The sequence below is a fragment of the Oncorhynchus mykiss genome, chromosome 7, assembly GCF_057628025.1.
Source record: "Oncorhynchus mykiss isolate SJ-2025 chromosome 7, ASM5762802v1, whole genome shotgun sequence".
Classification (NCBI taxonomy): Eukaryota; Metazoa; Chordata; class Actinopteri; order Salmoniformes; family Salmonidae; genus Oncorhynchus; species Oncorhynchus mykiss.
The window spans coordinates 40,745,147-40,889,325 of NC_143028.1; the positions used below are offsets into that span (position 1 = coordinate 40,745,147).

The 144,179-nt window shown below is 42.2% G+C and overlaps 3 protein-coding genes and 1 pseudogene across 20 annotated transcripts; 3 read left to right on the plus strand and 1 right to left on the minus strand.

Moving 5' to 3' along the window:
• The first annotated feature begins 29,747 nt into the window (after positions 1 to 29,747).
• On the plus strand, positions 29,748 to 92,418 carry LOC110527879 (FERM domain-containing protein 4B). Of its 17 annotated transcripts, none has more exons than XM_090240967.1 (24): positions 29,748 to 30,024; positions 55,702 to 55,767; positions 55,886 to 55,980; positions 56,284 to 56,376; positions 56,845 to 56,929; positions 59,732 to 59,788; positions 60,154 to 60,176; positions 75,696 to 75,779; positions 76,691 to 76,756; positions 77,259 to 77,316; positions 78,077 to 78,163; positions 83,911 to 83,987; positions 84,687 to 84,825; positions 85,462 to 85,603; positions 85,742 to 85,872; positions 85,967 to 86,083; positions 86,252 to 86,480; positions 86,738 to 86,794; positions 86,929 to 87,076; positions 87,726 to 87,890; positions 88,115 to 88,845; positions 89,065 to 89,215; positions 89,591 to 89,855; positions 90,895 to 92,418. In XM_090240967.1, exons 2-23 carry the CDS (start codon positions 55,702 to 55,704, stop codon positions 89,820 to 89,822), a joined length of 3,033 nt encoding a protein of 1,010 aa, XP_090097093.1. In that variant the 5' UTR covers positions 29,748 to 30,024; the 3' UTR covers positions 89,823 to 89,855; positions 90,895 to 92,418. The 17 variants fall into 17 exon arrangements, with proteins under 17 accessions (XP_090097093.1, XP_090097094.1, XP_090097091.1 ...); XM_090240968.1 differs by having other exon boundaries at positions 29,778 to 30,024; positions 85,751 to 85,872; positions 90,895 to 91,006; XM_021609464.3 differs by lacking the exon at positions 29,748 to 30,024 and adding an exon at positions 52,194 to 52,725.
• A 5,082-nt stretch (positions 92,419 to 97,500) lies between these two features.
• praf3 (PRA1 family protein 3) lies at positions 97,501 to 100,810 on the minus strand. The gene is given in 3 exon segments (NM_001165143.1): positions 97,501 to 98,575; positions 98,708 to 98,925; positions 100,559 to 100,810. Coding segments are annotated over 3 exon segments (576 nt in total). The 5' UTR covers positions 100,738 to 100,810; the 3' UTR covers positions 97,501 to 98,396.
• A 1,391-nt stretch (positions 100,811 to 102,201) lies between these two features.
• Positions 102,202 to 108,274, plus strand: LOC110527880 (CCA tRNA nucleotidyltransferase 1, mitochondrial-like; annotated as a pseudogene). Its single transcript, XR_016497252.1, has 5 exons — positions 102,202 to 102,272; positions 102,643 to 102,778; positions 103,125 to 103,315; positions 103,569 to 103,674; positions 108,155 to 108,274. The product of XR_016497252.1 is annotated as a CCA tRNA nucleotidyltransferase 1, mitochondrial-like (transcript).
• A 10,790-nt stretch (positions 108,275 to 119,064) lies between these two features.
• LOC110527881 (oxytocin receptor A) lies at positions 119,065 to 120,732 on the plus strand. Its single transcript, XM_090240977.1, has 2 exons — positions 119,065 to 120,057; positions 120,268 to 120,732. The coding sequence occupies exons 1-2, from the start codon at positions 119,193 to 119,195 to the stop codon at positions 120,471 to 120,473; spliced, it is 1,071 nt and encodes a 356-aa protein (XP_090097103.1). The 5' UTR covers positions 119,065 to 119,192; the 3' UTR covers positions 120,474 to 120,732.
• Positions 120,733 to 144,179: the final 23,447 nt, after the last annotated feature.

A 144,179-nucleotide genomic window follows, 5' to 3' on the forward strand; every position in this document is an offset into this window, starting at 1 on the left:
CATGTTTCTGTGGACATTATGGATATTATTTGGAATTTTCGTCTGCGTTGTGGTGACCGCTCTTTCCTGTGGATTTCTGAACATAACGCGATAAACAAACGGAGGTATTTTGGGTATAAAAATAATCTTTATGGAACAAAAGGAACATTTGTTGTGTAACTGGGAGTCTCGTGAGTGAAAACATCCGAAGATCAAAGGTAAACGATTCGTTTGATTGCTTTTCTGATTTTCGTGACTTAGCTACTTAATGCTTAGTGTACATAATGTTTTGTTATGCTATCGTTAAACTTACACAAACACTTGGATTGCTTTCGCTGTAAAGCATAATTTCAAAATCTGAGACGACAGGTGGATTAACAAAAGACAATATTGCACTTGTGATTTCATGAATATGAATATTTTTTTGTAATATTATTTGACTGTGGCGCTATGCTATTCAGCGGTTGCTGACGAAAATGATCCCGCTAACGGGATGGGTAGCGTCAAGATTAAAGAGTACCGTTTGCCAATGATTCAGCTCATACCAAGACTCAAACTCAGGACCTCGCAAACACACGTGACCGCCCTCCTGAAGTGTTCCAACCCAATGTGCTATTGAAAAAGGCCTTCTTCAATTGATCAAGGAGAGACACTTCAGGCTAATGAGTGAGTTTCACAGATCTCCATCTGTGACACTAATACAATTCTTCAAGATCCAGCAAGGTTACTCATCAAAAGAACTAGGCCTGAAGACGTATTAGTTTGATGTGCTACTTTGTGTTAGACGTGTTAGTTTCAAGTCTCCGACAAGGTTAGTCATTATAATGTTAACATGTGTCTGACTGGGTTAAGACTGTGTTAGCCTGTTGAGCTAAAGCCTAGGCATTGGTCCTGTGACTTGGATGGGGATCTTCAAGGAGGAGGTCAAAGGGGGCTGAAGTGTAACACAGGTGGTTCCGTGACCATGCTTGTGCGATGAGTAACTTGTCTTTGATCTGAAAAGTTGCATATTCTGGCACACAGGAGACCTGGGTTAGTGTTTAGCAGAAGGAACTGTGCACCCCATTTAATGAGAGTACAACAGAGGTGGTTTGGTGATCCATGCATGTGATGAGTAACCTTGCCTGAGACCTGAAGACGCGTTAGTCTTTTTTGTGACACTCCCTTCTAACGCGGCCTGCGATCATCATAGTGGGGAACAGAAGGCTAATTCATATTCCAGAGTGTCATAGCTTTCAGGAATGGGGTCATAATAGTTTATAGACAAAACAGTTAAAATTCTATAGCTAAATTCATATCTATGTTAAAGGTATGGTCTGTCACTTGTGATCAGAAGAATGGACTGTTGTTGGAAAAAACAAACAAACAATCAAAGTACACTAAATTGACAAATTAGTGGATTCGGCTATTTCAGCCACACCTGTTGCTGACAGGTGTATAAAGCCACAGCCATGCAGTCACCATAGCCAAACATTGGCAGTAGAACGGCCTTCCTAAAGAGCTCAGTAACCTTCAACGTGGTAACGTCATAAGATGCCAGTTTTCCAACATGTCAGTTAGTCAAATTTCTGCCCCGCTAGAGCTGCCCTGATCAGCTGTAAGTGCTGTTATTGTGAAGTGGAACCGTCTAGGAGCATCAACGGCTCAGCCGTGAAGTGGTAAGCCACACTAGCTCACAGAACAAGACCGCAGATTGCTGAAGCGTGTAGCACGTACAAATCGTCTGTCCTCAGTTGCAACACTCACTACTGAGTTCCAAACTGCCTCTGGAAGCACTGTCAGTAAAATAACTGTTTGTCAGAAGCTTCATGAAATGGATTCCCATGACCGAGCAGCCGCACACAAGCCTAAGATCACCATGCACAATGCTAAGCATTGGCTGGAGTGGTGTAAAGCTTGTCACCATTGGACTCTGGAGCAATGGAAACACGTTCTCTGGAGTAATGGATCACGCTTTACCATCTGGTAGTCTGACGGACAAATCTGGGTTTGGCGGACACCAGTAGAATGCTACCTGCTCGAATGCATAGTGCCAACTGTAAAGTTTGGTGGAGGAGGAACAATTGACCTTGACTGATCTGCACAAAGCCCTGACCTCAACCCCATCGAACACCTTTGGGATGAATTGAAACTCCGACTACGAGCCAGGCCTAATCGCCCAACGTCAGTGCATGACCTCACTGCTGCTCTTGTCTTGTTGCTAAATGTAACCAAGTCCCTGCAACAATGTTCCAACATCTAATGGAAAGCCTTCCCAGAAAAGTGGAGGCTGTTATAGCAGCAAAGGGGGACCAACTCCATATTAATGCCCATGATTTTGGAATGAGATATTCGACAACCAGGTACTAAGCTCATAAGGCACGTACGTATAAGTTACATAATTCAAAAATCAATGCGTATATATCTTCAACAGAAAAAAATCTTAGATATTGTGCCTTTAGAACATTTCACAGATGGGACGTATACTCTTATTGACCCCTTCTTCCCTTGGACTGTGATATCTTAAATGCAGGGTTAAGATAACCCAGCAAGCACATTTGGTTCATTGGAAGTTGTGTGAACACATGTTTTTGGTTTATCATTGGTTGCGAGAAAGAAGCCATAGTACTGACAGGTAAAACTGAACATTTTTTTAAATGCTCTGAAAACAGAAGGGAACATTTAGCCTGTTCTGGGAACACTATTTTTAGGTTGCAAGAAGGTTCTGAGAATGTTTTACTCTTGTTCCTTGAAAGTGGTTTAATCAAAGCTCTGAGAACGGAAGGATGGTTATTTGCAGGTTTTTGATTAACTTCCTTAAAACTTTCACTGAATGTTTCAATAAGACTTGAATAACACCGCCACAGTGTAGCTTATTTTGGAAATTGTCTGGGTAGCCATTTCATTAGTGTTCAGGAGTCTTATGGCTTGGGAGTAGAAGCTGTTTAGAAGCCTCTTGGACCTAGACTTGGCGCTCCGGTACTGCTTGCCGTGCGGTAGCATAGAGAACAGTCTATGACTAGGGTGGCTGGAGTCTTTGACAATTTTTAGGGCCTTCCTCTGACACCGCCTGGTATAGACGTCCCGGATGGCAGGAAGCTTAGCCCTAGTGATGTACTTTGCCATTCGCACTACCCTCTGTAGTGCCTTGCGGTCGGAGGCCAAGCAGTTGCCATACTAGGCAGTGATGGTGCAGCTGTAGAAACTTTTGAGGATCTGAGAACGCATGCCAAGTCTCCTGAGGGTGAATAGGTTTTGTCGTGCCCTCTTCATGACTGTCTTGGTGTGCCATGTTAGTTTGTTGGTGATGTGGACACCAAGGAAGTTGAAGCGCTCAACCTACTCCACTGCAGCCACGTCGATGGGAATGGGGGCATGCTCGGTCCTCTTTTTCCTGTAGTCCACAATCATCTCCCTTGTCTCGTTCACATTGAGGGAGAGGTTGTTGTCCTGGCACCACACAGCCAGGTCTCTGACCTCCTCCCTATAGGCTGTCTCGTTGTTGTCAATGATCAGGCCTGCCACTGTTGTGTCATCGACAAACTTAATGATGGTGTTGGAGTCGTGCCTGGCCATGCAGTCATGAGTGAACAGGGAGTACAGGAGGGGACTGAGCACACACCCCTGAGAGGACCCTGTGTTGAGGATCAGCGTGGCGGATGTGTTGTTACCTACCCTTACCACCAGGGTGGGGGGGGGGGGGGGGGGGGGGGGGGGCGGCCCGTCAGGAAGTCCAGGATCCAGTTGCAGAGGTAGGTGTTTAGTCCCAGGGTCCTTAGCTTATTGATTAGCTTTGAGGGCACTATGGTGTTTAACACTGAGCTGTAGTCAATGAATAGCATTCTCACATAGGTGTTACTTTTGTCCAGGTGGGAAAGGGCAGTGTGGAATGCCATATAGATTGCATCATCTGTGGATCTATTGGGTCGGTATGAAAATTGGAGTGGGTCTACTAGTGTTTCTGGGATGATGGTGTTGATGTGAGCCATGACCAGCCTTTCGAAGCACTTCATGGCTACAGACGTGAGTGCTACAGGTCGGTAGTCGTTTAGGCAGATTACCTTAGTGTTGTTGGGCACAGGTACTATGGTGGTCAGCTTAAAACATGCTGGTATTACAGACTCGGACAGGCAGAGGTTGAAAATGTCAGTGAAGACACTTGTCCGCTGGTTAGCGCATGCTCATAGTTCATGTCCTAGTAATCTGTCTGGCCCTGCGACCTTGTGAATGTTGATCTGTTTAAAGGTCTTACTCTCATCGGCTGCGGAGAGCGTGATCACACAGTCTTCCAGAACAGCTGGTGCTCTCATGCATGTTTCAGTGTTATTTGCCTCAAAGCGAGCATAGAAGTACTTTTCCTCGTCTGGTAGGCTCGTGTCACTGGGCAGCTCTCACCTGTGCTTCTCTTTGTAGTCTGTAATGGTTTGCAAGCCCTGTCAAATCTGACGAGCGTCAGAGCTGGTGTAGTACGATTCGATTAGCGGGATTTCTTGCAAGCTTCAGGGTTAGAATCCCACTCCTTGAAAGCGGAAGCTCTAGCCTTTAGCTCAGTGCAGATGTTGCCTGTAATCCATGGCTTCTGGTTGGGATATGTACGTACGGTCACTGTGGGGTTGATGTCATCGATGCACTTACTGATGAAGCCAGTGACAGTGGTGTACACAATGCCATCGGAGGAATCCCGGGAACATATTCCAATATGTCCTAGCAAAACAGTCTTGTAACTTAGCATCTGCGTCATTTGACCACTTTTTTATTGATCTAGTCACTGGTGCTTCCTGCTTTCATTTTTGCTTGTAAGCAGGAATCAGGAGGATAGAATTATGGTCAGATTTTCCAAATGGAGGGCGAGAGAGAGCTTTGTATGCATCTCTGTGTGTGGAGTATAGGTGGTCCAGTTTTTTTCCCTCTGGTTGCACATTTAACATGCTGACATAAATTTGTTAAAACGGATTTAAGTTCTCAAACAGACTATTTCAAAGGAAAAAAGCACACATTAAGATCAGGTGTGACCAATTAGTGGGCGCGTCCAACACACCTGAATACACTTAACAAGATAGAGGATAGAGAGAGTTTTGTTGTTTCTGAGAACGGAATGTATATGTTTTTAAATAACATTCTTAAAACATATTCTGAACATTACTAAAGTATTCTTGTGGTTTTTATGGAGATTTCTTCACGTTTGGGAACAATTTGAGAACATGATTTTAAATAGAACCACGAGGAAACATGTAAGAAACGTTATGCTGAAGTACTGAAATTCCCACAGAAGACCGTTGTTTCTTAACGTTCTATGAACTATTTGATAACATTCCCATGTGTCAAACCAGTTGGAGAACGTTCCTAGAACATTACCAAAATTGAAATGAATAGTAACCATATTTGAACTTTTAGAAAACGTTCTGTTAAAGTAATGAAATACCAAGAAAATTATGTTTTTGTCAAGTTCCTTAAATGTGCTAAGAATATTCCAAAGCCAACCCACTGGGCAAACACTGGTTGAATCAATGTTGCTTCTACGTCATTTCAAAGAAATTACGTGGAACCAATGTGGAATGCATGTTGAATTGATGTCTGTGCCCGTTGGGAAGCAACTATTCTGCACCATTCCCAGAATGTTGTGGGAAGGTTGTATGCAAAATAACAATAGGACAATCCTTCTCTCACCAAGCTCTAAAAATCATATGCTTCTCAGAATATGCCAGCTGGTAAGTGTCAAGAAGGTATGATGTGTTCAACAGAGTGGGAGAGAGAGTGGAAGCTGTTGAGAATAAACAAAACACTGAATGCATATCAGTGAAACACAGCTCTTCCTTGAAAACAAGAGAGACTTTGTGTGTTTAAGTGACCGATATGCTCTGGATTCCATCGTAGCCTCAAGGCAGTGGTTTTTGCTTTCTAGCCTCCCAGCCCATAGATACAAGCCTCTGACATTTTAGGCATAGGAGCCGCTGTGATGCCATAGGCTGCTCAGCTAAGAAGAGGGGCCACAGACAAAGAGGCATCTTCTACTTGTGCTGTGTGGTACTGGGCCTATGGCAAGAGACGTTAACAAGAATGTAACCCTTCTCTACCCAGAATGGGAAACATTGTCCAATTTAAGAAATTAAGGGATTAAGAAAATGCACTTGCCTAAATGATGAACAATGGAGTTTATGTGTACAGCTGCATAAACCAACAGAGCTGGTTTATCATAGCCTGGCATGAGACTATGAGATCTCTCAGCTAAACTTATGACAGTGGAAGTCCATTAAACAAGAGGTCTGATACTGTACATCCTGCTGTGGGGTCAAGAGGTGCAGAATGCATCAATGTGTCATATCAAGTCCAGCAATGTATAGCACAAAACCAAAAATATAAACCACAACAAATGAATGCAAAAGGAAATTCATTCATTACTATTTGTTGTAGTTTTTATTTTTGGTTTTGTGCTATTCATTGCTGGACTTGATATGACACATTGATGCATTCTGCACCTCTTGACCCCACAGCAGGATGTACAGTATCAGACCTCCCTTGTTTAACAGACTTCCACTGTCATAACAAGTTAAGCGGAGAGATCTCATAGTCCCATTCCAGGCTATAATAAACCAGTTCTGTGTGTTTATGCAGCTCATTGCCAAAATCCTGAAGTATCCCTTTAACTTAGCTTTCACATTATTAGTTATTATTAGTTCACATTGCATTGGGATCCTTGGCCGTATACCCTTGTGTGTAAAGCCCCTAAAATCGAGGCAGGAAGAGAGTCCTCAGAAATCCAGAGTGATGTTGGTATACTTACTGAACTGTGTTGAAACAAAGACCTTTTTCAAATTGCTGGGTTTTGACAAAGCATTAAACCTCAGCATTAAACCTCCTCTCCAAAATAAGGAGCACAATGATGGAGCATTATGCAGCTCTGCACTAGGCCCCAAGCTGAACATTTCCAGAGGTCAACCCTACTACCAACTATCAGAGAGAGGGAAAGGACAACAAGTCTACTCTCCATGTGGAGATAAATCTGATGGTATTTAAAAGTCAACTGTCTCAGCTTATTGCAGAATGGCCAACTTTTATTTGATATCAAATATTTGGTATCAATTTATGAATTTAGATGATTTATGAGGCTATTTATTTATGAGACTGAGTCCCCTCCCAGTTCAGCCCTCTCCTACTCCTACTGTGCCCACGCAGGTGAAGCTTTGCTGAGCTCCATGGGTACAAAAAACCTTATTGATGTCAAGCTGTTATAATCATCTAAGAACCCCTTATCCTAATTCTGCACTAGCCACCACTTACCACCACAGCACTACCATAGCTTCAACTGGTCACAGCCACACAGAAAATAGGACTCTCGAGTGATAAGCCCTAATAAAACCTTTGTTGTTCTGATGCTATAAAAAGGTTTAGATACTAATCAAAAGTGTACATTTTTGCCGCACAGGAACAATGTGATCTTTCCGCAGTCTGGATAACTGCAGCACAGCTTTGATTTAATCCAAGCAATCCAAAATCTTACATTATGAAGAAGATCCCTTGCAACACAGATACTGTCTATAAGAACAATCCTTCTTGTCTATTTCGTTTGCTTGCTGTTTCGTCTGTTTATTTTAGGCTGTTCGTGTTTCATGCAATTTTCCTAATTTAACTATTGACTTGCAGTACTGACACATGCCTTTGTGTATGCCAGAAATTAAAATGTTCCCTTTTGTCCACTAACTGCAACCCAACCTCCAAAGCAAAATGAGTAGATGTTATTTCTGAATGGGTTGGGTGGACTCCATGTGTTTAAAACTAAGTTAAAACCAAATGACAACTGAAGTGTTTTCTTGAGTACCCAACACCAGACAAGTTTGAACTCAAAATCCCATTAACCACTGAGACTCAACAAGCTAAGACTGTACAGGCCTACAGTACCGAGGTTAAGCTAGACTTTACTGTTATGTCTGTACACAAATGGCTATAGTGACTTCGGAAAGTATTCAGACCCCTTGACTTTTTCCACATTTTGTTATGTTGCAGATTCATTCTAAAATGGATTAAAAAATAAATAAATCCTCAGCAATCTACACACAATACCCTATAATGACTAAGCGAAAACAGGTTTTTAGACATTTTTTGCAAATGTATAAACGATTTAAAACAGAAATACCTTAGTTACATAAGTATTCAGACCATTTTCTATGAGACTCAAAATTGAGCTCAGGTGCATCATGTTTCCATTGATCATCCTTGAGATGTTTCTACAACTTGATTGGAGTCCATCTGTGGTAAATTAAATTGATTGGACATGACTTTGAAAGGCACACACCTGTCTATATAACATCCCACAGTTGACAGTGCATGCCAGAGCAAAAGCCAAGCCATGAGGTTGAAGACATTGTCAGTAGAGCTCCGAAACAAGATTGTGTAGAGGCACAGATCTGGGGAAAGGTACCAAAACATTTCTGCAGCATTGAAGTCTCCAAGAACACAGTGGCCTCCATTATTCTTAAATGGAAAAAGTTTTGAACCACCAAGACTCCTCCTAGAGATGACCGCCCAGACAAACTGAGCAATCAGGGGAGAAGGGCCTTGGTCAGGGAGGTGACCAAGAATCCGAGCTCTAGAGTTCCTCTGTGGAGATGGGAGAACCTTCCAGAAGGACAACCATCTATGTAGCATTCCACCAATCAGGCCTTTATGGTAGAGTGGCCAGATGAAAGCCACTCCTCAGTAAGAGGCACATGACAGCCAGCTTGGAGTTTGCCAAAAGGCACCTAAAGACTCTCAGACCATGAGAAACAAGATTGTCTGGTCTGATGAAACTTAGATGGATTTCTTGGGCCTGATTTCCAAGTGTCACTTCTGGAGGAAACCTGGCACCATTCCTACGGTGAAGCATGGTGGTGGCAGAATCATGCTGTGGGTATGTTTTTCCAACGGCAGGGACTGGGAGACGAGTCGGGATCAAGGCAAAGATGAACGGAGCAATGTACAGAGAGATCCTTGAGGAAAACCTGCTCCAGAGCTCTCAGGACCTCAGACTGGGGGCGACGGTTCACCTTCCAACAGGACAATGACCCTAAGCACATAGCCAAGACAACGCAGGTGTGGCTTAGGGGCAAGTCTCTGAATGTCCATGAGTGGCCCAGCCAGAGCCCGGACTTAAACCTGATCGATTATCTCTGGAGAGACCTGAAAATAGCTGTGCAGCAACGCAACATGACAGAGCTTGAGAGGATCTGCAGAGAATGGGAGAAATTCCCCAAATACAGGTGTGCCAAGCTTGTAGCGTCATACCCAAGAAGACTCAAGGTTGTAATCGCTGCCAAAGGTGCTTCAACAAAGTACTGAGTAAAGGGTCTGAATACATATGTATTTTTTTAAATTTGTAATAAATGATCAAACATTTTTCATTTTTCATTATTGGGGATTGTGTGTAGATTGATGAGGGGGGGGGGGGGGGGGGGACAATTGAATCAATTTTAGAATGAGGCTGTAACCTAACAAAATGTCTAAAAGGTCAAGGGGTCTAAATACTTTCAGGAGGCACTGTATATGGAAGGTTGTATCTATAGTGGCTACATGTGAATGGCTGTGTTTAAAGACTTTTAAAGAATTTAGAGGGGCAATCTGCAGTTCGAACAACAACAACAAAGAGGCCACCTGACCTTGGTTTAGGTTAACAGCTGAGTGATGGGCCTTGAGAAAAGGAACCACTCTCAAATTCATAGACACAGCTATGGATAGTGCTGACCATACCTGAGATCAAAAGTATAGATTTAACCATGTTTAGAAGCTATACACTGTTTGTTTACAATGGTATTGTTTCCAAACAATGTTGTATTTATTTTTATTTCACCTTATTTAACCAGGTAGGCCAGTTGAGAACAAGTTCTCATTTACAACTGCGACCTGGCCAAGATAAAGCAAAGCAGTGTGACAAAACAACAACAGAGTTACACATGGGATAGACAAACATGCAGTCAATAACACAATAGAAAAATCTATATATAGTTGATGTCGGAAGTTTACAGACACCTTAGCCAAGTACATTTCAACTCAGTTTCACATTTCCTGACATTTAATCCTAGTAAAAATTACCTGTGTTAGGATCACCATTTTATTTTAAGAAAGAGAAATGCCAGAATAACAGTAGAGAGAATTATTGCTTTCAGCTTTTATTTCTTTCATCGCCTTCCAAGTGGGTCAGAAGTTAACATACACTCAATTAGTATTTGGTAGCATTGCCTTTAAATTGTTTAACTTGGATCAAATGTTTTGGGTAGCCTTCCACAAGCTTCCCACATTAAATTGGGTGAATTTTGGCCCATTCCTCCTGACAGAGCTGATGTAACTGAGTCAGGTTTTTCGGGCCTCCTTGCTCGCAAACACTTTTTCAGTTCTGCCCACACATTTCTATAGGATTGAGGTCAGGGCTTTGTGATGGCCACTCCAATACCTTGACTTTGTTGTCCTTAAGCCATTTTGCCACAACTTTGGAAGTATGCTTGGGGTCATTGTCCATTTGGAAGACCAATTTGCAACCAAGCTTTAACTTCCTGACTGATGTCTTGAGATGTTGCCTCAATATATCCACATAATGTTCTTTCCTCATGATTCCATCTATTTTGTGAAGTGCACTAATCCCTCCGCAGCAAAGCACCCCCTCAACATGATGTTGCCACCCCCGTGCTTCACGGTTGGGATGTTCTCCGGCTAGCACGCCTCCCCATTTTTCCTCCAAACATAACAATGATTATTCTGGCCAAACAGTTATATTTTTGTTTAATCAGACCAGAGGACATTTCTCCAAAAAGTACGATCTTTGTCCTCATGTGCAGTTGCAAACCGTAGTCTGTCTTTTTATGGCGGTTTTGGAGCAGTGGCTTCTTCCTTGCTGAGCGGCCTTTCAGGTTAGGTCGATATAGGACTCATTTTACTGTGGACATAGATACTTTTGTACCCGTTTCCTAAAGCATTTTCACAAGGACCTTTGCTGTTGTTCTGGGATTGATTTGCACTTTTCGCACCAACCTACGTTAATCTCTAGCAGATAGAACGCGTCTCCTTCCTGAGCGGTATGACGGCTGCGTGGTCCCTCTGTAAGGGTTTTCGTCTTCCTCCTCTGACGAGGAGGAGTAGTAGGAAGGATCGGAGGACCAATGCGCAGCGTGGTAAGTGTTCATTATATTTATTTATAATTCAGAACACTAAATAATAAAACAACAAAGAGAACAAAATGAAACCGAAACAGTCCTGTACGGTGCATACATAAAACACAGAACAGAAAATAATCACCCACGAAACACAATAGAAAACAGGCTACCTAAATATGGTTCTCAATCAGGGACAACGATTGACAGCTGCCTCTGATTGAGAACCATACCAGGCCAAACACAGAAATAGCAAATCATAGAAAAACTAACATAGACAACCCACCCAACTCACGCCCTGACCATACTAAAACAAAGACATAATAAAAGAACTAAGGTCAGAATATGACACCCATTGTCATGTACTGTCATGTTGTGTCTTGTCTCTGTCCTTTCCCTTCACCCTGTCTCCCTCTGCTGGTCGTTGTTAGGTTACCTTTTCTCCCCCTCTTTCCCCCAGCTGTGCCTTGTCTCCTCCTAACCACCTCGTCACCCCTTTTCCCACCTGTTCCCTTTTTCCCTCTGATTAGGTCCCTATATCTCTCTCTGTTTCTGCTCCTGTCCTTGTCGGATTCTTGTTTGTTGTGTTTCATGCCTGAACCAGACTGTCGTCATGTTTGCTGTAACCTTGTCTTGTCCTGTCGGAATCTGCCGGTCCGTCTGAGCCTACCTATGTGTGGTAATTAAAGAAGCTCTGTTTAAGTTAATTCGCTTTTGGGTCCTCATTCACGCACCGTAACACCCATGGTGTTATACTTGCATACTATTGTTTGTATAGATGAACGTGGAACCTTCAGACGTTTGGAAATTGCTCCCAAGGATGAACCAGTCTTGTGGAGGTCTACAATTTGCTCTTATTCTCCATGGACTTTACAGTGTCCAAAGACTTTTTGGAATTAGTGCTACAGGATCCAAATTTCTGTTTGAAAAAGCTAGCCTTTGCTTTCCTAACTGACTGAGTATATTGGTTTCTGACTTCCCTGAAAGTTGTATATCGCGGGGGCTATTCGATGCTAATGCAATACTCCACAGGATGTATTGTGCTGGTCAAGGGCAGTCAAGTCAGGAGTGAACCAGGGGCTATATCTGTTCTTAGTTCAACATTTCTTGAATGGGGCATGCTTATTTAAGATGGTGAGGAAAGCACTTTTAAAGAACAACCAGGCTTCCTCTACTGACGGGATGAGGTCAATATCTTCCAGGATACCCGGGCCAGGTCGATTAGAAAGGCCTGCTCGCTGAAGTATTTTAGGGAGCGGTTGACAGTGATGAGGGGTGGTCATTTGACCGCGGACCCATTACGGACGCAGGCAATGAGGCAGTGATCATTGAGATTCTGGTTGAAGACAGCAGAGGTGTATTTGGAGGGCAAGTTGGTCAGGATGATATCTATGAGGGTGCCCATGTTTACGGATTTAGGGTTGTACCTGGTAGGTTACTGGAGTAAAAGAATGGAGTAAAACAAGCTTATATGTTGTGTTCTGATGGGGTATGACAGTTGAACAAAGCTCATGAGGGATTCATAAGTTATATTCTTCAAGAATCAATGGCTATATATTTCAAAAGTCCAAACATTTATGTAGGATATGGAGATTGCCCCTTTAATATTCACATGTAATCCAGTAAGAAGGACTGTGGTCTTCTTAGGGAGGGATTAGGGAGGGGATTTATGAACTTCACCAGGTTTTCATGACATACATTTTTTTTTAATGGTCACTCATGTAGTAATTATGAAATGGCATGTTTGGTATGTGCTATCCCAAATGTCAAGCATCAACTGCGATAATGTTTCTTTGTGATGATTTTGAGCTCATTGGATATGACCTGTGAGCATTATTTCAATGCAGTATTTATTTTCCTAAACAAGCTCAAGAATGAAAGTATTGGGCCTAATTAAGAGCATTCTTTGCTGACTTAGTGTTCTGTGTGTGGTAAAACTCTGTGCATGCCATTGTCTTGACCCCTGAACTGGTTCCTTACTAATTTCTCGCAGGGTCAGAGGTAACTAATTAAGGGTCCCCTCAGTCTTTAGATAAACTCATCTGTGTTGAATGTTTTCACTTTCATGGCCCAGCGGCTCTGCCTGGTACCTTTAAGCTAATTTTGCCTGCATGCATACTTTTGGAGGGACCCTGTTTATCTAGGCACAGATAGGTCAAATTCAAACTGCCACAATGTGTTTACTAGGGACGTTAGATGTTGGTGGGTCATTTTTACAATGAAAGAAAACCCTACACTTCTAAGAACCTCTTTAATGTCAAGCATTTCTCTAAAGCTTTCCTGGAAACAGCTGGATGCTTCTACAAAGCATTGGATTCACAGCTGTTTAAACATTATTGAATGTAAAATGTATAATGTTCTCTAAAATATTACAACCATCTTAAAAACCAAAGAAACTTAAAAAAAAACAATATTTATCAAAACAAAACATGAACTAATGTGTTGTGCAAGGCTATAGGAGGCAACAACCACCATGTGACTAAAATAGAAACAAGAAGTCCGATAAGTCTGCAGAAAGAGATACAAGGCTATCAAATGTGAACAAACTCTGCTGGTCACAACAGACTACTCTGGCTATCACAAAGTAAGTAGAACTCAAAAACTTCCTGCAATGCAGGAAATGTAATACTTGTAATGTATCTGACGTTTTAAAAGGTTTCTGAAGTTTGTAATTTCCACTTTAAAATGTCAAACTTGATATTCCCTTGTGAAAAATGCATCAACCCCTACAAAAAAAGTCCATTAATTATAAACCACACAATAATTCCCATTTGCTGTTGCTGCAGAATTATTTTCCAGCTCTAGGAAACTGGCTCAAATTAGGACCCTGCACCTGTAGGAGGGGATAATGTGCTCACATAGATCTCTGATTGATAACTAATAACATCTCTATCAGAACAGGTATAATATTGCTAGATTCTTTACTTAAATATCTTATCAGCCATAACAGCGGCACATGCATTTTTATGATGATTCATCTCTGGTGGAGAATTTAGTAGCAGAGGAAACCCTGCCAAACAAGCAGTCAGTGTAAACAGTAATAAACATATAGAACTAATTAAGCATAACCAGTACATAAGGGAAACCCGAGTGCATCAGCTGATATTGCACCAATTGGATTCACACTCTAATTACATGCGGAATATTTCAAAAGACCCGTTCTACACAAGCTTCGTCGATGCCAGATGTCCTGTGCTCACATGCGCTGGCGGGTATGGGTATATTGGGCTGCAACCCAACATGGCGATTAGAGTATGGACAAGTGGGTTTTGTCGAAAGGAGTGAGTGAATGGAAAGCGAATCAGCTAATTGGGCAGATTTGTTGACAATCAAGAAGGCTTCTCTGCCCTGGTGTCTCTTGCTGCCGTGCTGCTGCTACTAGCTGTTGCTCGCAATGCTTGCTGTTCTGATATCTCACCACCACCTATATGGGTCCTGTGTTCCTTCCTTCGGGCGATTTCATATAGTTTATATTCTCACTGCCTGTAGTTATATTATCATCTTAATATGTATCTTCGCTCTGGCAGTGAGCTACCCTGAAGGAGCAGAGCCCTAACGCCAACACATGCATTGTTATCTTTTCTAATAAATGGTTAAACGTACGTTCTTTCTGAACTGAGATTAATGGCAGACAATTGCATATTAAATCCCAAATAGCCAACTTTTTAGGATACGACACATTTAAAACACAGAGTTTTTGCTTGGCCCCTTTCTTTTAACAAGCACAACTAACATTCTCCATGCAGTAGGTTCCTTTGAGCAAGATATAATAACCATCCTATCGAAGTCAATTTGGAGTCACGCGATGAAATGTTTAATGGTTCTCCCACTACGACTCTGGAAAGTGTGCAGTTTATTATTCCGCATTCACATGCTAGTCGGAAATTGGAAACTATTTCATTTCCGATTTGCTTATTCATTGAACACGGCACGTGTATAACTACAACCAGTTGTTAGTTAGTCGGACATGTCGGAGTTTCCTAGTTCTGACCAGTACTTGAACGCGGCAATATGCTACAGATAAATTGTGATGAACTTCAAAGGGTGGTGAATGTGCAAGGTGATGAGCTTGATACGCCATTCCAATAAATAGAGGGTCTTATTCTGGTGACATTATGATCGATGCTTGGCTGCCGTTTGACAAATGCAAATAATATCGCTCTTATCCATAATAATCAAATAACATAGGTAGCAGGACTACGCTGTGTCGGCGAGCTGTTGGCAAGAACGCACTTGTCAAGACCGGTGTGGGCACATTTGCTATATAACGCAACAGTTTTTGTGTCAAAGCCATCAATAGAGTTGAAAATGCCATGGAACCCCATTTAACTTGTATTTTTCATTCGGTAAATTGGCATTTCACTGCAAAATGTATTTGTATGTGCACTAAGTCATCACGCACAGTCTTTTATCCGCAAAAAGTCAGTTTGATGGAAAAACATCTCTTGTGGGGAAATGTGCTGTTTTATGCAGATTTTTGGAATATTCACAATATTCTTTTCGCAAATTGGTGGAAACCGAGCTAGAGAGAGTACAATAAAACAACGAATACATGCAATTTAGAAAATATAAAATCTTACCTGTTCTTGATTCCTAACAGTTGCCTTGGGAAAACATTGTAATATCCTTCTGTCTCATTGCAGAAACACACTAACGCTACCATTAGTTTTTAGGGTTCACTAGGACGCACCAGAAATCAAAGCAATGAAAATGGTCAATGTAGTGGAGCAAATAGGATTAAACATGTTGAATGCCAAATGTCTGGAAACAGAGGGATTTTGTCAGGAGATAATCCAGATATGGATTTAACACAGTTCAGTCTTAAAAAGCTGTAGTTTTCAGTTAAGGTGACACAGTCACCGTTATTTATGTAATGAAACTCCATAATCATGTTAAATGAACAATCTTAACAAAAAAATGCTATAAACTGTAATCTGTTTGTAGTCACGTTTAATCAAGAATCTAAACTAAATTCTGAAAAACGGGGCACTGAAAGACAATTCCACTGCAGCACTAACAATAGCAACCCATGTACCTACGAACCAGTGAAAGACAGAAGCTACAGATGCCATGCCCATGCCCCTACCTCTTGGCAGCTCCTCTAGTACCGCCACCCAGAGCGGTGAAAAGAGAGTATCCAACCCTACCTGCCTGGGATTGTGGTAGTCTTAGCTTGAGGACTTCCATGGACACATGGGTCACAGCGGGCAGGTTGGGGGACGGCGTGACATTGATGGTGGGGATCTGGGGGGTGCTGAAGTGTAGAGAGTGGTGTGAGGGGTGCCTGGTGCTCCTCACTCCCTGTTCCCCCTGTTCCCGCTGCTCCTGCTCCTGGGAGCTGTTCCCACTTCAGCTGCTGGCGGAGAGGACGCGTGACGTCACCACGGGGGGGCACACTGAGAATCCAGGGGGGCTTGGAGAACACATGTAGATCCAGGGGATCTCTGCAGACCACGGCCCAGCCAGAGCAAGGCAGAGCTGGGGAGAGAGACAGAGTCAGGACACAAACACACACGCAGTGAGAGGCTGATTGCATTATTCTGAGCCATCCAGGTTTAACGAGCAGGATGAGGCATCATATTAGAATACAATTCAACGAGAGAGGGAGGTAAACCGAGGCATTATGAGTATGTAGGGAAAGGAGAGATTTTGTTCGGAGCATGAGGAGAACAATATGTGAAAGAGGCACATACATTATTATGTAGTTAGCAAGGAACTAGAAAATAAGGGGAAGCTGCAGGTACAGGTGTATTGTCACAGCAGAATAATCCTGTAGCAACAGGATTTTAACAATTAGTCCATAATGGTTAGGCTATCAGCTGTCCAAAATGAAGCTGCATGAAAAATGGAATACTGTTAATATAACCATGTGTTAGAAAATTATTGACAACAAAATAGTGTTCAAATTAAGATCATACACCTGTAGTTGGTGGGGGAGAGAGAGATGCTGGAAGATTCTTACATATAATCTAAACTTGGACTATTCTCCCCTGATGCCTGATCAGAGTGGAATTCTGGGAAAGCTGTGACCAAGACTGGGCCACACAGCTCCTAGAAGTGGCCTGTGGCCCTATAACCTCAGAGACGTGGTAACAGCAGACTGGCTACAATATTGACCTGCCTTCTTGGAACAAGACTCTGCAGTCTTAATCATGCGCAATAATACAAATGAGCAATAAGTCATTCCTCTCCATCTATCACTGTTATTCCCATCCACTCTCTTCTCCCTTTATGAAATGTACAATGTGTTTCTCAAGACGGACTCTGCCGATCCCAGACCTGAATGGATGTGGCAGTGCATGTACTGTCAGGACGAGGCATTCCCTGGGTAAGTGATCCTTTTGATAAAACCACCGCAAAGCCCCTCAGCCTGGGCAGCTGTGTGATAATCATGCTAATTAGCCAGTCATGTCAAATTCAGCCACGCACTGCAACTATCACTTAGCATCACCATGCCCGTACGATAGCACAGTGGAGGCTTCATGATCTTATAACCCCACCCTAAAATATCTAGACAATCCCACTATTCATGCAGACTGAAACTGCCCAAAACAACAAGCAAGAGTCCTCTGGCTCTCGTCCACACAGTTATAGGAACTACACAAATGTTAAGCTGCAGACATTTATAAAGACATGAGGTTTGTGGAGTTTGTGGCCACAGGGATAGCCCACTTTTTTTCAATTTTCGCCTAAAATGACATACCAAATCTAACTGCCTGTAGCTCAGGCCCTGAAGCAAGGATATGCATATTATTGGTATCATTTGAAAGGAAACACTTTGAAGTTTGTGGAAATGTGAATGTAGGAGAATATAACACAATAGATCTGGTAGAAGAAAATACAAAGACCAACCGTTTTTTTCTACCACCATCTTTAACATGCAACAGAAAGGTCCCAGTTCTAGTCATCACCCGGACCTTTCTGTAATTCCGATTGTGTCCACGAGATGGCAGCAGTATGTGCAAAGTTTCAGACGGATAACTTGAAGTATGAGCAAACTACATGACATTTAGTGTGAAGTCACCCAGGTACATTTGGGAAAATCATGGAGGAGACATTTGCATTCATATGACATTTTATTGCAAGAATATCATCAAATCTGTATACTTGGACTTTTCCAGTATTAGTAGCCATATTATAAGTTCAACATTTGGAAAACAACCAGTTTTCATAACTTCATAACTCTGAATATTCTTATAATTTTTGTCCAAAGGGAAAGGCATGCTGTCACACAAGGTTAGTAGCTACATTTTATGACAGATACATGGTTTCCGGATACTCCCGTAAAGCCCAGCTCATTGGCTATCTAGTTAGCTTTGATTGACCCCTATTTGTGCTTATTTGACAAAGTTAGTCATTCAAGTGAAGACCACCCGCGTCATCGGCATGCCATGAAGGCGTCGCTCTCTGACCAAATATAGGGTCCTATAGGATATACTACACCCCTAATGATATAGTGAAGTCTGGTTACATTCTAGGATATTTGAGGAATACATACGAACGTGATTTGACTGGTTGAAACAATGTTTAGGGTTAGATTTTCACAGATTCCTTTCTCTGCAAATTGAAAAAGTGGAAATACAAAATCGATCGTGCATGCTATACAGACTTTAAGGATATGTAAAAAGATTGTATCTAACAAAACGACACTTCATGTTATCTCTGGGACCCTTTGGATGATGATTCAGAGCAAGATTTCAGAATGTAAGTACACATTTCACCTTCAGAGGTGAATTTATCAAACCTATCGCGGTGAAAAAAGTGTTTTGTTGTTAGGTGCTCTCCTCAAACAATAGCATGGCATTTTTTCATAGTAATAGCTACTGTAAATTGGACAGTGCAGTTATATTAACAAGAATTTAAGCTTTCAGCCGTTATAAGACACTTCTATGTACCAACATTTGTTGTTTCTCTAAAATCTGCGATCGTGACACAAGGTGCTGCATGATTTACAACTGTCCGGTTGATGGGACGCCGATCCCTAAAAAGTTTTAAGCTACAGAGAGAGATCAGGGGAGGGTTAAAAAAAGTAACAAAACAAAACCAAATAACAAATCATCATTGTGCCATACTGGAACTACATGGCCTGACAGGACCATCCCAACAGGGTCTTTTCTCATCATGTAGGTTCATCTTCAGGCTGTGTCAGACTGACCTCCATTGATCATAGCCACAAACCATTAAGGGCATGGTCCTGTGTGGCTGTTAGTAAAGTGTGGCGCTAGTAATTCTTAGGTTGGGGTTTAGATTCCTGCTGGGACCTTTATACAAAACATTTATGATCTCACCGTAGTGTAAGTCACTTGGGATAAAGGCGTCTGCTAAATAGCATACAGTATATATCAAATATTATTATTATACATGTATATAGTGCAGTAAAGATAAATGTTATGTACCGTACAGTGTAACATCATGCAATAGACTATATTCATTTTCACAGAAGTCACGCAACACTAGGACACGTGTTTTCTAAAGGAAAGTAAAATTAAAAGTCTAAAGGAATGCAAAATGTGTATATTGCTGTTATTTACTAGCAATTCCTTATATTTAAAAGTACCAAAGAGCCCACTCTGGACATTTTTTAAGGGTATTTTGTTTCAAACAAAATGTCTAAGAATAAACAAAATCAAAAAGGGTACTTTTGAAATATTTATATTTTTTTATTATCCATAAATTAATGTCAATAATTTGCATTCTTAATCTAAACTGGCTTTGTAGCATCTATAGACACATCACTGTAGAGTCTTAAAGAAGGCTTGGGTAAAATGTCACACATTTTTATGGAATTAATTTCAGGAACATCTAAAACATCATCAATATCTTTGGGTCATCCTGTCCAAGACCATTCAATTAACCACATCAAATCGCAGTGATGTCTCAATGTTGACTCTACTTCCTAAGTCTAATACATTTCAATAGCACAACATGCATATTATCTTCCATTGAGAAATGTATTTTTATTGAGACACTGTGAAACATATTTTATGAACAGTATAGATATGCAACAAGGCAGTTATTGTTTGTTCCATATGTTCCATTTTCTGGTCTAGTTAGAAGTTACAAAGTATGATATTGTAGCCAGGGAAATCCCTCAAAAGCTTGGTGGAAGCTTACATCAATTTTTATTTATTCTGCCACATATGCTGGGGCAATTTAATAGTATAATATTCTAGATTTACACCTGGGGAAGAAAGCATCATCTAATTGGGTGGTTCGAGCCCCGAATGCTGATTAGCTGTGTTTGTGGTATATTGCCAATGTACCACGGCAAAGGGCTGTATCCGCGTTGCGTAGTGCCTAAGAACACCCCTTAGCCATGGTATTTTTGCCATATACCACACCACCTCAGGCCTTATTGCTTCTCTCAGAAGAAGCATGGAGAATTTGGGAGCAGGTGTCTTGCACCTACAGTGCCTTGCGAAAGTATTCGGCCCCCTTGAACTTTTGCCACATTTCAGGTTTCAAACATAAAGATATAAAACTGAGATTTTGCATAATTTTGCACGCCCAATTTTTCAGATTTTGATTTGTTAAAAAAGTTTGAAATATCCAATAAATGTCGTTCCACTTTATGATTGTGTCCCACTTGTTGTTGATTCTTCACAAAAAAATACAGTTTTATATCTTTATGTTTGAAGCCTGAAATGTGGCAAAAGGTCGCAAAGTTCAAGGGGGCCGAATACTTTCGCAAGGCACTGTAACTCACTGGTGATACCAATTCAGTGACAAATCCCCATAAAAGTTAGCTAGAGATATCTTTTTTTTTTTGTTGCACTGGAGTCTCAATCCACTGCATCCGCCTATGTAACACTTCCGCATCTGCGGTCAAAGTGAACAGACGTGTTAGTCACAACATGAGACATCCCAAACATTGTTCTCCTCACAAAATCGTCTGTAGCGTCCGGATTGACATACAAACTATTCCCCTCTATGGAAAGATGAGACTCTCACGAAGAAGTACATTTCGGATGTTTTGTTCTAGGATGCACACATGCCTCACAAGACTCATCTGAAGGTCCCCCGGTACCAGTCTAAAAAAAAAGTATACACGGAGACTGTTTAGTGACAAAAATAAGGGGTTCAAATGAGGGGTTAAATACATGTAAAAGGATATTTCTGATATCTCTCTCTTTTTGGGGGGGCTATCTGTTGTTCAATGCGTTTCTATGGTCTAATATCAGTAAGGCCATAACATTTTTCATCAAATCTTTTTTGTTATCTTATTTTTTTTATGCATCAAGGGGTCTTACAATTCTCAATCAAACAGCAAAATGTTCCTTGGTTTGACCTTCTTAAAACAATTAAAATTTCTGTTGATTATGTCTACATTAACTGATGCTCCTTACTGACAAATGTGCCTTTTTTGAAGCCTGATAAGTCGAGTCACCTGAAATGGGGCTGACACTGTCCGGTGAAAAACCCACATGGTCATGAGCCAGTTATGTTAAAAGAAAATAGGTGGATAATATCTGATTGCCGGTTGTAGTAAAAAATTTAAAAAGTTACGCTCCCTATACAATTATCTGAAAAAGTTGGGTAAACGGTGTTTACTTCTGTTTACTCACCACTAGGCCTACACCACTGCTGGTAGCCTACCCGCTCAGCCGAGGCAATTTTACACACATGAACACAAGCAGAACCGGTAGCCTACATTCAATATAATACAAGTTGATTCAAAACATGTTTTACACCCTAGTTCATGAGCTGTCCAAAATTCATGAGTTAATATTAGCATGGAGTCTTCACAGGTCATGTGACATAAAACACAACCTTTCCTTCCGAACATTAACGACATTTATGACAGTGTTATTTGTCATTAAGCATTTAACAATTGAATTAGAACATAACTTAAACCCTGTACGAATCATGGATCTTGGAGATCTTGGAAAATGCACTGTAGGCCTAAGTGTAACTAAATCAAATCAAATTTGATTGGTCCGAAACACATATTCAGCAGATGTTATTGCGGGTGTAGCGAAATGTGCAGTAATATCTAACAACACACAACAATCTAAAAAGTGAAATAATGTAATTAAGAAATATAGAAATATTAGAACGAGCAATGTCGAAGTCCGGAGTATAAATATACAGTATATATATATATATACTACACGACCAAAAGTATGTGTTTTTGTATGTCTAGGGTTGCTGTAGGTCTAGGGTTCTTTGTATTTCTATATTGGCCTGAAGTGGTTCTCAATCAGAGACAGCTGTTTATCGTTGTCTCTGATTGGGGATCATATTTAGGTAGCCATTTTCCCTTTGGTGTTTGTGGGATCTTGTCTATGTGTAGTTGCCTGTCAGCACTCATTTGTATAGGGTTTGTTCAGTGTTCATTCTTTAAATAAATAAGAATGTACGCATACCACGCTGCGCCTTGGTCCGATCCTTATAACGAACGTGTCAATAACAGCCTCCACTCTTCTGGGAAGACTTTCCACTAGATGTTGGAACATTGCTGCGAGGACTTGCTTCCATTCAGCCACAAGACTATTAGTGAGGTTGGGCACTGATGTTGGGCGATTAGGCCTGGCTCGCAGTAGGCGTTCCAATTCATCTGTCCATCTCATTTCTGTATGGACCTCCAGATGGTGAAACATGATTCATCACTCCAGAGAACGCTTGGCATTACGCATGGTGATGTTATGCCATGGTGATGCTCGACCATGGAAACCCATTTCATGCAGCTCCCAACGAACAGTTATTGTGCTGACATTGCTTCCAGACGCAGTTTGGAACTCGGTAGTGAGTGTTGCAACCGAGGACAGATTATTTTTATGAGCTACGTGCTTCAGCAGGCGTTCATCACAGTGGTCCCGTTCTGTGAGCTTATGTGGCCTACCACTTCGCAGCTGAGCTGTTGTTCCACCTAGACATTTGCACTTCACAATAACAACACTTGCAGGGCAGAAATTTGACTGACTTGTTGGGTATCCTATGATGGTGCCATGTTGAAAGTCACTGAGCTCTTCAGTAAGGCCATTCTACTGCCAATGTTTGGCTATGGAGATTGCATGGCTGTGTGCTCAATTTTATACTCCTGTCAGCAACGGATTTGGCTGAAATAGCCGAATCCACTAATTTGAAGGGGTGCCAGGACCTGCCAATCAGAATGAGTTTTTCCCCACAAAAGGGCTTTATTACAGACAGAAATACTCAATTTCATCAACTGTCAGGGTGGCTGGTCTCAGACGATCCCGAAGCTGAAGAAGCTGGATGTGGAGGTCCTGGGATGGCGTGGTTACATGTTGTCTGGGGTATGTCCCCCCCTGTCCCCAGTGAATGTTGCGCCCCTGTCTGAGGTTGTGAGACGTACTACCAAATTCTCTAAAACGACATTGGAGGCGGCTTATGGTAGAGAAATTAACAGTCAATTCTCTAACAGCTCTGGTGGACTTTCCTGCAGTCAACATGCCAATTGCATGCTGCCTCAAACTTAAGACATCTGTGGCATTGTGTTGTGACATAACTACACATTTAGAGTGGCTTTTTATTGTCCCAGGCACAAGGTGCACCTTTGTAATGATCATGCTGTTTAATCAGCTTCTTGATATGCCACACCTCTGAGGTGGATGAATTTTCTTGGCAAAGGAGAAATGCTCACTAACAGGTGTGCACAACATTTGGGAGAAAAGCTTTTTGTGTGTATGGAACATTTCTGGAATGTTTTATTTCAGCTCATGAAACATGGGACGAACATTTTACATGTTGCGTTTATATTTTTGTTCTATATGACTGATCTCATTGAATCCTATAAGTATCATTGACAGCTTCAGGCGAGTCTACAGCCACCTCCAGTTCAGTGAATCCATGTGATATGTTTGTAGCGCTCATAGACATGTCATCCTCTTCCCTTGGGGTGAATTCCTGCCATTCCTCTTCCCCCATGACGGACCTGCCTACACCACACACTCTAGGACAGTGGATCCAAACCTTTTTTGGTTACTGTACCACTAACTGAATTTTGTTCTGCCCGGAAGTACCCCTGAGGTACCCCGTCATGTGCCTTTTACCATTAGGCCTATGGTCTCCTGAGTCTTCTCAAGTACACACTAGGCCCCCTGGTACCCCTGGTTAGTTGAGAACCACTGCTCTAGGAGGCATGTCAGAGCAAGCCTGACACAACAAAGCATGTCAGCTTCACTGTGAAATAGCATCACCTCGAGCACCAGTGATGGTGGAGTAGCCTAGCTGCCTAACCACTATAGCCCGTACTGTATTTGTGCAAATAGAGTCCTTTTCACACGAGTGTACACGTGAGATTTGGTTTTGGGTGCCAATATTACTTTGTGGACAAGCCTGAAACAAAGGGACAAACCTGATGAGCACATCCCGACAATATTAATTATCTTACCATGATAAAGATGGCTAAAATCCTATGAATATTAGTTCATCTTGCCAGCATTCCATAATTGCTACATTCCACTGATGTAGATTTACCATTGAGAAATGAGATCTACATCTAAAAAAACCCTACATTCAGCTACAGTGCTTGAAGCATTAAATTGGATGAACACAGGATAGCCTTTTCTCAATTGGATTTGCTCAACTCTTGCTTCCTGTCTCCTCCATCCTCTCTCACCTCCTTTTGAAAAAGGTCAAAAGTAATCGAGAAGAAGCAGCGAGGAGAGGGAACGTGGACGAAATTGCGCTTGAATGAAATTAGGCTCTCCTTCTCCTCCGCATGTCATCAGGCAAATTACGTTTACAGCGGTGGATCCCAAAATAAATGTATAAAGTGATACAAAAAATAATAAGTTAGTTGTGCAAGACATTTTTATCGTATGTACAGTAGCATGTTGTTTTTAAACGCATGCATGCTTTTCTCCTCCGACAAAGCAAAAGCTGATTCAAAAAAGGCTGTGTGCCAAATTTCTAAACTCTTCCAGGAAGGACTCAGGTAGGATACACAAGGTGGCTATCGTGGAGGGGAGGACACTCTTCCCATTCATCAACTAACAAATTGACATCTTCTCTACCACTTATCGGTTTACGGGTCAAGGAGGAGAGAGGACGGAAGAGAAAGAGTGGAGGACTGACTTTTCCCAAAAGAGAAAAGGCCAGTCTTTATTCCAGGGGTAACGCTGTTCAGTAACCTCCAGTCCAAACAAAGAATGGCCCAAGGTTTACATCACAGCTACTCTTATTATCCTTAATATCTCTAGTTTATTAGACTAATGGTTATTTTTTAAACATCAATGTGAAATATTTATATCAGTAATCATAAAAGACATTCATAAATTCGACATCACTAATAATCGTTTTACTTAGCCAGCTCCAGGCAGTAGGTTGTTAAGATCTGCACTGACCAGTTTTTCATGGGCTTGCTCTTCAACAATACCTGGAACAATTGCGAATCGGACCGCATACTCTCCAAGTGAAACTCTCGCGACAATAGCTACAAATAATCTAAACATAATTATGATGAACTGTCATTTGAAAACAAAAGTTATTTCTGTAGTCATATCCTGTGAACACCAAAGGGTGGGTTAATCAACAACTACTTGTTTTCCATGATGATACTGAGAAAGCAACAGGCAGAGATAATAAACTAGCCTACACTAACTTCAGCGGTGTTATACTTAGCTGGTATATAGCAGCACACGGTTGTAATTTTTAATAGACTACCCATAATATTCTAGGCCGCACGACAATTTTCTTATAGCATAAATTCAGCTATTTGCTGCGCAAATTAGTGTGCAAGGAGACTGTCCAGTTCCACGTGCACTCCACTAGATGGTAGTGTAAGGCAAGAGGAAGTCCAGGAATATTAATTTCTTTCTACCTGTCTGTCATCTCTGTATACTGAAAACAGATATTTATTTTACCCTTAATTAACTAGGCAAGTGTAAAGAGCAACTTCTTATTTACAATGACGGCCTACGCCGGGCGATTGTGCGCCTCCAATCATGGCCGGTTGTGATACTGCCTGGAGCGACCCCTCTAGACCGCTGCACCACTCGGGAGCCCAGATATGATGAATGCCCTGGGGGGAAAATGTGCATGGGGATATTTGAAGATATCTTAATATTTTAGTTTTATTGTATTTAAAAGTGTGTTTTAATGATAAGCACTTAATCTCTAAATATGATCCGTTTTTGTAAAAAAAAAAAAATATTGGCCACAAAATTGCACTATTCACATATTATGATATATTATGTCACATTGCCTGGTCTAATATGTTGCTCATCATTCATTTCACTTTCATTCATATAAACATTATAAAAAGTGTCAGGTATAAATTCAGGTAAACATAGGGTGCTGATATTATGGCTTTATCTCAAAATAGGATCATAAATCAACATTGGAGTATTTGCAAACCATAATGCATGAATGCAGCACATAGAACCTGAAACAGGAGGTACAGAGAGACACATATTGGAGAAATAAAGGAAACTGCCAAACGAAAAAACCCTCTGCAATATCCCCACATTACACCTCATCATTTTAAATGGGGGATGGGCTGACAAAGCTGAAGGAGAGACTAATGGTGGTGTAATTCAGTATGACCTGGAAAATGAAGAATGAAGGCTGGTGGCTGTATCAGTACAATACCATTGTACAGTCAACCTGTTTTGACTGCTCTGCTGAGTGAGATGGGATGTCTATAGCCCATATAGACACTAGCCCATATGGATTCAACACCCACAATTATTATTGTGTCCTTTGTTTGATATTAGGGATTGTACACAAGTTCACAACACAAAAAAACAGTTGTGGTTTGCAAAGTTAATGAGAGGTGATGTCTGAGCATCAAATACCATATTACCAGTTAACCAATGTCAAGTCTAATGGTAGTGGCAGTCAGAGATAAACTGGCCCGAGGCCTGTAAAAGGAGACAGATTCTTGGAGATGCATGGTGACATGGTGCACACTGACAATGGCCCCAGCAGGGAGATGGGCACAGTGTGTCAATCAGCTCAAGGTCTCTCCGGTCCTGAAGGTTACCCCTCCTTTCCATGTTAACATCTGCTTCATGAGGAACACTGATGGGACATAATCCCTTCTATTCAATATTCATGGTGTGAACCTCCCCTGCCTAAAACAAGAATTACTCCACTTTATCAACATGGTATTTTGAGGTAGACTATTTAAACATTACTTACCGTACATACCATTCATCCAAATGTATTATTTTTTGTATTATTAAACATAATTCTCAAAATCAGTAATTACTTACAATTTTCTTAAAAGATCTGTACATTTCCTCATGGACCTATTCTGAACTACAATAGAACAGTGGCCTATAAATAAATACTTATGTGATGCATTTGGTTGTTCACACCTGAACAAAAACTGTCTTAATCCTCAAACAATATGCAATATGAATTTTAAGGATGTTTGACTATGTAGCCAATACCTTCTTTCTCATATTTAATTAATATTTTTGAGAAGAAAATTGCCATGCCATCTAGATTTATTTTTAATGTATCATTGAAAATGACAGATAAAGGAAGTGTCTGTGGCTGCATTTAGACAGGCAGCCCAATTCTGATCTTTTTCATGAATTGGACTTTTGACCAATCAGATCATCTGTCAAAAAAAAGATCTGATTTGAAAAGATCTGATGGGTTTGCTCAAAATACCAATTAGTTGAAAAAGATCAGAAATGGTCTGCCTGTCTACACAGCCAAAGTGACAAGGCCTTCTGTGGTAATCTCCATGGGACCTGAAGCCAGGCAGAGATTTGGGGGTAGAGATTCTTAGGGCACACATGGCACTGGGGTGAGCCTAATCACTCGCTACCAGAAATCCCCACAAATGGGGGATGGGGGTGGGGCAGTCCCATGGGTGACTCATTTCGGATTTGAAGGAAGCATTTTGCCTCCGTACACACTAGTCAGTTGCCTAGACACAAAGGATAATAATTGGTTTCAAATAATTGGTATGCAAGGGTGAGATTGCTAATGGGTACCACCCACCTTTGGTTTGCATGTTAACGCTTTGACCTGGTTGAGCTACACTATATTTACAAAAGTATGTAGAAACCCCTTCAAATTAGTGGATTTGTCAGTAGAATGGCCTTACTGAAAAGCTCAGTGACTTTCAACGTGGCACCATCATAGGATGCCACCTTTCCAACAAGTCAATTCCTCAAATTTCTATCCTGCTAGAGCTGCCTCAACGAACTGTAAGTGCTGTTATTGTGAAGTAGAAATGTCTAGGAGCAACATTCGCTCAGATGTGAAATGATAGGCCACAAAATCTCACCGTACAGGATCGCCAAGTGTTTAAACGCGTAGTGTGTAAAAAATCTTTTGTCCTCAGTTGCAACATTCACTACTGAGTTCCAAACTGCTTCTGGAAGCAAAGTCAACACAATAACTGTTTGGCGGGGGCTTCATGAAATGGGTTTCCATGGCCGAGATCGGTGTGGTAGAACTTGACTGGCCTGCACAGAGCCCTGACCTCAACCCTATCGAACAACTTCGAGATTAATTGGAACGCCGACTGCGAAACAGGTCTAATCGCCCAGCATCAGTGCCCGACCTCACTAATGCTCTTGTGGCTGAATGGAAGCAAGTCGCCGCAGCAATGTATGTATATTCGTGGAACGCCTTCCCACAAGAGTGGAGGATGTGTAGCAGCAAAGGGGGGGACCAACTCTATATTAATACTCATTATTTTGGAATGAGATGTTCGACAACTAGGTGTCCATATACTTTTAGTCATGTAGTGTACCTTACAGTAAACCTAGTCAGTTTTTTTTTATCCTTTCCATTTCCTAGTCCTGCAGTTTTTGTGGATTTTAGAGATTTTCCATTGTTCACACTCCACAATGATCTGGCACTTCCTTCCTTCCCCTTATAACTTGTTTCACAATTCTGTCAGTTGAAAGATACCCATTTTGCACATTCACATAAATTCTACTGACCAAGTACTCAGTCAATATCTATTTTAGTAATGGGCTTGTTAAAAGCTACTAATTCATAATTTTAAATTCTACCAGCTTACTTTTTCACCTAATAGATAAATCATTGTTCACTGTATGAGAAAAACAATCTCTCTTGGTCTATCTGTGCCCATAAAAGTGGGACATTCTGCAGACAAATTCCAGAAAACTCATTACCCCATTGGTTAGACTATCACTGAGATCAAGATGAATGTATGTGAGAGAGCAGCAGCATCATCTCCACATAACCAGCCATGTGTGAAATCACAGGTCGGGACAGGACTGATATCTTGTCATTATATTCCCCTGAAACCAAAATCCAAATTTATGTGATCTGCAAAGAAAATCTTCTCTTCGATACAAGTGAAAAGGCAGTGTAATTGAATGATGTGCACCTGCAAATATCTTGACATGTAAATGTAGGTTTCACAGGAAAGGACACATTCAGCTCTCTACCATCAACACTTTAAAACGATGGGATAAAACATGTTTCATCAGGTGGGCTTAGTTCTTTTCTGATAACTGATGGATGCAACGTTTGTTCAACGTGTACTAATGTGAATGACCAGCATGATTAATAGATCATTCAATATTTCAACCACTGTAGCTAGCTATAGTATGTTACATGCAATGCAGAGCAGAGCAGACCAGAGCAGCTTGCAGAGCTTTGTTGATACGGGTGGTTCAGCAGGTCCCACATCGCTTGTGCGTGGAGCGTGCGTTTACGCAATGGAGAGCGCGTTTCTGGCACAGCTAGTGGGAAGTTCGTCTGTTCTGTGAATTGGCTGAAGGTAGGAGGGGAGGAGGCGGGGTGTGGATGGGTGGAACTGTGCGCGATAAGGATATGCACCGGCAGCTTTGCTTCCTGGCTCCAACAGATCAGTTGTCTATAGAGAAAGATCAGCGGTTAATTGTACCTTTATGAGTTTTACTTGGTTACAGCAGAAGAGAAACCCGGTGGAATAATTTGTTTTTATCCGTGCTGGTAAAAACCTTATGTTCATACAAAGAGTCCTGGAGCTCAATTCGATCATAACGGCGACAATAAAGACAAGGTAAGGAACTGCCCAGTTATTGATAATTTAAGCAACGTTTATCGATATCAATACTGATGAGGCTAGCAAACATCGGTAATTTGTGCCAAGCCCAACTTATTTATGGTATAAGTTATAGTTTCACCTGTTTGTGTAGGCTACACGCGGAGATTTTGTTTTTCTTCAGCAATAAACCAACCTAAGCTGGTACTTGCTCTGTGTTTTCTCCCTCAGTTCTATTCCATTATCCTGTTGCGTTGTGCATTACTTGGCACATGTTATATACTTAAATATTTTAAACAAGCTAGGAACCTACAATATGAATACTTAATAATAATAATAATAATAATAATAATAATATTATTACTACTTAGACGTTGTACAAAAATGTCATGTATTGACCCAGCTCATTATCTACCAATTTGAGAAGAGAACATACACATCAGGTGATGACCAAGCCTGGTCTCAGACTCACCACGCTTGCTATGGTTACCTAAGACAGAGAAGGATACTTAAGTTAAAAAATAGAAGAAAAAAAGTAGGGTGGGCGTATAACGCGAACGTCTAACAACTCAAAGGTTGCGAGTTCGAATCTCATCAGGGACAACTTAAGCTAATTAGCAACTTTTCAACTACTTTGTACTTTTTAGCTACTTTGCATGTTAGCTAACCCTTCTCCCAACCTGAACCCTTTTAGCTAACACTTTTTCTAACCCTTTAAACTAATTCATTAACGTAACCCTAGCACCTAGTCCCTAGTCTAGCTAACTTTAGCCAGCTAGCTAACGTTAACCACCTAGCTAGAATTCGTAACATATCATATGTTTAGCAAATTCGTAACAGATAATACAAATTTTAATTTGTCACATTCGAAATGGGTGACAGATATCCACAAATTAATACAAACCATACGAAACGTAACATAATACTAAAATACATTTACGTACAGAATAACACAAAATGCTCCGAGACCAGGTTGCATGACAGACTGATGTACCACACCAAAACATGCTTGTTTTCTTGTAAATATGTTGTAAACATGCACACATGCTGCTTTTCGACTGTAACACCAGTTTTACACTAGTGTATACACCCTAATGTTATACTAGGGAAATCGTGTTTCCATATCTAGGGCTGACAGTGACGACTTGTGAAGAGCAGAATCAATTACATGATCAAAGCAGTTGCTTTGTGAGAAGGTGTTAAAGTTCACAGTTAACCATTGTTATGTAAATTTTATCTGAAAAGTACCAGTGGCCTGACTTTGGCCCCAAGAGAGCAGGTCCACCGAAGCCATGGCCCAGTGAGACACGGGTGCCGGCCTTTTGGGTAAAACACGGGGGTAAATCCTATATGGAAGTCCAGGGGGACAATAAAGACATAACAGACAACGCTCACAGACATGGACAGACACAAACAAACATCCAGCCACAGACTTACAACTTCTGCCTGAGTTTCCTGTTTCCTGGGAAAGACCAACAATGGGAGAGAGAGCATGTGATATCCTGTACGAGTCTTGTGTCACTCTGGACTCAAGTACCAAAATAAGGCCATAACACACATTTGATTGTAATGAAATAAAGTGCAATTGTAGGCTACGCATAGGCTACTCAAAGTAGGAACTTTATAGTACAGTAAAGCCACAACTAACTGTAAACAGCAGTACAAAGTTTGATTCGCAAACCTCAGTTTACCTCAGTAGCTCAGTTCACTCGCTTACCTCAGTTCACTGGTGTCATGCAATGGTCGTTGAAATAGCTATACATGTTAAGCTATACAGTGCTAATGTGCCTGTCGCTACAGTGATATTGAAAAAAAAGCATGAGGTTGGTTTGTAAAGGGGTCAATATTGAATTTGCAGTTCATAAAGTAAGTGTTACACAGGCCCGCAGAGACAGACGCAGAGACAGACGCAGAGCTTTGTCTTATTAAACTTGTGAGGACTTTTTGGCAACCAACAATTGATTCCCATTCAAAATCCTATTTTCCGTAACCTTCATTTGAAATCTAACCCTGAACCTAACCCGAAGCCTTTTTACAAGTGAGGTCTGGCAAAATGTCCTCACTTCTCAGAATTGTTGTTGGTTTGCTATTCTTGTAAGGACTTCTGGTACTCACAATTACAGTAAAACGTGTACACACACACATTACAGTAATTACAGTAGAGTACAAAAGCAGGACAGCATTGTGTTAACTTTAGTCTAGGATGTTCAGTTGCTTTTAATGGGCTCAGCGCTTCCAATTCAATAAAGCTATTAACTGTCACAGAAGATTCCATCCATCCAACACAACCTGGTCCTGGGAATAGTGTGATTTCTCACCTTTAGACCAATCCTTTCTTTTGTCTTAAGATTTGGTCGCTAGCATTTTCTGTTTTTCCCACGCACCTATCATTTGAATGTTTTTCATGCACATTGAACAGGAAGATTGGTAGTTATTCGATACTGTGGTCATGCAGGTTTGTACAAATCATGTAATCTGACAGAGTGAGCAGGTCCTGTTGAATAGATTTTCCGAACAGGGCATTCTAGTCTACAGGCAATACTCTGAACCCTTTACTGACTACATAATTACGACAAAAATACAAAATAGGGGAAAAAAGACTAATGCAATAAGTTAATGACCTCTCTCTTCTCAAAGTTATGAACTTTGGAGAATTTCAAATATTTTCTCCAGTTCAGTATGATTGATTTAATGAATAGGCCTACTAGTGTGGCTACTCAACTTGATTATGGTAGTGCCTAATGTAAGTTCATGCCCCAAAGCAGTGCTGGTCAATGCCTGTTTGTGGGTCAACTGTAATCTTTAGGCTTAGCAGTGGAAATCAATTCAAAGCCCCTCCCACTGTAGATGGCAGGGTTGTCCAGAAAGGAAAGCTGAGTTAAGAGTTGCAGTAAATAATTAGAGTTCCAATTGGGAGTTTGGCAGGGTTCATTGTTTGTTTTTATGCCAGAGATCATGCAAGAGACAAGGGGGTGAAATTACTGTGAAATATACATACAATGCAAACAGAAAAACATCAAATTATTTGCACTTAATGCCCTCTGTGCTCCCAGTCTCTCAAGGAAGGGAACTGTCACAAACATGGTTAACACTGTCAACAGGACTCTCTTGTTGGCTCTTATACTGCCTGTGTGGTTGGTTATCTCTGGACCTTTTCCTTGTTTTACGTCTGCTTTTGTCCTTTCACAGGACATCCTGTGTATAACAAATAGTCTAACTTATTTTCATGTACTAAACCATGGACATTCTGAAATGTCCCTTTTAGAGGTCGACCGATTAATCGGAATGGCCGATTAATTAGGGCAGATTTCAAGTTTTCATAACAATCGGTATTTTTGGAGACCGATTTGGCAGATTAAAAAAAATATATATATATATATATATATTTGACACCTTTTTATTTAATCTTTATTTAACTAGGCAAGTCGGTTAAGAACACTTCTTATTTTCAATGACGGCCTAGGAACGGTGGGTTAACTGCCTCGTTCAGGGGCAGAACGACAGATTTTTACCTCAGCTCGGGGGATTCAATCTTGCAACCGTACAGTTAACTAGTCCAATGCTCTAACCACCTGATTACATTGCACTCCACGAGGAGACTGCCTGTTACGTGAATGCAGTGAGCCAAGGTAAGTTGCTAGCTAGCATTAAACATATCTTATAAAAAAATCAATCAATCAATCATAATCACTAGTTAAACTAGTAATATCATCAACCATGTGTAGTTATCTAGCGTGTCCTGCGTTGCATATAATCGATGCGGTGCAGATCGTTGCTCCAATGTGTACCTAACAATAAACATCAATCAATATTTTTAAACCAGCACATTTATCTAAAAGAAATCCAGGTTAGCATGCAATATTAACCAGGTGAAATTGTGTCACTTCTCTTGCATTGCACACAGAGTCAGTGTATATGCAACAGTTTGGGTCACCTAATTTGCCAGAAATGTACGTAGTTATAACATAACATTGAAGGTTGTGCAATGTAACAGCAATATTTAAACTTATGGATGCCACTGGTTAGATAAAATATGGAACGGGTCCGTATTTCACTGAAAGAATAAACGTCTTGTTTTCGAGATAATAGTTTCAGGATTCGACCATATTAATGACCTAAGGCTCGTATTTCTGTGTGTTATCATGTTATAACTAAGTCTGATTTGATAGAGCAGTCTGACTGAGCGATGGTAGGCAGCAGCAGGCTTGTAAGCATTCATTCAAACAGCACTTTCGTGCGTTTGCCAGCAGCTGTTTATGACTTCAAGCCTATCAACTCCCGAGATTAGGCTGGTGTAACTGATGTGAAATGGCTAGCTAGTTAGCGGGGTGCACGCTAATAGCGTTTCAAACATCACTCGCTCTGAGACTTGGAGTGGTTGTTTCCCTTGCTCTGCATGGGTAACGCTGCTTCGAGGGTGGCTGTTGTCGTTGTGTTCCTGGTTCGAGCCCAGGTAGGAGCGAGGAGAGGGACGGAAGCTATACTGTTGCACTGGCAATACTAAAGTGCCTATAAGAACATCCAATAGTCAAAGGTTAATGAAATACAAATGGTAGAGAGAGAAATAGTCCTATAATTCCTATAATAACTACAACCTAAAACTTCTTACCTGTGAATATTGAAGACTCAAGTTAAAAGGAACCACCAGCTTTCATATGCTCTCATGTTCTGAGCAAGGAACTTAAACGTTAGCTTTCTTACATGGCACATATTGCACTTTTACTTTCTTCTCCAACACTTTGATTTTGCATTATTTATTTAAGGGTAAATTGATTTTGTTGATGTATTAAGTTAAAATAAGTGTTCATTCAGTATTGTTGTAATTGTCATTATTACAAATAAAAAAAATATTTAAAAAAATGTCTGATTTAATCGGTATTGGCTTTTTTTTGGCCCTCCAATAATCGGTATTGGCGTTGAAAAATCATAATCGGTCGACCTCTAGGCCCTTTGTCAATTTAGGCACAGTCTTTTGAAACACATAAATAAACAGAATGCTTTTGTTTGATTTAGCAGACATTTAGGAAGCAAAATGTGCTTATTTGTCCTGTTCGATTTTTTTCTGTTATGATTTGAGTGACTGTACTCATCCTCTTACGTGAGTGGAAGGTTTGAATCCCCTACTGTGACACATTTCATGCTTTGGTGTTCAGTGCGATGCAGAGTAGAAAGCACAGGGATTCGGCCTGAAAGGGGCTCCTCAGCTGGCATGGAAGTCCTTTGGGAGGCAGGGCCCATATCATTTAGATGAAAGAGAATGCATTAAGCCAACAGGCAATCTATTTAAGGAGGAGAGAGGATTGCCAGTTTGTGGACAAATTCCACCCAAAATTCCCAGAGCACATGCATTTCCTTATACATAATTTAGAGGATGGATATAAGGATGGATTTATAGATTACCCATTTGTGTCAGTGGACATTGACTGAGGCACTTCACATTAAGTGCCCCTGTCTCATGGGAATAATGTGGGTAATGTCACAATTCCAAGCATCCAAATTCCAGACACTCCGTCTTTGGGTATGGCCCCATTCGTACACAAAATGGAAAATAGCTTGTTATTGACCTATCTTTTATATGCCTATTTATAGGGAGCTCTAAGAATGAACTTTGTTGCTTTGAGAAACTATGCTGCGTGTACATTTGGTCACCTTCCACCTCTCAGTGGGTATTGTGTTGTATAGGTAGGCTTTTAACAGGAGTAAGATGGAGCCTGAGCTATAGACCAACCTCTTCCCCAGGGGTACCACTGGCAATGGCTGTGCACTGAGGAAGGCCAGAGGCTATAGGGTAATAATTCCCTTGAGAAGAGCCAACATTAGCCGCACCACAGTGTAGAAAGCACCATCCTTTTGTTATTGTTTGTCTCATTCTCAGTGTTGCAGACCAGCACTCAATTACACTGAGGCTTGGGAACTGAGAATACCAACAAAGCAGACCCCATCCCTGGCCCTTGCTCTGTGTCTGTCTGCGGATGCTTTAGTATCCTGCTGCTTTGCCTGCAAACTGGGGGGAGCTGTCGATGATCCTTCCTGTAATTACCGTGTCTCTGTGTGTGTCTCCCTTTTTTATTACTCTCACTATCTCTCTCTCACACACACACACACGAGAGAGAGAGAGATGAGCTGGAGTGCTCATTTAGGAGGTTTTTGAGGGCCTGAATGATAATGACCACTGAGAGAACTCTGTGCTGATTGGGGGGATGGATATGGATGGAGAGACCCGAGCAGCCATTATTCTCTCACTGTAGCAGCAATAGAGATGTTCACGGAGGCAGATGTGTTCAGGGAGCAGACATACCCCAAAGCCTTGAAACCAGAGTGATCAATACTGCTCAGTGGTTAAATCCCCATGTGAGTGTTTCGCATGGTTACTGCTGGAGGGGTTTGCTTGGTAAAGACATGGCTAGCGAGCTACAGAGCCCTCTGAACCTGTGATATATTGAGTTTTCCTCAATAGCTTGTCTAATGCCTGAAGTGTACTCTTTATTCTTATTGTTTTGTGTTTGCGAGATTGCCTCTCCTTGGACAAGCGTATACTCTGTTTGCTCATATTGGAAGACTGTACTGATCATGAAATGTGTATATGTTGTTGATTTTAGGAGTAATATCTGTGCTGTTTGGCAGATGGAAGACAATGTGTATATCCCACGCTTGGATGAGCCCTGCCTCATTAATGTTGTGTTCTGTGAGACCCCCTCCCTCCCTCAGTAGAGGCCACCTGTCCTTTCCCCCTCCACACTGCTGTCCCTCCCCACTTCTTCACATTCACAGAAGCAAGCTACTAAGCAGGTAGCCAGTAGCAAGCAGTCAGCCACCCTCACTGCTGCAGAGAGGACAGGGGAATACCTGCCCCATGGACCAGCACCCTGCTGATCCATTCAATACAATGAGAGTCCTGATCACTGCTACAGGAAGACAGCTATATGGGAATACGGGCCTGTTACAAAGGGAACACTGAGATTGATATAAAGACACACGAATACATTGTGATAGACAATATAGAGAGTTCTTCAATGGTATACTGTCTTTTGATACTGTTATGGGTGGCTCCACACTGTAGTGTAGGGTTCAAACAGGCTTGGTCACTTCCTAGACAATTCAATGCTACAGACAATGGTGTAAAGTACTTAAGTAAAAATACTTTACTATTTGACAACATTTACTTCACTACATTCCTAAATAGCTTGTCTAATGCCTGAAGTACTAATTTAAAATGTACTTTTTACTCCATACATTTTCCCTGACACCCAAAAGTACTTGTTACATTTTGAATTCCCAGCAGGACAGAAAATGGTCCAATTTGCACACTTATCAAGAGAACATCCCCTGGTCATCCCTACTGCCTCTGATCTGGAGGACTCACTAAACACAAATACTTTGTTTGTAAATGATGTCTGAGTGTTGTGTGACCCTGGCTATCTGTAAATAAAAAAATAAATTGTGCTGTCTGGTTTACTTAATATAAGGAATTTAATTATTTGTACTTTTGCTTTTTATACTTAAGTATATTTTAGCAACTACATTTACTTTTGATACTTAAGCATATTTAAAACCAAAAACAGCAGCGGTTCAAACTGCAGTAACCAGTTCCTGTATAGAGACACAGATCCCCTAGAGGTTAACTGACTTGCCTCGTTAAATAAATAAAATACAAATAGTAGAAAAGTTGACCTATTCTATTGGTCAGTGTTACTAATCCATTTGGCCCGGCAGTCTAGGGGGGGGGGGGGGGGGGTAACATAACTCATGCAAGGTGTAATAGTGACAAAGTAACGGTGAGAACGAATATCACAGACAACTAAGTTACCGTCAAACGCTCAGGTTTTATTTCTAAACACACAGTAAAGGGGGGCAGGAAAAGGGGCTGAGCTGGACCCAAGGAAAGAAACAAATGTCCGAAAACACCCCTAAATTAGACTAGCCTACTTCAATAGAGCTAACTAACCAAAAATACAGTGGGTGGTCCGCCCAGTTCTAACTAGTGTTTTAAACAAAGTTTACCTACGGGTAGTGTATGCCCATGGGCGACTTGTCTTAGTACCCCCTTTTCCCACCATCAAACACCATAACAAAAACAATACTCACAGGTGGGGACAAAGTGACATGTAGTAGCGAAAACAAAACCAGAGAACTACGGAGAGATTGACAGAGAGATGGAGCTCCAGAGGAAACAACTGAATGGGTTTTTAAACCAAGGGAAAGGGGATGTGATTGGGGAATGATGATTGCCACCTGTGAGGAGGGGAGAAGGAGAGAAAAGAAATACACACACAGGATACACACAGAATATTTGGATCCTTAACAGTCAGCTTGTGTCGAAATAATTCCAAACAGACTCAGGGACAGTTGTGGGATGATAGATCCCAAATTCATACAACAAGTAGACCTTGCCTACTTGTTGTGAATGTAAACAGATCAGAAAGTTGAGCTTAAAATATTGATAAACTATTAGGCTATTTATTCACATTATAAGCGCAGCAATGCGCACAAGGCAGTATCGGCTACGGGAAAATGTTCGTTCCATAAAGCAATTAGCGGGAAAACACCGTTGCCAAAAGCACACAGCACATGTGAGCTGTTTCATGTGTAAGAGATTAAAATATCTAATACGCAGCAATTTGCATGGTTTGCTAATATGACTAGGATTGTGCTTTTGGTCACTGGACAATGAAAGAAAGTTTATATAAAATAATTACCTCCACGGATGTGGTCTGATTTTGGCTAGGCTACTTTAAACCAAGGTACACATTCAGGTTTCAAACAATTTAAGTACATGTTTTGAAAATGCATAGCCTACTGCCTACAGTTCATTGCAAAGTGGTGTGTGACTCGCTGATGAAGCCTGCCTTCTGTTGTCTATGCATCTGCTGTTTGAGATGCTGTTTGAGATTTCCCGCTCAAAGTCTATCTGTATGCTGTACGCGTGTGATACATAAGATGCATAACTAACATACTGTACACAATCGCAAATTGAATTCCACAAAATGATGCAAATTACCTATAGACCGACAAGCATGGCCAGTCTAATGTATTTCCATCATATGGTATTCCATCAATGAATAGGTTAAAATGCATTATTTTGCAATGTGATTTTTCCTTCTTCTCCCAGGCAATTGGCCTGCCTGACTTAGCAGCAGGCGGAAGAGCAATATCCGCCGTTGTAGTAAGGATAAAGCCTGACCTGGAATGTGATGCTAACAGAAGCTGGCTAGCTTTATAAAAGCCTAAGCAGATCTAGCTTGTATACCTTGACTGGACATTGAGAAAACCTGATGCAGTGGGCTTGGCTCTAAAGCTGGATGCCTCGGAATCATGCAGTAGAGACAATCTCACCACCCTCCCATAAGAGGGTGGCAACCGGTGGCATCCACACAATGGTTAAGTAACATTCACCCCTGAGGGAGAATTCAGAGACAGAGGAGGGAGGTTGTGTATAAGGGTGCAGGGTGGTGACCTTGTTTATGTTTGAAAGATATGCTACCCTTCAGGGATAAGTTTGTCAAGATCATTGTTGTAGCCTGCTGTAACAAAGTCAAAACAGACAGGTTTACCCGTTGGCACTTTTGACACTACAAACCACCTATGCTTAACTGTAAGCAGTATGGAATCAAATGTCTTGCTGTATATGTTGTGCTTGTGTGTACATATGAGACGGTGAGTTATAAATCCTTTCCAGGGATTGTAGAGTATCATAAGTAGTCTGCTACTACGCTCAGCACTTATGAACCCCACACCATAGCACCCTTCCATGCCAAACCGTGATTCTCCAAAAGCTCAGTTCCCCGCCGAAGTGGACTAGACAGACCCTGGGATAAGTGTTCACACTGTGACAGATTGAGAGGTCCTCTGTCACATTGGTGGTTTGCTGCAATGGACCAATGGTGACTAATCCAAATTGACTGCTGTGTATCCGCTAGCATTTTTTCCCATAATACCTCAGGGACTGTTTTGTCTATGAAATCCACACTCTGAGGTTTTCATTGTCACTCTGTCTGTATTCCCAATGCATGTTTTGCTTCCCTATGCATGTTTTGCTGCCCTGATAAAGCTGTGTAATTGATCTGATTATTTAGTTAGAGGATTGTTTGATAGTCTCATTACAATATCTAATAGTTATAGTAGTTATCACCTGGCAAACACTCTCTAATCGATGATATCTTTGTACAAGGACAAGAAAGAGCAGTGTATCAAATAAGTCAGTAAGTGATATGATGGGGTTGAGTTTAACTGGAGAGATGTACGTATTACGTGTGATGGTTATTTAGTTCTTTGAAGCATTGATTTTTAGCATTGACAATACTATATTTCTACTGTGTGTGTCTGCGTACTTGACAGTTGGTTTAGCATAGGGCTGTTACCGTATTACCGCCACACCGGTAGTCACGAGTCATGACCACAGTCAAATTCCATGTGACCGTTTAGTCACGGTAACTAGGCTTCTTCAAGCTCTGATGCTGCTGATGGTCATTAGTAGCCTACCAAACTTGCTAACTACCTGGTATTCAGCACTCTCTTGTCCCTCTAATCACTCTGACATCAATGCAAATGTAATCGAAAATCAAACATTTCATGAGTCCACAAGCTTATGTTGTGCAACATTTCTATAGGCTATGCAATTGCGTGAGAAAACAAAGTTTGATGGCCTCTATTAAAAAGAGGAGTATCCCATCAGCTTTCTATAGGCTAGGCCTACTATATTTATTTCTCAACATTCCTAATGTTAAACACATTGCTTCGCTTTACAACAGGAGTATAGCGTACCTGGCTGGCATGAAAATGAACCATGGGAAAAGCGTCCTCCATTCGCTATTTAAGTGCGCAACATGTTCTGAGACACGTTCATGAAAATGGTCCATTCTAAATCAAAAAAATTTCACACACATATCATATGTAAAGACAATATTAAACCAAGAATAGTCTGATGGGTGACAATATTAGCCTTTCACTTGTGAATGATGCCCAGCTTTTATGTAGTAAGGCAAGAAACAGCGCATGCCTTTTTTGCGACTTTTTCAGATCATAGTCCCTCAACTGATGTAGCTTAGCCCATAGGCCTATATGTTTTGATAAGGTTTTTATCACAACTAAAGTGGCCAAACAACTTCTTAAAATTAAGCATGTTAATCTGCTTTACAACCGGTGTAGAGCCTAACTGGCATACATAATTGGCAAGTGAGTTTCAAGTTTGGGGAAGATAATTTTCACCATTAAAATGTACCTTTATAATAAAGCATTACATGCATAGTGGAATTTGTGGTCACTTTTGAGAATGGCGTTTTCCTGCTAATTAATTTCATTTTAGAACATTTGCGCATAGCCTACTACCGTGTGTGCATTGCTGCGCTCATAATGTGAAGAAATAGCCTAATAGTTGATCAACATTTTTAAGATAAACGTTCTGATCTGTTGCATCAGCCTCATTGCTTTTAAAACGTTTTTGGATGTGAGTGGTTGCATTAATTTGGGATCTATCACATTCCACAACTGTCCCAGACCTATGTTTGGAATATTGATTTCTCGCAATAGAATACGTTAACTTTTGTACTGTGGTGGATAGTAGATTGACATAGGCTAGTGGTTTTGCTGTTCGTTAAGCCTACTCATCTTGTTGGCTGACGAAAAGTAAATATGGACCGTTCTAACATCTTAAATACGCGCCTTGGAATTCGATAAGAGGATGCGCGCAGTTGCATCCTTGATGGGTCTGTCTTTTACTTCTAGCCTACTTCAAGAGCTGAGATAGATGCCTGTGAGGAGAACCTGATCACGTGTCGGAATTGGCTAATAACAATTACGATATCTGAGAGAGCTATGCGAGTGATAGGTACTTCGGGAACATGCAGCTGGGAGAAGGGAATTATAATTATTATATCAACAACGGCCGCTGTCCACAAAATGTATAGATTTTTTTATGGGGCATTACGGCCACACTAGGGGGATGCCACCGGGAAATTCGAGGCATTATCAAGTGCTTGTCAAATTGTGAATGAGAGACTGATGAAGTGTGTGCAGCCTGTGCAAGAAACAAAGCAGAGCTCATGGCTTTCAACATTCATCATGCAGCCTTAGATTGTATAAAACATCTAAACATATAGCCCAACATTTGTATCACAATTAAATTTGCATAAATAACTAGAAATTGAGAATATGTTTCTTTGTTAACCGCTCAACACAGAATGCGCGCACTCCCTCAGAAATTGTTCGGAGAAAACATCCTATTTTATTCAGCTATGTTAAATTGTATTCTTCATACTATACAATAATGCCACAGACTTCTAAGCAAATCTTGTCTGCTAAATTAACTAGTGCAGCCCACAGCCATATGGCATAGCCAGATCGGGGCCTAACATAAGAACAAGAGTATGCTATTCTGTTCTTCTGAAATATACTACATTTTCTTCATATCATGTTTAAAATAAATTATGAATGTATTGTGTAGGGTATATTAAGTGGATTTATTATACTTGTTAAAATGTAGATGTTCCAAAGGTCTGCATCAGTGGCTTGTAGGCTATGCGTGAAAACCAGGAGATGCTAAATGTGTTTATGTTAATTAATGGTCAATTACCGAGAGACCGGCAGTCATTTGCTTGACAATCACCGGCGGACAAAGCTTCATGACCGCCACAGCCCTAGTTTAGCATTCAGAATAACCTTTTCACTGGGTCCCTACAGACCTTCCTCTGGACACCATTCACATTACTGTGGAAATTGGATGCATGATGGTGGTAATTCATCTATATTTACAGAACAAGGACGATGTCATTGCTGAACATGGCTATAAATAAAAACAGGCATTTTGCTATTGTGTTGAATAAAACGAGACAAGAAAAGCGTATTTTACAACATGACTGAACAGGGATGTTTTGTTGACCAGAAATAGCATGACACTCATGTCATTTTTATAGAATAAAGTTACTTCCTAAACAAATACAGTATGTCAGAGGAGTTAGACAATCAAGTATGAGATGTCAGCATACATGTTATATGAACCATTATCTGTCTTTCTGTCTCTCTCTCTCTCTGTCTCCTCTCTCTCTCTCGCTTCTTTACTCTCTCCCTGTCTTTGTCTGTCTCTTAGGACCCCCACAGAGATCAGCCATTCATGACCTCCATCTCTTGCATATCATATTAAAACCCTGCAACTCCAGTTCATTTTTCCTCTCTCTAACAGCCTCTGCCTTTGCAAATCTCAGCAGCACCCACAATCCCTTGGGGCCGGGGGCTTATTTGATGAGGGCAGACAGTGTGCGGCTGACACCATGGCCTGCGTCCCACCCCCTCAGCCCCCTCAGCTCAGAGGCATCTGGGTTATGCACACAGGGTTTGTCACAGGCCTCCAGTAGGCCTCAGAGCAGTGTCCTGGAAAGCAGAGAACCAGGTCCCAAATCCCTGGTCATAACAGACATCTCAATGGGGCGGTGTTGGCAGTACTGACCCCCTGACCCCTCTCCCTTTCCTCCACCCCTTGCCAGGCTGCACAAAGCAGGGCTTGACTGTACCGCCCCACCACACACAAAAAGCTTTTCTCTCTCTCTCTCATTCACCAACTGGAGCTTAATCACATGACTTTAATGGGGTATTATTGAGTCTTGTGTGTGTATTAAACATATGCACAGAGAACTTTCCTTAAACACATAATGGGGACCTCTCAGTCACAGACATACTGGGAAAGAAAATACAAATCCTTCTCAGAATCTATAGTTTCATCCCTGGTTGATTGAATGCAGAATGTGTGCTTAATAGCAACCATTCTGTATAGAGAGAGCTTATTGGAGCACAGGGGGAGAGTAAGTTATTAGACTTTATTTAATTTGGTAAACACTACAACGTACGAGACATGTAGCATAGTAATCAAGCGATCACTTATGCATAACTGCTAGACTTGATTATTTGAAGTGCTTTAATCCTCTCATATTTGATTTATGACTACAAAATGTTCCCATCGGGATATCATGGTCTGGAACAGATTAGACACCTGCTCTGCTTCTGAACAGAGGCAGCAGTCAGGATACTTTCCATGTATAGCCATGGCACTGTCCCTGTCACTCTGAAGGCATGGCATGGGCGTCATCTCTGAGAGGAAAGGGAATGCCAACGCTGTCCACCATGCTGCCCTTGCCTCAACCGTACTGTACTGTACGTGTTCGTGTCCTAGCCTGCCTGCCTGTCAGCTGTAGCTCTGTATGTGGAATGGGGCTGTGGCCCGTCAGCTGTAGCTGTGTGTCAGCAGCTGTTGCCCTGTGCTGAAGTTGTATGTCTGCTGCTGTGGGAGGCCATCCTCTTTTAGACAATTAACGGAGCGCTTACAGTACGTGGTAATTGCCATCCTAATGAAATTAGCTAGGGGACACAGATGCTTGATGATCACGGCAGCAATGTCATGCCCTCATTGTGTTCCCTATAGACCCAAGCCTATTAATACTGATGAGTTATGGAATTGGACTGAGAGGTATCTAAATTGAAACAGACACCCGCTGCCGCAGTACCAGAGCCAGAGCACGCCTGAGGTGTGTAATCGTCTCCTCAAAGCACTCGCTAGTCAGATGACAACGCTATGTGAATAATTGTCAGGTAACACTCAAGACTATTATGTACTCCTTAAAAGGGAAAAATCATCCACTGATTTGGCCTCGTTTTTTTTGGCTTGCTCCTCCTGAAATGCTGGCGGCCATGACAGAAGCCAAATGTGAGTTGGCTTGGGGGTGTGGTTTGATAAGGGGTGTCAGAACCTTGCCCGCAGCTGTTTCGCCACACTCAATTACAACAAACAAACCTATTGCAGGCTTTGTTCAATAACTACAGGCAGATGCATGGTGAGATGCCAGAGGACGCTTTGAATAGGTTAGTAGCCTCCAGAGTAATATGAGAATGCAATTGCTGAGTTTATGTAGATATTTTAAACTAAGTGTTTTTGATAACTTTAAAATGTAGTACATTTTTTAAATGAACCTTTATTTAACTAGGCAAGTCAGTTACTGCGCCTATTGGCATTTTGTCTGGTGGTAATGGCAAACATTAGCAAACATGTCAGTGGTCATACCTTCCTTTGTGGTGTCCTGTATACAACAGGAGTTCCCTGATCCTAGTGCAGAATACACAGGGTTTCTCCCTCCACATATTGACTGATAGCATTCAATTCAATAATTTAAAAAAGACTCCATCACATCTTGCAGGTCTCCAAGTGCTGGCTCCATAGATGCATTTGTGAACATCAATTACCAATGGCAGTTAGGATAGATGATATCTGACAAGGTCTTAGTGAGGTCTTTGCAAGAGCCCCATTGATGGTCATCGCAGTGTAGATCAGTGAAATAGAATGGTCAACACAGCGATCAGGCTGGTTCCACCAGGCTAGGTTATGAAGGTGAATTGGGAAAAAACTCTAAATGGTTTTGACCTTTGACCAGGTCAAATGTCACCAACCTGATTCAAGTGTCCTCCCTGTTCCTTTTATAGAAATCCTCACAGCTGGTCTTCTCTATGTTGCATGTTCAGCTGCAAACTGGACATCTCTCAAACAACTGCAGCAGGGAGACCTCATAAACAATATACTTCCTCAACTTATGAGGTGGTGTTGACTAGTAGGGCCTGTGACAGGGTGATACAATAGACAGCCAAGTGGTGAATTGCATTTTGTTACCAAGAAAGAACAAAGCTTTTTGATAATGCACTTCACAACCAAAAGGATTCTACTACTTGTATCTGCTTGGCTGGTTAATTAATCTACTAGTTCATCAAACCGGGTAACTTTCAAACAACTTTTCACATAACACACCATTGTTAATGAAGCACTCATAGGTACACTTCAACAAAAATCCAGAAAATCATATTGTATGATTTTTAAGTAATTAAGTATTTGATACATCAGAAAAGCAGAACTTAATATTTGGTACAGAAACCTTTGTTTTCAATTACAGAGATCATACGTTTCCTGTAGTTCTTGACCAGGTTTGCACACACTGCAGCAGGGATTTTGGCCCACTCCTCCATACAGACCTTCTCCAGATCCTTCAGGTTTTGGGGCTGTCGCTGGGCAATAAGGACTTTCAGCTCCCTCCAAAGATTTTCTATTGGGTTCAGGTCTGGAGACTGGCTAGGCCACTCCAGGACCTTGAGATGATTCTTACGGAGCCACTCCTTAGTTGCCCTGGCTGTGTGTTTTGGGTTGTTGTCATGCTGGAAGACCCAGCCACGACCCATCTCCAATGCTCTTACTGAGGGAAGGAGGTTGTTGGCCAAGATCTCGCGATACATGGTGTTCTTGGGGTTGTACTCATCTTTCTACTTCCTCCAAACACGGCGAGTGGAGTTTAGACCAAAAAGCTCTATTTTTGTCTCATCAGACCACATGACCTTCTCCCATTCCTCCTCTGGATCATCCAGATGGTCATTGGCAAACTTCAGACGGGCCTGGACATGCGCTGGCTTGAGCAGGGGAACCTTGCGTGTGCTGCAGGATTTTAATCCATGACGGCGTAGTGTGTTACTAATGGTTTTCTTTGAGACTGTGGTCCCAGCTCTCTTCAGGGCATTGACCAGGTCCTGCCGTGTAGTTCTGGGCTGATCCCTCACCTTCCTCATGATCATTGATGCCCCACAAGGTGAGATCTTGCATGGAGCCCCAGACCGAGGGTGATTGACCGTCATCTTGAACTTCTTCCATTTTCGAATAATTGCGCCAACAGTTGTTGCCTTCTTACCAAGCTGCTTGCCTATTGTCCTGTAGCCCATCCCATTCTTGTGCAGGTCTACAATTTTATCCCTGATGTCCTTACACAGCTCTCTCGTCTTGTCCATTGTGGAGAGGTTGGAGTCTGTTTGATTGTGTGTGTGGACAGGTGTCTTTTATACAGGTAACGAGCTCAAACAGGTGCAGTTAATACAGGTAATGAGTGGAGAACAGGAGGGCTTCTTAAAGAAAAACTAACAGGTCTGTGAGAGACGGAATTCTTACTGGTTGTCACCTCCCTGACCAAGGCCCTTCTCTCCCGATTGCTCAGTTTGGCTGGGCGGCCAGCTCTAGGAAGAGTCTTGGTGGTTCCAAACTTCTTCCATTTAAGAATGATGGAGGCCACTGTGTTCTTGGGGACCTTCAATGCTTCAGAAATGCTTTGGTACCCTTCCCCAGATCTGTGCCTCAACACAATCCTGTCTTGGAGCTCTACAGACAATTCCTTCGACCCCATGTCTTGGTTTTTGCCCTGACATGCACTGTTAACTGTGGGAACTTATATATAGACAGGTGTGTGCCTTCACAAATCATGTCCAATCAACTGAATTTACCACAGATGGACTCCAATCAAGTTGTAGAAACAGCTCAAGGATGATCAATGGAAACATGATGCATCTGAGCTCAATTTTGAGTCTCATAGAAAATGGTCTGAATACTTACAGTACCAGTCCAAAGTTTGTACACCTACTCATTCAAAAGTTTTTCTTTATTTTTCACTATTTTCTACATTGTAGAATAATAGTGAAGACATTTCAACTATGAAATAACACATATGGAATCATGCAGTAACCAAGAAAGTGTTAAACAAATAAATGATATATTCATCATAGAGCTTGGTGGTTCTTGCGACTGCACTTGAAGACAATTTCAAAGTTCTTGAAATGTCCCGAGTTGACTGACCTTCGTGTCTTAAAGTAATGATGGCCTGTCATTTCACTTTGCTTATTTGAGCTGTTCTTGCCATAATATGGACTTGGTCTTTTACCAAATAGGGATATCTTCTGTATACCACCCCTACCTTGTCACAACACAACTGATTGGCTCAAACTTATTAACAAGGAACTGAAATGCATTCCAGGTAACTACCTCATGAAGCTGGTTGAGAGAATGCCAAGAGTGTGCTAAGCTATCATCAAGGCAAAGGGTGACTACTTTGAAGGATCTAAAATCTAAAGTATATTTTCATTGAACACTTTTTTTGGTTACTACATGATTCCATGTGTTTTTTTCATAGTGTTGATGTCTTCTCTGTTATTCTACAATGTATACAATAGTAAAAATAAAGAAAAACCCTTGAATGAGTAGGTGTGTCCAAACTTTTGACTGGTACTGTATGTAAATACGTTTTTTTAGTTTTTAATACATTTGCAAACATTTCTAAAATCCTGTTTTTGCTTTGTCATTATGGGGGGGGTATTGTGTGTTGCTGATTGCTGATGAAATGGTTTTATTTAATCAATTTTATAACAATATGGAAAAAGTAAAGGGGTCTGAATACTTTCCGAAGGCTGTATGTGTGTGTATATATATTTGTTTCATTGGAAAGCTGTTTTGTTGTCGGCATTGTTTTAATGGAATATTGGCAGTGAATTTGAAAAATGTATAAAATCATTCCTCTAAAACTGTCTGGCTAGCTAACAAACATATGGTGCAGATAAATTGTTCAAATGTAATTTTTTTACACTATCTTATCCAGTGGTGGTCGGTGCCGTTTAAGAAAAAGAAATGTATGAGCCTTATTTCTATTACAGCATATCGGATGACTGTCATTCATATTCCATTCACCCAGCTCAATGTAACATCCATAGGTTTAGGCTCCTACATTATGCTCCAATTTTCACTGTACCCATCATGAGCTTGCTACAACCTAGCTTTTTAATTAAAGTTTACAATGTAGGTGCAAAGGTCGAGAGAAAAATGAGGAATCAAGGTGACAGTGACACATTCAGTAATGCCTTGCACACTCTTGCCTGCATCTAGCTGATCTAGGGTGTAATCATTAGTCCAACCGTTGCAAACAAGAGATTCTATTGGACAAATTCATGTATGTTTATTCCCGTTTCGTTCTGTTTGCTTCCGTTTTAAGAAACGTTGTTCAACACAATCAGCAGAATATATACGTCCCTGATCACACGCAAACACGATTCACTTTCATAGCAGCCACATACAAGCAGCATCATCCCTTTGCTCATTATATAATTCCTTCTCACATCTACATGCTCCCTTCCTCTAACATTTTCCCTTCGCTTGTGCACTGCAGTGCACAACACATCAGCTGTCTGTGACCAGGCGAAAAAAACATTCAGAGCCAAACATTCATATCACAACTGCTACACACAGCCTAAATCGTTGTTACCATATTAGCTAATGTCATAGTCAACATAGCTACTAGAACTAACACATTAGTTAACCTGCTACAATCATGCAGTACAGTTTAAAGTCAGCAAGCTGTTTAGCAGTTACACTGGCAGGCCCCGGTGGCAATAAATGAATAAAATCAAGAGCCTGAGGCCTGCTGTCATGTTAAGTATGTTACTGTATAGCTACGGTATTCCAATTTAGGCATTTATCGGTGCTGTTTTCAACCCGTAACAGGTATGGGTGTAAAAGGCTACACTAGATCAGGGATCTCCAACGCCTGTTCTGGAGCGCAACAGGATGTGCAGGCTTTTGTTTCAGCCCAGCACTAACACTGTGGGCTAGAACAAAAGGACAAATGTAGACAACTGCCTTACACTTATTCAGTAGTGGAGTCTAGTCTAGTAGTGTGATATTACTCCGTCTACTGGTGATTTCTGGAAACTGCAGTATGTTCAACAAGGCAGCAGTTCCCTGATTCTCCACACAACAATAGATTGTATTCTGGTTGTTAGAAGAGAAAAAACACAATTGGTGGTAAAGCACACTCTTGAAGTCATGAGGACAATAATTAGCACTGAAATAAATTGATTCCTCTGTGGAGCATTTATGACTTGGAGGGGGCTTGTCAGTGATGTGTTTATGAGAGTGACCTCAGAGTGAAGAGCGGGCCAGAGTGTGAGGTCATGCTGCAGTCAGTGGTACCAGCCTCTCCAGTGGGTCTGTCATTATGGAGACATATGGGTGAATGAGCGTGAGAGGGACAGCTGGAGCTGTCCACTCACAGTGCGAGAGGAAAAGATAGATCCATACTTTCTTTCATCAGGGACTATAGGGAAATATGTAAGGTTTCCCAGATCAGTGTGGCAGATAACACGGCTCCTCTGCGTTGTATCAACACCACCATTCTTCAAAAGGCCCAGATGAACTGAAAATGTGGATTTTGTGTGGGGGGTAGTCTCATTCCCTTACAGTGCACTATAAGATTGGCAAAGCGAGTCTAGTGTGAGGGGGAAATGTCAAACTGGACTGAGGCATCCATTTATAGAGCTGAAAAGAATCTCCTCTTAAGACATGGGCATGGATGATTTTAGGAATAGATAGAGAGTGGTTACTCCCAATGAGAGGTATACGGTTCTTACTTTCCTCTGAATTCACAGACAGTTTCTTGTTTTGGTCTCACCCCTACCTCTACCGCAAAGCTGCCGACTGGATAAAAATCACACATGGACATCAGCTGTGAATAGCAGGCACCTGCAGGCATTGTGCATGTGTGTGTTTCTGTGTGTGTGTGTGTTTTGGCCTCTGGCTTGGCTGTTATTTTGTCTCTCTATGGAAGACAGCCCCTGCACAGCCATATGTTTTCTAGGAGCAAACAGACCTTTCCCCTCTCACTGTGGAGGGAATCATCTGGATACTGCCTGGTCCAAGTCTCTGGATAGTATGGGATAGTAGATACAGTTAGACGGAATGACACTTTACTCTGTTTAAAGTAGTATGTCATCTATAGGTCCTGCACTGGTTTTACATTGTATGTTCTTGCTTTATCTAGCGAACACAGGCCACTCTTTTTTATCAAACCCATGTTTTGAATATACAATTTGAAATATTAACCAGAAAGTTTTTTTGTTGTAATTTTGTCGTCGAGATGGAATAATTAAATTCCTCCTGAAGGTATTTTCATAATGGAGCTAGATGTTAAAGCTACACTGCAGTGCCATACACTGTGCTTTTATCTGTAGCAGATGCATTATTACAAAATGGTTAATGTTTTTGCGTATGTGATTGTTTAGTTCAATAAGTATTTGTCTTTACCGCACTAGAAAACTATACTATAACTATAAGAGTAGTCGAAAAGATTTAAAGAATCATCCATGTCCTTCCAGTCAACAATGGGCAGATGGCACAGATGAGATTTTCGATAGATGACCGTTTACACTTCTGAAACTGCGACGTCATCATGCTAGTCACAATCCTTCAGCTGCTAATGTTCTGTGGACAGTGCTGCTTGGGAACATTTGATTAGCCCATTTTTATGATGTAGCCAATGGTTTAGCATTGATTTTTTTTACCCCAACAGTAATCAGGACTGTTATGAGTATTCACTCAACTTTGTTTCGGATGATCACTCGGATGTTGTTCAGAGGGCTTTTGCAACATGTTCTGTTGTACGTTTTGACTGCAGAATCGTTTGTGTTCTAGGAGACTCGGATCACTCAAATAAACAGCAGGATATTGTTTCCAGATGAGACACATCGTCCGACTGAACTATAGACGTATATAATTGGGACTCTATAGCCGAGAGCACATTTTTCTCTCTTTTCACTTGTGTTCTTCAGTTTCTGTCAGAATGGTGTGTGGTTCTTTGGGAAAATATGAAGATCCTTCTTTGCTAAAAGGAATGTAAAAATGCTTATTTTAAATAAATCAAATAATTTTATTTTATTTTTTTCCCCACTGTATGTCAATTGTCAATGTTTGAAATGAAAAGCAAATCTATGGAAACCACTTTTCCTAAGCTATAGCCATTACATTCGGTTTATTGTCAATTTCCAACATTTGACATTTTTAAAAGGAAGACAGTTTTAGTAATAGTGTTTCTGCTGTACTGCCTCTGCTGGTCCAAATCACACAGGTTATTTTGAGTCTTCCTGTGGAATATGATGGGCGGAGACAGCTGCTCTCTTTAGGAAACTGCACCCGGAGTACTTTACAGAGAAAATGAACGACCTCCAGAAACCATCCTGAATCACTCAAATCTATAACAATATCTAATGTGATGTGAGATATTAATTTAATGTCCCTGATAATAAGTGAACAATTACAGTACACTGTGTGCCTAAAGACTGGGCATCAGAGATTCCCAATCTAAGTTAACGACACAGTAGGAAACCTCAAGAAAAAAAAAACGATCCTGCTAGTCAAAGAAAATAGAATGTTTATGAGGCAGAGATGGAGGGATTGAGCTGTCCGTCAGTCTGTGTGTGTGTGTGTGTGTGCAGTATGTGTGTGTAAAGTGTGTTTATGTGGTAAGCAGACCAAGCTTCTTTAGGCTGGTTCTCTGTGGCTTTGTCCTGCCCTCCCTCTCCTCTTCGTCCTGTGAGTGTGAGGCTATGTCTTGGACCAGGACCCATAGCGGGAGGCTGGGACACTCCACTCCAGCTCTACAACTCCAGCCTCTCTAGCCCAGAGCTGTGACTCACACAGATTACATCAGCAGGGAGACATAGTAAAGCGTGTGTGTAATAGTAGACTACCACTGACGTTCCTCCAGGGTATTGACATTCACAACAGCATCCAGACACCGAGTGAAGTCGGTGTTCAACGCAGCAGCGTACATTCTCTTGGGCCAGGGATCTCTCAAGCATCACAGACGTTCTACAAACTAGGATCAGTAGAGAAAGGCTGTGCTGGGCACCGGGAACCTTGATCTCTAGGAGTGAGTGAGCGGTGACGGGGCAGCTATGGCTGTGAGCTTCGTGTCTAGAGTGGAGGAGCTGCTGGCCTCAAGCAGCCAGGTTGTTTGGAACTTGGCGGAGCAGACCCTCAGAAGGTGGTCCTCTCAGGGGCTCATGCCAGCCCGCCGCTTCCTACAGACATGGTGGCAGCTCGGGGACTTCTATCAGGTATGCTGAAACTGCATTACTAATCAATCCCTTTACTCCAGGGGAAAGGTTGTACTGTACATGCTGCTCAAATCAATGTGGCTTTTATTGACTGCTCTGTTGACAGTTACGGTGCCAGCTGCTAACTGGGAGGTACTGGTGCCTGGAGCGAGATCATGTCTGATCTATTCTAATTTGACTTGTCTTGTTGATATATTGCTTTCTGTAAATGGGCATATCTGTCAGGAGTTGTCTGGGGTCTATAGAATAACCATCACGTTGTGGCGATAACGGAGTATGTCCAAAGGGGAACTACATTTCAATTTCACTTTCAGAATGAAATAATGTTTTTGATAGATTGCCTTGGACTGGTTAGTGTCCAGTTCATGGTGTCTATTGGGTGAAAGTTTGCAGTTTGTACCTGTGAGGACTGAGTCCCAGAGACGGGTTTACAGGGGTCTCATGGCACATGTGGAAGTCATCAGGAAGCAGCATGGCCAGTCTTTTGATCTCCCAGATAGAAGCGAAGCACTTTGAAATGCTGTTTTTTTGCTGGAGCACCTGAATGGGATCTTGCGTGTGCACAAATGACACATCCTCAATAACTCTACGTACATGTCTGTCAAATCTTGAAAATGTTCAAAAATGTCAATAATTCAGATCTGTCAAATTAGGAAAGGTTGGCCTTCATGAAGTATTACTAAACCAAATGGCATGATTCATATTTGTAGATCATTATCAGTGAAGATGGATGGTGACAGGAGATGGAAATGAGTGAGAATATGTGGGGCTTAATGCAGTGAATTACAGGCGGGGGCTAACGCTGCAGGGCTGGAGCTAAGCCCATGTAGGTCAGTGTCTGGAGGTCGTGTGAAGAGGCCATGGCTGGAACGTCCCACCCCAATGACAGGCTGTCAAGGGGATGACCTCTGTGTCATGGCTATTACACATCACATGACCTTCCTTTAATCCTGCGGGTCAACCTCTCTAAAGCCATGGCCTCTAGCCTTCTGCAAGCGTGGGGAGGGGGGGGGGGGGGGGGGGGGGGCGGTCCATCCTTAGTGATTCTTACAACTTAGTTACTTAAAGTAAAAAAATTGTTAGGATAGATAGTCACCAACAATTCTTATTTTACTGCCATGCTACTAGGAAAAAATAAATGAGTGAAAAAAACATTGTCGATCCACAGCACATTGTACATCTTTATGGTCTAAGGGTATTTTAGGCGTCTGTTTAAATGTTTTATGAGTCTCTCTGTCTTTCTGAAATTGGTTGTGCAGTGAGCTGTAGCGTAATTCTTTGGAGATAGGGTTCAGACTGAGCAGTAGCTCATTAGTTGCTAAGGCAAATTTAAAATAGGTGGTAGTGTGAGGGTAGGTAGACGGGGCTTTAGGGGGCAAGAGAAGGGCACAAGCGAGGAGCAGAAAATCAGGGGGCGTAATTAAATGAGTACTACTGTTATTATACTTTATCCCGTTAAACAATGTTAGAAGACTAACACATTTTAGACCATGAAGATACTGGCCTCTTTGTTTTTATGTTTTGATGTCATTTGTCCGTAACAATGCAACATTGATAAATATAATGTGGTGTGGATCATGCACTGGACAACCACATAATCCCTTAAAGGGTTACTATAGTGACTAATCCCTGCACAGACAATGGAGCTTGTGTAATTAACAGCTACAATAATTCTCTATATTAAGATGGATTACACAGAAAGCACACAATGTTCTATGCAAACCGGCCCTATAGTTTCTTCTGTGTTACAAAAACTCTAAGAATTTGATCGTCATCCAGTAATCCATGATTGTGTTTTTGTTCTTTGCTGTATAGGTGGGCTATTGAACCAATCGGAAAGGGCTTGAATTCTCAAGGGAGATAATGATTCAACTTTGTTTTTGAAATGCCTAAAAACTACACTTTGAGTTTAGAAAAAGGGGAGTTTACATAATTTAGTGTTTGCGTGACAGTAATTAAAACGCTTGGTCCAGACATGTTCACAAGTGAGTACATTTCAATGAGGTTTTATGTATTCAAAAACAAAGTAAAAACGTAGCCTGTATAACAGTTTAAAATCAGCTCTGTTGTGGTGAAGGGAACAATATGTTCTGGTAGACTGTAGTTAACATCAGCCCAGAACGTCTATTCCCACCCTGTGGTCACTGGTCCCTAACGTGACAGTCACTTTCCACCACAGAGGCCAGGCCAGCCAAGCCAGTTGGGAGCCACATGTTTTTCACTCCAACGGGTCACAGAAATAAATGTTGTCGTCTTTGCCACATTCCTGAGTGTCAGGCAGCCTTGAGAGTCAACATTGACACGAATCCTGTGCAGTATCTTTCCCTGGTTTCCCTGCAACTTTCGCAGACCTCTTACATGGCCATTCTTTGTTTGTTTCTCAGGTTTACCTGACCATTCAGTGTTTCTTGTTTCTTACAACTGTGTTGGAAACAAATGTCCTTAATCCTCTACACACTCTCAGAAATAACAGAATAAGGAAAGCACATTATGGGTCTTAAAATATCACCAACAATATCACCAACCGTAGTTTGACTGCCCACTACGTGCCGTTCACGCCAAACACCGCCACACACTCATCTCACCCAAGGACATGGAATAATATACGGCAAGCACACACACACACCTGTAAAATGTGCCGACAGCACCCGAACACTAACATCCATTTGGACAATGGAAAAGGAATCCATTCATCTATTCAACAGCTATACCGTAGATTATTCATTTTCTTGTCTTACATGGGAGGAAAGGCTTGGATCATTAGATTTGGTTCATGTTAATGAGAGTGGTGCAGAGGAAGGTCATGGATGTAGGGTGTACAGCTGCCGTGCCGCTGGTTGGGTCTCAGCAGTGCATGGAGACACCAGGAATTAGATGGTGGTGCTAGAGTGAGGGTGTAGTAGCCGCTGTGCTGGGTGTCGTGAAAGTGTCGCCATGCTGTCTGGGGATCTCATCATGTCTGTTCCCTTCCCACAGATGACGGAGGGCCGGCTATGCCAGGTGCACCTCCTGGACGACAGGAAGCTGGAGCTGCTGGTCCAGGTAGGTACGCACCCTCTACACAAACTCAACCTCTGTGCTTTGAATTGTCGTTATTCTCTAGTGTGGAAACTTCATGCACTTGTGTTCATTTGTACTCTACCTGGTTTCATTTTCCTAGCCAAAGCTCTTGTCCCGGGATTTGTTAGATTTGGTGTCCTCACACTTTAACCTGAAGGAGAAGGAGTATTTTGGACTATTCTTCATCGATGACACGTATGTACAATTCCTAGCTACATTCTAGTTCACTGACATATGTCCAATATGTGGGTGTCAGATATAAAATACTGTACATGGGTGCAAACCAGTCTAGCTCTTTTTCCATGCTGCTGATTGCATCTCCATGACACAAGTTGAAATGATGCAACTTAAGAGAGAACTTTGTATTAGTCTATCAGTTGACAGCACAGTTAAATAGATTGCATCTCTTGTAAGTAACATGAGTTCTAACAGAGTAGTCGTGTTGATGATCACGTATTCTGCCTATAACCCTATAAATCTGCTTGTATCCTTCCCAAGTGGTCAGAGTAACTGGCTCCAGCTGGATCGCAGGGTCCTGGATCATGACTTCACTAAAAAGACTGGTCCAATGGAGCTCAAATTCCTGGTCAGGTGAGGGATCTCTCTCTCTCGCTCGCTTTCTCTCTCTCTCAGCTGGTAGCCTACAGTATGGACCGCCGTACTGTACCAGCCAGCTACCCTATAGTGTACCACATCTATCATCAGGCTTAGGCTTTGACAGTGTGTCTTACATGCTCTTAAATCCATTGACTTACCCTTCCTCTTTGCAAATTAGGCTATATGTGGTTTATTTGAAAATCCATTGAGGAAGAAAAAGTAGGTATCTATAAATGTTGGCCAGGCTCAAAGAGCTGGGCGTCATTGTTCATTCCCCCAGTGTTGATAGGAGGTACTTGTAACCCTGACCACATGTAGCTAGTCATGTCCAGTAGATGGTGCTAATGTAATATTCTGCAATATGAACGACTTCTGAAATTGGGGTGTGCAACCAGGAGCATTACCCTTACACCTAATTCAAGCACTTCATTTAATTACATCATGTCTATTTGTGTTTTGCAGGTTTTATATTGAGAAGATAACATTCTTGAAAGAGAATACAACAGTAGAGCTGTTTTTCCTAAATGCCAAATCGTCAGTCTTTAATGTAAGTGGATGTAGCTACTTTTCTTACATTTGTTACTCAATATGATTTTATTGAGCTTACCACGAGTCAGCCCTCCATAGCCTGTCCTTCAATTTCCATGCCAATGCACATATTGTGCTTACCCTGTTCCACTGCATGCTCAGACATAAACCAATTGGATGACCTGTGATCATTTGAGAAGTGAAAATATAATCCCACAAATGTAATTACAAGCCAAAGGTTCCTGTTGTGGAATTCTAGTTGATAGGATGACTGGCTGCTGGAACTGAAAGTTGGCTCCAGACATCAATATCTTAAAACAACAAGCATGTGGGCCAGAAACACAGTAGGTGGCCAGAGAATTCTTATGTCTACACATTATTTTCAGAAGACAGTAAGGACTAGCTGTTTGACTGGACACTCTCCACTCTCATTACTATCAATTATTTTAAGCTCGTTCAAAAACAGTCTTTATAGCAGTTCTTCTACAGAGTTACTTGAGTTCTTCACTTGACTTGCTGACTTCACAGAGACTTCCCAGCTTTTGTTTTATGTAGGCTACTCTAATGCAACATTCTTCAACACAATGATGGCTTTCAGGCTTTCTCCAAGAGTACCAAATAGTTCCCTAATCCTTCAAAATATCATTTGACTTAGGGCTTTCTATTTGGAAACACTGCACTGTACAAACATGAAAAAGAACAATATCCTGATTCACTGCCTCTTCTCTCTGAGGCCTGTGCATATTTCCCATGCCACACACAGCTCAGCCAGACTAGAAGAAATCAATTTCTGAGCTGTGTTGCTGTAAAACTATTAGATAACCAAGAGGAGGAAATCATTGGATAATGCAGCTGGAGGAACAGGTCTAACATTTCATAATGTACACATACAGACACACATACATCACATGGTCACACACACATGTGAGAATTGTAAAATAAAGTAGTGTTATCTACCAGTGATTGTAAAGGGTTGAGTGCTGCACCCACTGTTGACTTCCCTTATTAGTCTGACATTGGAAAGCTGACCTTTGACCATCAATTGCTTTTTTTTTTTATTATTGCAATTTGATTTTGGCAGATGCATTCGTACTGCCTATTGCATTATCTCCTCCTCCTGTATTATACATATGCTAAAATGTATTACTCAATTCTACTGCCATTTACTTTATGTTCGTATTCGTATCTTTTGTTTTCTTATTGTTGTTGCATTGTCGAAGGTAAGCATTTCGTTGGACGATGTATACCCTGCGTATCCCGTACATACGACTAATACAACTTGAACCTTAACAGAATTACACTGAATGAAAATATAAAAGCAACAATTTCACTGAGTTATATTTCATGTAAGGAAATCAGTAAATTGAAATAAATTCATTAAGCCCCAATCTATTGATTTCACATGACTGGGCAGGGGTGCAGCCTTGGGGTGGCCTGGGAAAGGCAAAGGCACACACACTCGGGAGCCAGGCCTACCCACTGGGGAGCCAGGCCCAGCCAATCAGAATTAGTTCTTCCCCACAAAAAGGGCTTTATTAAAAATATGTTGGAGGTGGCTGAAGGTAGAGAAATTAACATTCAATTATTTGTCAACAGCTAAACATTCCTGCAGTCAGCATGCCAAATGCACGCTCCCTCAACCTGAGACATGTGCAGCATCGTGCTGTGTGACAAAACTGCACATTTTAGAGTGGCCTTTTATTGTTCCCATCACAAGGTGCACTTGAGTAATGATCCTGCTGTTTAATCAGCCAATTGATATGCCACACCTGTCAGGTGGATTATCTTGGCAAAGGAGAAATGATCATTAACATGGATGTAAACAAATTTGTGCATTTGAGAGAAATGAGCTTTTTGTGTGTATGGAACATTGCTGGGATCTTTTATTTCAGCTCATGAAACATGGGACACTTTACATGTTGCATTTATATTTTTGTTCAGTGTGTGTGTCTGTGTGTGAATGTGTGTGTATATATATATATATATATATATATATATATATATATATATATATATATATATATGTATCAGTATGTATGAGTAGCCAACAGCCATTTGCATTTGTTTATCACCTACAGTTGCCGAATTACTTAAGAGGAAACGATGGATCCCATTCCCAATAGTTCAGATGTGATAGGGGGTACATGTTTTGCTATCTGGGAGGCTACCCATGTATTTACGCGCCCTTGATCATCTCCACGCCACGGAGATAGTCTTACATCTTGAGCAGCCTGTCTGCCTTTCTACTTTAGAGGGTACTAGCAAGCTAACAACAGCCCCACCGTGTCCTCCATCGAGTGACCTAAAAACTTCACGCACACTGCCAATTCATAACCCTGTATTGAACTTAACATAAATCCATTTGATATCATACACACTATACATACGTTATGGGATACGTGCATTTTGTGGATAGTGATCCAACGTTGCCAGGAGTAACTTTTTTCCCCCTGGTCACTGGAGGAACGTGAACCTGCTCTCAGAATGTACCATTTTGATAAGGGGGTTGAAATGATAAAGAACTGCGATTTATACTGGCTTTTTGTAACTATTGTATGCACGTTCGTTCTATGTTATGATAAACGTAACAATAATTCGTTTCGAGCATGGATGAAGAATATGAAAAACTCTTCTAATATTCCGACTCAACCTTAAACACGCGCACCCATTTTTCAGTGACAATGGTTCAGTCGGTAACTGTGGAGCAGAGGTACGGCTGGTAATGAGATTTGCCTCAAGTCAAGTGCTACTGTTCGAATGTGGTACACTTGTTTTTCCACCCTATAATATTGCAATTTCCTTTTTTTTCCCCCCACGGCAGGAGATCATCGAAGTGGAGAGTGAAAACGTTTTCAAATTAGCTGCTTACGCCTTGCAGGTAAATTTATTTTTGTAGTTTGTGGAGTTGTCATTCATCAGCGATTTGAATCTAAACTGAATCTACACTGCATGCATGCACGCTTGTTACAAAAAAGGTTAGGGTTTCGGAACTTTTATTTTGAGAGATGTGTAGTAGTTACGTTTTTACTTTAATATTGAAGTCGTTTACTATGATTTTAGTTCTTTAGCGTGCAATTATGTTTTGCTGTAATGCTATTCAACACGGAGTGAGATTAAAAAGTGTTCCCGTGGTCCCAAGGAACATTCAAGACTTGCTATGACATAGGCCTATTGATGTTGAAGTCCTCCAGGCTACTTGTTGTATCATCATTCCCACTAATAAGGGTGCTATTTTTTTCCCAGGAGGCCAAAGGAGACTACACAAAGTAAGGATTCACTCATGTCAACTCAAATCGATAAATAAATAATATTATTAGAATACAGTCAATTGTGTGTGAAATTATGATCTGCATGCGTCTTTTGTTAAAGACAATTGTAATAAAATTGCTTAAACTTGCACAGGCTATTCACTCAGTCGCATTTCCAACACCTTTTTGTGTAAGCTTCAAGTTTCTTAATTAATTAAGCAGTCTATAGTCGTATTACAGTAAGCAATCTACGCATTTGTTATTTACCCCATAATCGATGCTTCTATGTAGTTTGACCCACATGTTTGAGACCTGTGGTGTTGGGTCGAAGCTCAGTGGACAACCCAGGCAGGGAGGGTCGCAGTGGTCATTTAATGGTTAATTACGTTGGTTCAGATTTGGGGTTTTATCTTGGTGTTCCCTTAGTAACTGATGATTTCCTTGATGTTGTTCTTTTGGTGTTGAGCTGGAATTTGCTTTACCTGCAACTCTGTTTTATATGGTCCCTGTTTTATGTATTCCCTGTTGATGAAAGCATCTGTAGAACATACAGTGATGCTTCTAGATGCAGTTTTCCTGCTCAGTTCTGATTGCATGTTAAATGGGACGTGTTTTATTGTTTTCAATCTCCATTGCTCAGTAGCCAAATGCTATAGGCTCTACTCTGGAAAACCTGACCTCAATTGCTTTCTGTTGAGTTTGTGTCCTGGCTATTGCATTTCCTTTCCCCGCATCTAGTTCAGTACACTGAACTATGTCTTGGGTTAGATTGTTGTTGGCTGCACAAGATGGCAATCATTCATCTTCTCCCTCAATGTTATATAGAACTAGGACTAATATGTTTTTGTGGCAGTATTAAGCACTTTAAGGCTTGGCCAAATGATAAGGTTTGTTATTTTAGTTGTCAGTTGGAGAGGGCTGAGGTAGTCAGTAAATATTGTCCTGTCTGTCAGAGTGGACGAGCTGGTTATATTGCTGAACCTGTGGGGCGTTTTCCCCAGCTTGGGTCCCCTAGAGGCCCCTGGCCATTATCTGAACACAAGGCTTTGTGTTCTGCTCTGTGAGGAATTGTATGGTGTGAATGCACACCGTGATATTTAATGCTGAAAATGCCTGTTTGTTTCTACGTTAAAGTCCCATCTTTGTACTCTCAAAAACTCTAGGACCAATTTTTTTTTTTTCAAGCCCACCTTTCAGCAAGCTTCAGAGTTGATGGTGATTGTATTCTATTCAGACTGGCCAGTGAAGCCCTTCACAGCTTTGTATTGCAGTATGTTAGGGGTGATTTACAGATTTTCTTTAGCCCTGAGGTGTCAGGCAGCTACGTGAGTTAATGTTTCAGCCTTTGAGGGCGTGGGGATGTGCTGCACTTTGTCCTGACTGAAAGCACAATGAAACAGACCCTGTCAACAAAGTCTGTAAAATCATTGTGGATGGCAGCCTGTCCAACTATATAGCCCAGCCTACACTCTCCTGAGTTGTTCTTAGGCTAATACATTATTTTTTCTCTCTGATGGTTTTCATTTGTACCTTTTTGGAGGAGGAAGGTTGGCAAATCCCCTCATATAACATACGCTGCTTAAGACAGGCATTGCGAAGGGCCCTGCAGCTCTGAGATTAGATGTGGAGGAGTTAGGGAGACCCCCCTTTCCAATTTACAGCCTGTTCTAAGAAGGATGAGCCTTAAGAGTGCAGACCCCACTGGCCCACTGTAAACTGCCAGGCGTCAGAGGGACTAACCATTATGATGTCATCTCTCGTGGTCAAAGCCCCCCCCCCAGTCAGATGTTGTTAGTATAATACATTAGGTCTATAGGTTACAGCAGGGGTTTCCAACCTAGTGGGGCAACAACATTTTGTGGGGGTCTTTCCTTGATTTGAATATATTTTTTATATATATACAGTGGGGCAAAAAAGTATTTAGTCAGCCACCAATTGTGCAAGTTCTCTCACTTAAAAAGATGAGAGGCCTGTAATTTTGATCATAGGTACATTTCAACTATGACAGACCAAATGAGAAAAATCCAGAAAATCACATTGTAGGATTTTTAATTAATTGATTTGCAAATTATGGTGGAAAATAATTATTTGGTCACCTACAAACAAGCAAGATTTCTGGCTCTCACAAACCTGTAACTTCTTTGAGGCTCCTCTGTCCTCCACTCGTTACCTGTATTAATGGCACCTGTTTGAACTTGTTATCAGTATAAAAGACACCTGTCCACAACCTCAAACAGTCACACTCCAAACTCCACTATGGCCAAGACCAAAGAGCTGTCAAAGGACACCAGAAACAAAATTGTAAATTCCCTGCACCAGGCTGGGAAGACTGAATCTGCAATAGGTAAGCAGCTTGGTTTGAAGAAATCAACTGTGGGAGCAATTATTAGGAAATGGAAGACATACAAGACCACCATGATCAAAATTATCATAAAAACGGTGAGCAAAAATCCCAGAACCACACGGGGGGACCTAGGAAATGACCTGCAGAGAGCTGGGACCAAAGTAACACAGCCTACCATCAGTAACACACTACACCGCCAGGGACTCAAATCCTGCAGTGCCAGACGTGTCCCCCTGCTTAAGCCAGTACATGTCCAGGCCCGTCTGAAGTTTGCTAGAGAGCATTTGGATGATCCAGAAGAAGATTGGGAGAATGTCATATGGTCAGATTAAACCAAAATATAACTTTTTGGTAAAAACTCAACTCGTCGTGTTTGGAGGACAAAGAATGCTGAGTTGCATCCAAAGAACACCATACCTACTGTGAAGCATGGGGGTGGAAACATCATGCTTTGGGGCTGTTTCTCTGCAAATGGACCAGGACGACTGATCCGTGTAAAGGAAAGAATGAATGGGGCCATGTATTGTGAGATTTTGAGTGAAAACCTCCTTCCATCAGCAAGGGCATTGAAGATGAAACGTGGCTGGGTCTTTCAGCATGGCAATGATCCCAAACACACCGCCCGGGCAACGAAGGAGTGGCTTCGTAAGAAGCATTTCAAGGTCCTGGAGTGGCCTAGCCAGTCTCCAGATCTCCACCCCATAGAAAATCTTTGGAGGGAGTTGAAAGTCTGTTGCACAGCAACAGCCCCAAAGCATCACTGCTCTAGAGGAGATCTGCATGGAAGAATGGGCCAAAATACCAGCAACAGTGTGTGAAAACCTTGTGAAGACTTACAGAAAACATTTGACCTCTGTCATTGCCACCAAAAGGGTATATAACAAACTATTGAGGAACTTTTGTTATTGACCAAATACTTATTTTCCACCATAATTTGCAAATAAATTCATTAAAAACCCTACAATGTGATTTTCTGGATTTTGTTTCCTCATTTTGTCTGTCATATTTGAAGTGTACCTATGATAAAAATTACAGGCCTCTCTCATCTTTTTAAGTGGGAGAACATGCACAATTGGTGGCTGACTAAATACTTTTTTGCCCCACTGTATATACACACCACACATACACACACACACACACACACACACTGAACACAAATATAAACGCAACATGCAACAATTTTACTGAGTTACAGTTAATGAGGAAATATGTCAATTTTAAATAAATTCATTAGGACCTAATCTGTGGATTTCTCATGACTGGGAATACAGATATCCATTTGTTGATTACAGATACCTGCACCTCAGGATCTCGTCACAGTATTTTTGTGCATTCAAATTGCCATCGATTAAAATGCGATTGGGTTCGTTGTCTGTAGCTTATGCCTGCCCATACCATAACCCCACCGCCACCATGGGGCACTCTGCTCACAACGTTGACATCAGCAAACCGCTTGCCCACGCGGCGCCATACATGTGGGCTGCGGTTGTGAAGCCGGTTGGACATACTGCCAAATTCTGTAAAACAATGTTGGAGGCAACAAATGGTAGAGAAATGAACATTACATTGTCTGGCAACAGCTCTGGTGGACATTCCTGCCGTCAGTGTGCCAATTGCACACTCCCTCAACTTGACATCTGTGGCATTGTTGTGTCAGACAACTGCACATTTGAGTGGTCTTTTATTGTCCCCAGCACAAGGTGCACCTTTGTAATGACCATGCTGTTTAAGTAGCTTCTTGATATGCCACACCTGGTGGATGGATTATCTTGGCAAAGGAGAAATGCTCACTAACGGGGGTGTACATTTCTGGGATCTTTTATTTTTTTTTCAGCTCATGGGACCAACACTTAACATGTTGCATTTATTTTTGTTCAGTATTGATGCATTTATTTTTTACAATTTGCGATTGTTTATATACTGATCTAAAATTATGCATATATCCGTAATGCTTTAAGCTTGAAACAAGAGGTAAAATGCCCTAGGAAGACACGACACTGGTACACATGCAAATAAATTTGGTTGGTCTCTACGACAGTCAGAAGCAGAGTTACGACCTAAAGTCGACAAGTCAAATAAATTGGACTTTGCTTGGGAAGTAATCTTATATAATGTGTGACTCTGTTGCTATCAATTGATCTATTCACTTTCTGTAAATTTAGGGTTCATGTAAATTATCATAACATATTTGGTAATGGAATAACATTTGGGTCTAGACTTTATTTTCCTTACGTAATTTAATAATAATTCATATCTAAAATATGTTTTGTCAATCTATGTAGAATTGCAGGAAAGGAACCTCAAAACAACAATTTTCCTACGTCCCTCAAATGAAACAATATCAAGCTAGTGGCTATGTGAAAAAGGGGCCCTGCGGGGGGATTGGGAGCCCCTGAGTTACAGCACCCCTGCCTGGCACTGTCAATTCACTCACTCGAGTGTAGATTCAACCTGCTTTTACTGAGACTTTCACAGCAATGGGGACCACATCTCTTTTCACACCAGTCTCTTTCCCTGGATTTCCTTTCCAATGAACTACTCTCAGCCCACTGAAATAGCTGACATATGAGTGTTTAGCCTACACGCTGGCTGGCTGGGTGGAGGAGTTGCCCCCAGCCCACGCTGCAGGAAGATAAGACATCGTAATGAATTCCAGATTGCTGACAAGGCGATGTGGCTTCAGAGTAGATCACCCGACAACACCAGGCCCAGCGCCCTATAAAATGTATGCCATCAAACTCCGTAGCAGTGAACTGCCATAGCAGCAGAAACCAGTGAACCTTGAAGCAGCTAGCTTGGGAGCAATTATTCAAGTGAGTCTCTCTCTGTAGTGTTTCACCTTTGTGTGGAGTAAGCAGGTTCCCATAACTAGATCATTATGGCCTCTGCATGCTAGTGATTGTTTAGCTTTTTTTCATTAACTTTGAAGATGGAGAAACCTCAAGTGAGATATTTGAAAATGTAAGATCAGCTCATGCTTTTTGTTTTGTTAGTACGTACATCCGTCACTGTAAATAAGAATTTGTTCTAAACTGACTTGCCTAGTTAAATAAAGGTTACACATCCAATACGTTCAATAAAAAAGGACCAAAACATAAGTATTATAAGTTGGCCCAGTAGTTTAGAACCTGATAAAGATATGAAACACCTGTCGTTCTGAGTCCTGTCCAAGAGGCCCAGTCATATTTTTGAAAAGCTCTCCTCTTAAGTTGTACAGTACCTTTTTAACACTGCATGCCAGAACTGGTGAATGGCTTTTGTTCTGGGCTTCAATGCTCTGGCCTGCCAAGTAAATAGCACTCTTTGGCGATCAGTAATTGTAGAGCAAGTGCTCCCCCCTCGTGTGTTTTGGAGTGACTCATAGTTCACTATCACAGACCTTGATAGTGACATGCAGCACAGTTAGTAAAGAGAGATAACATGCTAATGCTGTGTTTTTAGATCACTTCCAGACTTCTACATACTAATCAGTACTCAAAAGTGAGAGGAAATAGTATTCAAAATGACAAAGTATTGTAGACCTGTGTCTCATTCTTTGCACTGGTATAATAGATTATGGAAGTCAATGCCTGTACTGCACACACCAACCTCAAGGAATGTTGACAATGTATATGTGATGGCATTAACAAACACATACTCTTGAGTAGGGTTGCAAAATTCTGGGAACTTAAAATAAATTCCCAGATGATCCCAAAATTCCAGTTGGAAGATTCCCGGAATCAGTCAGGAACTTTTACATGCTGTTTTACCCACTTCATATGTGTATATACTGTGTTATAGTCAAGGCTCATCCTATATACAGTGCATTTGGAAAGTATTCAGACCCCTTCCCCTTCTCCACATTTTATGTTACAGCCTTATTCAAACTCCTCATCAACTCTAAACACAATACCCCATAATGACAAAGCGAAAACAGGTTGAGAGTTTTTCAACTTTATAACAAATATTTACAAGTATTCAGACCCTTTGCTATGAGACTTGAAATTGAGCTCCGGTGCATCCTGTTTCCATTGATTGTCCTTGAGATGTTGCTACAACTCTCCTGGAGTCCACCTGTGGGAAATTCAATTGATTGGACATGATTTGGAAAGGCACACGCCTGTCTATATAATGTCCCACAGTTGACAGTGTATGTCAGAGCAAAAATCAAGCCTTGAGGTCAAAGGAGTTGTCTGTAGAGCTCCGAGACAGGATTATGTCGAGGCATAGATCTGGGGAAGGGTGCCAAAACATTTCTGCAGCACTGAAGGGCCCCTAGAACACAGTGACCTCCATCATTCTTAAATGGAAGAAGTTTGGAACCACCAAGACTCTTCTTAGAGCTGGCCAAACTGAGCAATTGTGGGAGAAGGGCCTTGGACAGGGAGGTGACCAAGATCCCGATGGTCACTATGACAGAGCTCCAGAGTTCCTCTGTGGAGATGGGAGAACCATCCAGAAGGACTACCATCTCTGCAGCACTCCACCAATCAGGCCTTTATGGTAGAGTGGGCAGACGGAAGCCACTCCTCAGTAAAAGGCACATGACAGCCCACTTGGAGTTTGCCAAATGTCACCTAATGGACTCTCAGACCATGAGAAACAAGATGATCTGGTCTGAAACCAAGATGGGACACTTTGGCCTGAATTCCAAGCGTCACGTCTGGTAAAGCATGGTGGTGGCAGAATCATGCTGTGTGGATGTTTTTCAGCGGCAGGGACTGGGAGACTAGTCAGGATCGAGGGAAAGATGAATGGAGCAAAGTGCAGCGAGATCCTTGATGAAAACCTGCTCCAGAGCACTCAGTACCTCCGACAGGAAAACGACCATAAGCACACAGCCAAGACAGGAGTGGCTGCGGGACAAGTCTCTGAATGTCCTTGAGTGGCCCAGACTTGAACCCGATCTAACATCTCTGTGGAAATCTGGAAAAGCTGTGCAGCAACACTCCCTATCCAACCTGACAGAGCTTGAGAGGATCTGCAGAGAAGAATGGAAGAAACTCTCCAAATACAGGTGTCAAGCTTGTAGCGTCATACCCAAGAAGGCTGTAATCGGTGCCAAAGGTGCCTATGTAAATGTGATATTTTTGCTAATTTAATAAAAATACATAAATATGTAAATTATATTTGCTTTGTCATTATGGGCTATTGTGTGTAAATTGAGGTGGGGGAACAACTGAATCCATTTTAGAATAAGACTCTTTTCTCTGTATATATCAATGATGTTGCTCTTGCTGCTGGTGATTCTCTGATCCACCTCTACGCAGAGGACACCATTCTGTATACTTTTGGCCCTTCTTTGGACACTGATAACAAACCTCCAAACGATCTTCAACACCTTAGAACATTACTTCCGTGGCCTCCAACTGCTTTTAAATGCTAGTAAAACTAAGTGCATGCTCTTCAACCGATTTTTCTGTCCCCACCCGACTAGCATCACTACTCTGGACGGTTCTGACCTAAAATATGTGGACAATTACAAATACCTAGGTGTCTGGTTAGACTGTATACTCTCCTTCCAGACTCACATTAAGCATCTCCAATCCAAAATTAAATCTAGAATCGGCTTCCTATTTAGCAACAAAGCCTCCTTCACTCATGCCGCCAAACATACTAGAGGTCGACCGATTATGATTTTTCAATACCGATTATTTGGCCGATTTTATAAATAAATAAAAATATTTAAAAAATAAAATGGCCTCCACCTGCCTGTATGACCTCCCTACAACGCCTGGGCATGCTCCTGATGAGGTGGCGGATGGTCTCCTGAGGGATCTCCTCCCAGACCTGGACTAAAGCATCCGCCAACTCCTGGACGGTCTGTGGTGCAACGTGGCATTGGTGGATGGAGCCAGACATGATGTCCCAGATGTGCTCAATTGGATTCAGGTCTGGGGAACGGGCGGGCCAGTCCATAGCATCAATGCCTTCCTCTTGCAGGAACTGCTGACACACTCGAGCCACATGAGGTCTAGTATTGTCTTGCATTAGGAGGAACCCAGGGCCAACCGCACCAGCATATGGTCTCACAAGGGGTCTGAGGATCTCATCTCGGTACCTAATGGCAGTCAGGCTACCTCTGGTGAGCACATGGAGGGCTGTGCGGCCCCCCAAAGAAATGCCACCCCACACCATGACTGACCCACCACCAAACCGGTCATGCTGGAGGATGTTGCAGGCAGCAGAAAGTTCTCCACGGCGTCTCCAGACTCTGTCACGTCTGTCACGTGCTCAGTGTGAACCTGCTTTCATCTGTGAAGAGCACAGGGCGCCAGTGGCGAATTTGCCAATCTTGGTGTTCTCTGGCAAATGCCAAACGTCCTGCACGGTGTTGGCTGTATAAGCACAACCCCCACCTGTGGACGTCGGGCCCTCATACCACCCTCATGGAGTCTGTTTCTGACCATTTGAGCAGACACATGCACATTTGTGGCCTGCTGGATGTAATTTTGCAGGGCTCTGGCAGTGCTCCTCCTTGCACAAAGGCGGAGGTAGCGGTCCTGCTGCTGGGTTGTTGCCCTCCTACGGCCTCCTCCACGTCTCCTGATGTACTGGCCTGTCTCCTGGTAGCGCCTCCATGCTCTGGACACTACGCTGACAGACACAGCAAACCTTCTTGCCACAGCTCGCATTGATGTGCCATCCTGGATGAGCTGCACTACCTGAGCCACTTGTGTGGTTTGTAGACTCCGTCTCATGCTACCACTAGAGTGAAAGCACTGCCAGCATTCAAAAGTGACCAAAACATCAGCTAGGAAGCATAGGAACTGAGAAGTGGTCTGTGATCACCACCTGCAGAACCACTCCTTTATTGGGGGTGTCTTGCTAATTGCCTATAATTTCCACCTGTTTTTTATTCCATTTGCACAACAGCATGTGAAATTTATTGTCAATCAGTGTTGCTTCCTAAGTGGACGGTTTGATTTCACAGAAGTGTGATTGACTTGGAGTTACATTGTGTTGTTTAAGTGTTCCCTTTTATTTTTTTGAGCAATGTGTGTGTGTATATGTATGTATTATTTATTTATCTATTTATCTATTTATTTATATATATATATATAATTTTTTTATTTTTTATTTTTGGTGATTTAAAAAAAAATTGATAATTAAATAAAATGTATTTGTAATAATGACAATTACAACAATACTGAATTAACACTTTTATTTTAACTTAATACATCAATAAAATCAATTTAGCTTGTTCTGCTTTGCAATAAATAATAAATCATTAAACATTCAATATTCCCAGGTAAGAAGTTTTAGGTTGTAGTTTATTATAGGACTATTTCTCTCTATACCATTTGTTTTTCATATACCTTTGACTATTGGATGTTCTTATAGGCATTTTTAGTGTTGCCGGTGTAAAAGTATAGCTTCCGTCCCTCTCCTCGCCCTTACCTGGGCTCGTACCAGGAACACATTGACAATAGCCACCCGCGAAGCATTGTTACCCATCGCTCCACAAAAGCTGCGCCCTTGCAGAGCAAGGGGAACAACTACTTCAAGGTCTCCATAGCGAGTGACGTCACCGATTGAAACGCTATTAGCGCGCACCCCACTAACTAGCTAGCTATTTCACATTGGTTACACCATCCTAATCTCGGGAGTTGATAGGCTTGAAGTCATAAACAGCTCAATGCTTGAAGCACAATGCTTACGAGCCTGTTGCTGCCTACCACCGCTCAGTCTGACTGCTCTATCAAATCATGGACTTAATTATAACATAATAACACACAGAAATACGAGCCGTAGGTCATTAATGGTCAAATCCTGAAACGATCATTTCGAAAACAAAACGTTTAATCTTTCAGTGAATACGGTCTAAATATAAGTCTAAATTAGTTTGCAACGAGCCAGGCGGCCCAAACTGTTGCATATACCCTGACTCTGCGTGCAATGAACGCAAGAGAAATGACACAATTTCCCTAGTTAAAAGAAATTCACGTTAGCAGGCAATATTAACTAAGTATGCAGGTTTAAATATATATATATATATATATATATATATATATATATATATATATATATATATATATATATATATATATATATTGATTTTAAGAAAGGCATTGTTGTTTATGGTTCGGTACACATCGGTACAATGACAGTGCTTTTTTTCGCGATTGGGCTTGTTAAATCACCAGTTTGGCGAAGTAGGCTATTAATCAAAGATGATAAATTAACAGGCACCGCATCAATTATATGCAAAGCAGGACAAGCTAGATAAACAACTAGTAATATCATCAACCATGTGTAGTTAACTAGTGATTATGTTTGATTGTTTTTTATAACATATGTTTAATGCTAGTTAGCACCTTACCTTGGCTCCTTGCTGCACTCGCATAACAGGTAGTCAGCCTGCCACGCAGTCTCCTCGTGGAGTGCATTGTAATCAGCCATTATCGGTGTCAAAAAATGCCGATTACCGATTGTGATAACTTAATCGGCCCTAATTAATCGGCCATTCCGATTAATCGGTCGACCTCTAAAACATACCCTCATAAAACTGACTATCCTACCAATCCTTGACTTCGGCGATGTCATTTACAAAATATCCCCCAACAGACTACATCCAGTTTGTTGAGTAGAGCATCACGGTGCCATCCGTTTTATCACCAAAACCTGTATGTTCTCGTTGGCTGGCCCTCACTACATATCCTTCACCAAACCCACTGGCTCCAGGTCATCTATAAGTCTTTGCTAGGTAAAGCCCCGCCTTCTCAGCTCACTGGTCACCATAGCAACACCCACCTGTAGCACGCGCTCCAGCAGGTATATTGTACTTGTCATCCCCATAGCCTAACTGGTTAAATAAAGGTGAAATTAATTTTTTTAAAGGCTGTAACGTAACAATGTGGGAAATGTCCAGGGGTCTGAATACTTTCCGAATGCACTGTAACTACTGCTGTGTACACCTTTTCTGTTCATATACTGTCCACACTATATATATATATATATATATATATATATATATATATATATATATATATATATATATATATATATATATATATATATATATATATATATATATATATATATATATATATATATATATATATATATATATTACACACACACACACACACACACACACACACACAATCATTCATTTAGATTCTGGATTCTGACAATGCTCGTTCTTATGTTTATTATTTCCTTTATTTACATTTTAGGGATTTGGGTGCTTTGTATTGTTAGGTATTACTGCACTGTTGGAGCTAGGAATATAAGCAATGTGTACTCTGCCAACTAAATTAGAATTTGATTTGAATAAGCAGGAAAACCAGTATCCTCCTACCAGGATTTCTGGACAACTAGAGGATGTATTGAACGTTCCTGGAATATTGCAACCCTACTCGTGAATCATAAGTACCAGCACATACAGTTGCTGCCAAAGATATTAGCGCCCTTGCACTTTTCTTAAATAATTCCCTATTTCTAGTAAAATAAGTAGAAATATAATAATAAAACAACTTTTGGTCTCCACCTTGTCATTGAATTTTCAACACAGCAAAACCAATTGTATTTTTGGCATGGACAAAATAATTGGCCCCCTGGGGCCAAGGTAACTGCCTACAAATGTTTTTTAGAGCCATCAATGAGCTTGCTGCACCTTTCTACAGGCATTCTGGCCCACTCTTCAGCAGCAAACTGCTCCAGTTCTTTAATGTTTGTGGGGTGCCCTCCACCAACTGCTGTTTTCAGCTCTCGCCATTATGTTATGGACGTGATTCAGATCTAGACTTTTCGCTGGCCACTCCAACATTTTCTTCTTGAACCATTCCAGGGTGCTTTGAACGTGCGCAAGGCATCATGTATCACAACCGCCCGTGATTGGGAGTCCAATAGGGCGGAGCACAATTGGCCCAGCGTCGTCAAGGTTTGGCCGGTGTAGGCCTTCATTGTAAATAAATTGTTATTTAACTGACTTAAAACCCCAGTCGCATGTTAAACAGCACCCAGGAATTAAAATGGTGAACTTCAAATCCATGTAAGGTGTGGTGACAAAGTTAAACTTATTTTAGAAGAAATAGGGAGGGGGAAAAAGTGCAATGGTGTTTTTGGCTGCAACTGTACATTAAAGGGGCCTTGACACGATGTAACTATTTGAATTACCTTTTAAGGTAGACCCTCTTAACTTAAAAGGGCTCTTATCTGCTTCCACTGAGGCACTTTGGCAAGACATAAGTGGATATTAAGCCTAGTCTGTTGGGAAGCATTAATAGCCTGCCTGATAAAAATATGAAAAATGTTCAGACATTGCACCTTTGCGTTTTTATGAGTTATCACTTTCATGCTGTAAGACTTGGGAATTGAACTCTTCTGTTAAACCACAAACGCATCAACCAAACTCTATACAATACTTGAATATTTATATTTCGTATGATCTGTGTTCTGGTGTCATTATTGGATATGGGGGTTTATTGAACTCGGAGATAGTCATCATAGAGAGATCGAGGTTAGTAATTAGACATTGTAATGCCAGTAATGACATATGTATAAAAACAGTGTAATAATATGTATTCTGACCAATTGGCAGTGTTGCTATTATGGAGCCTTAAAATGCCCCCTGACCTGAAAACAATCAGATAAAATTGTATTTTTCACATGCTCCGAATATAACATGTGTTGACTTTACCGTGAAATGCTTACTTACGAGCCCTTAATAACAATGAGGCTATATACAGGAGGTTCTGGCACCGGTACTGAGTCAATGTGCAGGTTAGTTGAGTTAATTTGTACATGTAGGTAGGGGTAAAGTGACTATGCATAGATAACCGAGAGTAGAAGCTGTGTAAAAGCAGGGGGGAGGTGTCAATGCAAATAGTCCAGGTGGCCATTAGATTAATTGTTCAGCAGTTTTATGGCTTGGGGGTTGAAGCTGTTAAGGATCCTTTTTGATCAAGACTTGGTGCTCTGGTACCGCTTGCCGTGCGGTAGCATAGAGAACAGTCTATGACTTGGGTGACTGGAGTCTTTGACATCTTTTTTGTACCTTCCTCTGACACCGCCTAATATCTAGGTCCTTGATGGCAGGAACCTTGGCCCCAGTGATATACTGGGCTGTATGCATTACCCTCTGTAGCACCTTACAGTCAGATGCCAAGCAGTTGCTCTCGATGGTGCAGCTGTAGAACTTTTTGAGGATCTGAAGACCCATGCCAAATCTTTTCAGTCTCCCGAGGGGGGAAAGGCATTGTTGTGCCCTCTTCACAACTTTCTTGGTGTGTTTGGACCATGATAGTTTGTTGATGTGGACACCAAAGAACTTAACTCTCAACCCGCTTCACTACAGCCCTGTCAATGTGAATTGGGGCGTGTTTGGTACTTTAGTGCATGATCAGCTCTTTTTGTCTTGCTCACGTTGAGGGAGAGGTTGTTGTCCTGGCACTGTCAGGTCTCTGACCTCCCTATAGGCTGTCTCATCGTTGTCTGTGATCAGGCCTACCACCGTTGTGTTGTCAGCTATTTAATGATGGTGTTGGAGTTGAGCTTGGCCATGCAGTCGTGGGTGAACAGCGGGTACGGGTGGGGACTAAGCACGCACCCCTGAGGGGCCATTGTGTTGAGGATCAGCGTGGCATATGCTGTTGCTAACCCTTAACACCTGGGAGTGGCCAGTCAGGAATTCCAGGATCCAGTTGCAGAAGGTGTTTTAGCTTAGTGATGAGCTTTGTGGGTACTATGGTGTTGAACGCTGCGCTGTAGTAACAGCATTCTCACAGGTGTTCCTTTTGTCCAGGTGGGAAAGGGCAGTGTGGAGTGCGATTTGAGATTGCGTGATCTGTTGGGGCGGTATGCGAAGTGGGTCTAGGGTTTCTGGGATGTTGATGTGAGCCATGACCAGCCTTTCAAAGCACTTCATGGCTACCAACGTGAGTGCTACAGGGCGGTAGTTATTTAGGCAGGTTACCTTCGCTTTCTTGGTTACAGGGACTATGGTGATCTGCCTGAAACATGTAGGTATTACAGGTCAAGGAGAGGTTGAAAATGTCAGTGAAGACACTTGCCAGTTGGTCTGTTCATGCTCTGAGTGCACATTGTTGTAATCCGTCTGGCCCTGCGGCCTTGTTTAAAGGTCTTGCTCACATCGGCTACGGAGAGCGTGATCACACAGTCTTCCGGAACAGCTGGTGTTCTCATGCTTCAGTGTTGCTTGCCTCAAAGCAAGAATAAAAGCCATTTTAGCCCTTTTGGTAGGCTCGTGTCACTGGCAGCTCGCGATGTCGGACGATGCACTTATTGATGAAGCCGGTGATTGAATTGGTATACTCAATGCCATTGGATGAATCCCGGGAACATTTTCCAGTCTGCTAGCAAAACAGTCCTGTAGCATCCGCGTCATCTGACCACTTCCTTATTGAGGGAGTCACTGGCACTTCCTGCTTTTGTTTTTGCTTGTAAGCAGGAATCAGCAGGATTGAATAATGGTCAGATTTTTCAAATGGTTCAACCGTGTGGCTCAGCGGTCTAAGGCACTGCATCACTGTGCTAGAGGCGGCACTACAGATCCGGGTTTGATCCCGAGCTGTGTCGCAGCCGGCCCCGACAGGGAGACTCATGAGGCAGCGCACAATTGGACCAGCTTTGTCCGGGTTAGGGGAGGGTTTGGCCGGCTGTGGTATCATTGTCCCATCGCACTCTAGCCACTCCTTGTGGCGGCTAGGCGCATGCACGCTGACTTCGGTCGCCAGCTGTATGGTGTTTCTTCTGACACATTGGTGCGGCTGGCTTCCGGGTTAAGCAAGCAGTTTGTCAAGAAGCACTGCAGCTTGGTGGGGTCGTGTTTCGGAGGATGCATGGCTCTCAACCTTTGCCTTTTGCCTCTCCCGAATCTGTACGGAAGTTGCAGCGATGGAACAAGACTAACTACCAATTGGATATCACGAAATTGGGGAGGGAAAAAAAAGGGTAAAAAGTTCTCCAAAAATATAAATATATTTTCCAAATGGAGGGCAAGGAAGAGCTTTGTGCACGTCTCTGTGTGTGGAGTAAAGGTGGTCTAGAGGTTTAATTGAATGCAGTTATATAACGTAATGATATATAACTGCATTAAATTCCCCGGCCACTAGGAGTGCCACTTCTGGATGAGCATTTTTTTTCCTATTGATGATTAAATGCCCCTTTTTTTAAGTCAAAACAACTGTTACAATGATGTTCTTGTGAACGAACTCTGTTAATCATTTGTACAATCCGTGTGTTTCCAGTGTTGAAAGCTCCAGATCGGACCTGAATAAGCTACCAGTTCTACCCACCAGAGTCCTGAGAGAGCACCCCTCCCTGGCTTACTGGTAAGCAGTGCCACATTAGAAGCACTTTAACCACAAATGCACAGGGGGAATTAATCCAAGTGGATTACACACAGTCCCATAGATACCAGACCGCCGCCCTGTCGATACCACCCATCCCCCACCACATTCCCATCCCCATCAAAGGGTTTTTAATTGTAGCTAACACCTGGATGCACAAAGCAATTATTTTCCCATGCAGATGAGGGTGGATGTGCACCCAGAGTTCTGCCTGGTACCAGCAGCCTGTTTATCTCAGATGGGCTGTATTCATTAGTGCTCTGTTAATTAGACTGGCTGGCCAGTGGCTCTACTCTGAGTGCACCCTGCACAGCTAGGGAGGTGCTGACTTCATCATGTCCTCATGGGAGCTAGGCTGGAGAGGGAGGGAGGAGGAGGAGGCCAGGCACTGTTTTAGAGCTCCCGTGTCTCTGTGCCAGTGTCTTGAGTGCATGCTGCCGTGTCTTCTGCCTCAGCGGTCATCTGAGGCTGCAGCTCTGCTCACTGATGAACAGCAGCTGGAGTTAGATCAATGGGCAGATTGGAATTACAGGGTTGTGTGTGAGAGTGCGCACGCGCTGCAATCCCTCCATACTGTTAAGGAAAGGGAAACGGGATACTTAGCACAACTGAATGCATTCAACCAAAATGTGTGTTCCGCATTTAACCCAACCCCTCTGAATCAATCCATGCTGTTAAGGGGGATGATTGCAGTGGGAACGAGATGGGATGTGTGTGGGAGCTGAGAGGGAGATGAGATCCATTGGCTGGCCAGGTCCGTAGGCCAGCCAGAATTGTCTGCATGAACAGGCAGAATGTGTGTCAGGGAAGGACTGTCTCACCACATCCCTCAGTTTGGGGATGTTACAATCGGCGATGGATGAATCATTACAGCTTTTATTTATCTGTTACAGTGAAGACCGAGTGATTGAGTGCCACCAGAACCTGAAGGGCCTCAGCAGAGGGCAAGCCATTGTGCAGTAAGTAACGTAATGAATTGTCCTTTTATGTTCATCTGGGTCAAGTGCATGAAGGAAATGAGCTGCTGTGCACCTCTAGTCCAGCACGTTCATCAGGACTGCTCCCTCCGCAGCTCCCTCTGTACAGGCTACTCCTGGGTGTTGTTGTTTAAAGGGGATTGCTGTTGCGCTACCAGAATGTGTCATTTAATTAGGGAACAGCTAGCTCTTACTGTGGGCAGACAGAAGCGTGTGGCAGTGGTCTGCTTTGTTTTACCTGGGAGAGATTAGCCTAGCGAGGTCATCCACAACCCGGGGTGTATGATTTGAGTTGATCAGGGGACTGCCCCTCTCTCTGTCAAGGCCATGTACAGAAATCGATGGCTCTGCCACTGTAAATGACAGTCTGGTAAATGACTGGGGCTTAAAGCCCAATTGTAACCTCTGTGCAATGGCCGCTCACGGACATCGATGAAGTGTAACTGCCTGAATTACTGCTAACGTGTCTCCCTCTGTTTTGAAGGTATTTGGCCTTAGTTGAGTCCCTCCCTACATATGGAGTCCATTATTATCCAGTAAAGGTAAGAGCTGCACCCTGTATCAAACAGTAGAAGGCATCCGATATCTGTACTGTTGTGTTCATGTTTGCGTTCCCATCTGACTAACACTGTTTGAGATTAAGAAGTAGAGTTGTCACGATACCAGTATCGCGATACTACAATACCTGATTTTCCATGGAAAAAAGGAAAACACAAAGCAGGCTGAACTCTTTGGTCCTTTTAAGAAACCTACTGTATGGAAAATATTGTGTGCTATAGCTTTGGGGAAAAAAACATGTGATTCTGATGACAACATAAGGCTGCTTGTTTCGTTATGGCTGTTTTACTCAAGAAATTCAGTCCGCTTCATGTTTGGTTTCCTTGCCACGATACCTCTGAGTATCGCGATACTGGTGTTGTGACAACCCTATTAAGAAGTAGTTATTTCTCATCGAAATACAGCCATTTCCCCTCTGGAGGCTGATTCGGGACTTAAGCTGGGTGTTTGCTCCGGCCGCATGCTTAGTTAACTGATGACTGAGTGATCCCTCTCTCAGCACCCCTCTCTCCCAGAGCCCCAGCTCCCTCCCAACTCACTCATTAAAGCAGGGTGTCTGAGCACATCAAACGCTGGTGTTAAAATGACTCCCTCATGCTGTGGATTTTTAGGGCTGCTTCAATGTATTTGATCTTCCCTTGTGCTGCTAGCCTAATGGGGTAATTGCCACAGTAATGGCCCTTAGTTTAAAACTGTACCACTGAAGCAGCTCTTAATGAGTGGTGTGCCTTGCCTTCTCAACAGGACAAGCAGGGCCTACCGTGGTGGCTGGGAGTCAGCTATAAAGGCATCGGACAGTACGATTTACAGGACAAGTTGAAACCTCGGAAGGTAGGTTGGCCTCCCTTTGTATGTCTTGTGGCTTTTGTTCCTTTTGTCATTCCTATGCTCTAACTCAACACCCACCCCCACTCCTCTGGTTAATAAGCCACCAAACTGTAAATGACTGTAAATGAAAAGCTTGTTCTTGGCCAGTGTCATGGAAAAGTGGAAAAAGAGAGGGAGGAAAGGGAGGTGAAATTGTGTTATCAACGTGGGGGTGGCAGGTAGCGGCGGCAGTTAGTGCGTTGGGCCAGTAACCTGAAGGTTGCTAGTTCGAATCCCGAGCCGACTAGGTGAAAAATCAGGTTAGTTTTATGGAGTAACTACAATGTTTATCCATCCTCAGTTTTCTCCTATCACAGCCATTAAACTCTGTAACTGTTTTTAGTCACTATTGGCCTCATGGTGAAATCCCTGAGCGGTTTTCTTCCTCTCCGGCAACTGAGTTAGGATGGATGCCTGTATAGTGATTGGTTGTATTGATACACCATCCAAAGTGTAATGAATAACTTCACCATGCTCAAAAGGATATGTCTCCCTCCTTCTCTAACTGATAATGGGGTTGTAGAGGCCCAGTTTACCTTACGGCTCAGCTCCGGTGCCTACATACGCCATAGACATCATTTACCCACACGCTTTTGTTGGCTCAGACAGATTGCGTTCAGAGAGGCCCAGCTCATGAGCTCCATCAGCAGCAGGTTTTCATTTAGAATGGAAAATCAATGTGTTTATGCAACAAATGTTAGTGCCTGGAATCGTATCGCGCCGAATCGTTCCTCTAATCAAACTGATTCACACCGAATCATTTCAAACTATAACGTATCAGAGCCCATGTATGTAGATGCGTATCAAATTGTCTTGAAAGATAAGATTCCTCATTTAGGGTGTAATGTTAATAACTACGACTGATTACAAATATGAAACAAAGTTACAGTTTTGGCCTTTTTAAATATAGAAAATGCTACTTTTGGAAAAAAAGATTGTCCCCTCATTATCTCGCTAAACATCCTCTGCTCACTCGTGAGGAGGGGGGGGGGGGGTCGATAATTACATAACGCAATATTATTTTTGCGTTAGTACCTGCAGCAAAAGTCCAGTATTTATTTTCAGCACTTTTGATTTCCATGACTGATCAAAACTTGTTTTCTCTTGTCCCTCTGTAGCAGACGTATGGTGAGCAATGTATTTGAAACATTGAATTGCAATAAAATCACAGTATCGAATCACAATCCATATAGAATCTCAGTACATATCGTATCGGCACCTAAGAATGGTGAAAATATCACATCGTCAGGTCCCTGGCCATTCCCAGCCCTACTTCTCACCCACTCTGTTTTCAGGGGACTGTTACTTTCTATGCACGTTTTGTCTTGTGAGTTTAATCGGCCAGCTTCGTGACTAGTATGTGTCTTACCTGTTCCGTGTTGGAGACCTGTTGGCACAGCTGGATGTGCTGTTGCAGCGAATGCCAAGGCATTAATGGACATGTCCCACTTATTAAACCCAGCGTATCGCAGCTCCTTTCCCAGCAGCCCTCCCAGTGGAAGGTGTAATTATGGCGCGCCATGGGGAGCAGGCAGGCAGGGCTCTGGAGCTGGCACCAAGCCAGCCTGGGCTGTCTCTGTGAGGGGCACTCTGCTCTGAGAGAGAACCATGCTCCAGCCAGACCAGACCAACCCAACCCACTGACCATAAAGGGAGGGGGCATTCATGCCAAAACTCCTCCTCAGCAGTCCCCTGGTGAAAGGGTGGACTTTTTAAAATTGTACATGCTTTTTTGTTGTTGTTAAGTACCCAACTCTAGCTGCTGTTCTAGAAGGGCCTGTCATCTAGTATAATATTGATAGTGCGTCCTGTTGAGGCTGGCGGCCTTTGTATTCAGCGCAGCCCCCCTCTGCCCTTCTCCCAGCATGCTGGGCTCATTATGCAAAGCCACCTGTCATTGTGTGTGTGTTTTGTCTCTTCGGAGAGCAAACAATTGATCAAGTAATAAAACACAATCACCTTGGCAGGGGGGCTGAGAGACGCTTGGGAGGCTGGGAGGGGCTTGTGAGGGGGAGCTGCAGGAGGAGGAGCCCACTTCTGCACTCCACTCGTCCCCTGAGAAATCGTGGGGCATCGGGATGAAAAGGCTTTTAATTGAGGTTCTCCCAGAGTTCAGTGACATGCGCTGAAAGAAATTACTGTAGCTTAACCTCTCATTATCCTCCTCCTCATGGATGTCAGTTTCATCACAACGTCATGAATGGGATGAACCACAACTCTCTATCCGTGCCTGCTGGGGTTAAAAGGACTAGTAAGGATTCTCCCAAAATGTCAATAGTAGCCAACATGTCATTCTGATAGTCTGTCTATTGAACTGCGTGTTCAAGCATACCACGACTATGGAAGAAGGGAAGTTTGCATTTGAATGGGTAGAGGACTGAAGACCATGCAGGAGAATCAAATGTATGCTAGAGCACCACGTTTTATACAAAAGCTGTACTATAAATGAAAAGGGATTTCTAAGATGGTCAGAGGAGCAAGCATCCGTGATGTAGAGCGCTTTTAGAGCCCAGCTTGATTCATACAGGCTTGAATCATTCATGAGCTCTTTTTCACTCGCTGTCTCTCTCTGTATGCGTTTCAGTCCATCTTACCCTTCTCCGCAAGTCATTTGACACTGTTCTTTTCTTTTTTTTATAAAAAAAAAATCACTTGCAGGTCCAGATACATGATCAACCAATGTAAGCACAGCTCAGTAAGGATGAAATTATTTCGGGTAATGATCATATGACAGACCATACATTTTGGTCTTGGAACAGTAAACGACTGCTCAAATATTTAAAAGGGTGTTAAAATCGAATGCCAGCTGTGGCAGTGGACCATACAAATCCATTCCAAACAAGCCACTTTCACCCTTCTTTCACCCTAGTATATATTGGGTTAAAGTCATAGCCTTAATGTGTGTTTGTGGAGTCTAGTCAACTGTAGCAATCTCTCCCGTCATGCTACTGGTGGAAATGTTCCGTGTTACCAGCCAGCGTGCCATGTGACATGGCATGAGAAGGGTGTGGCCGTACGCATCCTGCATAGGGGTGCGAGTCACGGCCTTTGACACACAATCATTTTAAAAATGTTTTATCCTCAGAAATTACTCTTTCAAGTCACAAAGCCCTGGGGGGTGGTCTGGGGAGGTTGTTGTGGGTTCAGGGTTGGGTCTGGATCAGAAAGTTCTGGGACTATCTATGACCACAGGCTTTTTGGCATGGACTCGGCCTCTAATGAGAAGTGTAACAACTGAAATAAGACCGAGATGGGGGACCTACTGTTCTGTACTCCAGATGACTGAACGGTGTCTCTCCACCTCGTGTTTTAGTTTTGGTGGTGGTTTGAAGGCTGTTCGCAGCACTGTCTTGGACTGTTCTCTGTCTAGACGGTGTGGTCTTGTAATCAGAGTTTGAGGTGTCACATTTTTGACATATTTTGGCAGTCACTACCATCGGCCACACTTGAGCACCTATTAAATGTGTGTGTTGAAATTACCGAATGACCTTGTTACGTAAACATGGCTTATGTGTCTTTTCTGAATGTGCTCTACTAGTAATTGAGTAATAAGTGGCCAGGGGGTTTGTGAATTGAAGATGAGCCTGTGGGAAGTATGGAGGCTGCTGGTTCTCATTGTTCAGTAATTACCATGCTCCCAATCCACAGTGAGACTAGGAATCTAATTGATTAGGCTAGGCTTGCAGTATCATCTGGAGCAGCAATGGAGAAACTGGTTGACTTTACTACTCCGGATCTCTGGAGATGCTTCTCTTTACAGACTGTAAATCATAAACTACTGCCTCTTTGCTTTTTTTTGGGGGGGGGGGGGGGGGGCTAAAGTCTTGGAGTCTGAACTATTATCTTGTGAAACATTGCTACCTAAAATACTAAATGTTTGTTATTGGCTACAGCATTTGTTTTGTCAGTTGCAGTTAAATTTGTGTTAAATTTTTTCTTTGAAGACAACCTTGTGGTAGTTTGGTTTGCTGGTTTAAGTAACTGGCTTTAGAGGTGTAATGAGAGATTCTTCATTGTCAGGTAGGGCCCGGTTCGAAGAACTGACCGAGCGCTGTCCTGTAGTCACAGCGAGGTGAGGGAGGGGCCTGCTATTAATGATTAGACCAAAGTAGTAGATTCCTGACATATTTGCCTTGTGGGAGCGTTTGGAGGCTGGAGTTGATGGCACTCCAAACAACAGGGGTTGGCAAGGTATATAGAACAACATCACAGAGGGTAATGAAGGTGCTAAGGGTCAGGTATGACTAGAAGGCTAATCTAAGATCTGTGGATAAACGGAACTGAAGCAGACTGAAAAATGGTAACAGCGGTCAGTTCTCAGAAGATGAGGTAGAATACCTTTCTGTGTGCACTGTACACAACCTGTTCATCAGGTTTGACTGAAGAGGAAGTGAGTGATCGTGTGAGTAACACAGAGAGAATTTGAGAGAGAGAGAGAGAGGTGCAAGCTGGGTGAGGTGTCTGTGATGTCAGAGGAAGTGGGGGGAGAGGGGTGGAGCCTGCTCAGCTGAAACTCTTCCAACACCTTTCTGGCTGCCTGAGAACAGACAAGAGCGTATTGTTCAAAGAAGTCTCTAGCCCTGTGGGAAACAGCCAGAGGGTTCAACAGCACCCTGATAATTCACCAGGGATTTAGCACTAAAACCTGCTTTGGTAAGCATTCCATTTACCTGACTAGGTAGTTTAGGATATATTCAGTTATTTTGTTGTCTTTCTGTTTTTTTGGGTTACCTGTTAGTAAAACTGTATGATAACGTGCTGTGTAATCCACCATTTTAAACCAGACTGACAGTATACTGGCAACATGTAGAACCTGTTTTAAAAAAACAAAAACAATTTGGTTGCTGTTATGGTGTGATTTAAAAAATGTACTAAGAGCAGTTTTCAGATCAGAGATGAGTGAAAGAATAGCCAATATACACTGCGATGTATGCTACAAAGTACAGTGTCATGGGCTGGGCTTCTTGTGAGATGATTTCGATTTCTCGCTGAGGACTGTAGGTAGTCTATGATATATTACCCATATGCCTCTGTAGTCCAGGATAATGTGTTCTATTATTTAGAGCTCTGACTGTCTGCCTGGCTCGCCGGTACCTGGTAGAGAATGTTTATTAAGACCCTCTGCTGTAAATCTACACCCCTGGATTCTGGTGTTAGTGGTGGATTCTCTGTTTCTCACATGACATGAGAGATCCAAGTCTCTAAAGAAATCCCGTTTTTCACTGTAAGCAGATGTTTCACCCTGACTGAAGTGCATTCCTCCTTGCCCTGTTTTCAGCGCTCTCCCTTCAGGCAGAATGAATTGAGAGGCTTAGTTTTCAGCTAGGCAAGTCTTGCTCTCTGCGCCGGCTTCATTACGGAGTAGTAACTAAATTGACCTTCCACCTGACTGATTGGCTGTCCTCTGTTCACAGCTGCTGCTGTTAATGTTGCAAGTTCACTGGAATTTAACGAAGGGCCAAGAGAGAGGCTGGTGTGTCTGGGACAAAGCTAGAGTGTTTTTCCATGCTTGTGGCGTTTTCGTTGTGTTTTGATGGTACACACATTGGACGCCTCAAGCAGTTTGGAATGAATAAGGATGTAAATGTTTGTTTTCATGCAGCGATGTATCAAACCACGTCTCTTTGTAGGTCTGCACTCACTCAAACAAGGCATGGTCCCGGTATACTATGTACTAAGTTGTGTGTCCTGTTTTCTCTCTCTGTCTGCAGTTGTTTCAGTGGAAGCAGCTCGATAATTTGTATTTCCGTGAGAAGAAATTTGCAGTTGAGGTGAACGACCCTCACAGGTGAGAAAACCGATACTGGAGACATCGATCGATCCTGGGTCATGTTCTGTTGGGCCTGACATGGCAAAAAATTGTTATTGGACAGGTTGCTGAAGTGCCTCAAAACGTTTTGTGCCTATTGGACTAGACCCAGAAATCACTCCTTATATTTCCAATACTAGCCTTTCGGAAACATTACAACTGGTATCCGAAGCCTTAGTTGTCTGTCTGCTGCCTCTAGCCCTTTTCAGAGCCTAGTGTTAATGAGCTCTCTCTCCAATACAACTTGCTAGTCACAAATGAAGGCCTTCCTTCCTGTTTTAAAGGACTGCTGCAGTCTGTGTTCTCGGGACATTGCAGCACTTCTAGCCTCAGTGCTTGATCACAGGTTTAACATGGTGCTGCTAGCCAGCTTGGCTGTAATTAAACAATCACTGGTGCAAAACTGACCTAATGTTGCTCTATCTCTCCGCCATGAATGTATTGAATTACAGAACCAGTCATGAATTTGGATGTTGAGTGAGTTTATGCGAGCAATTGTTTTTGTTATCCCTGATTTGTGTATGATTCTGATACCAGCACCCATCATACCATGTTATTAAAAGTGTATCCACACGTGAGATCCAGGTATTCCCGGTCTGGATTAAAGAGATGAAATTCCTCCTAGCAGTAACATAAGTGATTTAAAAAATGTGTGTGTCTGTCTCCGTTAATCCACAGAAGGACAGTTTCCAGGCGTACATTCGGGCAGACCGGATCGGTCATCCACTCGTGGTATGCCAGCCACTCTCTGATTAAAACCATCTGGGTGATGGCCATCAGTCAGCACCGGTTCTATTTGGACAGGAAGCAGAGCAAAGTGAGTGTCTTCTCTTCACTCCCCCCTGCATCTGGAGGCTCTATGCTGTTCCTAGCCTTATCTCAAGGCCTCATCACCCTCGCCACGCTATCGGATCTATCTCCACACACCATCTCTCCACTCCACCATGCACATCTGGCTTGTCTTTACCTTTAACTCCTCCCAGTTGCTAACATGTCTCTGCCCCAGTATCTTATGTGTGTTGTACTATTGTTAGACTAGCCCAAGCTTGGCTATGGGGATTCTTTAAGTAATGCTGAGTTGCTTTGTTGTTTTATTTGATGAATCAACTGAAGGGCCTTTTTGGATGTGTTTGTTTAGATTGTGCATATTTTAGTAGGTTGTTGTGCACTGCTGCTGTTTCCAAGTTGAGTGTGAGCGATGAGATTTGCTCCGAGGGGGTGAATGAGTGCGCGTGTGGCTGCAGTCAATGTTTTTTTTTTGCCTTCCAGAAGCAGATGGGACTTCTACCAGTGCTCATCCCGGAATAGTGCTGAGGCTGATTAATGACAGAGAGACCGAGCTCCGCTCCCAGCCTAAACAGAAGCATGCAAACGGGTCTCTCATCGCGCGGCACAATCATTAAGATGAAATACTGACTTTATCTTCTCTCCTTGTCTCTCTCTCTCTCTCCAGTCCAAAGTTGCCACAGCGAGAAGTTTGAATGATATCACCATGGACCTGACCGAGATCAGAGCGCCCAGGATCAGTAAGCTGTCCAGCTTAGAGAGTAAAGACCAGCTCATCATGGCCAGCAACGGATCCCTCATCTCAGCAGGTAGACAATAAGCTTAACAATCCAACTACGCTGGATGGACCTATCTGTCTTATTGGCTCCCATTTAAGACAAGTGATGGATTAGATTCAATGAAATTAGTGGTCATCGTGGTCTAAATATAATGCCTGCCTGTTGCAGGATCAGCAGACTCCGAGGTGAGCGAGGAACAGAAGAAGAAGGTTGCTGACCTGAAGAAGAAACGGCAGGATCTGCAGGACTCTCTGACTCAGAAACTGGAGGAGCTCAAGAAGATCTGCCTGCGAGAAGCTGTAAGCATCTTTAGCATTCTCAAGGTCCTGATTTCAAGTAGATTATATCCCAGCTGATTTGTTCTGTTTTTTTGTTGTTGTTTTGTTCCTCCAGGAGCTGACAGGCAGTCTGCCTAAAGAGTACCCTCTAGCCTCGGGCGAGAAGCCCCCCGTGGTCCGTCGGCGCATGGGGACAGCCTTCAAACTGGACGACCTCTTCCCCTATGACGCGGTTAGTGTGGCAGTCACAGGATGGGAGCAGCGCTGGCTGTCATAACAATGTTTGCTAATAAATCTTAGGCTTGATTGACATTGTAGTGAAATGTTGTAATCATATATTTAGACTTCGTTCTGCACGTCTGTGTTTAAAATTCAGTTTGTGCTTTGTGTTGTCCGGCAGGATCCCCACCTGAGGAACCTGGAGAGCAGGTTTGCCCTGCAGCAGAAGATCGTGGAGGCGGCGAAGAAACTGGCCAACGAGGCTGAGCTCTGTAAGACAGTGAAGAAGAAGAGGAGGAGGAACTGCCTAGACGCCATGAGGAAGCTGCATGAGATTGAGGACGAGATCAACGAATACAGGGTCAAGATGGGCAAGAAGCCCACCCAGAGAGCATCAATAATCATAGCAGGTAGCCTACACCATGCCATATCAGCCGGCAGACATCACAAACTGTCACAGTGATAACATGGTTTATATTGAGTGTAGCTTATAGAGGGGTCAAAGAGATCAGAATTCCTGCCAGAAGCACCTTGTCTGTATTAGCCGGAAAGGAACTAGACTTCAGGCGATGGATTTTTATCAGATGTGGATTTGTTTATTTAATGGCTTCTAATGAAATGCCCAAAACAAGCACGTCTAAAGCCTTAGTCTCTCCCCTTTTCTCAGATGATGTGAACCCCGCCGAACTCAGCTCCCTGTCCGACAGCCTTACTCTGGACGATGGTGAGTGCTGCGGAGGTTATATCATTCATTCATTCATGCATACATGCATGCATACATTAGCTAAACCTCTGTATCATCCCCCATAGCTCTTAGCAGACCATGACAATGACAGTTCCTTCCCCTGTGTGTTTAAGACGAGGATCTGGGAGACCAGAGGCAACGGTCCCGCTCGGTGCAGTACTCTCCCCGGCCCCACCACTCAGACACCCTCAGTCTCCACTACCAGTCTGATCGACGGGCCTCAGCTCACAACCAGCTCCAGGACCTCGGCATCAACAGCCGGTAGGCACACTTGGCACGGGCCTGGCTAGTGGCTTCAGCTCTACTGGCTCTGGGCTGTTTTGTTATTCAGTCTCAGTGTTTCAGTTATTCTTGGGGCCCGGAGAACCATAGCAGCAGCCAGTATAAACCTGTACAGGAGAACTAGGGAGGGCCGCCTGCATTCCTACCAGCCGCCACCGCCGCCTCTCCTACTGCCCACCACAATCTCCTCTTATCAGCCCAAACGTGCTCCACTTTTAAAAATAGACGGCAGTAAGCATGTCTGCCTGCTAAGGAACAGACCACAATCCCAAGGAGGGGGGGAACAAGCAGTCCGGGACCGGAAACGTTCAGAATTTGAATGTATTCGCTCACTGTGTGAACATTTACCAAATTACATGGATGATGTGCTGTTGGGAGAGGAGAGCAGAATTCAGTGGTTCATGTAGGTTTCATACAGCTACCATTTTTGTAATGTTATTTGTTTACTGTTCCATGAAGAGAAAGATCAATGAGCTCTGAAATGACTGTCACCCAGGGGAAGGTTTTGACTGAAACCGCGGCACGTTTTTCTGTTTTGAGTAGAGACGCAGAGGTTGTGTCACCACGATAAAAGCTTCACCCTGAGGACGTCAAGTCTGTGAAAAAGCATTGTTCTTGTGTGCTTCAGATTACATGATGGTGAAGTCCGGGAACCGTTCCACTACAATCACGCGGACGCCTTATCGAGCCACATCAGCCCTTACAAGCCTGCCTCCAGACAGCCACGTGACGCACGCAGCATGCCTCCGACTCCACTCCTCACCCGCAATGCCTACAGCAGTACCCAGATCAGGTAGGCCAGGCGTCCATGTCCCATTACACGCCTCGCATACACAGCTGCCTCCTGATGTTCACCACAACATCTGTCTTGGCACCAGCCATGAGCCCCAATTAGACTAACCTCCTGTCTAGTGTTGTTCTCTGTACAATGTATTGTTACCCGATGTAACATAGTTTTCCATATTTATTTGATATGAAAAGGACCGAGGATCCTATTCTAATGGTGTTTATTCCCAGGTCGGAGGACGGCCCTCAGCATTTCCGCCAGCGGAGTGGCAGTCTGGAGTCCCAGTCTCAGTTCCTGGTCGAGACCGTGCCCCCGGCGTCCGCGTCCGTCTTGGCACGCCGCAGCAACAGCACAGAGTTCCTGGACGACGGCTCATCCTACACCAGCCAGTCCAGCGTGGAGTACTCGGCGCCCGGGAACCATACCCACCGCCCCAGGGACCGACGGCGGGGCAGGAAGAGCAATGTCTATGCCAACTCGGGCAGCATGCCCAACCTGGCACAGACTGACGCCCGCTACAACACATACCAGCCCCCCCGGGCACCGCGACCCACCACCACGGCCTACTACGTGACGGGCTACCCCAGCTACCCAGAGCCAGACCCCTACTCTAACGGCGTCTACATGTACCACAACGAGTTGGAGGGTCATTACAACATCCACCCCTCCTACAACGCCGCGCCGGCCTACCACAGACATGATGCGTACAGCAGTCGCTATGGTGACGACGAGACGGACAGTATGGCCCAGAACCCCTACGCCACGCTGAGGCCGCCCAGGAACCGCCATGCTCCGCCCAGGACGGAACACGTGACCAGGAACATCCAGAAGGCACTGGTGGAGGAGCACCTGAGAGGCTGGTATCACCGCAACGCAAGCCACAAGCAGCCACAGGCCTATGACTACAATCAGAGGGGTTCCCAGCAGAGCCTTGGCTACCAGACCATGCCCTACTCCTCAGGTACAGACAGCATGCCAAAGTCTCTCCTCTCACATCACTCGCATCCAGTCTGTTAGTCAAAGGCAATTATTTGGTTTCACTTGTATGAGCGGCGCAAAACGCCCAACTCTGCGTTCGAGCATGTCGACAAACGCTAACATTCAGTCACTCGTTGGCGCTCTATATCTCAGAGCCCTGTCATCCTGTTCTAACGCTACTTTCTTCCCCTTTCTGTTCCAGTCTCGTCTCATCAGTCCTCTACAGCAGGAGGCCGGCCCGGTCACCTGCGTGGCGGTATGGTAGAGTACGACGTACCCCTGCCGGTGCAGCAGCATTACCCCTCCTATGGCACAGCACATTACGGCACAGCTCACCACCCCGCCTACAGCAGGTGAGCTCCTGGCCCCATTTCAGCTTCTTACCTAATTAGATACTTAACCCATGGCCCTGAGAATCAATACTGTATCATTATGTTGAATTGATGCTTGCTGGAAAAAAATTAAGCTTCTATTTGGTTTATCAGTCACACACCATTGTGGCCGACATTAGGCTCCCTTACTTGACCACGATATGTCCCAGACATTTACAAATACCCTTTGATAGTTGGTGCTCCCTCAGTCACAAGCCAATTAGCATGACTACTTGGATTGGATTATAGCATATAGCGTCTGTCTGTGCAGCCAATAGTCAGCTCTTCCTCTTACTGGGATTACGAATGGTGGTTCCTCTCCTGCTTTAACTGTCCACTGGACCGCTCTCTTCATAGATACGGCTCCTCTTCCTCCTCCTCCCAGCACTCTAAGCGTTCCTGGTACAGCCCTGATGGCCAGAGATGCTGTGGCTTTGTCCCTGCCAGCTCTTCCTCTGCTTCCTCCCTCCTCGCCTCCCCCTTCTCTTCCTCTTCCCCTCGCTGTGGGCTCCGGCTAAGCACAGGGCTGGTAGGCCAGGGCTCTAGTCCCCATGCAGCAGCCCCACAGCTCCAGAAGCCAGATACTTAAAGTCTCCTTTGCTAAGTGTAGCCCATGATAGTAGTAAGTAACCAGCTACCAGGCCTGTCTGTGGTTTTGCTTATTAGTCTGTCCTCAGTGTGACCTCATTGTTTGCTTGTTTTTATTTTTTAAGTGAGCTAAAAACGTCCTGGTCTGTACCTTGGACTTCTCTTTTTCAAGTATCAAAGCTGTTTGAGCTGTCTCTCTTGTTCTTTCTCTCTCTCTCTCTCTCTCTCTCTCTGTCTCTCTCGCTCTTTGGTAACTGCATGGCTTTTAGGATTGTTGTCTACGCCTGCCATCTCTTTCAGCTGCCATACTAGTTCCAATTGTCATCCAGCGGTCACATTTCTCTTATGGGGTGTGCAAAGGCCCACATACACCACTTAAGCTGCCTCCTCCCTCTCTGTTATTGCTATCACTTACCCTTGACCCTCTCGTGCACAGATGTCCCCCAGCAGAGTATGAGTGGAAGTGCTGTGGTAGACTGGAGCCGGGGCCAGCATGGGCTCCGGGGTCATTAGAGATGTATGACGCTGGTGCCTATCATGGTACTGAGTTTTGACCAGCGAAATGAAACCGCCTAATCAAAGGCACCGTACTAAAGAAAGGGTGAGAGAGAACAAACTACCCACAAAGATGCTATGGTGTTGGTGGGGACTCATTTTGTACGTGGCAGTTCTTCTACTCTTTACTCGTGGTGATGTCCACTGTTGGTGGTGGTGGTGGTGGTGGTGGTGGTGCAGCTCTGGAAGTGGTGGTATATGTGGAAGAAAATGTGACCCTGCCTGTCGGATATCTGAATGCTCTGTGTTTCATGCGTGTTGTTCTGTGCATCTGCTTTGTTTTTAGGTGTGAGAAAAGTTTAATCCTGGGTCAAACACACACACATTTTGGCATTTTCAAACCCGGCATAGAATTGTCAATTTTTCATTTCTCTAGCACTGTATCCCAACCAATCAATATCCCAGGGTTAAATTATTCAAATAACTTTCCACCAGTGAGAAATGTCTGTTTGCTTGGATTGTGTTACCAGCTTTGTTTATTTTTAGCCTAACCTGTTTGTATCCTGAATGTGTTGCAGATCCTATGTAGATGTGAACCAAACCGATCCATTCATCGACAGCCAAACCGATCCATTCATCGGCAGCCAAACCGATCCATTCATCGGCAGCCAAACCGATCCATTCATCGGCAGCCAAACCGATCCATTCATCGGCAGCCAAACCGATCCATTCATCGGCAGCCAAACCGATCCATTCATTGGCAGCCAAACCGATCCATTCATCGGCAGCCAAACCGATACATTCACCGGCAGCCAAACCGATCCATTCACCGGCAGCCAAACCGATCCATTCACCGGCAGCCAAACCGATCCATTCACCGGCAGCCAAACCGATCCATTCACCGGCAGCCAAACCGATCCATTCACCGGCAGCCAAACCGATCCATTCACCGGCAGCCATACAAACTGCAGCTTGGATCCAGACGACCAGCGACTTTACTGGCACGAGGGCTCCTCCAAACCTGGAACTATAGTCTAGCGGTCAGACCCATCATGAACGGTCTCAACTTCCACTTTGTGACACTTTCATGTGCCTTGGACTGCACTTAACTGTTTTTCTGGATGGAAGAAGGGACCCAAAGAATCAAATAACAACCCTATGGAATTCACACTGGGAAGGACCTAAAGTCGATGTACAGCTGATTTGAGTTCTCCTACACGGAATTGCCAAAGTGGGTCTATCTGCATACAGTCATAGTTTCTGAAAGCAGAATTACAACACGGTCACCTGATCTGAATGTTCTGTATTGCTAGATTCTGTGTGTGTGTGTTGCGCATGGAGTTGCACTTGGTGCTGTGGCTGGTTGGATTAGTTTGAGGGTCTGGGATGACAGTAGGAGGATGGAGGACAATGAACATGACTTGTCCTGCGTGACCAATATATGGGGAAGCTGTATGCTCACCATTACAATGAAGGATCTTTCGAACAATGACATGTTGAAATTTAAGGATGGAAATTGGATTTTGAGTGTAAGGATGCCAACCAATGGCAACCTGCTGAAACATTCTCCAGTCTACCAGTTTCCAGAGCCCATTCTATGGTAGCGTTGTTTGTAGCTATGTACAGCACTTGGCTATTCATTGTTGGTCAGTATTCTTGCACCAGCCATTTACAAGCATTTGGACCTCGCTCATTCTCAGCAATTTGATCATCTTGACTTCCAAACGCTTCAGTCTAACGCGTCGGCTTTTATACCGTCAAAGACCATGTTAACACTTTATCAATGACTGTGATGTTAATCCTAAGTCTATTACAGGGCTTCATTTTGTCGATACAAAAATCTTTTTTATTTTTTATTTGATTTTTTATGCTTACTGCATCCCATGCTGGACTGGACTGGTGCTCTCCATTCCTCAAGAAGGAATTTGTATGTACCTGTTGATAATGTAAATACATTGTACGGTTCTGTCTGTTTTCAGAGCATTTTCTTTTGGTATTTTAAGAAGCATGTAATATATAGTAAACAATCAAATATTAAGCTGGTTCTTAGTTATTTGTATAATTGAAATGAATTTGAATTAAAACATACATTTTGAACTATATCCTCAGTTCATTTGTGTTTTACTCTCTAAAATGGTTGCTATTAATGTGTCATGAGAAACACTGTTAAAATAATACATCTCCAGTAACTGATTCAGTAAAAGAGGATTTAAATCCAGATCCATTTAATCAAGCACTTAAATTAGATTGTCTACGTTCAGCCAGGGTAATTAGTTCATTGGGTTTTACTGTAAAGAAAGTACAATGCTTTTTTTTTTTAAACTTAAAATGATGAATTTAGAGCTCAGGACAATAACATAATGACTTTTTTTAAAGTTCCAATGCAGCTGTTTTATATCAAATAATTTCTGGGTAACAATTAAGTACCTTACTGTGATTGTGTTTAATTAAAATGGTCAAAAAGAAACAAATAACTTTATCAAAGAGCAATTTCTCATGTAAGAAATTTGCTCGGACTGCCTGGGAGTGGTCTGAGTGGGGAGTGGAAAACCAAAAACTGTTATTGGCCGAGAGGTTTGGAACTCTTTCTTATTGGCCTTGTAACTAATGTACTGCCTGCTGAGGTCACCAGGCAGGCCATAACGCCATCCCACCAAAACAGACGGAAATCTCAGGCAGTCTTTTCAAACGGCTCTTACACTTATGTCACAGTATTATACACCCTCTGAATGGCACACGTACTCCATGTCTCAATTGTCACAAGGCTTAAAAATCTTTAAACTGTCTCCTCCCCTTCATCTACACTGATTTTGAAGCTGATTTAACAAGTCACATCAATAAGGGATCATAGCTTTCATCTGGATTCACCTGGTCCGTCTGTCACGGAAAGAGCAGGTGTCCTTAATGTTTTGTACACTCGGTGTATATCTATCCCCCTGCACTTGCTAGTGGCAACTTATTGGGGTGAAATGTGACGAGTATAACCTGTCATAGCTGTAAACAACTGTTGCTAGCCTCAGAATGTAAGACTCAATTAGGGTGCTCGGGCTCCATTTTCTGACCACTGTGTAGTCAAGCTGGTTATGGGTCTGCAGAAGTTGTAAACCAGACAAACCAGTTTGTTTAAAGGCTGACACCCACTGCCCTTCCCATAAATTACAAGCTAGAGTAAACTGCTCTAAACCTGGGCCTGTTCAGAAGGGTACAACATTGAAGAACATTCAAAAAGAAATGCAGTACAGATATAATGGTCATGCTGAATAGGGAAAGGAGTCCGCTCTATTCATTAGATTTCTATCTACATTTTGCAACGTTTCACTTCACTTACTAGTCAAAACTCTGTCCATGTAGTGTGAGTGTGTTTCCGGAACATGGCGCCTCAACTCATCCATGGAGCAGAATGTGACCCTTCACCTCTTTCCTCCCTCCCCAGCCAGCCGGCACACATTTCTCAGTACTTCAAGTATATCCTACTACCATTCCACCACTGTTGACCCTACTATTGAGGCTACAGTTCACCAGCTTGCATTGTGTATCCCTCCTTGGAGTGTTATGGCTCTTAAAGCCACTGAACTCTGGGGAGGGTTCCAGGTCCTTGAGTTTACCCGAGGCAGAGCGTGAGAGAGACATACTTCTGCAGCTGTCTTCCCCAGTCTCTCTCCTCCACCTCCCTGGACAACAGCTGTCTTCCCCAGTCTCTCTCCTCCACCTCCCTGGACAACAGCTGTCTTCCCCAGTGTCTCTCCACCTCCTCCCTGGACAACAGCTGTCTTCCCCAGTGTCTCTCCACCTCCTCCCTGGACAACAGCTGTCTTCCCCAGTGTCTCTCCACCTCCTCCCTGGACGATGGCGGTTCCAGCTGACACAAGACTACATAAACAATGGGCAATGTGTGTGTCGATAGACCACAAAGACACTCCCCTGATGTCAAGTGCAGACATGTGGCTAGCTAGACCCTGCCTGCTGCTTACCCTGCTCAGGGTAAAGCAGCTGTCAATCCGGATGATAATTGGTCATCACGCCTCAGGGCAGCAGGTCTTACTTCTGCTCAGGGAGCAATATTCCTGACCTGTAGTTGAGGGGTTAGCTGGATCAGTGTTCTGCACCTAAACTGGGGGGGGGGGGGTTATTGTTTGTGAGATCATGAAGAAACAGTAATAATGGGTAGATGTCTCATAGCACTGCAGATTAAAGTGGTCTCATGCGGGATATGACCGACTGATACAGGGTTCTGATGGCATGATGGATTAAGGCACAGCCAGCTGACGGTGTTGACCTGACTTCATGAATGTTGCATTATGCTGAATTACTCCATTTCATGCCCAGTGACTGACTTGTTGCAACAAAAACAACAAGAGACAGATGTTGTCATCCCCAAACCCATAACAGCACATGAGAACACAACAGCCCCCAAAAATGCTAAATACAAAACTACATGTGCTGTGTCAGCAAACTGTGGTCAAATGCATTCACACAGCAAAGTTAAAAAGCCTGATAGGGAGGGTTACACGGGTCATGGTCTGCCAGTAATGGCTAGTTAGGAAACACTTTTTTGAATCCCTGTTCAAAATATTCCAAACACACTACAGCAAAGATGCGTGTGTTTTGGGGAGAGTCTCGGCAGCACAAAGGATGTTTCCTCACCGGGCTCCTTGCCAGAGTAACACGTATGTTCTTAAAGCCTCACACTAAACATCTGTTCAGATCAGGAGGCAATACACCAAACACATGCCTGTTGGGCGAGCTGCTTCGCACAACAGACATGTTTGTGTAAATCAGCACAAAAGCTGGAGGGGAGAGAGAGAACAAGGGCCTCACCGTGTTCTCTGCTCTGAGACTTGAGTTTACTGCCGCTTGGGCTTGTGCGTTCGTGTGCTCCCAGGTTGCTCAATGTCGTCCGCATGAAGGAAAAGTGGCGCAGGAGGAGACATAAATCACACTTGTGCAGTTCTCCGAGAGGACCGATAAGGCCTTGCAGCTGAACTCTCTCTACCGCTCACACTTAAAACACTGCACCCGAGTACACCCAGGCCATCAGTTCCTGCTGTCTATCTTTCTCTCTCTCTCCATCTCTCTCACGCACACACCCTTAAAAAAGACACTGTTATGTAAATCACAAAACTTTCTCTCCGAGGCTTGAAAGTGCAATAGAATGATCACTTTGTGATTTGAAATGAATTTCCAATGTGCGCCTATGAGAGGTCGAAGTAGCTGACAACAGCAATCCAGAGAAAGTTTGGCGTTGAGTGACTGCAGATGAATCCACTCTGTCACTGACTGTGCAGTATTCCGCTCTTCACTATAATCTACTGCAGCCTATTGATTAGCATTGGGACAAGTGGAGAGAAGGTAAAAGTTAGGCCATCCATCACCCTGGAGGTACTGTGGAGATAAAACAGGGTGAGGCGCTGAGTGAATGCTGATGGGACATAGGTTAGGATCCCACATTCCTTTGAAGTTCTAAATCAAACGCTTGTTCAAAGGTCATTTGATTATGAAATGCACAATATTGAATATCTCTCATATAGTTTATTAGGACACAATTGGCTTGGTTCTTTTGTTTGGTCCTTTTATTAGCGTAGAATGTCAGGTTACTTTCTGTCCCATGTTGTTATTAAATAAACCTTTGAATTCATTGAGAAAAAAACACCCTAAGCATTTAATGGCTACAGATGTGAGTGCTATGGGGCGATTTGGACAGGTTACCTTGGCGTTCTTGGGCACAGGAACTATGGTTTTCGGCTTGAAACATATTCATTACCAGTCAAAAGTTTGGACTCACCTACTCATTCAAGGGTTTCTTTATTTGTACTATTTTGTACATTGTAGAATAATAGTGAAGACATCAAAACTATAAAATAACACACATGGAATCATGTAGTAACCAAAAAAGTGTTAAACAAATCAAAATATATTTTACATTTGAGATTCTTCAAAGTAGCCACCCTTTGCCTTGATGACAGCGTCACACACTCTTGGCATTCTGTCAACCAGCTTCGAGGTAGTCACCTGGAATGCGTTTCAATCAACAGGTGTGCCTTGTTAAAAGTTAATTTGTGGAATTGTATTTTCTTCCAATGCGTTTAAGCCAATCAGTTGTGTTGTGACAAGGTAGGGGTGGTATACAGAAGATAGCCCTATTTGGTAAAAGACCAAGTCCATATTATGGCAAGAACAGCTCAAATAAGCAAAGACAAATGACAGTCCACCATTACTTTAAAACATGAAGGTCAGTCAATCCAGAAAAGAGGATAAGTTCATTAGAGTTACCAGCCTCAGATTGCAGCCTAAATAAATTCTTCACAGAGTTCAAGTAACAGACATTTCTCAACATCAACTGTTCAGAGGAGACTACGTGAATCAGGGCTTCATGGTTGAATTGCTGCAAAGAAGCCAAAACTAAAAGACACCAATAAGAAGAAGAGACTTGCTTGGGCCAAGAAACCCAAGCAATGGACATTAGACCGGTGGAAATCTGTCCTTTGGTCTGATGAGTCCAAATTTGAGATTTTTGATTCCAACCGCCGTGTCTTTGTGAGACGTAGTGTAGGTGAACGGATGATCTCCGCATGTGTGATTCCCACCGTAAAGCATGGAGGTGGTGGTGTGATGGTGCTTTGCTGGTGACACTGGCGTGATTTATTTAGGATTCAAGGCACACTTAACCAGCAAGGCAACCACTGCATTCTGCAGCGATACGCCATCCCATCTGATTTGCACTTAGTGGGACTATCATTTGTTTTTCAACAGGACAATGACACAAAACACACCTCCAGGCTGTGTAAGGGCTATTTGACCAAGGAGAATGATGGAGTGCTGCATCAGATGACCTGGCCTCCACAATCACCCGACCTCAACCCAAATGAGATGGTTTGGGATGAGTTGGACCGCAGAGTGAAGGAAAAGCAGCCAACAAGTGCTCAGCATATGTTGGAACTCCTTCAAGACTGTTGGAAAAGCATTCCAGGTGTAGCTGGTTGAGAGAATGCGAAGAATGTGCAAATCCGTCAGCAGGGCAAAGGGTGGCTACTTTGAAAAATCTAAACTATTTTTTGATTTAACACTTTTTTGGTTACTACATGATTGTGTTATTTCATAGTTTTGATGTCTTCACTATTATTCTACAATGTAGAAAATAGAAAACCCCCAGAAAAACCCTTGAATGAGTAGGTGTGTCCAAACGTGACTGGTACTGTATTTATTTAACACTTGTTGAAAACAAAAATTCACAACTAATAATTTACAGTGATTTCACAATTTCTCCTTCATAGCCAAGCCGGTCAGTTGTTTCTCTTAATTGAAAATAATTAAACAGATTAAATACCTCCAGATCTTCTGAGGAAAGAGAGCAATAAGAAAGGTAGTACAGCTTAGTAGCAAAGTAAAGGTCTACTCTCCACAAATCAGCATTTTCACATTGCAATGTTTGCATCAATAAAAGGGAGAATGCACAGCACTTTAAAAAGCTAATTCCCTACTGCTTAATTTGCGAGATAAATTGTGAATTCATCTATGGAACAATAAACCTAGTTCTGTTTATTTTTCAAACCAAGTGACCTCAATCAGTCCGGTCACAGTTTTGCTTTTAACGCCACAATACTTTCACTCCTTATATTTACAAAAGTCACAAAATATAAATAAGGTGTATAAATATTGCATACAGGATTTGGAAACACTTGCCCAACTACACACACAAATCCATTTAACGGGGAAGACTCACATGTCAACTATTGAGATGCAGACATCACTACTTAAAAAAAAAAAAAAGAAGTGCTCTGACAAATTTTGGGTGGGAGTAACAAATACCCTGAGGTTAAACTAACGCTTGTGTTTTCAACACATGTTCTCTAGTCTAAACACACATACACTTGCATGTGCAATAGGCAATACGGTTTCTAGCTGAAGTCTTCAAACAAGCTGAGATGTATTACAATCATTCCCATTCAACATTGACTGCATGCAATGAGACTGCACGTTAAAAGGGGGTGTGGAAAGGAATCCTTTCCCATCCGGTCAGAGGCCAGGGAAGCTGATAGGGGACCTACGACAACACAGGGACTGTGGCGTCTGTGTGGAGTTCTCATCCTTCCTTTAGTTTTCCTTCCAAGAATTCTTGGATCTTTTGCAGACTCTCTTCCTGCTGGCCCAGTGCATCCAGTAGAATACCTATTGGTGACTTCTTTAGCCCCGCCCCCTCCATTTTATTCTCCAGTTTATTCTTCATGTTGCGAAGGCGAAATGAGGCATGTGCAAAGATCACTGAAATCCAAAGAAATAGATGCAGATTAATATTCTTAAATGTGCATGACACCTCTCTGCCTAGAACTAATGTGATGTCGTAATGAAGTGTAGGCTAAAATAAACAATTAATACAAACAAAAAAAAACGTACAGAGAAGAGGAAACGTGATCCCAAATATGAAGACCATGACGCCATCGAAGAGAGACATGAGGAAGTAGCTGGCAAGCATCACTGCCATGACAAACAATGTGGGGTTCTGCCTCTTAAAGTCCTTGATCATGGCCTTATTCTCTCCAGCCCACACTGAGCCCAGGAAGACCAAGGACACCACCGCCATGCCCATGAACATCTCCATAGGGTTCAGGAACCTGCAGGGAAGCACAACATACTGAACGGGTAGGATCATACACTGGCTGGAACAGTGGGGAAGTGTGTGGAACAGTTGATCTTTCATACATTGTAGTCAGTGATACCATCTAGTGGTGAAAGACTGTCAATACATCAACATGACTTCCAATTTTTCTAATGAAAATGTGTATTTCTACAAAACATTATTAACTCATAATCACAATAAGAGCAATTTCAAAGATTATGGTGACGTGTTACTGAGGTGAATCTACATCATCAAGAGATTACAAAGCAGTGACATTTACTATAACTGGCAAAAGAAATGGCCTGATGAAGGATGAGAGGAACTTTTAAACAGCAAGTAGTTTTGACATTGCTTCACAGGCTATGTTAAGGATGTTAGAATTTCCAATCGTTTGTCTCAGACTTTATTCTAGAGTGTTGTTTTAGATCATACGACGCTCTGATGTTACATCTTCAGACTCCAATGGTGAGCTTTCCCCAACCCACAGTTATTTTTATTTATTTGATTAAGGACAGCTTACTCTCTGTGCTCTATTCATCTCATATTCCTGTTATCTAGAACAGCAGCTGATGAGTGAGCAGGGATTAGGGGCCTAGTAGCTGACCACCATAGCAACAGTGTGTCATCATAATCAGGTAGGTCTAGCCAAAAGATGACTATTTTTAGAAACCCTAACTCCACATTTCTTAAGTGGAAACTCTTCCTCTTAAGTCATTTTTTGTGATCAAGTGTTAGTAATGCACTGTCATGTTCCACCATTTGTGAAATGACAATGGCATAAATCTGAGCAACTTTAGAAACAAATGAAGAAATGAGACACTTGCAAGGCTTTTATATTAATTTTCTAAAATTATTGTGAAATTAAATGTGAACATCATAAGAGAAAAGCTTAACTACATTTGCAATAAGACGTTGCAAGTCGAGTTTCAGGGGGATGCAAGACTCTCTCAACCTGTGAAGCGTGCCCACATCCTCTATGCCCAAAATAGGTCTGGAGACTTTGTTTTGCCAATCATGCACTCAGTCTCCCTTGGCATTAGCCGTATCATGCTGCCAATCCTTCAGACATGGCAATAGAAGGAGAAAGCTCATTCAGATGAATTGTAAGAAATTACAAAATGTCAACATATGCGTTGGTAGCAATTAACATGGCAGGAAGCTCCTATGATTAGACGTTAAAGTGAGTCTCTCTGCCCCCAAAATTCGCAAATGATACCCAACACTTTAATTTCCGGCTGGCATCAGTTAAAAGTACAATCTTGGATATGGGAATATGTTCATTGGTCATAGGCTACCCATTGAAAATGATTCTTTAAGAATGTATGCCTCAGCTTTTAGCGCAACTGTTTTACCCTATCATAACCCAACATGTACTTCATTGTTCACAACAAAAAAAACAAGAAGCACCAATAATGTAGGCCTCTATACCAAAACAAGTGGCGGGGCTGTCATTTTGCTCAAAAACGAATCCCAGATTGCAGCTTTTATAGACGTCAACACAACAGTAATGGTGATGGCCAGAGTTAACATAGATTAATAGACTAGGCAATGGTGGCCTACACTAAAGCAGATTTCCAGATATTTTATGTTGTCGATACAAATTGTGGAAAGCGTCTCATGCTACTTACCCCACAATAAGGAAAACCATGACAGCCATCGCCAAATAGTTCGTCTGATAGTAAAGCAAGTTGTTGACAACCCTGTTGTTCCATTTAGGTAGATCTCTCACGTCTGGTTTAGCAAATCGGTCAGAACCTGGGAAGAAATCGTCCCAGGGTCTCAGCGGTGTGAGTTCTACCTTAGCCATTTTGCTACTGTTTGAAGACTATGAAATATAATGAATACGCTTGTTGTAGGCTGCAGAACGTATGTCTGGCTACAACAAAAGGAAGATTACGCTCAAATATCATTAAAAAAAATACCCTTCCATTTCTCGCGATAGCTTTCAAACCAACCAGTCAACCAATGATGTATATAAACCAATTATTTATATACACACTAGATGACATTCAAGGCACTATTTTGAAGCCAACTCGCCTCCATCTTGGCACTACCCCACCGGCGTAAACAAATATTTTGGAAGGTATAGGAATGCATTTATTAATGTCTAAATGTGTTTTTTCCCCACGTGTATTCCATAAGACACCTTAATGCATATGCTTAAATTATATTATGTGAGTTAAACATATATATTAATGTTTTATTTTTATTTTTTAAATATCCTCGATTTGACTTTGTTTTTTAAACTACATAACAACATAATGGTAATCATTTATTTGAATGGTATATCTCTAGTACATTGATAAACTGGGAAAATAAAGACGTAGCCTAGGCCTATTCATAATACAGTTTAATTCATATTTAATAGGAGTGTGTGCATGCATTGATTTATTGAGCTTGTTTTGGCTGATTTCATCTGAATATAATCTATTTCCCTTCCATTTGGGATTTATTATACTATTCAACATCATTTGTATAGAAGTAGCACGTTGTTTTGAACGAGGCATCAGTGGAGCAGGTATGGTGCTCTCACACTATAAGGGGGGCATTTGCTGCACTGATAGACATGCCACTTTCAAAACCACTGGGAACTCAGAAATCTCTAAATTCCGACTTCACTACGTTCAAGACAACTGTAAACTCGGGGAAAAAAACAAACTCCAACTGGGAAAAATCGTTTTGAACGGTCATCCAACTCGGAATTCCAACTCGGGACTATCTGACCTGAAGATCACTGACATCACGACCTCATATTTTTCAGAGTTTCAAGTAATCTTGAACGCACCAACATACTTGATCCTCTCCCAATCAGTAGATGACGTGGACACATTTGACAGAAGTAACGAAAGTACACAAACTATAGTACCGAACCGTGTTTCATGTTCTAGTACTGTAAAAGTTTCGGCATACTGCGCAACACTTATCTCTCTGATGAAGTTTGATATATTTCAGAGTGATCTAATGAATCAATGTAAGCGTCATCAACCATATATTTCCAGTCTCTGTTAATCTGTGTATAGCGCAGTCAAAATTAGCTGACAAGTGGAATTATGACATTAAGTATTTAGTTTGGGGGAAATGTTAGGCTTAGGTAGAGACTGCCCAAAAGTCGTAACAAAGTAACAGACCGAGAACAAAAGTGTACAACAAAGTAACAGTTCATGCAAATGTTTGCGTGACATCTCACGTTGTTCTACTTTACCCCGGCCTTTTTTACGACGAAACGCACTCTCATTGGTCAGCGAGCTCTTGTTGTGAAAGCACACTTCCTGCTGTTGAATAAGCATGGTATGGGAATGTTTCTAAGACTCCCAAAGTAGTGAAATTCTTCATATTTTGTTGGTCAGTTCACATTCAATTTATACCCAACTGCATGACGATATAAGTATACTTTACCAGATTTACTTGTTATTTATTTTATATATATATATATATATATATATATATTTCGCTCACATGAGCCAATATGCTTGCTTCAGTTAGTAGCTAGCGGAACCTGGTTATATGAAAAACATGGAATCCATGTCTGGAGGCTAGCTACTAGCTGTAATGAAATGTCTAAGGTAGTTGCTTGGTCACTAGGGTTATCTAACATTAGCAGAATGTGTGTTGCAACCACCACTACCGTTAGTTCATTCATTGCCACTGCACATCACAGCTAGCTAACCACAGCAAGCTATAGCTAACAGTCCCTCTGCTCAACATCATCTAGATGTGGGGGAGAATCCTGAATCCTGTGGTGATTAGCAGAGTTCGTCTCACTTCGAGTTTCAGAAGTCTCCTTACCATGCAGCTGAAGACTACAGAGGTACAGTCCTTATTCAGTGATGGACTGAATGGAATAGCAGGTGAGAGCAGAAGCCAGGTCTACTCTATCACATTCTCATCAACTTTTACATAGCTAGCTACCAACCAATTTATCTGGACCAAAGTCTAGATATTCATAACTGCCTTTCAAGGTCTGTGGCATGCAAATTCATTCGTAGCACTGTTCAGAAGTTGATCCTCTCAAGTATTTTTTTTAATTCTCTAATTAGTGATGAGGCCAGGACTTGAGAAGCAGGTTTGGATCCGAATGTATTAATCAGTGTCTACTTTTTTGTAATTATAATTGGGTGATGCAGGGGCCAATGCATGTCAACAGTATAGATCTTATCAACTTATGTATTTAGGCATGTCTGTCTTTCTCCATAGAGCTCTTTGAGAAGTACAAGTTTGAGCTGAGGATAGCAGGGGGTGCAGTGCGGGACATTGTCTGGGAAACGGCCAGAGGATGTGGACTTGTGACCATGGCAACACCAGAGGATATGAAGAGCATGTTCCAGACTGCAGGGATCAGGAGGATCAACAATAAATGGGAGAAGCATGGGACCATCACTGCCCGAGTAAGCGTATCTCAAGATTACTATGACGTTTGACCAGCTATACACAAGTATTCCCTGCTTTTACAATCCAATTAAAGATACAGGATGTAAGACTGCTGTTGTAGAAGAAAGTGATGTTGCCTTTCACTAGCGACCTTTCTTTTTACACTATGATTTTGCTATAATGGGAATAATTACTTTCACACTACAGTCATTGTAGTGCAAATTATGCTGTATGTATGCCTTTAAAACACATTTGTCTTTTCATCTCTAGCTTCACAATGAGAACTTTGAGGTGACCACACTGCAGGTGGATGTTCACTTACAGACTGGCAGAAAGACGTAGAGACCTCGCCATAGAGACCTCTCCATGTTTTTAGGTGTGTTTATAGTATATATATTCACCTCTTCTGGCGTTAATGTCAAACTTGACATTAGAAAATCAAAAAACATGTCTGGTTTGATTTCTGTCCAAACGGGGTTAGATTGGATTCTATATAAGCGTTTCTGAAAGTTTGGTTTGCGGACTTGTTAATGGAGGGTCGCGAAGTTAATGTATAATATTTCATTAATTACTGGAATTGATTTGGCCAAGTGCAACTGCGCTCTCGGTTCAGTGCGCGCTCTGCTTAGCAGCGGTCTCTGCTCAGTTTGACAGCTGCGCGAGTGGGAGAGGTAAAGGGGAAGATGACTGTGTGCTTTGCAGTTTACCGGATCTTTTTTCTGCAGTTTTCTTGAAGTTCACTCCGCAACCCACATGCTGCTCTTTCATACAAACTTTGAGAAATAACGAGGAGCACCCACAATGTGTTTTGTGTGGGTAAGTGCTTAGTAATGAGTCTCTCAAAACAAACAAATTAATAAAATGACAAGTCCTGACCAAACATCCAGGCACAACATGATGGTAAACACAGGGAGTTCTTTCAGAACAGGGCAGAATGCTTCAGGAAACAGTGCTTCGACAGTGGAAAGTAAGTCAGCCAACAAGGCATTGTTGTCATTTTATAACAGGTGATGATGATACTGTAAGCAGAAATAAGGGAGTACTATCTCTCATCGTAGTAGATGTGAGATCCTCTTTCAAACAATCCCCTGGCCTTGTGACGTTACACAGCTAATAACTAACATTAGCCAAAGCAACCTAGCTAGCTACTGATAGTGCAACCCTAAGAAACAGTACAGCTGAAGATGAAAAATTCAGGCCTACTGTACATGTCGCTGTAGAAATTATTGTTGAAAACAAGTCTAGGTTGGAACTATTGCTGTTAAAATACAGTTAATTTTTATTCTGAACTAGAGTAAACTGATTGAAGCAAGATGCTTTTTGAGGCAAACACACTGACATAGTTCTGGGTTTTTAATCTACAGCAGGAGGCGGTCTCCTGCCTGGCTGAGAAAGCAGTAGATGTTCTGATCCAGTTTGGCACCACATACAGTTGAAGTCTGAAGTTTTCATACACTTATGTTGGAGTCGTTAAAACTTGTTTTTCAACCACTCTACATTTTTTTTGTTAACAAACAATAGTTTTGGCAAGTCGGTTAGGACATCTACTTTGTGCATGACACAAGTAATTTTTCCAACAATTGTTTACAGACAGATTATTTCACTTAATTCACTGTATCACATATTCAGTGGGTTAGAAGTTTACATACACTAAGTTGACTGTGCCTTTAAAAAGTTTGGAAAATTCCAGAAAATTATGTCATGGCTTTAGAAGCTTCTGATGGGCTAATTGACATAATTTGAGTCAATAAGAAGTGTACCTGTGGATGTATTTCAAGGCCTATCTTCAAACGCAGTGCCTCTTTGCTTGACATCATGGAAAAATCATAAGATATCAGCCAAGACCTCAGAAAAAAATTGGAGACCTCCACATGTCTGGTTCATCCTTAGGAGCAATTTCCAAATGCCTGAAGGTACCACGTTCATCTGTACAAACAACAGTACTCAAGTATAAACACCATGGGACCACGCAGCCGTCATACCGCTCAGGAAGGAGACGCGTTCTGTCTCCTAGAGATGAACGTACTTAAAACCACCATAAAAAAAGCCAGACTACAGTTTGCAAATGCACATGGGGACAAAGATTGTACTTTTTGGAGAAATGTCCTCTGCTCTGATGACACAAAAATAGAACTGTTTGGCCATAATGACCATCGTTATGTTTGGAGGAAAAAGGGGGAGGCTTGCAAGCCGAAGAATACCATCCCAACCGTGAAGCACGGGGGTGGCAAAATCATGTTGTGGGGGGTGCTTTGCTTGCAGGAGGGACTGGTGCACAAAATAGATGGCATCATGAGGCAGGAAAATGATGTGGATATATTGAGGCAACACATCAAGACATCAGCCAGGAAGTTAAAGCTTGGTCTCAAATGGGTCTTCCAAATGGACAATGACACCAAAAATACTTTCAAAAAGTTGTTGCAAAATAGCTTAAGGACAACAAAGTCAAGGTATTGGAGTGGCCATCACAAAGCCATGACCTCAATTCTATAGAAAATTTGTGGACAGAACTGAAAAAGTGTGTGCGAGCATGGAAGCCTACAAACCTGACTCAGTTACACCAGCTCTGTCAGGAGGAATGGGCCAAAAATTCACCCAACTTATTGTGGGAAGCTTGTGGAAGGGCTACCCGAAACGTTTGACCTAAGTTTAACAATTTAAAGGCAGTGCTAGCAAGTATTAATTGAGTGTATGTAAACTTCTGACCCACTGGGAATGTGATGAAAGAAATAAAAGCTGAAATATAAAATACAAAATAAAGTGGTGATCCTAACTGACCTAAAATAGGGCATTTTTACTAGGGATTAAATGTCAGGAGTTGTGAAAAACTAAGTTTAAATGTATTTGGCTAAGGTGTATGTAAACTTCTGACTTCAGCTATACAGTGCCTTGCGAAAGTATTCGGCCCCCTTGAACTTTGCGACCTTTTGCCACATTTCAGGCTTCAAACATAAAGATATAAAACTGTATTTTTTTGTGAAGAATCAACAACAAGTGGGACACAATCATGAAGTGGAACGACATTTATTGGATATTTCAAACTTTTTTAACAAATCAAAAACTGAAAAATTGGGCGTGCAAAATTATTCAGCCCCCTTAAGTTAATACTTTGTAGCGCCACCTTTTGCTGCGATTACAGCTGTAAGTCGCTTGGGGTATGTCTCTATCAGTTTTGCACATCGAGAGACTGACATTTTTTCCCATTCCTCCTTGCAAAACAGCTCGAGCTCAGTGAGGTTGGATGGAGAGCATTTGTGAACAGCAGTTTTCAGTTCTTTCCACAGATTCTCGATTGGATTCAGGTCTGGACTTTGACTTGGCCATTCTTCATTGTGAGGAATCACCCAAAACCATTACAGTAGTGCTGAGTAATTAGTGCCTTTTGAGGTCGTTTCGGTTAGATTATTTATTTTCGATTTCGGTAACTTAAAATAATATATATATATATATATATATATATATATATATATATATATATATATATATTAAATGCATTATGACTTTTTTTAATAGAAATTCCAAAGTCAAAAATAGTGAATTTTCAATTACCAAAACATTGAAAATATTCCATGGTCTGTCAGGTCCACATTGGGTAGATATCAATATAAAATGGGAAACTACTATGAAATAATACAATATTTCAGTTGTGTATATAACCTAGTCTTTTTGTGACATCTTATCTCTGCTCAGGCAGTAGCAGCCAGACAATGTTCTCGTGCTCCACATACTGTACTGTCTTTAGTCATCCAATTTAGCTAGGCTAGCCTTCCTATGCATGCTGCAGAGCTGTTTTACAAACCATTTTACTAGTTCTTCAAAGTAGATAAGGCATACTTTCATAAACTGTGTCTATCCCTTGCTCGTATCATTGTGTTGTGTACATTCCTCTCTCATGTGGTCTGTGTGTATCTTACAAGGCAGGCGTAAAATTGTATCCATCTTTGTCGAAACTGGAAACAGGTGCAATGGATTATGGTAATTTTCGTTCATTACCACGTTTCTGCGCTGAACTAGGTTGAATATTTGCTTAATGACATCTCCCTTCAGCCCAGCACCCCACAACGGTGGACTTGATTTCTCGTGAAAGATTTAATTTCTCTAGAGAGTTTAAAAAAAAAAAAAATAACTAAATGCAATTCAAGTAATTGAACCGACTTCGGTCAATTAGTTGTTTAATAACCAAAACCTCCCTTTTAAATGTTGGTTATTCGCTCAGCATTATTAAATAGCCTAAATGTTCAATCGGAGAAAACACGCGACACAAGCTGCTTTCAACCTAAAGCCATTTGATGTGTCATTCTCAAAACAAAATAGAAAATATCTGGATTAACTTTTTTTTCCTCCCCATACATTGGTGTGGGGAGACCACCTTTCTCCCCATACATTGGTGTGGGGAGACCACCTTTCTCCCCATACATTGGTGTGAGGAGACCACCTTTCTCCCCATACATTGGTGTGGGGAGACCACCTTTCTCCCCATACATTGGTGTGGGGAGACCACCTTTCTCCCCATACATTGGTCAAAGAAGACCACCTTTCTGAGATATGATTATGGAACAGTTAAACCAATCCCACATTAATCATTAGCCTTTCATTGCTCTAATCTCACCAAGCACCATTGAGAATTGGCAAACTATCCAGTTTACAATGAGTCTTACTGACTAAATCCAAACTAAACCCTAAAGTATGCATGTAGGAGTCATGCAACCAATTACGTAAAGCAAACCTCAAAGCACTGTGTTTAGGTCCTCATGCTGACAGATCACTAGAAATGTTCTCAGCTAGAGCATAGTTTTTTTTTTTTTTTAGATAGTCCCATAATTATAGTTGTGTAAGAGTTATGCTTTTATTCCCAGGTTTACCTGCAGAGGGCGACGTGGAGGAGATGTAGCGGGTCTGGCAGCACGTGAAGGACCATTCTCCCAAGCCCATGACTTCCTGGTCAAACACAGACGAGACCTCCATAAATCGCAGGAAGATCCAGACAGCATGAAGCCCTACACTGACTATATCATAGATGTAAGCACAGCCATTGCATAACAAAATGAGTTGATGTAATGATACTAACTATATTTAGAATTTTATGACTGTCAAGATGGTGTCCTTTTGGAAATGAGTTTGCCATGGATGGCCTAACCTGACAGCAGCACATGGTTGAGAGGTTGATGCTCAAAGTAAAGTGTGTCAGCTGCTTAACTACTAGGGCGAGGACAAGTTACTGGCAGAGATGAGCAGATGGTCCACTCCTCGCTTCCCCGCGAGTAGGCACGACTTGAGGAAGATGGGCATCACCTCTGGCAAGGAGATTGGCACTATCCTACAGAACCTACGAGACATGTGGAAAAAAAGAGATGAACAAAGCCGAGCTGCTTAGTCATGTCAAAAAGACATGATCCCAACGTGTGCAGGGCTGGAAGGGGCTGAGTGTGTGTGTGCACGGCCCTTCTGCTGACCGAAATCTGTTGATTGCACTGGTTCACAGAACTGTAAACGTCTGCAACCATCAGGCGTTACCCCCACACACATCTTTGAGTGTTGGATATGAGAATGAGAGAGAAACCCTACTTTTTTTTTTTTACAGCGTTGAAATGAACTAATTTATCCCAGTGCAGCACATAGAGTTTGGATATTGTGCTCTCAGCTAAACAGCTGTCTATGACATTTTTTTTTTGTTTGTAATCAACCAGAGCCACTGCAATCTCTCAGCATCTGTGGCAGTATAGATACCGGGACCATTTGTATATTGCCTGCCCTGAAATGCCTTTGAGATTGGGCAATCTGGTGTTTAGTTTTGGATTCAGTCAATAAGAGTAACTGAAAACTGGATAGTTTGCCAATTCTCAAAATGGTGCTTGGTGAGATTAGAGCAACAAAAGTCTAATGAGTAATGTGGGATTGGTTTAAATGGCCCATAATCATATCTCAGCAAGGCGGTCTTTGTGGGGTGAAAAAAAACAACGTTAATCCAGGAATTTTCCATTTTGTTTTGAGAATGACTCATCAAATGGCTTGAGGGTGAAAGCAGCTTGTGTATAGTGTGGTTTCTCCGGTGAAATATTTAGGCTATTTAATGAAGGTTTTGGGTGATTCCTCATGAAACCAGGACAAAAAAACACCATGATTTAGGAATAATTGTTGACATATATTTGACATTTGTATCTAAAAGCAAAAATGAGAAATAATGAATCAAAGTTGGCATAAATTTTGCATTTTGGCTTTACCGTTATGGAATTACAAAGTTCCAGAGTGAGATCTCTGATACTGTTAGAGTTATGATAAATTATATACAGAGGAAATGGCATAGTAGGCAATGTAACCAAACTACCAGCAAACGCAACCATTTAAAATTCATTTTAACATTCACTCTGCTTTTAATGCTTACAAACGGGATTATAACTCTAGAAGTAGCAGAGATCCCACTCTGGAACTTTGAATTGCCTGCAGAGTATATTATGGTCTACAATATATACAGTGAGGAGAACAAGTATTTGATACACTGCCGATTTTGCAGATTTTCCTACTTACAAAGCATGTAGTCTGTAATTTTTTATCATAGATACACTTCAACTGTGAGAGACGGAATCTATAACAAAAATACAGAAAATCACATTGTATGATTTTTAAGTAATTTATTTGCAATTTATTGCATGACATAAGTATTTGATACATCAGAAAAGCAGAACTTAATATTTGGTACAGAAACCTTTGTTTGCAATTACAGAGATCACACGTTTCCTGTAGTTCTTGACCAGGTTTACACACACTGCAGCAGGGATTTTGGCCCACTCCTCCATACAGACCTTCTCCAGATCCTTCAGGTTTTGGGGCTGTCGCTGGGCAATAAGGACTTTCAGCTCCCTCCAAAGATTATCTAATGGGTTCAGGTCTGGAGACTGGCTAGTCCACTCCGGGACCTTGAGATGCTTCTTACGGAGCCACTCCTTAGTTGCCCTGGCTGTGTGTGTCGGGTCGTTGTCATGCTGGAAGACCCAGCCACGACCCATCTTCAATGCTCTTACTGAGGGAAGGAGGTTGTTGGCCAAGATCTCGCGATATATGGCCCCATCCATCCTCCCCTCAATACGGTGCAGTTGTCCTGTCCCCTGTGCAGAAAAGCATCCCCAAGAATGATGTTTTCACCTCCATGCTTCACGGTTGGGATGGTGTTCTTGGGGTTGTACTCATCCTTCTTCCTCCAAACACGGCGAGTGGAGTTTAGACCAAAAAGCTCTATTTTTGTCTCATCAGACCACATGACCTTCTCCCTTTCCTCCTCTGGATCATCCAGATGGTCATTGGCAAACTTCAGACGGGCCTGGACATGCGCTGGCTTGAGCAGGGGGACCTTGCATGCGCTGCAGGATTTTAATCCATGACGGCGTAGTGTGTTACTAATGGTTTTCTTTGAGACTATGGTCCCAGCTCTCTTCAGGTCATTGACCAGGTCCTGCCGTGTAGTTCTGGGCTGATCCCTCACCTTCCTCATGATCATTGATGCCCCACGAGGTGAGATCTTGCATGGAGCCCCAGACTGAGGGTGATTGACCATCATCTTGAACTTCTTCCATTTTCTAATAACAATATTTGTTGCCTTCTCACCAAGCTGCTTGCCTATTGTCCTGTAGCCCATCCCAGCCTTGTGCAGGTCTACAATTTTATCTCTGATATCCTTACACAGCTCTCTGGTCTTGGCCATTGTGGAGAGGTTGGAGTCTGTTTGATTGAGTATGTGGACAGGTGTCTTTTATACAGGTAACGAGTTCAAACAGGTGCAGTTAATACAGGTAATGAGTGGAGAACAGGAGGGCTTCTTAAAGAAAAACTAACAGGTCTATGAGAGCCGGAATTCTTACTGGTTGGTAGGTGATCAAATACTTATGTCATGCAATAAAATGCAAATTAATTACTTAAAAACCATACAATGTGATTTTCTGGATTTTTGTTTAGATTCTGTCTCTCACAGTTGAAGTGTACCTATGATAAAAAATTACAGACCTCTACATGCTTTGTAAGTTGGAAAACCTGCAAAATCGGCTGTGTATCAAATACTTGTTCTCCCCACTGCATATAAAAAAATTGTCAAATAAAAAACAAAGGTATATTTTCAATATGCATGTTAATATTTTTCTATATTCATGAATGAATGTGTTAATGAAATCAAAATGCTACTGATATTATAGAGCAAGCGGTGAAGTTTCAGATGACGCAAATGTTTGCTTTGTAGCACCTACAGACAGTGCTTAATTTGTCAAATCGGGAGGTCCCGGAACACAGTGAGCTTGAGAAGAGGGGGGTTATCCTGGGGTCTCTGAGGTACCACAATGAGAAATACATTTTGTCAAACAACGTAGCAGCGTGGCAGACAGAGTAAACAGCCAAGTAGGCTATCCATGGTGGGGAAACAGACAGCACTCTACAAGGTGCTGATTTAATTCAAAGCATTTTAGACGTTACTGCAGTATGCACACATACTTTAGTGTATGGGTATGTATATATGTCCAAATTTCTTAGTCTAATTTTCTAGACATGAATGTACAGCAACATTTTTAGACGACACTGGGGGAAAAAATGCCATATGCATATACACACATACTCAGCTGTGGGGCTTACAAGACACACATTTCATATAATTGTAAGAACTCAATGTAGCAGTAGAACAAATCACAATATAACTTCAAATAAAATAAATCAATGTCGGCTGCAGCAGAACACACACATGAGAATATATAGGCATCCTGCCTACGTGATAATATGAAGCACATATTCAAATTACCTTCACAGTACAGAACAAGTTTGTAAAGAAAAAAATCGTACCTTAGTTTCCAAAACCTCCCACATTGACTCTCACCATGTCAAGTCCATTTAACTCATGAGAGTCAATTTCTTACACAAAGCCATGAGCGGGCCTGTGGCTGTGATGTCTAGCCTCCTAAGGCTGTCTGGAAGACTGGCTGTAGAGTATATTTTTTCAATTGGAGTGTTAACTATAACCTGGGTGTCCTCTTTTACCTTGTCTAAAAGGCTTGCTGCCACCAAATGTGCCTTGGTTCGGGCATGTTTAAAAAAACGTTTTTTTTAGCCCTCAAAAAAACGTTTTTTGAGGGCTTTTTGTTGTTTGTTTACGCCTATGGCATGTGATGTTAAATTACCGTACATTCCACCCACTCTTTTGCTACTTTAATCTCTCCAGTCGTTTCTAGACCCAAACTCCCTACCTTTTTGCATGTTGTACAACCCAACTCTGAATTCTGCTTGACAAGCCAGGGGTTATACCTTTGTTTGTTGTTGAACTGCAAATTGCACCTGCTCAGAGCACTTTGTCGGTGAATGCACTGCCCCCCAGCTTCCCGTCTCCCTCCGAGTCTGACTCGCTAGTAGGCTTACTAGTTAGTGGAGGTGCCAGTGGTGATACACTGCCGGGATCAGTATCGCTGCTAGCTAAAGCATCGCCATCAGGAACAGTTTGCCCCGTACTCCTCTCCTCTGGCACTGACAGTTTTCTGTCTCGTTCCGAGTTTGATTCACCATCTTTCTCTAGGTTTTTGGACTTGAAAATTGTCATCAAAATCGATTGCCTTTTCTTATCCATTTAAAAAAAAAATATATTTTTTACTTTCCCACGATTAAAATTCAGTAGGGAAATGACTAGCCTAAGTGACGTGATTACATAGGGACCTCTTCACTAGCTGACCACCACTCCCCATAACCTCCTATGTACAAATAAGAGAGAAGGTCTGGAATTAGTGTAACAGTATAGGATGATTACACAGAAGGATCACCACGCTTTTACACGATGGTCTTTCTGGGGGCAAATCTGCTAGGTGCCGGATCCTATCCTCAAATTAAGCACTGCCTACAGATGAAACATTATGGCATCTTAAATGAGGCCTTGATAAGGCCAGTGTCAACCGGTCATTCAGGGATTTCCGGTTTTGCATGTTATTTCGGCATTAATACATGTCACATTCGTTTGCAAACAAAAAAATATATATCATTGTGTTAATAAAGCCGCATACAAACATGGTCTCTTTTTTTTTTTTTTTTTTTTTTTTTTAGTAAGGTAGCTCCAAAATGCAGGTGTTTCAGCCTAACTCAGTGCTTTCTGTGGTGGTGGAGCAAGCCAGCAGAAAAGACAGTGCGTTGCGCTGTGATTGGCTCAGTGTTTTGTCACTCATGGGAACAGTACCTCTCCGCCAAGTTTAAGGGTAGAGCTATAAAATTCAAGCCCCTTGGGTGCTGCCATAGAGTTATATTAGAAGTGGCCATCCAAGAAGGCTCAAGGTCATTGGCCACAGATAAAATGACGTCAAATCACATATCTACAGTAGCTTTGATTGGACATGTCAACATCATACTTTCAAAATCTTAGCTAGCAGTCATCATGAATCAAGTTGACAATCTACTGGCAAATCCTTTTTAATCCTTGTCATACAGTTGAAATTGGAAGTTTACATACACATAGGTGGGAGTCATTAAAACTCGTTTTTCAACCACTCCACACATTTCTTGTTATAGTTTTGGCAAGTCAGTTAGGACATCTACTATGTGCATGACAAGTCATTTTCCAACGATTGTTTACTGACAGATTATTTCACTGTATCACAATTCCAGTGGGTCAGAAGTTAACATACACTAAGTTGACTGTGCCAATACACAGCTTGGAATATTATGTCATGGCATTAGAAGCTTCTGATAGGCTAATTGACATAATTTGAGTCAATGAATGGTGGATGTATTTCAAGGCCTACCTTCAAACGCAGTGCCTCTTTGCTTGACATCATGGGAAATCAAAAGAAATCAGCCAAGACCTCAGAAAAAAATGGTATACCTACACAAGTCTGGTTCATCCTTGGGAGCAATTTCCAAATGCCTGAAGGTACCACGTTCATCTTTGCAAACAATAGTATGCAAGTATAAACACCATGGGACGACGCAGCCGCCATACCGCTCAGGAAGGAGATGTGTTCTGTCTCCTAGAGATGAACGTACTTTGGTGCAAAAAGTGCAAATCAATCCCAGAACAACAGCAAAGGACGTTGTGAAGATGCTGGAGGAAACAGGTACAAAAGTATCTATATCCACAGTAAAACGAGTCCTATATCGACATAACCTGAAAAGGCCGCTCAGCAAGTAAGAAGCCCCTGCTTCAAAACTGCAATAAAAAAGCCAGACTACGGTTTGGGGACAAAGATTGTACTTTTTGGAGAAATGTCCTCTGGTCTGATGACACAAAAATAGAACTGTTTGGCCATAATGACCATCATTATGTTTGGAGGAAAAAGGGGGAGGCTTGCAAGCCAAAGAACACCATCCCAACCGTGAAGCACAGGGGTAGCAGTGTCATGTTGTGGTGGTGCTTTGCTGCAGGAGGGACTGATGCACTTCACAAAATAGATAGCATCATGAGGAAGAAAAATGATGTGGATATATTGAAGCAACATCTCAAGACATCAGTCAAGCAGTTAAAGCTTGGTCGCAAATAGGTCTTCCAAATGGACGATGACCCCAAGCATACTTCCAAAGATGTGGCAAAATGGCTTAAGGACAACAAAGTCAAGGTATTGGAGTGGCCATCACAAAGCCCTGACCACAATCTCGTAGAAGGTTTGTGGGCAGAAATGAACAAGCGTGTGAGAACATGGAGGTCTAGAATCCTGACTCAGTTACACCAGCTCTGTCAGGAGGAATGGGAAGGTTACCTGAAATGTTTGACCCAAGTCAAACAATTTAAAGGCAATGCTACCAAATAGTAATTGAGTGTATGTAAACTTCTGACCCACTAGGAATGTGATGAAAGAAATCAAATCTGAAATCAATTATTCTCTCTACTATTATTATGACATTTCACATTCTTAAAATAAAGTGGTGATCCTAACTGACCTAAGACTGGGAATTTTTACTACGATTAAATGTCAGGAATTGTGAAAAACTGAGTTTAAATGTATTTGGCTATGGTGTGTAAACTTCCGACTTCAACTGTATGAAGCGATATAATGAAGAGAAATTATAGATAAAACAAATCGGTGCTCATCGGCCATTGGACATAAACATTACACAACAAGATAGAAATCACAAATTCAACAATGAGTGGTTTGGAAGGAATCAGTGGCAAACTGCAAGCATTGCAAAGCAATCATTAGCCTGCTATTCAGTTGAGTAGCTGTGGTCCTAAGTCTAATATTAAGGGTCTCTTTTCCTAGTTTAAAATGATATACATTCAACATTGACAGCATGGCCAATGAAGCATGATTTGTGCCGCGCTCAAAACAACAACTCGGAACTGTGAAATCAGACTTTAGTGAGTTCAAGACAACTGGGACCTCGGTAAAAATGAGCTACGACTGGGAAAAATACATTTTGAACTTTCATCCAACTAGGAATTGTAAATTCGGAACTCGGGCATCTTTCTAGAGCAGGCCTAGGCAATTCCAGTCCTTGGGGGCATGATTGGTGTCATGCTTTTCCCCATCCCTAGCAAACACACCTGATTTAAACTAATTGCATTTTGTAATGAAGATCATGTTTAGTTCATTATTGGAGTTGGGTGTGTTAGCTGGATCTGGGGTAAAAGTGTGACACCAATCAGGTCCCTGAGGACTGGAGTTGCCCAGGCCTGTCTAGAACTACCACCTAAAGATCACTGATGTCATCATGGTTATGCCCCCCCCCCCCGAGTTTCCAGTTGTCTTGAAAGCACCATCAATCCAGAGAATACCAGACTTTGATGACAGTTTGATGACAACATTTTCCCACGAAGGACCTTCTCTTCACCACCTTCCTGTTCAAGTGAGCACAGCACAACAAGGTGAGTCCAAAATTGTCTCGTATGTTGCTGCATAAATTATTAATATGCCAGGGAGATGTATACTGTAACTAAGACAGTAATACCAAGTGTATGTTGTGTAGTAAGCTGTTAGTTGCCCATGTGCCTCACCCTAATGATTGTCTATTTTCACCTCTTAATTTCACCGACTGTTCTGACTTGGTGGTGCACATGTAGCCTTTAAACTGTTTTTTTTAGAAATGTAATCATTGAATATTATTAAAGCTTTCATTGTCTGCTTATAATGCCCCCTTTTATTTATCCTACTGTTCTGACTTGGTGTACAGGGAGAACACCCTAAGAACAGCCCATGTTCTGAATTATGTTGCTGTACATTTCAAAAGTGCTGAACAAATAGTTATATTGACTACGTCCGTCCTACCTTGCTCATTGATGTCTTAATCGAAATTACGGATTGCCTCTTATCCACTTGTTGTCCCCTTATGCAATAGTTTGTACTGTACATCTCAATTGTCAGTAGAAACCACATTTGTTTAAGCAAGTCAGCCATATCAACTATGTTTTTAAAAGTCAGTAAATGAGGCTGAATGAACTGTTTCGCTGCCAGACAAGGCTCCGCTGATAGCCAAGGCTCCGCTGATAGCCAAGGCTCCGCTGATAGACAGGTGTAGCAGTGGCTGTGTTGGGACTCTGATGTTGGGACAGCTTTATGTAGGCCCTAACAGTTTGTGGACACTTTTGTCACCGTTATAGTGCAAATCTCTTTTTTTGTGTTTATTTTACCCCACAAAGATTTACATGCTAAAATCGCCACTGGGTAATGCCAAATCAAATGTCATACATATGACAACTTTTAATTATTTATAAATTATGCTTTTAGCTACAAAAGTCAAATATGTGTGTGTGTGTGTGTGTGTTTTAAATTTATAACAAAAAAACGATCACATTTACGTAAGTATTCAGACCCTTTACTCAGTACTTTGTTGAAGCACCTTTAGCAGTGATTACAACCTCAAGTATTCTTGTGTATGATGCTACAAGCTTGGCACACCTGTATTTGGAGAGTTTTTCCCATTTCTTGTCTGCAGATCCTCAATCTCTGTCAGGTTGGATGGGGAGTGTCGATGCACAGCTATTTTCAGGTCTCAGAGTTGTTTGATCTTGTTCATGTCTGGGCTCTGGCTGGGCCACTCAAAGACATTCAGAGACTTGCTCTGAAGCCGCTCATGTGTTGTCTTGGCTGTGTGCTTAGGGTGGTTGTCGTCTTTGAAGGTGAACCGTCACCCCAGTCTGAGGTCCTGAGAGCTTTGGAGCAGGTTTTCATCAAGGATCTCTCTGTACTTTGCTCTGTTCATCTTTCCCTCGATCCTGACTAGTCTCCCAGTCCTTGCTGCTGAAAAACATCCCCACAGAATGATGATGCCACCACGATGCTTCCCCGTAGGAATGGTGCCAGGTTTCCTCCTTAGCATTCAGGCCAAAGAGTTCAGTCTTGGATTCATCAGACCAGAGAATCTTGTTTCTCATGGTCTGAGAGTCCATTAGGTGCCTTTTGGCAAACTCCAAGCGGGTTGTCATGTGCCTTTTACTGAGGAATGGCTTCCGTATGGCCACTCTACCATAAAGGCCTGATTGATGGAGTGCTGTAGAGGTGGTTGTTCTTCTGGAAAGTTCTCCCATCGCCGCAGAGGAACTCTGGAGTTCAGTCAGAGTGATCATCGGGTTGTTGGCCACCTCTGCCCAAGGCCCTTCTCCCCTGATTTCTCAGTTTGGCCGGGCAGACAGCTTAAGGAAGAGTCTTGGTGGTTCCAAACTTCTTCCATTTAAGAATGATGGAGGCCACTGTGTTCTTGGGGACCTTCAATCCTGCAGAAATGTTTTGGTACCCTTCCCCAGATCTGTGCCTCGACACAATCCTGTCTCTACGGACAATTCCTTCGACCTCATGGCTTGGTTTTGGCTCTGACATGCACTGTCAAATGTGGGACCAGTGTGTGCCTTTCCCAATCATGTCCAATCAGTTGAATTTACCACAGGTGAAACATCAAGGATGATCAATGGAAATAGGATGCATCTGAGCTCAATTTCCAGTCTCATAGCGAAGGGTCTGAATACTTATGTAAATAAGGTATTTCTGTTTTTTATTTTTAAATACATTTGCAAACATTTCTAAAAACCTGTTTTCACTTTGTCATTATGGGGTATTGTGTGGAGATTGAGGAAAAACATGAATTTAATCCATTTTAGAGTAAAGCTCTAACGTAACAAAATGTGGGGAAACTAAAGGGTTCTGCATACAAATCCCCAACATAATGACACTTCTTTGTCCTGGTTTCGCGAGGAATCACTTTTTTTTTATGGATAAAGCAGGTGTATAAAAAGTTACAAGCTAAAGGATGTTACTTTAGTGACAATAATAAATCCCAAGTTTGACTAGAACAAATATTATTCTTAATTCTTAGTTTACCTCCCTATGCAATTTACTGTGTAGCCTACACAAGTAAATGAGTCATCATAATAATTTTTGAACACTAATGCATGCCTTTTTCTGCATGTTTGCAGTGAATCCTTAGTGCTGGTAGCCTATATTATTTTCAGATGTATTGCATTATATATTTTTGTATGGCTGAGTTGGTAGAGCATGGCGCTTGCAACGCCAGGGTGTGAGTTTGATTCCCACGGGGGACCAGTACGGGGAAAAAAAAGGTATGTAAATCTATGCACTTACTTCTGTTAGTCGTTCTGCATAAGAGCGTCTGCTAAATGACTCAAATGTGAATGTATTTATGGCGTCATTTGGTTATTGTAAAGGTGCAGAAGGGTAGCCCCTCCCTCCTGGGGTGCATCCGTAGATATAAATGCTTTGCCACCGCCACGGCTCCTCTTCATTCGCAGTGGTGGTGCTATCCGTCTCCCAAGTTTTCCCGCGTCTACGTTTTCTACTCTACACTTTCAACAATTGCACATTTACATAAACGTGTATTTCAGTTGTATACATTTAGGCAGATTTTGGTTCATGTTTACTGTACTAGCCAATGTTTTACCTGTGGACGTACGTGCCAAATTGTTTTCGTTTTTATCTGTAAAACTGTGACATTTTGCTTCAAAGTATGACTTTCTTTAGTCCAAATATTAGTAATAGAAGTTTGGAAACGGAATTGGCCGAGAATTTGTCCCGGGATGAACGCTTGGCTCGAGTTGAAATAGCCCTTTTAAGCATAATATTTTTCAGTGGAGCAATCTTAAATTTTGGACTGCTATTTGTGCTGTGGAAGAGGAGGAAGCAGCTGTCGAGGATGCGCGTCTTTGTTTTTCACCTTTGCCTGGCAGACCTTGTTGTCACATTTTTCCAAGTTTGCCCGCAGCTGATGTGGGATGTAACGGACAGATTCTTCGGTCCTGACGTTTTGTGCCGCCTGGTGAAATACCTGCAGGTCGTTGGCATGTTTGCCTCCACTTACATGATTGTAGTGATGACCATTGATCGCTATCAAGCAATCTGTAATCCAATGGTTACTTTCCAGAGGCGGAGAGCGCGCTGGAACGTGCCTGTGTGCGTTGCTTGGTCTGTATCCCTCATCGGGAGTCTCCCTCAAGTGTTCATCTTCTCCCGAGTTCAAATCGCGCCTGGTGTCTATGACTGCTGGGCTGACTTCATCAAACCGTGGGGGCTAAAAGCTTACGTGACCTGGACCACTCTGGTGATATTTGTCTTGCCCATTTTAACTGTTATCGTGTGCCAGGTGCGTATTTGCCGAGCTGTTCAAATCAACTTTCACATGAAAACTCAACAAGTATCGACATTTCTCGCCAAACCGCTGCCCTCCAGGGCAAGTAGCGTTGCTGGGGTGTCCAAAGCCAGGATCAAGACCGTGAAGATGACTTTGGTCATTGTTCTTGCCTACATTATCTGTTGGACCCCTTTCTTCACTGTCCAGCTGTGGTCCGTCTGGGATGTCCAAGCACCCACTGAGAGTAAGAGCTGTTCAATCTGTATATCTAAGAAATCCCTCCTTTTGTCACACGTTTTAATACCTGGATTACAACTTTACTTGCAATGTATGTTTACTATAGTTTATGTACTTGGCATTTTGGCGCCACCTCCTATATGTATTAAGGAATATAAATACATTAGGATGCTTTAGATAATATTTAGTGTTTTACATCTTTTGATATATATTTCAGCTGCAACTTTCACCATCCTGATGCTCCTGGCGAGTCTGAACAGCTGTGCAAACCCCTGCATCTACCTGCTCTTCAGTGGGAAGCGCCCCAAGATACGTGTGGCTTTAGTGTGTGTTAGCCAGTCGGACATGAATGACTCCATACAAGAGGACGCCACTGTGGTTAGCTCGCGGTACAGTTCCAAGAGCCTTTCTAACTCCAGATGAAACAAGTTGACAGGAGCTCAGTCTGGCTCAGGGGTGGGCAACTCCAGTCCTCGGGGGCCTGATTGGTGTCGCACTTTTTCTCCATCCCTAGCAAACACAGATTAATGCTGATAGAGCTTGGTGTATATATATGTAAAGAGCATATATTAAATATTCAGCTCACTAAGCATAGCTGTGGGAAGTAGTGGTGCTGCAGCACCCCCTGAAAAATCAGAAAACCTTTTGAATAATTTTTGAGAATAATAAATTCACCCACACTGGGCCTTTTACGAGTCCTGTATTAGCTGACCAATATAGCCATCTGTAGCATAGCCACATTGTATTTTTTTCTCCACAAAAGTAGTGCACTTGGCCTTTCATAATCCTGTATTAAAGGCCCAAAATAGCTGTCTGTAGTGCAGGCATTTAAAAAATATATGTTAAACTAATACAGGCCTTCATGAGGCCTGTATTAGGGGACCGATATAAACTCAGCAAAAAAAGAAACGTCCTCTCAATGTCAACTGCGGTTATTTTTAGCAAACTTAACATGTGTAAATATTTATATGAACATAAGATTCAACAACTGAGACATGTGACTAACATAAATTGATTAATGTGTCCCTGAACAAAGGGGGGTCAAAATCAAAAGTAACAGTCAGTATCTGATGTGGCCACCAGCTGCATTAAGTACTGCGTGCATTTCCTCCTCATGGACTGCACCAGATTTGCCGGTTCTTGCTATAGTAAGATGTTACCCCACTCTTCCACCAAGGCACCTGCAAGTTCCTGGACATTTCAGTGGGGAATGGACCTAAGCCCTCACCTTCTGATCCAACAGGTCCCAGACGTGCTCAATGAGATTGAGATCCGGGCTCTCCTCTGGCCATGGCAGAACACTGACATTCCTGTCTTGCAGGAAATCACGCACATAACGAGCAGTATTGTCATGTCAGGATGAGCCTGCAGGAAAGGTACCACATGAGGGAGGAGGATGTCTTCCCTGTAACGCACAGCGTTGAGATTGCCTGCAATGACAACAAGCTCAGTCCGATGATGCTGTGACACACCGCCCCAGACGATGACGGACCGTCCACCTCCAAATCGATCTCGCTCCAGAGTACAGGCATCGGTGTAACGCTCATTCTCTCGACGATAAACGCGAATCCGACCATCAGCCCTGGTGAGACAAAACCACGACTCGTCAGTGAAGAGCACTTTTTGCCAGTCCTGTCTGTCCAGCGACGGTGGATTTGTGCCCGTAGGCGACGTTGTTGCCGGTGATGTCTGGTGAGGACCTGCCTTACAACAGGCCTACAAGGCTTCAGTCCAGCCTCTCTCAGCCTATTGCGGACATTCTGAGCACTGATGGAGGAATTGGGCATTCCTAGTGTAACTCAGGCAGTTGTTGCCATCCTGTACCTGTGGGATTTCCGGATGTACCGATCGTGTGCAGGTGTTGTTACACGTGGTCCGCCACTGCGAGGACAATCAGCTGTCCGTCCTATCTCCCTGTAGCGCTGTCTTAGGCGTCTGACAGTACAGACATTACAATTTATTGCCCTGGCCACATCTGCAGTCTTCATGCCTCCTTGCAGCATGCCTAAGGCACATTCACACAGATGAGCAGGGACCCTGGGCATATTTCTTTTGGTGTCTTTCAGAAACAGTAGAAAGGCCTCTTTAGTGTCCTAAGTTTTCACAATTGTGACCTTAATTGCCTGTAAGCTGTTAGTGTCTTAACGACTGTTCCACAGGTGCATGTTTATTAATTGTTTATGGTTCACTCGACAAGCATGGGAAGATCTGTTAAGTTATTTGGATTTTTATGAATTATCTTTGAAAGACAGGGTCCTGAAAAAGGGACACTTCTTTTATTGCTGAGTTTAGCAGTCTATAGCGCAGGCAAAATAAAAATCGCAGCACCCCCACCCTCAAACATCTTCCTGCTGCTATAACTCTAAGATCTAGCTACATCTGCAAATTGTTACAGCACATGTATGTTTATACGTTTTTCAGGCACTGAAAATGAAAATAGACAGGGAGCTGTGTACACAGATGTAAATACTGACACTGACAGTGTTATAAAGAAACCTCATTGCATATGTTTTGAACACAGATAATCATTGTGATTCAGGAATGTTCTCATGGCATGAATTTGAACATTCAAGCATCGAGCTGGTTAAGGTGACATATACGCAGTGAAATTAACTTATGTAAAAAAAAAAGGGCCTATGCCCAACATACTGTCAGTGTTTGAATTCATATTTATTGCAATTTAGTTATTGTAACTGTTAGCCTCAGTGTTTTGCACATCTGATTTATGAAATTATGTCAGCATTAAAATGCTGGGTGGAAAATATATTGATTTCAGATATGCATTTTATTAATATATAAATTATAAAATATGAACTATGTGCAGAAAGTAAGCTACTTTATGATGTAGGCTACAATACATCTAGGATGCCAGTAAATGTAGACTATATCCGTTTTCCTCATTTGATCCAGGAGAGTGGGTCGGGTATATTCACAGCAGAGGTAGGTTACTTCAAGAAGTGTCAGAGGGCACTGTGTCCCACGGCCAAGGGAGGTGATGGGTAGACACAGGAGGTAAGATGAATTCCAATAAAATAGCCTAATGATGTCCTCAAGACAAAATAAAACATATATTTACAAGGAAGGACACTTTGGCTCTTAGTTACTTTGTACTTAAGTTAGTTGTGACAAAATAAGTAAGAAATAAGAGTTGGCTCCTATTTTAGTACACCATGGTCCATTTATATGAGACATTTTGGAAAGTATCCTGCACAGGCCATAATAAAAAATAATAAAAAATGAGGATCTTATCATGGCTCTTCATCCTGAATCAATGACACTTAAGAAATTTCAAGAAACTCTTTTCCACTCCCACAAAATCCCGTTGGAAGTCTGGTGGACTAAAAGCCTTAGGATAGTGGGATCAACACTCACACAATACTGCTAAGACCTGTTATCTTCCCCAGTGTGGCAGCTGTCTCGGTTTGGACCTTTTATGATAAAGGGCTCCCACCATTCATCGGCCAGATTTCTGACAATCAGACGAGTCTGTAAGTCCGTTCATTCAGGAAGACAGCCTGGCGAGTGGACTCAAACTCATTAGGAATCAAACCACACATAGGCCTACTGCACACATGTATTTACTTGTTTCTCTCTCACACACAAACAAAAAACACACTAACATCTGACAATAATTGCTTCAAAGTAAGTGTGTAAAAGGTGATGATGACGCACATTATGGTTGAAAGGTATTTCATTAAAACTACCATAGCCTATGTCACAGAATAGATTTGATTAGAAATACAAATGAAACAAACAGTCACCCTCAATGGCTCAAATGCATTCGTAATTTGGTAAACACCTGTGTTTGCATTCGCACAAAGGTTATTGTAGAAGGTTCAATTAACCCCAAACAAATCTAACAGTCAACATAGAAAAGCAAAATGGGCTAGCTCTAAGTGCATTTAACGCAGTGTTTGAGCTTGACTTTGCATGTAGGATCCACCAATGTAGCTCACTGCGATTCCAAAGAGGTGGATTTTCATACTGTGATAACGACCACTGACATCGATCCACGAGTACCGCATGAAAACAAAACCAGTGGATAAGTGAGAGCATGGGGAGAACTATTCTGGTGAAAGCATTCGGTCTCCTTTTGTATGGTTTTGTTAAGAGTATTGTGAACATCAAATGAAAGCGAAAATGACTAAACATGGTTCAACATTTTCATAATATTTTGTAAGATTAAATCTCACACCATTGTATATAAAATATATTGTCTTAAATATCTCTTACTAAATAACTGATCTCGACATCTCCAAAATATCTTATCTGTTTTCATGGCAAACTTGCTTTACCAAGTATATGCGAACAGAGGTTTGTGGTAGATAAATAACATCGCTTTGGGCAATGCACGTTTCAATGTCCGGTGAGGATGTACATGTTTAATCTTTAAGTACAAAGCTAAATAAATGAAGTGGACACAACTAAACCCAATACATTAGCTGACTGTTCCATAGACTGGGCTGGTTCCATGCACTGTTGAGGTGATGGTTTGTATGATGCATCGAGATCAGCTATACATGTCAGATCCCCATGCAAGATAGGACAGCTCAAAGTGATGTATTTTGTGAAACACAATACACGAAGCCATGAAACATCATGATCGATTCCATGCTTGGGCTGACACTGACAAAGCAGACGATGTCTGTTTCCAAAATGGCAGGGAATATCGATCATGTCTTGTTGTATGACGTAGGCTACAGTGTGAATCAGATTGGTTCATCATTGTTGAAAAGTCATCTGCTGGGGTTTTAATGTTGCCTTCTGTCAGTTTTGACGCTAGTTTTGACGCAATTTTATGCGGACTGTCTCGCTCTCTGATCCTTGAAGAGAAGTGTTCCTAATATTCGGGTTTGTATATAACAATCGTGTCTTCTCCGGCAACTGAATGATAAAATGACCTGCCTTGTGTTTACAAAATCACCATGGGGAAGACTTTGGGGGGGGGACTCCAAAGAGACGGCGTTAGGGAAGCATGTATCACTCAATAAGATTGATTCAGGGGTGTAAACGTTAATTTGTTGCACATTCCTGATCCTAGGCTACAAAATTACCACTACTACTACTGCAATAACAAATACATATACAGGCTACAAAATTACCACTACTACTACTGCAATAACAAATACATATACAGGCTACAAAATTACCACTACTACTACTGCAATAACAAATACATATACAGGCTACAAAATTACCACTACTACTGCAATAACAAATACATATACAGGCTACAAAATTACCACTACTACTGCAATAACAAATACAGGCTACAAAATTACCACTACTACTGCAATAAGAAATACATATACAGGCTACAAAATTACCACTACTACTGCAATAACAAATACATATACAGGCTACAAAATTACCACTACAATAACAAATACATATACAGGCCACAAAATTACCACTACTACTGCAATAACAAATACATATACAGGCTACAAAATTACCACTACTACTGCAATAACAAATACATATACAGGCTACAAAATTACCACTACTACTGCAATAACAAATACATATACAGGCCACAAAATTACCACTACAACAAACCTCAAAACAAGCCCCACACACAGATTGCAAATTACCAAATTGCAGCACAATACCTCAAAATCCGTCCATATATCAAACCTACGTTGACAGGACAACAGCTTTCCCAGCGCAGGTACTGTACTATACACAGTGCCATTCCCTAAAGTTTAAAACACTGCACACTAAAATGACACTTCACAAAATGTGAAAGTGCAAGGTGTATAAATATATATATAAATAAAAGGCAAGGAGCATACGTTTTGGGCATTACAACATGTGCAAGCAGATACGTGATTAGACTGGCGAATAGGGAATCAATGCATATTAAGCCCTTGGGGATGTAGAGTTTTTAAGTCCAAGATCTATCGGGCATCGCGCTGGAGAAGGCGCTCATCCAAATTGCGGCATCTGTGGCTTAAGAAAACAGTCAATGGCACAGAATGTATGATCAGTCACAGCATGATTAGCCTCATGAAAATGTCTGGCCACTGGTGATTTTAGGTCATTTCTTCGGATGGCACTGCGATGCTCGTTGATGCGTAACCGTAGTTGTCTGCGCGTAAACCAGTGTTGCAAGCCGCATGGAGAAGATCATACATTGTTAGATCCACAGTTAATTAATCTATTGATGGTGTATTATTTATTTATCAAGAAAGAACTGAATTTGTTGGACTTTTTAGATGTTAAAATGTTCCCCCGCTGCTCTCTGATCTTTTTTTTTTAGCCTACTCGAGTAGTTCATATCTATTGCTTCTGATATTGTTATATAGCCAGACGGTTGTCTCTTTCCAATTATTTGTGACATTTAATTGTCTTTTTTTAAAAATCCTATATATTCCTTGTTAATGAGGACCTGGATCTTGCATGTTTCTTGTAGTGTTGCCTACACGCACCAGTTGAGTAATAATTCCAGTTTTGATTTGATAGAGGGCATGTAGTCCGTCTAGAGGGCATGTGGTCAAAGTTTTAACGAGTCTGTTATACCCTATTAGAAGGGGTCTGGCATACAATTCTGCATCTTCAGTCATATTAAATTAGATTACAGGTTAAAAAAAAAAACACTACGGGATGAAGGGGTCAGGCCTGACTAACAAAGAAGACAGGTGGATGGATCAAGAGGACCAAGACAACCAAGAGGATTAACATGGACATTCCACAGTGGAGATAAGGAAAACTAAGAGTGAACCATAACATACACTAACCGTTCAAAAGTTTTGGGTCACTTAGACATGTCCTTGTTTTTGAAAGAAAAGCAAATGTTTTGTCCATTAAAATAACATCAAATTGATCAGAAATACAGTATAGACATTGTTAATGTTGTAAATGACTATTGTAGATGGAAAAGGCAGATTTTGTTAAATGGAATATCTACATTTTTTTTTTAAACCTTTATTTAACTAGGCAAGTCAGTTAAGAACAAATTCTTATTTTCAATGACGGCCTAGGAACAGTGGGTTTAACTGCCTGTTCAGGGGCAGAACGACAGATTTGTACCTTGTCAGCTCGGGGGTTTGAACTTGCAACCTTCCGGTTACTAGTCCAATGCTCTAACCACACCTTACATAGGCATACCGAGACACATTATCAGCAACCATCACTCCTATGTTCAAGTGGCACATTGTGTTAGCTAATCCAAGTTTATCATTTTTAAAAGTCTAATTGATCATTAGAAAACCCTTTTGTAATTATGTTAGCACAGCAGAAAACTGTTGTGCTGATTTAAAGAAGCAATACAACTGGCCTTCTTTAGACAAGTTGAGTATCTGGAGCATCAGCATTTGTGGGTTCGATTACAGGCTCAACATGACCAGAAACAAATAACTTTCTTCTGAAACTCGTCCGTCTATGATTGTTCTAAGAAATTAAGGCAATTCCATGTGTTAAATTGCCAAGAAACTGAAGATCTCGTACAACGCTGTGTACTACTCCCTTCACAGAACAGCGCAAACTGTCCCTAACCAGAATAGAAAGAGGAGTGGGAGGCCCTGGTGCACAACTGAGCAAGAGGACAAGTACATTTGAGTGTCTAGTTTAAGAAACGGGCGCCTCTCAAGTCCTCAACTGGCAGCTTCATTAAATAATACCCGCAAAACACCAGTCTCAATGTCAACAGGAGGCGACTCCAGGATGCTGGCCTTCTAGGCGGAATTGCGAAGAAAAAGCCATATAAATCCAATCTAGTTTGATGATTCTATCGTAATCAGTGAAAACGTTATTGATTTATACCGCTTTAAATGGCATTTGATAGATGTTATGTATTTCCATCAAATCAGAACTGGAATGTTTACTCAAAACAAAGATTGTAAAAGTATGCTAGACATTTATAGAATAAATAATATATAGTTTGATGATTCTGTGACAAACGGTGAATTAGGTATTGATTTTTACATTTGTAAATATATTTTGGCGAATATCTGTTGAATGTCCGAATGTAAAACCAACTTTACCTCGGTACCCTGCCGCTCTGAGCTTTTTAGCCTACTAGAGTATTACATATATTTGCTTCTGATATTGTTATGTAGCCCAGACAGTTGTCTCTTTCCAATTATTTGATAGTCTATATTATTCCTTGTTAATATGCATTGACTCCCTATTCGCCAGTCTCTAATCAACTATCTGCTTGCATCTGTTATGCACAGCAGGTGTCTTAAGTAGGTGTCTTATTCATTTGTTTGTACAGCACTTGTGTTCTTTCAAGCATGGATTCAATTATACTATTTTTGCATCTCGGCCTCCTTGCGTTATTCCTATCTGAAATGCAGCCATATAGCACACAACAAAAGTACACGAAAGTACACGATGTTGAAGAGAAGCTCCACAAAGATTGGCAGCCCAAGATGCACTCATTAAAACAGCACACACCGTAACCATCGATTCAGGGACATGGATAGAAGGCTACCGCCAGTCAGCGCAATGAAAGGATGCACTGCCAATTTCAGCACCACCGAAGTGGACAGCCAGGACAACAGGAGCATTGTGCCAGGGCTCGCCTCTGAGCACAACCAATAGGCTACATCGGTCATTGTCCCTAAACACATAAAATAACACAAAGCTGTATATCTATCAATAGCAATTAGACCCGCAAAAGCAAGCAATGACATTAAGAATCATAGATAAATCTAAAATGCATTGAAGTAAAAAGGAAAGGCCTAAAGTAACTACATATTACATTTTTAAAAATCTGCCAGGCTTACATGAGTGGAAAACCAATTCATTAATCATTCTGGCATGGCCATAAAGGTTGTAGCTTACCGTTTAGAAGAGCTGCAGCCTGCTTGATGATGTGTTGAACCTCATGATACATTTGATTACATTATCCTTCCTGGCGAAATTTACTTGCCAGGTCCCTCCTAAATGCCAGCTGGGCTTTCCTTGATGTAACATGCTGTGTTCACTGAATATGTTATTCAGGGTGGAGATGCCCCAAATCAATGGTTCAGTGCCAACAGCATAGTCGGCATTGCTGACAAAGGCCCGTCATATCCTTGAAGAACACTGAGAAGGGTTCCATTTGTTGTTGCTGGTTGTGGTTGCGATTTCACTTTGCAAGAATATGCGACCCGCAATAAACTCCATTTCCACTGGTTCAGTTTTGGTTAGATCCAACAATGGCTTGACCTTGTTCACATCCAAAAAGTTTGGGCTCTCGGCATCCATGGCACAGAGCTTGAAGGAAATGTCAAGGTAACAGAGCTTCAGCTAAACTCACAAAGCAGAGATGTCACAGAGTGCATTGTGAATGCATATCTCTAAGTACCACACATTGAACAGTTGACAACTTTGTGACACTAAGAAGAGCAGAGACATCCTCATGCCTCCTCTGCCTTCCAATCATTCTTAATACGTGGCAAACAATTGGAGACAAGCCCCCAAAACTCAGGTGCAGACATGAGATTGTTTGGGAGAGAGTTGTCAAATGACAGTACTTCTTTCAGCGAGCAGGTACACTGAACAAAAATCTGAACACAACATGCAACAATTTCAAAGAGTTTACGAAGGTACAGTTATTATAAAGAAATCTGTCAATTGAAATAAATTCATTATTGTAATGCTCCGGGTGTCGTGGGTGTGGAGTCAAACGCAGGAGACAGAGAGTGCAATAATGTGCTTCTTTAATAGCACCAACGCACCACAGGGTGCTCACAATAGTAACGGCCCCAAACACAGGGAATGAAAATGTACAACTGAACATGCACGACCAGGCACTAACACGTACCTCTACAACAGAGCCGAAGGTTACAATGAATAATCCTGCACAACAACCAGGCGGGCCGGCTGTCTAATAAAGACAAACTAATCATTCATAAACAGGTGCTACCAATAAACATACAAGGAGGGGGAGGAAACACAATCAGTGGCAGCTAATAGGCCGGTGACGACGACCGCCGAGCGCCACCCGCCCGGGAAGGGAAACCACCCTCGGTCGGACTCGTGACAATTATGGATTTCACATGACTGGTGTTTCATCCTAAAATGCTGGGTTCTCTTACTGAAGCCTCCGAAGCGGGTTTATAATAAATGGAACAGATTTATTTTATGTTCTCCTTAACACATTACAGTTGACCACTCTCTACAGTGTCTTCAGCCCAACTCTCCCATACATCATTGAACTCTAACCACCCTTGCGTCTCGTAATCCAAGCACTTCAATGCAAGAACGGAAACCCCATGGTCATTTGTTAATTCAAATAACTCAACCCCTGCAAACAAATCCCATTGGCTATTTGCACCATTTTAAATCTAAACTCATTAACACATTTCTCAATACACCACAACCGGGAATCTGGTGGTTTACAGATACCTTTTTTTAAGGTAAGGGCTTTTATATTCTGATCATGGAATGATCCAAACCTGTCATACGTCTATATTTACATTTAAATGTGCCCTCCATGTCCACATTGTGTCAGTAGGGAAAATATGATAACGCAACAACAGCTGATGGCTGCTGTAGCTAACCAGCAAGCTAGCAGATGAAGCAACGTAAATGGATTGCAAACGAGTTAGCATAACTTTAGCCATATTTTCTTCGAAATATTAGCCAGATGGCTAGCATTTATTAGGCCAGCAAACACGTTCCCCCATGCAAGGAACGTATTTCCTCCAACGTATTTCCTGCTCGGTCTGAAAACACACGTTCTCTGGAGACTTGTGGGAGGAGTGCTGATGATGTCGCCCACTGTATGCGTTTTCGGTAGCCTGATTGCATCCAGACTGTGGAGAAATCCACACAAAATGCATCCCTGACCACCTGAAGTGGGTAGACACATCTGAACACAGTCAGACCACAAAGTGACTTTGGTGCGTCTAGACCCGTCTTTTCAATGCGAAATTCGTATTCTGATAGCAGAAGTTGCATGTAAGTGTCAAGTGTAGACACAACTCTGTGCATTCAAATTGCAATCTATAAAATGCAATTGTGTTCATTGTCGTAGCTTATACCTGCACATGCCATAACCCCACCATCACCATAGGGCACTATGTTCACAACGTTGACATCAGCAAACTGCTCTCCCACACGACACCATACAAGCTGTTTGCCATCTGCCCGGTATAGTTGAAGTCAGTATTCATCCATAAGGAGCACACTTCTCCAACATGCCATCGAAGGTGAGCATTTGCCCACTGGAGTCGGTTACGATGCCGAACTGCAGTCAGGTCAAGACCCTTGTGAGAACTACGAGCACGCAGATGAGCTGCCTGAGACTGAGTTTTTTTTACAGTTTGTGCAAAAATTATTAGGTTGTACAAACCCACAGTTTCATCAGCTATCCGGGTGGCTGGTCTCAGATGATCCCATAGGTGAAGAAGCTGGATGTGGAGGTCCTGGGCTGGCGTGGTTACACGTGATCTGCGGTCGTGAGGCCGGTTGTACGTACTGCCAAATTCTCTAAAACAACGTTGGAGGTGGCTTACGGTAGAGAAATTAACATTCAATCCTTTGGCAACAGCTCTGTTGGACTTTCCTGCAGTCAGTAAGCCAATTGTACGTTCCCTCAAAACTTATGACATCTGTGGCATTGTATTGTGTGACAAAACTGCACAATTTAGAGTTGCCTTTTATTGTCCCCAGCGCAAGGTGCACCTGTGTAATGATCATGCTGTTTAATCAGCTTCTTGATATGCCACACCTGTCAGGTGGATGGATTATATTGGGAAAATATACATGCTCACTAACAGAAATATAAACAAATGTGTGCACCAAATTTGAGAGAAATAAGCTTTTTGTGCATATTTCAGCTCATGAAACATAGGACCAACACTTTACATGTTGCTTTTATATTTTTGTTCAGTGAAGATAGCTAGGGCTTCTCTGATCATTGAAGCCATCAGTGTCTTCAATGTTAAAGTGAGCTAGAGGGGAGCCGAGGGAGCCCACTGGGCAAAAACTGGTTGAATCAACGTTGTTTTCATCCATGTCATTTCAATCCAAAAAATCAATGTGATGACATTGAATCAACATGGAAAACTGATTGGATTAGCAAAAAGTCATCAACATAAGGGAATTCTGTCTTCTTTTTTTTTACCCAAATCCAATGACTTGGTGAAATGGGAACGTTTTTTGTTGATTTCACATTGAATTCATATTAGTTGACAACTCAACCAAATGTAAATCAAAGCTAGACATTGAACAAAACTAGATGTTGAACTGATGTCTGTGCCCAGTGGGAAGGGAGGTGAGCGGAGGTAAAGATTGACAGGAAGGTCATTGATTACTTAATAGTATGCTAAGCTATGGAAACTCTGGAGCCTATTGAGAAAAACAAGTATTGTAGATGATTTGCTTTGTTATGTGTCTCTCGGGGCTTATATAAGGTTGGTCTATTAAATTGTACAGTATGCTGTATTTTGAGGCTATTTAGGCTACTCTGTTTTTACCTCAGTCATATCTGATATAAATTCTGGGAAGTATCACTTTGATTCATTGTTGATACTTCAGATCTGACAGTAGCTAGGTAGGCTAATATTATAAAATATGCATAAAGAAAATATCTTCCCACTAGTGGTGTGATTCTATCAAACTAACTTGTTGTAGATAAAAAGCTGTGTGTAGTGCACAAGGCCGTTTTTTGCATACGCTTTCATGTACTGAATAAAAATCAAAAGTTTGATGTGTTTATTTCACATTTTCAACTCTAACAATGGTTGTCGTCACAAAAACTGTTGGGATAAATGGCAAACTTGCCTAAACTCGTCTTGGCGCATGCTCTAGACAACTGTTGATTATAAAGTGGAGTGGCAGCCCACTGGGAACACCACATCATCTCAACATGGAAATTTGGGTAATATTTGTTTGACACGTTGATCAATGAGATTTCAACCACAATTCATCCACTCAAAAAGCCAGCTAGAAGTTTGGGAATTCAACAATGTGTTATTACTAGGCTTTCAACCATCTAAAAAGCACAACCAAATTCCAATGGAAAAACAATGTCTGTGTTTTGTGTTTATACATCAACGCAATGTGTTATCACTGCTCTTTCAACCATTTAAAAAGCACAACAAAGTTCAAATGGGGATACAATGTCAGATATTTTGTATTTATTTAACTACTCAATGTGTTATTACTGTGCTTCATCTAATAGCACAACCAAATGACCTGGATTTCAGTTGCGATTACATTAAAAGTGCAAATTATCAATGCTGTTCAAGGTTCTGCACAGATTATTAAAGCAATTGTGAAGATCTCCACAGAACTGCAACCTTTGCATGCCACTTTTAACATGCATGCTTTCTATGATTACACAAGACATTTATAGTTACAGTAGGCTAACCTCAAGATGTGACCATGGGATCTATTACTCATTGTAAGGTTGAATAAATACTCTTACATTTGTTTGTAAGAGCCTTAACTTTAGGCTGTTTACTGTATTACAAAAATATTGAATTCATTTCAATCAGTGTAGATGAAGGGGAGGAAACAGGTTAAAGAAGGTTTTTTTTTTGTCTAAAGGGTACGACCGCTCTTGGAAGATGGCAGACAAGACAAAAAAAATGAGCAAAGTGGAACATATTATGAATAAATATAGAGTGGGGGATCTGTTGAAGGAGAAGATGATGGACAAGAAAAAAAATAGAAAATTGGAATATGTTTTGAGTGAATATGGAATGGATGATTACACAGCCCTTTTGGAAGAGCTAGAGAAGGAAATTGAACGTGACGAGAGTGAGGATTAATTCAATGCTCTGCCAGGTGGAGTGATGACCGACGAGAAGGAGCTAAGTGTAGAGGGAAGCGGTGTGGTGAGGAAGTTTGGCGTCAAGTGCAAAAATAGGGATACGTGCTCCAGTAGTTCAGAGATGGAACCTGACAAGGGAAGTTGAAGTACCTGCGGTGAAGACCGCTGATTTCGAGCCTCGTCCCGATGATGACAAGGATGATTTTGGCACAGTGGGAGTAAGTGTTGTGTAGAGAATGAGTCCTTGTATTCTGGCTGATCCATATGTGGTGTCAGGTTGGGTGGAGAAGAAGTTGGCGACTGTTGTCTGTAAAAGTAACATGAAGTGGACTCATTGTGTTTCTCCTGTCCAGAAGGAGCGGGCGCTCTGGAGTTTTTCAATGTTATAGTGGAGCATGTGCTTAATATTAGCAGCTGAGACATAAATACAGTAGCAGCTGGGATCCTTCTCTTTTTATTGGCAACCATCAACTATCAAACGGGATTGTATATAGAAATGTCTGGGCTTTTAAGAACACATATTTCATTCCACGCATCAACCTGTTTGAGGAGCATGCAGCCTCTTGCTGCGTGACAGGTGGTATTCTGCCAAAACTCTGTATGCCTTGGGCTCTCGAACCCTGTTCCTGCAGCTACCCAGTGCTCAATTTAAGAAACCAAGTGATATCTGTTCAGGAACATTGATCGTAGCATGTTTTTACAACAAAACATATTTAATTGAACTGTTGACTGTTGCCCCTCTCTCTACGTGCTCGAGAAAGGAATGAAGGAGAGCGGTGAGGAGAGGTCAGAGTGGTTAGAGGGATAATAGAGCAGAGTACAAGGCCATTAGCTACCTGGCGGTTGTTAGCAAATTGGGTACCCCTTAACGTATCAGCTGAGGCTGCTGAGGGGAGGATGGCTCATAATAATAGCTGGAAAGGAGCGAATGGCTTCTGGAACCCATGTGTTTGATACCATTTCACTCACTCATTCCAGCCATTACCACGAGCCATCCTCCCCAATTAAAGGTGCAACCAACCTCCTGTAGAACGCATGTAAAAAAATAAATAATAATATTTGAAAAACTAAGTAGATTGCCGTGACTCAACAGCCACGTGGAATTTGACTGCAGTCATGACTCAAGCACTCATTAAGACCAGGTGTGGCCAATTAAGAGGCATTAGCTAACACCCGGAATACACTTAACAAGATAGAGGATAGAGCAAGTTTTGTTGATGCTGAGCATAGAATATATGTTTTTCAATAACATTCTCAGTGTTCTTTGAACATACCCCATAATGAACAGCTTTTTATGATTAAAGAAAAAAATATGGTCTCTTAGCTCCATCCAGGCGCAGTGGACTAATTTACATGGATAGAGAACAGAAGATCGTAGGCCACAATAAAGAATAAATGTGTTTGCATGATTAATGTTTATCCTGCTTATCCTATGTCCTATATGTGCTTGGAGTTCCAAACAGCTAACCAAAACTAAGCTAGCAATGTTATTAAAAGTCTTATTGAAACATTCAGAGAAAGTTTTATGGAAGTTATTCAAAAACGGATCATTTCCCTTCTCCGAACGTTAATAAATTCTCCTCTGAAAACTTAAGGCAACCATAGTAAAACATTCTCAGAACCTCCCTGCAACCTAACTGTACATTCCTAGAACAAGCAAAATGTTCACTTCCGTTCTAAGAATGTTTTAAAAAACGGATGGCTTTGTTCCCAGAACCAATGGGAGACCAAAAACTTACATTCCCACAATTTCCAAGGAAATAAATGTGCTACCTGGGTTGTCACTGTGTCATCTTGTGAACCCCAATCATTGCTGCTTGCAGTTATTTTTGTTTTGTTTGTGAAAGGAGGAGAGGAGAATCCAGAATCTTGGCAAAAAAATCTGCTGTACTATTGCACGTGCAATAATGTCAGAGGGAAAAAACTGTTGTTGGAAGTAAATGGACGTGGCAGTTTCAGCGCAGCGGTCTAAGGCACTGCATCTCAGTGCTAGAGGCATCACTACAGAAACTGGTTAGATTCCAGGCTGTATCACAACCGGCCCGTCCCATAGGGAGGCGCACAATTGGCCCAGCATCATCTGGGTTTGGCCAGGGTAGGCCGTCATTGTAAATAAGAATTTGTTCTTAACTGACTTGCCCAGTTAAATAAATGTTAAATAAAAAAAATACATTTAGGGAATGTATCAAACAAAAACTTATTACAACAAAGAATAAAAATGGCAAGTTACTGTAGTAGAAGATTGTATTAAATGATCTGAACATTCAGGACCTCTTTAGTGTTAGCACATGCATATCTTTGATATCAAATAGATAAAAGTAATTTTGGACCCAAACTACTTGGATAGAGTTTTCATTATTGCATCGCCTTAGTATTTTACAGCGGTAAAGAAAGAGGCATGTCTTTAGAGCGCAGTGGAAACAAAGAAGCTGCAAAAACATGTCTAGGAAACGAGTAATCTCTAAAGTAAACTACAGCCATCAATGATCCAACTATGGCTGAATCAGAGACGGAAGAGGATACCCTTTTTTTCTGGTTCATTAACAGTCAATGAATTAAGCAAACCAGACCCAGCTGCTAATGCATTGGTGCCTATAGGAGAGCCACCCCTTAAGCAGATCACAACTGTGACAATATTTTTCAATGTTAAACGGCCTGAGTGGTACATCTTCATTTATCGACCATCTTCGGCTGAATCTCCAGTGCTTCAGAGGTAGAAGTTAGGCATTATTGTGAAAGTAAATTGCCCCTGATGATGGGGATGAAAAGAGGGGATCCATAGTGGAACACATTGATTGCATCCCAAGCTGTGTCCTCAGAGTATGTGCAGACCAGCTGGCTGGACTGTTTACGGACATATTCAATCTCTCCATATCCCAGTCTGATGTCCCCACTTGCTTCAAGATGTCCACCATTGTTCAAATCAAATCAAATAGTATTTGTCACATGCTTTGTAAACAGCAGGTGTAGGCTAACAGTGAAATGCTTACTTACGGGCCCTTCCCAACAATGCAGAGAAAGAAAATAGAGAAATAATAGACAAGTAAAAAAAGTTAGTGTAAAAAGGGTCAATGCAGATAGCCCGGGTAGCTACTTGGTTATTTACAGTGCCTTGCGAAAGTATTCGGCCCCGTTGAACTTTGCGACCTTTTGCCACATTTCAGGCTTCAAACATAAAGATATAAAACTGTATTTTTTTGTGAAGAATCAACAACAAGTGGGACACAATCATGAAGTGGAACGACATTTATTGGATATTTCAAACTTTTTTAACAAAGCAAAAACTGAAAAATTGGGCGTGCAAAATTATTCAGCCCCTTAAGTTAATACTTTGTAGCGCCACCTTTTGCTGCGATTACAGCTGTAAGTCGCTTGGGGTATGTCTCTCTCAGTTTTGCACATCGAGAGACTGAAATTTCTTCCCATTCCTCCTTGCAAAACAGCTTGAGCTCAGTGAGGTTGGATGGAGAGCATTTGTGAACAGCAGTTTTCAGTTCTTTCCACAGATTCTCGATTGGATTCAGGTCTGGATTTTGACTTGGCCATTCTAACACCTGGATATGTTTATTTTTGAACCATTCCATTGTAGATTTTGCTTTATGTTTTGGATCATTGTCTTGTTGGAAGACAAATCTCCGTCCCAGTCTCAGGTCTTTTGCAGACTCCATCAGGTTTTCTTCCAGAATGGTCCTGTATTTGGCTCCATCCATCTTCCCATCAATTTTAACCATCTTCCCTGTCCCTGCTGAAGAAAAGCAGGCCCAAACCATGATGCTGCCACCACCATGTTTGACAGTGGGGATGGTGTGTTCAGGGTGTTGCTTTTACGCCAAACATAACGTTTTGCATTGTTGCCAAAAAAGTTCAATTTTGGTTTCATCTGACCAGAGCACCTTCTTCCACATGTTTGGTGTGTCTCCCAGGTGGCTTGTGGCAAACTTTAACCAACACATTTTGTGGATATCTTTAAGAAATGGCTTTCTTCTTGCCACTCTTCCATAAAGGCCAGATTTGTGCAATATACGACTGATTGTTGTCCTATGGACAGAGTCTCCCACCACAGCTGTAGATCTCTGCAGTTCATCCAGAGTGATCATGGGCCTCTTGGCTGCATCTCTGATCAGTCTTCTCCTTGTATGAGCTGAAAGTTTAGAGGGACGGCCAGGTCTTGGTAGATTTGCAGTGGTCTGATACTCCTTCCATTTCAATATTATCGCTTACACAGTGCTCCTTGGGATGTTTAAAGCTTGGGAAATCTTTTTGTATCCAAATCCGGCTTTAAACTTCTTCACAACAGTATCTCGGACCTGCCTGGTGTGTTCCTTGTTCTTCATGATGCTCTCTGCGCTTTTAACGGACCTCTGAGACTATCACAGTGCAGGTGCATTTATACGGAGACTTGATTACACACAGGTGGATTGTATTTATCATCATTAGTCATTTAGGTCAACATTGGATCATTCAGAGATCCTCACTGAACTTCTGGAGAGAGTTTGCTGCACTGAAAGTAAAGGGGCTGAATAATTTTGCACGCCCAATTTTTCAGTTTTTGATTTGTTAAAAAAGTTTGAAATATCCAATAAATGTCGTTCCACTTCATGATTGTGTCCCACTTGTTGTTGATTCTTAACAAAAAAATACATCTTTATTTATATCTTTATGTTTGAAGCCTGAAATGTGGCAAAAGGTCGCAAAGTTCAAGGGGGCCGAATACTTTCGCAAGGCACTGTAACTAAGTATTTAGCAGTCATGTCTTGGGGGTAGAAGCTATTCAGGGTCCTGTTGGTTCCAGACTTGGTGCATCGGTACTGCTTGCCATGCGTTAGATAGAATAGTCTATGACTTGGATGGCTGGAGTCAATTTTTAGGGACTTCCTCTGACTCTGCCTGGTATGGAGGTCCTGGATGGCAGGGAGCTCGGCCCCAGTGATGTACTGGGCTGTACATACTACAATCTGTAGCGCCTTGTGGTCAGATGCCAAGCAGTTACCATACACTCTTAGAAGAACGTGTTCTGCGGCTGTCCCCATAGGAGAACACTTTTTGGTTCCAGATAAACCCTTTTTGGTTCCAGGTAGAACACTTGTGTGTTCCATGTAGAACCTAGATAGCACCTTTTTTTCTAAGAATGTACCAAGAGGTGATGCAGCCAGTCAAGATGCTCTCAATGGTGCAGTTGTAGAACTTTTTGTGGATCTGAGGGCCCATGCCAAAATTTTCAGCCACCTGAGGGGGAAGAGGCATTTTAGTGCCCTGTTCATGACTGTGTTAGTGTGTGTAGAACGTAATATATCGTTAGTGATTTGGACACAAAGGAACTTGAAGCTCTCGACCCATTCCACTACAGCCCTGTCGATTTGAATGGGGGTGTGCTCGACCCTCTGTTTCCTGTGGTCAATGATCAGCTCCTTTGTCTTGCTGACAGCGAGGGAGCACCCCTGAGGGGCCCGTGTTGAGGGTCAGCATGGCGGATGTGTTGTTACAGCTAAATTAAAGCTACATTAAAGTAAACCAACGTTTTTGAAATACATAACCACATGTAACCAGTTATAAAATAATGGTATTAACGTTATCTTAGCCAGCAAACTAGTCAGCCAGTTAACGTTAGCCATTTTAGCCAGCTAGCGTTGCAACAATGAAGACCAGCGAACACAGGCAGTAACCCACATAACATAACTAAAACAAAACCCTTCAGCAGGTAATAAAAGCAGATAATAAAAGCACAAATATTGACAGCTGGGGCCCATCATGGTAAGGACTGTAGGCTGAGTTAGCTAACAACCAAAGCCAGGGCCAGGGAGTCACTTCCGATGTGAGAAGCCTAGCTAGCTATTTTAGCCAGCTAACTAGCCTTGCCAGGTATGAAATGATATGAAATGTCAAAACGCCAGTCAAAAGCAGCAACTCTGAGCAAAGCAGGAACTCTGTTTCCCCTGGACCTTTTTGGAGAATATGATGAAGACAAGGTTCTGGTAACGTTAGCACAGGCAGCTGAGGCTGGGATCACTTTCCCATTTGGATTTGACCCCGAAGTAAGGCCGTAGAGAGCGCGCCGGTAGTGCAGGACGTGTGGGGGATGTTGATTGATAATTATGGCTAGTTAGTTCCCTACTGAGAATATATCCTATAACGTCAATTCCTTCGTTACTACGTCTGAACCATGGAAAAATTACTTGTCGTACCAGGTGTATTCCCATGCAGACAGCCATGGAGTCTGTGTCGTGTCAGGAATACCGGCGACACTGTCCACGATGACAGAGGTCTGCCTGGATGTCAATGTGCTGCTCACGGCCTACAATATTTACCGGCAGACTACGCCCAGGATGCTGACAGAGTCCCTAGTCAACACGAGTTAGTTAATCTATAAATAGAATCCTCACTAATCGAATGCAATAATAAAATCGAATAATCTTACACCACCCCCCCGACCAATAGTATTACATTTTTCCCTTTCTTTTTAGAAAGTTCAGACACTTTGCCTACAGGCAGTTCAGTTCATCATCTGGAATCTTGGGCGGTACAACCATCCGCCAATTCCAACATGTACAGTCAATAGGATAAGAAATACTGTAGTTCCCAAATGAGGATAATATGCCCTAAACGGGCTTCAAGTTACCATACAAATAATTCAAACACATTTGTACCTTTTTATTAACAGTTATACAAATATATGTTATAACAATATTTGTACACCACTCTGAAAGCTTGGTGGCAGCGGCAAAGACGTGCAGTGCTTGGTGTGAGGAGTGTCAAGGAGCCCAATGTCCGATGAACATAGACCGCAGGCGGGTGTGTAGGTGTGGAGTTTGGCTTGTTACCGGCTCAAGGTGCTGCTTAAATTTATCCAATGATCTCAGCTCAGTAAATGGGAAATAAACAAAGGCAAAGGGTACAAGGGAACAACACTGTGTAACAAAACCCTAATTACAATTATAGCTCTACCCTAGCAGACAGACAGGAATACCTAGGGCTGAATACAGGTGTGTTAATGGCAGTGTGACTTAAGAAGGCTGATCAAATCAAATGTTATTAGTCACATTCATCGAATACAACAGATTTAGACCTTACAGTGAAATGCTTACTTACATGCCCTTAACCAACAATGCAGTACCTAAAAAAAAAGTAAAATATAAGATTAACAAATCTTTAAAGAGCAGTAAATAACAATAGCTATATACAGGGGCCACTGGTACAGAGTCAATGTGCAGGGGCACCGGTGTCGAGGTAATTGAGGTAATATGTACATGTAGGTAGAGTTATTAAAGTGACTATGCATAGATAATAACAGAGAGTAGCAGCAGCATAGAAGAGGGAGGGGGCAGGGGCAATGCAAATAGTCTGTGTAGCCATTTAATTAGCTGTTCAGGAGTCTTATGGCTTGGGGGTAGAAGCTGTTTAGAAGCCTCTTGGACCTAGACTTGGCACTCCTGTACCGATTGTCGTGCAGTAACAGAGAACAGTCTATGAATAGGGCTGCTGGAGTCTGAGAATTTTTAGGGTTTTCCTCTGACACCGCCTGGTATAGAGGTCCTGGGTGGCAGGAAGCTTGGCCTCGGTGATGTACTGGGCCGTATGGACTACCCTCTGTAGTGCCTTGCGGTTGGAGGTCGAGCAGTTGCCATACCAGGCAGTGATGCAACCCGTTCCGATGCGCTCGATGGTGCAGATGTAAAACCTTTTGAGGATCTGAGGACCCATGCAAAATCTTTTGAGACTCCTGAGGGGGAATAGGTTTCGTCTTGCCCTCTCCACGACTGTCTTAGTGTGCTTGGACCATGTTAGTTTGTTGGTGATGTGGACGCCTAGGAACTTGATGCTCTCAACCTGCTCCACTACAGAATGTGGGCGTGCTCAGTCCTCCTTTTCCTGTAGTCCACAATCATCTCCTTTGTCTTGATCATGTTGAGGGAGAGGTTGTTGTCCATGCACCACACGTTCAGGTCTCTGATGTTGGACTGAGGTGGTACTCAGGTTTATAGAGGAAGAGGGAGAAAGAAAAATAAATTAGGATGTTACTCAAGTTCTCACATATTGTAAAACATTTAGATCATATTATTACTATCTCAAGCTGTTCCAGAGTAGGCCGGAGAAGCTGAGGCATAAGGAAAGCCGCCTGCATTTAAAAAAGACCTACACTTTACGTGATCTACTCCCTCACTGTCTGGTCCTTTGAGGGACTTTTGGTATGCAATGATATTGACCAAATTTGGCAGCCAATTTTTGGCGTCCAACGTTTGGTATGCAATGACATTGACAAACAAGATCATCGGCAAAAATAACTTTTACGGACGTTAGCTAGCTAGGCAAGTTGTGGCTGGCTGGCCCCCATGTCACAATCCCAGCAATGCGTTGACATGTGTCTTTGGTGCACAGTCACAAGGACAATCTGGATAAGCTTGCTAGCTAACAGAGAAGAGGCTATGACACATTAGCTAAGTTGTCTGGTCAAAAACACTGCAGGCAGTGTAGCCTTACTAGTAACGTTACTAGTACATTATAATAAATGTGAAACGTTAGTTAGATGATGGATAGATACAGTGGGGAGAACAAGTATTTGATTCACAGCCGATTTTGCAGGTTTTCCTACTTACAAAGCATGTAGAGGTCTAATTTTTTATCATAGGTACACTTCAACTGTGAGAGACGGAATCTAAAACAAAAATGCACAAAATCACATTGTAAGTAATTCATTTGCATTGCATGACATAAGTATGACATTTGCATTGCATGACATAAGTATTTGATACATCAGAAAAGCAGAACTTAATATTTGGTACAGAAACCTTTGTTTGCAATTACAGAGATCATACGTTTCCTGTAGTTCTTGACCAGGTTTGCACACACTGCAGTAGGGATTTTGGCCCACTCCTCCATACAGACCTTCTCCAGATCCTCCAGGTTTCGGGGCTGTCGCTGGGCAATACGGACTTTCAGCTCCCCCCAAAGATTATCTATTGGGTTCAGGTCTGGAGACTGGCTAGGCCACTCCAGCATCTTGAGATGCTTCTTACGGAGCCACTCCTCAGTTTCCCTGGCTATGTGTTTTGGGTCATTGTCATGCTGGAAGACCCAGCCACGACCCATCTTCAATGCTCTTACTGAGGAAAAGGAGGTTGTTGGCCAAGATCTCGTGATACATGGCCCCATCCATCCTCCCCTCAATACGGTGCAGTCGTCCTGTCCCCTGTGCAGAAAAGCATCCCCAAAGAATGATGTTTCCACCTCAATGCTTCACGGTTGGGATGGTGTTGTTGGGGTTGTACTCATCCTTCTTCTTCCTCCAAACATGGCGAGTGGAGTTTAGACCAAAAAGCTCTATTTTTGTCTCATCAGACCACATGACCTTCTCCCATTCCTCCTCTGGATCATCCAGATGGTCATTGGCAAACTTCAGACGGGCCTGGACATGCGCTGGCTTGAGCAGGGGGACCTTGTGTGCGCTGTAGGATGTTAATCCATGACAGCGTAGTGTGTTACTAGTGGTTTTCTTTGAGACTGTGGTCCCAGCTCTCTTCAGGTCATTGACCAGGTCCTGCTGTGTAGTTCTGGGCTGATCCCTTACCTTCCTCATGATCATTGATGCCCCACAAGGTGAGATCTTGGATGGAGCCCCAGATCGAGGGTGATTGACCGTCCTCTTCTTCCATGTTCTAATAATTGTGCCAACAGTTGTTGCCTTCTCACCAAGCTGCTTGCCTTTTGTCCTGTAGCCCATCCCAGTCTTGTGCAGGTCTACAAATGTTTTCCTGATGTCCTTACAGAGCTGTCTAGTCTTCGCCATTGTGGAGAGGTTGGAGTCTGTTTAATTGAGTGTGTGGACAGGTGTCTTTTATATAGGTAACGAGTTCAAACAGGTGCAGTTAATACAGGTAATGAGTGGAGAACAGAAGGTTTTCTTTGAGACTATGGTCCCAGCTCTCTTGAGGTCATTGACCAGGTCCTGCCGTGTAGTTCTGGGCTGATCCCTCACCTTCCTCATGATCATTGATGCCCCACGAGGTGAGATCTTGCATGGAGCCCCAGACTGAGGGTGATTGACCATCATCTTGAACTTCTTCCATTTTCTAATAACAATATTTGTTGCCTTCTCACCAAGCTGCTTGCCTATTGTCCTGTAGCCCATCCCAGCCTTGTGCAGGTCTACAATTTTATCTCTGATATCCTTACACAGCTCTCTGGTCTTGGCCATTGTGGAGAGGTTGGAGTCTGTTTGATTGAGTATGTGGACAGGTGTCTTTTATACAGGTAACGAGTTCAAACAGGTGCAGTTAATACAGGTAATGAGTGGAGAACAGGAGGGCTTCTTAAAGAAAAACTAACAGGTCTGAGAGCCGGAATTCTTACTGGTTGGTAGGTGATCAAATACTTATGTCATGCAATAAAATGCAAATTAATTACTTAAAAAATCATACAAT

What these genes read in the sequence shown, in the direction of transcription:
- LOC110527881 (XM_090240977.1), top strand. Translation starts at nt 119,193, where the DNA reads ATGACTTTCTTTAGTCCAAATATTAGTAATAGAAGTTTGGAAACGGAA. An exon ending in TGTCCAAGCACCCACTGAGA is followed by an intron (nt 120,058 to 120,267) that starts GTAAGAGCTGTT and finishes TATATATTTCAG; the next exon opens with CTGCAACTTTCACCATCCTG.
- LOC110527879 (XM_036983365.2), top strand. Translation starts at nt 52,564, where the DNA reads ATGGCTGTGAGCTTCGTGTCTAGAGTGGAGGAGCTGCTGGCCTCAAGC. An exon ending in TAGCTGCTTACGCCTTGCAG is followed by an intron (nt 59,789 to 60,153) that starts GTAAATTTATTT and finishes TTTTTTTCCCAG; the next exon opens with GAGGCCAAAGGAGACTACAC. An exon ending in AGATCTGCCTGCGAGAAGCT is followed by an intron (nt 85,873 to 85,966) that starts GTAAGCATCTTT and finishes TTGTTCCTCCAG; the next exon opens with GAGCTGACAGGCAGTCTGCC.